General features: G+C 38.1%; 1 gene segment (V, D, J or C); it reads left to right on the top strand.

The window, feature by feature from the left end:
- Nucleotides 1-46,558: 46,558 nt before the first annotated feature.
- LOC131273837 (immunoglobulin kappa variable 3-20-like) lies at nucleotides 46,559-132,394 on the top strand. The segment is given in 2 exon segments: nucleotides 46,559-46,615; nucleotides 132,051-132,394. Coding segments are annotated over 2 exon segments (393 nt in total).
- The last annotated feature ends 11,785 nt before the right edge of the window (nucleotides 132,395-144,179 follow it).

Below are 144,179 nucleotides of genomic sequence, written 5' to 3'. Positions count from 1 at the left end.
TGGCAACAGCAGGGCACAGAAGGCAGGAAGATGAGTCCTAAGGTGAGAGATCCAAGATGGAAATTCCATATTCTTTTGGTTATTGTGTGAATCTCCACCCATTATGACAATGCCCCATGAACATTTTAACACTTTTATATACCTTACATGTATGCCTAGTTGACTTTCCTTTCATGTATCCCTCAGCACTGCCACCTGACATCAGTGATTCTCCCCTGTCACAGTGGTAACCTTTCTGTGGTCCAAAACTTCTTCAAAAATGAAGCCAGGAATATCACCTAATACAATTAATAGGAAAGTGAAATAGTAGTGTTAGGTTTAAACATCAAAAATAAACTACATAATAATTTAGAAAACCGAGAAGTAAATTAAAATAAAAATTGGGATAGTAAAAAAATAGTGAACAATCATAATTTTTTTTGATGTTTTGCATTGCATCATTATAATTTCTGTTGTCATGTCTATGTACAGTGATATTTTCTTCATTTCTTCCCCAGGTGTCTTACTTTTTTTCATTTTGCCTTCAAAGAAGTTTTGGATCAGAATAAAGTCACATAGAGAACATGGGGAACTCCTCTATACCCAACATCCTCCCCTTTTCCTCCTTCCCATATCAATAACCTTTTTATATGTGGATGGTACATTTGTTACAACTGATGTACAAATATTGAAACATAGCCACTAACCATGGTCAATGGTTTACCATATGGTCTACGCTCTAGACCATACACATCCATAAACTTTTGATGAAATTCAACATGGCCTGTACCCATCATTGCAAGAGCATGCAGAATTCTTCCATTGCCACTAAATATCTCCTCTTCCCACTACCCTGTTCTCCCTCCCCATTCCCTCAGGGCCCATGGCGACCATCAGGCTTCACTCCTTGAAGGACAAAATTAAGTTACTTGCTTTGACTGGAGTCTTGATATACTGATCTGACCTCCTCTATTATGAACTGTGCAAGCTCTTGAGAGACACCCACCACTCTGAGAACATAATGGGCCTCCCCAGGATGAGAGTCCAACTAATTCCCACTCATGATCTGAGTCTTCACTCACTGATTCAACATAATATGACAAAGTTATCACTTACATATTCTCTAGAAGACTGCCCCAGTTGCACCCTGTCCTGAATGCACCCCAATCCATTTTCCTAACCAATAGCCCTTCTTTGTCATATTGCCAAAAGATCTTTCCTAACATTGTAGTTTCAACCACATATCCACCAATCCCCAGTGTTCATCTGCTCCCTCTCCCAACCCTATGCCATTTCCATGGACTGTCTAACCCACCCTCCCAATCCTACCCTCCTGTCGAACCTGCATCACCCAACCCAATACTATCCCTACACCCCTGTCATATCCCTTCACTGCACAACTACTCACTTCCACCTTATCATAGATTTTGTCTTATGGGGGATGGGTCACAACCTTCTCCCTTTCTGTTCCCTGTAAGTCTGTTTTCAGACTCTAGTTCTCTAAGTCTGCTTTATTTGCTTAATTCATATCAGTGAGGTTATGTAATATTGGTCCTTCAATATCTGTCTTGCCTCACTTAACATAAGGTCCTCAAGATTCATGCACATTATCCCATGTGTTAGTATTGTATTCCTTTTTATGGCTGAGTAATATTCAATTGTTTATGTATACCACATTTTGTTTATCAGTTCTTATGTTGACAGGCATTTGGGTTGATTCCAATTTTTGGCAATAGTGGATAATGTAGCAATGAACACTGATGTTCCTATATCTGTTCATGTCCTTGCTTTCAATTCTTCTGGGTATATACCCTGCAGTGGAATTGCTGGATCATATGGCAGATCTACAGTTAGTTTTTTGAGGAACCACCAAAGTACCTTCCACAATGGCTGGCTCCATCTGCATCTCACCAGCAGTAAATGAGTGTTCCTATTCCTCCCCATTCTCTCCAAAACTTTAGTCCTCTGTTTTTTAAATAGCTACCAGTAGTTTTGATTTTCATGTCCCTAATAGCTAGTAATGTTTAGTAGCTTTTCAAATGCTTTTTAGTCATTTGTATATTTTCTTTGGAAAAGTACCTGTTCAAATCTCTTGCCCATTTATTAATGGTTTGTTTGTCTTTTTGTTCTGGAGATATAGGATTTCTTTAAATATGCTGGATATTAGGCTGCCATCAGATATATTGTTACCAAATATTTTCTCTACCTGGGTATGTTATCTTTTCACTTTCTTGACAGACTCCTTTGAGGTGCAAATTTTTAAATTTTGATGAGGACCTATTTATCTACTTTTTCTTTCAATGCTTGTGCTTTGGGTGTGAATTTAATGAAACCATTTCCTATTATAAGGCTTTATAGATGCTTTTCTACATTATCTTCCAAGGTCTTTATGTTCTTGGCTCTTATATTTAGATCTTTGATCCATATTGACTTGTTTTTCACTTAAGGTGTGAGATGGTGTTCCCCTGTCATTGTTTTGCATATGCATATTCAGTTCTCCAAGCACCATTTGTTGAAGAGGCCGTTCTCTCCAAGTCGAGTGGGCTTGGTGGCGTTGTTGATTATCACATGATATGTGTGAATATCTATAGTAGAAATCTCAATTCAGTTCCACTGGTCAGTATATCTATCCTTGTGCCAATACCATGACATTTGGACCACTATGACTTTGTAGTGTGTTTTAAAGTCATGTAATGTGATTTCTCCAATTTCATTTTTCTTTTTCAATATATCTTTGGCTATTCGGGGCCTCTTGCTCTTTCAAATAAATTTCATAGTTAGTTGTTCCAATTTGGTAAAAAAAAAATCTCTGTAGATTTTTTATTGGGATTGCATTATATCTGTAGATCAGTTAAGGTAGGATAGACATCGTAATGATGATTAGTCTTCCCGTCCATGAAAATGGAATATTCCTTTATTTATCAGTAACTACTTTAGTTAAATTAATTCCTAGGTATTTGAGTCTTTTTGTTGCTTTTATAAATGGGATGTTTTTCTTTATTTCTGCCTCCATTGGTTCATTATTGGTGTGCAGCCATGTGCCTGGTTTTTGTGCATTGATCTTATAACCTGTATCTTTACTGAACTCATTTATAAGCTCTAGAAACTTTTTTTGTAGATTTCTCAGGGATTTTTATGTATAGGACCATGTACCCTTCAAATAGTGAAATTTTAACTTCTTCCTTTCCAATTTGGATGCCTTTTTTGTGTTTTTCTTTGCTCGGTGCTTGAGCAAGTACTTCTAAAACTGTGTTAAATAGGAGGGGTGATAGTGGGCATCCTTGTCTTGTTCCTGACATTAGAGGGAAAGATTTTAGGAATTCACCATTGTAAAGATGTTAGCTGTGGGTTTTTCATATATACCTTTATCATATTCAGAACGTTACCTTCTATTCCTACTTTGTCAGTGTTTTTATCAGTAAAGTGTGCTGTATTTTGTCAAATGCTTTTTTTTGCATCTATAGATAAGACCATGTGAATTTTTTCTTTTGATCTGTTCATGTGGTATATTATATTGATTGATTTTGATTATATTGATTTATTTTCTTATGTTGAACCATCCTTAATACCAGGAATGAAACCACTTGGTCATGGCCTATAAATATTGGTCATGGTCTATTAAAAAAAAAATTTGATGTGTTGTTGAATATGCTGAGCAAGTATTTTCTTGAGGTTTAACATCTAGGTTCATTAGAGAGATTAATGTGTAATTTTCCTTCTCTTGTGGTGTCTTTGTTTGACTTTGGTATAAAGGTAATTTTGGCTTCATAGAATGAGTTAGGCAATATTCTTTCTATTCAGTTTTTTGGAAGATTTAAAGCAAGGCTGGTGTTAGTTCTATCTGTAATGTTTGGTAGAATTCACCTGTGAAGCTGTCTTTCTCAGGGATCTTCTTATTTGGGAGGTTTTTAATGACTGATTCTACCTCTTGTGATTGGTTTGTTGAGGTCATCAATTTCTTCTTTCATCAATGTAGGCTGCTTATGTGTTTCTAGGAATTTGTGCTTTCCTCTAAATTGTCTTTCTTGTTGGCATATGGTTTTCAAAATGTCCTCTTATGATACTCTTTATTTCTGTGAGGTCAGTGGTGATATTCCTTTTTATGTATATTTGTATCTTCTCTCTTTTTTTCTGTTTGTCTAAGTAAGGGTTTGTCAATTTAATTGATCTACTTAAAGAACTTGCTGGTTTTTTGCATATTTTTTCTAGTTCTCTCTTATTTTCTCTTTCATTTAGTTCTGCTCTGATCTTTTTTTATTTTTCTTTAATCTTCCTTTGTTATTTTGTTGTTTTGGTTTGTTTTTTGTTTTTTTTTTTACTAATTTCTCCAAGTGTGCACGTAGGTCTTCAATTTTAGCTCTTTGCTCTTTTTTGATGTATGTGTTTATTGTTATAAGTTTTAAAGCAAGATTTGTGTTAGTTCTTCCATATAGTACAGCTTTTGCTGCATCTCATAAGTTTTGATATGTTGCATTCTCATTTTCATTGATTTCAAGGTAGTTACTGATTTCTTTTGTGATTTCCTCATTGACTCACTGTTTTTCTGATAGTGTGTTGCTTAATTTCCATATCTTTGTGCCTAATCTGGTTTTCTGGCCCTTGCAAATATCCAGCTTATTCCATTGTGGCCAGAGAAATTATTTGGATAATTTCAGTTTTTCTGAATTCATTGATACTTTCTCTGTGGAGTAGCATGTTGTATGTCTTGCAGAATGATTCATGTGCCCTTGAAAGGAATGTGTATCCTGCTGTATTTTGTGTAATGTTCTGTGTAGGTCTATTAGTTCCAGATCCTCATTTATATTATTCAAAATCTTTGTTTTTTAAATGATTTTCTGTTGAGATGTTCTATCTAATGGTGATAATGTTGTATTAAATTCCCTCACTATAATTGTAGAGACATCTATTCCTTCACTTAGTTTTTCCAGTGTTTGCCTCACACATTTTGAGTTGCTCTGGTTAGGAGCATAAATGTTTATGATTGCTCTCTCTTCTTAAAGATTATCCCTTTTACTAATATGTAGTGTCCATCTTTGTCTCTCTCAATAGTTTTGCATTTAAAGCCTATTTTGTCCGATATTAGTATAACTAGTTCTGCCCTTTTTTGGTTATTGTTTGTTTGTAAGATTGTTTTCCAGCCATTCACTTTCAACTTCCTTGAATCCCTGGGTCTAAGGTGAGTTTCTTGTAGAGAACATATAGATGGGTCATATTTCCTTAACCATTCTGCCAATCTGTGTTTCTTGACAGGTGAGTTTTTTTTTAAAGATTTATTTATTCATTAATTTCTCTCCCCTCCCCCCACACCCTTTGTCTGCTCTCTGTGTCCATTTTCTTTGTTCTTCTGTGACCATTTCTATCCTTATCAGGGGCACCAGGAATCTGCGTTTCTTTTTGTTGTGTCACCTTAATTGTGTCAGCTGTGTGTGGGGTGCCACTCTTGGGCTTGGTGCACTCCCTTTCATGCTGGTCGGCTCTCCGTACAGGGAGCACTCCTTGTGCATGGGGCTGCCCTATGTGGAGGACAGCCCTGCGTGGCAAGACACTCCATGCACACATCACCACTGCACATGGGCTAGCTGTACATGGGAATGACTTACATTAGCCATATTTTCATTGGATTTGTGTATTTCATATATTGTTCTCATTTCTATTTTTGCCTATTTGTTTTTCTTACACTTTCCTCCAATAATGCATCTCCTGCTTTCTTCCTTCCTCCTTTAAAACTCCCTTTACTATTTCTTGAAGGGCAGGTTACATAATGAATACTCTCTTAGTTTCTGTTTATCTGTGAATATTTTGAACTCTCCATCATGTTTGAATACCATCTTTGCTGGTTAGTTTTTTCTTGGCTGGAATTTTTTTCTTTTAGTGCTTTGACTATGTCATACCAATGCCTTCTTGCCTCCATGGTTTCAGATCAAATATCAGGACTTAATCTCATTGATCCTCCCTTATATGTGATGGTTCTTTTTTCCCTTTCTGCCTTAAGTATTTTTCTCTTTGCCTGAGCATTGGATAGTTTGACAATTATATGTCTTGGGGTCTGCCTTTTAGGATTTATACTGTTTGGGGTGCGTTGCACTTCCTGGACATGTACATCCATCTCCCTTATTAGGTAGGGAAGTTTTCAGCCATTAATTCCTCCAACACCCTTTGTGTCTATTTTCCCTTCTCTTCTCCTTCTGGGATGCCTATAATGCATATGTTTGTGCATTTTGTGTTGTCATTCAAATCCCTAAATCCCTGGTGGATTTTTTAAAAAATCTTTTTATCTATCAATTCTACTATCTGTTTGATTTCAGATGTACTGTCTTTCACATTACTAATTCTTTTCTCTGCCTCTTCAAATCTGCTGTTATTTGATGAGAGTTTATTTTTTATTTCCTGGATTGTGCCATTCATGGCCATGATATCTGTGATCATTTTGCATATGTTTACAATTTCTCCTACATGATCTCCAAGTGTTTTCTTAATATTCTTAATCTTTTCCTTCACTTCATTATGCTGGCACATGTTTGTTTGGTGAGGTTTGATTAATTGTTTGATGTTCTGCTCTTCTTCCTGCTTTTTAGTTTGTACATTGGTTGAGCCATGTCTTCCTGATTATGAGTAAGGTTTGTAATTTTTTTGTTGCTGTCTGGTCATCTTTTAATCTTGATGATTTTTTTCAGTTGATTAGCTTCTCAGTCTATTCTCCAGTTTTTGTAGATGCTGTTTGTGTGTGTGTGTGTGTGTGTGTGTGTGTTAAGTTTTCTCTTTGACACTTTGCTCTTCTTCTATTTTCTTGCTCTTGTTTAAGTTCCCTTGAAGGAAAAGGATTAGGTCCAGGGAAAGAAAGAGAGGTAAGAAAGAAAAAAGTATCATAGTAGTATTGACAGTAAATGTTAGCAGAAGAACCGTATAAGACCTAGGAGAATGAATATTAAACTCATGTAACTGTGTCGAGTTATAGGAATAAGAAAGTGGAGAACTTACAATGAAATGGGAAACTGAATATGGGAAGAATATAGTATGAATTAAAAGACCAGTGTGATCAGGATAGAGGGAAAAGAAAAGAAAGGACAATAACATAAAGAGTTAATAAAAGATAGAAAACTGAATAGAAGTGTTAGGAATAAAGAGCCAGAAAAATTGGGGGCTAAACAAAGAGAAGTGGAATATATGAAAAACACCAGAATTTGGAAGATAGAAAGATGTGGAAAGGAAAGGAGATCGCATTGGTAGCCAAAATCGGAACACAGAAAAAGACAAAATTGAGGACAAGGAAGCACCAGAATCAAGAAAGAGGGCCAGTACCACCTAATAGAAAAAAAATAAAATAAAAGGTGAGGGGGGTGTGGTTAAAGCAGAAGGAAAGACAAGAAAACAACAACAACAAAAAAGCAGAGAAGTCCTCAATCAAGGAGTCTTCTTTGCAATTGAATTGATTAGGAATCTGTCCTTTCTCCTTTCTCCCTTTCTCACTTCCCTCTGTCCCTGGACAGCAGGAAGCCCATGTTAGAACTTACCTCTGAGGTTTAAATGGGACCCTGGAGAACGAACTCACTACCAAAAATAGTGATTCTCAATCTTTTAGAGAGAGAGAGCACCTATACTTTGCTGAAAGCCCTAAATGTGTTTTTGGAAGCCCATCAATTACTTCCTCCACTGCCCCTCCCTTAGGTGTGTTCCACAGGACTAGTTAATTGCCTGACTCCACCTTATTCCAGACTAGTTTTCCCTATCCCTGGGCATTTAGGTAAATTGGGATGCCTCAACAACTTTACCTCTTACCTCTCCGAGGTTTCTCCTCAAGCCAGTTGGTATGCTTCTCAAATTTCGAAAACAGGGATCCAGACAATTGAACCCATACTTCTTCGGCCCCTCTTCACTGCTCTGAGAACCCTCCCACTGTTGGAGTTTGCCTGAGACTGAAAGCAGCAGTCTCCAGGAACCCTGAGTTTCAGGGCTTAGGGAGCACTGTGTTCAGGGAATGCAGGTTCAGGGAACTCAGGCTTTGGGGGGCATGGGTTCCAGGATTGTTTGTTCAGGGAACACAGGGTTTGTGGAATGCCACGGCTATCTGCCCTAAGGGAAGGGCTTAGCCATCCCAGAGCTTCAGGAACAAGCTCTGGAAATCCACCGTTTTACCTTGAGCAATCACTCTTTCGGTTGCACTCTCTCCAGATCCTTGTCCAGAAGCCTCCAGCTTTGTGGATGTCCAAAGCAGCTCACTCAGGCAGGATTTTGTCCCCACTCAGCTGTTTTTTAATAGGAATGATGATGTGGGTGCACTTACTAATATCATCTTATCCTACCTCCTCAAGATTAATAATGTCTTAATGTAATATTTAAAAAATCAACCAATTCATGATGAAAAAATATAAAAATTTGATATTAAGAAAGTTATCTACCTTGTGGTGAAAAGAGAGTTGTCATTGGGGACTGTTTTCTATTGTGGCAATAATGCTTGTGAGACAGGATTTGATTCTGTTTGCTTTCTTGAGTTGTATTTCTTAAACTGTGGTGATAAAAATTTCCAAGGTTATGACGTTTGTGATGACATTTTACAGTAAGCAACAAATGGACATTTTTTGGAAAAGAATGCAAAATTCCCATGAAATTTTGAATGAAATCACATCGAAGTCTTTGAAGAAATATTTTTTCCTCAGGTGATTTTGGAACAAGCTGTTAGAAACCTGAAATATGTGCATTCTCTTATCTCTGCCACTCGGCAGGTGTAGTCAGTGGGATGGTTTGAGAAACACTGTCATAAAACTTCTAAGCAAAGAACATCAGAAAACAAGAAAGTGGAATTGTTCAATTGTGCAGAATAGCTTGTGTGCTGTATTTGGCTGTAGATGTGGGAGGTGGGTGGGAATGTGACTTGAAATAATAGGAAAAGCAGTAAGAATTGACTCTGATGTACTACATAAATGAACTTGTAAGGTGTGGGCTTCTCTTTATGACAGTCTGTCCTAAGTATAAACAAAGACCAACAATGGCCACCAGTGTGTCTTTCCTCCTCATGGGGCTGGGGCTGGGGGTGTTTCTTCCAGTGTCTTTCTCACAGAAGCCCCCAACTAGTAAAATAGTGAGGGCTCAGCAGTGGGAATAGATCACCTTGTGCACAGGCAATAAGGAGGTGCACTATGTGCCCATTGGTTTATACTGGCATGTCTGAAATCTTAGCTGGGGCTATTTGATATGATACCCACATGTGACCTCTCCATGGGACTTGGGCTTCCTTAAAAATGGTTGCTATATTTCAAAGCTAAGCATTGGGCTAGATGATGATTGATAGATAGATAGATAGATGATAGATAGATAGATAGATAGATAGATAGATAGATAGATAGATGGATGGATAGATATAGCTTGAGAGAGGGAGAGAGAAGAGGAGGGAGAGGAAGGGAGAGAGAGTGAATGCTCTGGCTGACATCTTGACAGCAACGTCATGATAAACTGTGAGCCAGAACTAACCAGCTAGTTATTTTCAAATTCCTGACTCTCAAAAACAGTGTGAGACAACAGATATTAGTAATTAAATCTTTTTTTTAAACACAGAAGTAGATAGCTGTTGGAGAGATGAAGTAAGAAATGGAGTCAAATATGGGGATAAAGAAAGATGTCTTTCAGCACACTAAAATAAAAAATAATGGCTTAGAAGTTTAAAAATATATGTAGGAGTAAATTGTATGACAATAACAGCATGTAAGTTATGAAGAAAGTCAGTGGAGTCTTGTGCAGTCCTTGCATAGTATGGAAAGAGGAAAAGGGCTAATTTACATGTTTTTGAATTTTTGTGTGTGGGGTAAGATAAAGAGGGTGATTTTCTAAGCCCCCTCTTCATGTAGAGGGAGACTGGACATAACCATCCCAGGGTCCACAGGATGGAGGAATAGAGTATGGATAGTGGGCTTACTGGTTTTCTGCTGGGAAACTATTGTGATTAGTAAGGGAAGAAATTGTAATATTGATGTGGAGAAAGTGGCCACAGTAGCTGCTGATGTTAGGGAGAGGGAAGAAGAGATGATGTGGGGGCATTTACAGGATTTGGAGTTGTTCTGGGTGGTGCTGCAGGGACAAATGCTGGATGTTGTGTGTCCTGCCATGGCCCACTGCGTGGACTGGGGTTGAGTGTAGACTACATTTTAGACCACTGTCCGTGTGGTGCATCAGTGCTCCAAAATGTATTCACCAGATGCAATGAATGTGCCAAGATGATGGAAAAGGTTGTTGATTTGGGAGGAGTGGGGTAGGGGGGTGGGGGGGTATATGGGGACCTCATAGTTTTTGAATGTAACATTTTAATAAAGTAAAGAAGAAAAAATATTAAAAATCACATCAAACTGTTTTCAGGAAAAAAAAAAGCAGATGGAGACCTCCCTACATGAGTTTTTGTGTAAGAGTCTTTAATTCCTGTGGCCATTTGGCACCCAATGTGGGGTAGCTGATTTCCCCCCTATCTGAGGGAGTTTTTGGCACCACCCCTGGGAACAGTTCAGTGAAACTGACAGTCTGGACCTTCGTCTCTGCCTGTGATCACAGCCGCCCTTGAGGTCAGCTGCTCCTTGGGTTCAGTCCTAGGAACAGGTCTGCAGAGTGAGATTGGTCCAGACCATGAATCATGCACAGAGAGGACATCAGCTGCCCTGAGAGAGGGAAGCTGACCACAGACGCTAGTGTAATATGGGAAATACATTATGAAGCAACAAGAGGTCTATCTCCACACTCTACAACAACTATTGTAAACAGCTAATTGTAAAGTGAAAGAAGAACAAATGATTACATTGCTTCAAACAGTACAGACCTTTTGTCCTTACTTCCCTGATGAGGGAACCTTAGATTTTAAGTTATGGAAACTCCAAACCCAGAATCATGAGTCAAGTTGTAAACTTTATATTTCTATTGGTGTGTTACAGTTCCTTTTGGGTTTGTCTGTTTGTTCAATGCCATCATTTATTTTAATACCTCCTCATGGTAATATTAAATTAATAAATAAAAATTCCTAAAAGAGCTCTATTAAAATGGCCAAAAAATAAATAGTGCTTATATTAATACATAAGTATAAATGCTAATAAGATCTCTACCATGATAAAAAATTGTAAGTCTTAATGAAATTACTACAAGTCTATTCATAAAAAATAGCTCTTACCTAAATGAAAATAGTTTCTTTTTCTTCACAGGATAAAATGAAGGATGTAAAACTAAATGAATATTAAAAAAGGTAAAAAGTTTCTGAGAATGCTAACTAAAATTTGATGTTTGTTAGAAAAGTGTGATTTGTCCTAAAATAAAATGGCTATATTTCATAAAATCAAAATGGAAATATGCAAGACGAAACTTAAATGCATATGGCAAGTTGTAAACAGAGAATGTGTTCTTTGAAGGCAAAATTTTTCTTAAGGTAAAGTAATTATAGTCTATGTGGTTAATTGAAGTGTTTAAATAGCTAATTTCAAGAAGTCATTATTAAACAAATACTGAATTGATAATAATAACAAAAAGTAACTTGATAACAGGAAAACTTATTAGCAACCAGCCTCCCCATGCCAACTTGCCACTAAAAAACTGTCTCTAGTATTATATGCTACTAGGTATTTGATATAAAGAAAAATTATATTTGTGTATAACCAAAGTGAATCATTATTTTAACAATTTTGTTTAGTGTTGATGGTAATTGCATGTAGTAAGATGTTTGTTTGGAGACAGTTTCTAAAAATCATTTTGGTAACTTATGTGTGTAAGGTATATAGAATGTGTTTTTATTATTAAGGAAACAGAAAATAATTTTGTCCTATGATAAAATGACTAGTTATTAAGAAAGTAAAATTTGAGACAAAACCTGAATGAATACAGAAAGTGGAGAAGGTGTGTGGAAAGGGAATTTTTGTGGATAAAGTTCATTAAGATTTAATAAGTCTGTTTATTAAGTTTAAAAAGTAATATACTAATACAAAGTTAAATTTTGCCCTCTTTCAAAATCTCTTAAGTCATTGGTCTGTTTTAGTAAAAGTTTATAAAAAGTTTTTCTCATGAATAATCAGAATGCAAAAAAAGTCTCTTTTATCAAAATAGATTCTTGTACTTTAACCATATCATGTCCTTGGCTATTTAAGAAAATGCAAGTCTTAACACTTTTAAAGGAACATAATGTCCAAACATGCTTTCTCAAAGTCATATCCTAAAAAAATATTTTTTATTTTGGGCTTTTGCAAAGGATTTATTCTTTTACTTCAAAAGAAATGAAGTAATAAAATAGTTAAGTTCATGTAATATGTTATAAGTTAAATGAACAATATTTAAAAGTGCTATAAAATAAAGGGATTCTTTAACCTGTTAAAGTTGTATGAGTAACAAGTTCATATAAATACTTAGAGTATATAAAATTCCTGAATATTTAATAATGTTCTGACATAATATTAAATAAAAATATAATGTTGTTAATTATACTTTTAATTGTTAGTAAAAATAATATATATCATAAAACCAGCCTTTCTCCTTAAAAATCAAAAAGCAAATGCTTTAACTCATGCTCATCTAATTTACAGTAAAAGCTGCCACAAAGCAAATGCTTTAACTCATACTAGTCCAATTCACATTGAGAGCTGCCATGGAATGATATATAACAGTACACTATCATAAACTAAATAATACCATTGCTGTGTGCAGCAACCCTAAATATTGTTAGTTTATTATAAAACTTAGTATCAAAAATATGTCACTATCACTTTATTTTAAAATTTGCTAAAGCTTTCTCTAGTAACTCCATAAGCAATTCAAGTCAGCCTGCATTCATATTTGAACAAGCCAAAAGTAAATTTTACAGTGCTTTTCCACTGTGATGGACATAACCCTATCATCTATCCTAGCCTAATAACAAAAATCTATCTGTATAAAAAACCTGTAGTTTTAATGCTATTTCATTATAATAATAATATTAAGTTAACAATTTTTTTTTTACAGAATAATCTCACTCCACCTTAAAACTATGCTTACAAAACAAAACAAGGAGAATAAGGTGTTAGGTTCCATCAGTCCAAAGGACATCATACAAATAGCCTTATATACTTTAAATTATTTAAATTACAATGAGGGTGGTTATATAACAGCAGAATGACATTTTCAGATCCAATTATAAAAATTTATCCTAGAGTGTTATACGAAACCCTGGATGGACAAGAAGCTAATAGTAATTGGCATGGTCCAGTAAATTTATTAACATTGGGAAGAGTTGTCTCCCCAGGAGGACCTCTTTGGCTTCCAGCAAAGTATGTGAAACCATAGCATGGCCTGGTGGAATCTGCAGCACCACCCAGTACCAAGCTGGGAAGCACTCAACCTGCAATTGCCCAGCATCTCCCTGAGGACTACTCAAGGAGCTGGACCAGTTACACAGGGGAGTCTTAAAAAATTGGGCAACCAAGCACACGTTCTTATGGCACAAGTTGGGTGCCCTAAGATGCCTAAAAATACTTATTTAGCTTATTTGGCAGTAGCGACTACTGCTTCTGCTAAGGTGGGAATATGGAAAATGTACATATTACTCATCTTTATGTCTTTTACCCCCTGCACAGCTAGTCACACCAATTGGGCCCATAGAACAGATCCACCCCTATTTGCTCTCACCTCTTGATAGGATCCTGGCCCCCATTATCCTCAAATGATTCAACCTGGACAGGAGGATACTGGTTTCCTCCTGCAGGACCACCAGTAATTGAAATGGACTGGAGGCATTCTTTCATTTGGGTCACTCCTTTAAAATGGAATGACACCCAGCACATTTGGAAACAAATAAAGAAACACCTTCAAAGTGCCTTCTCCCATCATATATTGGATGAAATGGAAGCTCTCCATCTCCAAATAGAGTGGCAATTATGGAACTTAAAAAATAAAACTCAACAAACCACACTAAAAATCTTAGCCAAACAGTTACAATGGCTGAACCCGTCAACATGGTTTTCCATTCTAAATTTTAAATGGTGGGCAAGAAGTGGAGGATTAATTTGCCTCTGTCTTGTTATATTTATAGGATGCCAATGCTTCTTCCAACTATGGGAACATACCACACAATGCTATGAATACCTGGCCACTGTATATACAGCTACTCAAATAAAACCACTTGCTCATAAAAGAAAGGGGGGAGATGTAGGTATTAGTTCCACCACCTCAGCATAGGCATGGTTCAATGATTTATTAAAGCTCATCTGTTCTTGCTTCAAAGCAAAAATAGCTTTGTCCTTGCTTATCTCTGCACAAGATACCTCTTCTCACTTGAAGATTGAAAACAGCTTTCTCTGGTCCTTTCTGCCTCTAGATAGGGTGTGAGTCTAGAGACGAGGTTTCTTGTTCCAAGACAAAATATCCTTGAGAAATTTATCTTTAACCACAACCCTTGGCTGAATCAAAAAATACATGATATATAAGCAAAAATACATAAAGCTGATGGAGCCCTCCCTGCATATGTGTTTTGGTGTGTGAGTCTTTCTTTCCTTTGGCCGTTAATCTACCTAATTGTAGTCTATTTGTATCTAGCTATTTTAAAATATTTTTTTCCATTTGTACCTTTTTTCCCTTTCTTCTTTTTTGCCTACCTTTCTGCTAAGTATATGAATCCTTTTCCTGACATTTGTTGACTTATTATCTCTATTCTTTAATTTATCACAATTTGCCTTCAGGGGATATTTGATTCCCTGCTTTCATTTCTTTTAGGCCTCTACCTAGTAATGAGATTGCCAGGTCATGTAATTCTGTGCCTAACTTTCTGAGGAAACATTAAACTGTCCTCCACAGAGGCTGCACCATTCTATATTGTCACCAACAATGAATGAATGTTCCTGTTACTCGTCATCATCTCCAGCTCTTGTAATTTTCCACTTTTCTTTAAATAGCCAATCTAATGTATATGGAGTGGTTTCTCATTGTGGTTTAGATTTGCCTTTATGTGATGGCTAATGATGTTTAGGATCTTTTCATGGGCTTTCTGGCCATGTGTATATCCTCTTTGGCAAAATGTGGAAGTATTTTTGTCCATTTTTTAATTGGGTTTGTATGCTTTTTTATTGTTGAGACGTGGTATTTCATTATATATTCTGATTATGAGCTCTTTTTTGGATATGGTTACCAAATATTTTCTCCAATTGAGTAGCTTGTCTTTTCCTTTCAAAATAATGTCCTTTGATGCACAATGAGTTTTAACTTTTAAGAGGACACATTTTTATCTATTTTTTCTTTCGTTGCTTGCACTTTGAGTGTAAAGTCTAAACAATCAATGCCTAATGCAAGATCCCAAAGACACTCGACTATTTTTTCTCCTAGGAGATTTAAAAAGAGATTTTTTTTTTACCACCATCACCACCCCAACAGCATTTGCACTTGCTTTTGGCTCTCTATGTTTGTCATTGTGTGCTTTCTCTGGCTGCTCATCTTCTTTCCAGGAGGCACCAAGAACAAAACTTGGGACCTCCCAAGCGAGAGGGAAGCACCCAATGGATTGAGCCATATCCATTCCCTTCTTGTTGGATCTCCACTGTGTTTCTTCATTGTGTCATCTTGTTGCATAATTTTATTGCATCATCTTTTTTAATCAGCTCACTGTGCCAGGCCATCCCGTCATTTTCTTTAGCAGGCACCAGAAACTGAACCTGGGACCTCCTGTTTGGTAGACAGGTGCCCAACTTCTAGTAGATTTTAAGTCAAATTTTTTATATTAGGTCTTTTGTCCATTTTGAGTTACTTTTGAAGATGTTGTGAGATAGTATTCTACTTCATTTTTTTTTTTGCATGTGATTATCCAGTTTTCCCAGCATCATTTGTTGAAGCAACTTTTCTTTCCCAATTGAGTGGACTTGGATAACCATGTTAAAAATAATTTGGCCATGTGGATCCTCAGGAAGCTAAATATAGAACTGCCACATGATCTGGCAATCCCTCTACTCGGAATATATCCAGAAGTACAGAAAACAGTGTTTGAATAGGCACTGCACACCAATGTTTATAGCAGCATTATTCACAATTGCCACAAGATGGAACAAGCCAAGTGTCCATCAACTGATGACTGGGTAAACAAAATTTGGTATATACATATGATGGAATTCTATGCTGCTGTAAGAGGAAATGAAATTGGGACACATATGATTACATGGATGAACCTTGAGGACATTATGCTGAGTGAAATAAGCCGGATACAAAAGGAAAAATATTGTACATTCTCACTAAATACAAAGAATAAATACAGAGAGTTAAAACCTAGAGTATAGCTTACTAGGATATAGGAAGAAGGCTAAGAAGGGATCCTGACGATTAATTCATGTAAAATTTCAACTAGCTTGATGTAAAAATTTGTGGAAATGATTAGAGTTGATGGCAATATATTTTAGTGAATATAATGAAAATGGCTGGCTTATAAATGGGACTGTGGCTGAAAGGAGTGGTCTGGTGATGTAAATGTCAATCAAAAGAAAGCTAGAGACAATAATCTATGGACTGAATAATGTAGTAAACCCAGAGGTGCGTGAGGATCATGTTTAATAATAAAAATATAAGAATATTGTTCAATGAACTATAACGAATGTATGCGACTATTATATGCTGGTAGGAATATGGTGATGCATGGGAAAATACAATTAATCTGACTTATGGATTATAGTTAATAGCAATATTTTAATATTCATGCATCAATGTCAAAGAAGGTATCAATGTTAAGGGAAATAAGAGGAAGATATGGAATTTTTTCTTTTTGGACTAAGGAAAACTTTCAAAAGTTTACTAAGTCAATGGCTGCAAAGCTCTGTGATGTAAAGTAGAGCCGTGAAGTGTACACATTGGAGAGACTGTATAAGGCATAGTGTTGTGTAACACAGTAAACCATGTGGTGGAAGATGGACTGTGGTTAAAAGTACAAATACGAGTGTTCTCTCATGAACTATAACAAATGTACAATACTTATAATAGTATAATAGTTAATAATAGGAGGTGTATGGAAAACATACAAATCCATGCCATGGGCAGTAGTTAGTGGTAATAGTTTGATGGTGTTCTTTCATAACCTGTGAAAAATGTGCCAACTCTGCCCTGAGCCTCACCAGAGGGGCAACACCTACTTTCCAGATCATTTGACCTATCCAGGTCAGATAACAAGGAGGTAAGCATGGTCATTCACCACACCAGGGAACCAAGATGGTCTTAAAACAGCAAGCACGAGAATGCCATCCATCAGCCATGTGGTATCTAAGCACCCTCTCGAATTGGAGGTGGAGTGGACATTGCCATTCCAGGGTCCTCAGGATGGAGAAATAAAATATGGATTAGAGTGGACTTACTGGTGTTCTATGACAGAATTATTGTGGCTCTGTCATTGGAAGAAATTATACCATTGATGTGGAGACAGTGGCCATGAGAATTACTGAAGGCAGGGATAGGGAAAAAGAGGTGTGCTATTGGGGCATTTTTGAGACTTGGAGTTGTCCACAATGATATTGCAGGGACAGATGCAGGACATTATATATCCTGCCATAACTCACTGAATGGACAGGGAGAGAGTGTAAACTAAAACATAACAATAATCCATGCTTTGTAGCAATGCCCCAAAATGTACTCATCAAAAGCAATTAATATACCATATTAATGAAAGTTGTTAATGTGGGAAGAGTAAGGGTTTGGGAAGTGGGTTATATGGGAACTTATTATATTTTCAATGTAACATTTTGTGTGATCTATGTATCTTTTAAAAAAAAGATAATTAAAAATTTTTAAAAAAATGATCCACAACAATATATGGTGTTAGTGGAGGGGTATTAGTGGAGGGGTGCACATTATGCATGCTTTTTTTCTTATCTCAAAACTTCTGTAATATATATATATATTTAAAAAATAAAAAATCCACTTTTCCATATTAAACAAAAAAAAAAAAAAACCCAATAGGACAATGGAAGTGCTGAGGTGGTGATGGTAATGGTGGGGGAGGGAAGACAGGATGGTTTCTCCGAGTATAGATGAATAGGCAAAATTAAAAAACATTAAAATGTGACTGAAAACTTTCCCCCTAAAATCAGGAACAAGACAAGGATGTCCACTGTCATCACTGTTATTCAGTATACTGGAGTACTTATCAGAGGAACTAGACAAGAAAAAGAAATAATAGGCATTATAATTGGAAAGGAATATTTCCCTATTTGCAGATGACATGATCATATATACAGAAAATCCTGAAAAATACACAACAAAACCCACAGGGCTAATATATGAATTTGGCACAGTGGCTGGATACAAGATTAATAACCAATAATCAGTAGTGTTTCTATACACAAGCAGCAACCAATTGGAAGAAGAAATCAAGACAAAAATTCCATGTACAGTAGCAACAAATGAATAAAATATCTAAGATAAATCTGCCAAGGACCTAAAGGACTTTTGCAGTAAAAACTATACAACATTGCTGAAAGAAATCAAAGAAGACCTAAATAAATGGAAGGACATTCTATGTTCTTAGAACTAAGTATTTCCAAATGCCAATGCTATCCAAAGAAATTTGTAGAATCAATGCAATCCCAATAAAAATTCCAACAACCTTCTTTGCAGAAATGGAAAAGCCAGTTATGAAATGGGTATGTCCTTCTGAAAGCACAACTCCCACCCCAAGTAACAGACATCATCTGCAATTGCAAGCAAAATAGTTCCATTCATCTGCTCCATGGTATCTAAGCTTCTTTTCAGTTAAGAACAGTGGGCATCAGTATCATGGAGTCCTCAAGAATGGGTTATGTACAGTGGATTAATATAGGTTTATTATTACTCTACCATAGACTTATTATTATTCTAGAAATGGAAGAACTCTTATCATTGTCCACCAGAGATTCTGAGGGATAGAAGAGGGAAGAATGGGTGTAATGTTGGGGAATTTTCAGGACTTTGGGGTTGTCATGAATGACATTGCAGTAATGTCAGACCTTTGTATAGTTTGTCATAACCTACAAACTTGTGCAGGAAAAGGTTTAAATTATAATGTAAACTATAGTCCATAGATAGTAGCAATGCTTCAATGTGTGTTCATCAATTGTAACAAATGTACTTCACTAATGAGGGATGTTTTTGATGTGAGAAAGTGAGGGAAGGGGAAGTGTGGCATATGTGAATCCCTCATATTTTTAATGTAATATTTATGTAATCTAAATCTTCTTTAAAAATAGAAAAAAATTTTAAAAACTTTATATGGAAGTGTAAGTGGTCCCAAATAACTAAAGCCATGTTTAAAAAGAAGAATAAAGTTGGAGGACTAACACTTCCAATTTTAAGAACTTATGATAAATCCACAGCAATCAAAACAGCAAACTATTGGTCCAAGAACAGACATATAAACAAATGGAATAGAACTTAGAGCTTAGAAATCAATCCTCATGTTTATAGCCAACTAAGATTTTTTTTTAAGGATTTCACAGCTTTATTGAGAGATTCATTAATTAAGCAGCATCCATTTCAAAACGTAGAAGGGAGCTCCCTCAAAAAATTTTTGACTTAGTGGTATATACCACTCAATTTGTAAAGAATAATCTCTTCAAAAAATGGTGCTGGGGAAACTGAATCTCCATTTGAAAAAAAAATGAAGGAGGATTCTACCTGACACCATATGCCACAAAAATCAATTCTAAATTCTTCAAAGACCTTAATATAAGAGATAGAACTACCAAACTCCTAGGCTAAAACATAGGGAAGCATCTTCAGGACCTTGTGTTAGCCAATGGTTTCTTAGACTTTAAACCCAAGGCATAAGAAAGAAAAGAAAAACAGAAAAAGGGGAACTCATCCAAATTAAAAACTGGTGTGCCTCAAAGAACTTTATCATGAAAGTAAAAACTTACATATGGCAGAAAATATTTGAAAACCACATATCCAATAAAGATTTACTATCCAGAATATATAAAGAAGTCCTTAAGTTAACAACAAAAAGACAAAAACTCAGTTTAAAATTGGGCAAAATTTTAAATACACATATCTCCAAAGAAGATTTACAAATGGTCAGAAAGCATATAGAAGATTCTGAATATCATCAGCAATCAGAGAAATAGGATATTTCATAGTCATTAGAATGACTGTTATTGGGGAGAAAAAAACCCCAGAAAATAACAAGTGTTGAAGAAGATTCAGAGAAATAGTTAAACCGATTATTTCTGGTGGGAATGTAAAACAGTGCAGCCACTGTGAAAGACAGTTTGGTAGTTCCTCAGAAAAATAAGTATAGCTACTAGGTAAATACCCGAATTAATTGTTGAAAGCAAGGACTAGAACAGATTGCACATGGATGTTCCCTGGCATTACTCACAATTAACAAAAATTGGAAGCAACCCAAATGTCTATCAACCAATGAATGGATAAAAAAATGTAATATAGACACACCATGGGATATTAACCATAAAAAGGAATGAGGTTCTATACATCCTCAACAAGGATGAACCCTGAAGATATCATGTTGAATGACGTAAGACAGACACAATAGAACAAATATTGTATGATCTCACTGATTTGAAATAATTAGAATAAGGAAACTCATAGAGTCATGAGTAGAATATAGGCTACCAGGGGATGGGGTGGGAGTAGGGAATGAGAAATTGAGGTTTAAAATGTACTGGTCTCCTATTTGGAATGCTGTAAATATTTTGGTATGGGTGGTGGTGATGGTAGCACAATGCTGTAGATGCCATTAACAGAATTGAAATATATATCTGAATTTGATCTAAGGGGGAAATACTAGAGTGTGTCTTTCATAACAGAATAAAAAAAATAAAAATCTATGATCTATATTATGCAGTGAATCCTAAGTTAAATCATGGACTTTTAATTAATTGTATAATTATAACAATGTGCTATCATCAATGTAACAAATGTTCTACAAAAATGGTGGGCAGTGTATGGGAATCCTATATTGATGCATGATTCTTCTATAAACCCACAAATTCTCTAATATAGAAAATAAAGATCATTGAAAAAAGAAATTGGTCATTGATGAAAGGGTTTATTTCTGAACTTTCTATTTTATTCCATTGGTCTATATATCTATTCTTGTGCCAGTACCATGCTATTTTGACCACCATAACTTTGTAATAATTTTAAAATCAAGGTTGTATGTCCTCCAACTTCATTCCTCTTTTTCATGATGGTTTTTGCTTCCAAATAAATTTGATGATTTGCTTATCCATTTCTGTAAAGTAGGCCGTTGGAGTTTTGATTGAGATTGGATTGAAATTTAAAGCATTTTGGATAGAATTGTCATCTTAACAATATTGAGTGTTCCAATCCATGAGCATGGGATGTCCTTCCATTTATTTAGATCTTCTTTGATTTAGATGTGCAAAATTTTGTAGTTTTCCAGGTATAAGTTCTTTACATCCTTAGTTAATTTATTCTTGTATATTTTATTGTTTTAGTTGCTATTGTAAATGGAATTTTTTTCTTGATTTCTCCTCAGATTGTTCATTACTGGTGTGTAGAAACACTGTTGATCTTGTACCCTGCCACTTTGCTGAATTCGTGTACTATCTCTAGTGACATTGTTGAGTTTTGGGACTTTGTAGATATATGATCATGTCATCTGCAAATAGTGAAAGTTTTACACCTTCCTTTTGATGTATTTTATTTAATTTTCTTGCTTAATTTCTTTGGCAAGAACTTCCTTTACAATGTTGAGTAACAGTGGTGACAGGTTATTCTTGTCTTGTGTTAAATCTTAGAGGAAAAGCATTCAGTCTTCATGATTGAGTACATTGCTAACTGTAGGGTTTTCATGTAGTCCTTCTATCATGTTTAGGACATTACCTTTTTGTCTATTTTTCTAAGTTTTTTTTTTTATCAAGAAAGGATCCTGAATTTTGTCAAATGCCTTTTCTGTGTAAAATGAGATGATCGTGGGTTTTTTCTCCTTTGTTGATGTGGTATATTACATTAATTGATTTTCTTGTGTTGAATCATCCTTGCATACATGGGATTAAACCCACTTTATCATGGTGCATAATTCTGTTAATGTGCTGTTTTAATCAATTTGCAAGTTTTTTTGAGAATTTTTATTTATATATTCATAAAAGAAATTAATCTGTAATTTCTTTTTGTAGTATCTTTATCTGACTTTAGTTTTAGAGTGATTGTGTCACAGAATGAGTTAGGTAGCGTTCACCCTCTTCATTTTTTTTGGAAAAGTTTGAGTAGGCTTGGTGTTAATTCTTTTGAAATAATTGTTAGAATTCCCCTGTGAAGTCATCTGGCTCAGGGATTTTCTTTATTGGGAGGCTTTTGGTGAATGATTCAACTCTTGGCTTATAATTTATCTGTTGAGATTTTCCATTTCCTGTAGAGTCAGTGTAGGTTGTGCGTTTCTAAGAATTTTTCCATTTCATCCAAATTGTCTAATTTGTAGGCATTAATTTGCTCATAGTATCCCTTTATCATCCTTTTTATTACTGTGGAATCAGTAGCAATGGATCACCTTTCATTTCCGATTTTATTTATTTTCATCTTCTGTCTTTGTTTCTTCATTAGTCTAGTTAAGTATTTGTCAATTTTGTTGATCTTCCTGAAGAACTAACTTTTGGTTTTGTTAATTCTCTGTATTTTTTTTCTTTCCAATTACATTTATTCCTGCTATAATCTTTGTTATGTCTTTTCTTCTGCTTGCTTTGATGTACTTTTCTATTTTTTTCCTAGTTCCTGTGGGTGTGTAACTAGATCTTTTGATTTTACCACTTCTTATTTACCGCAGGCATTTAGGAGTATAAGTTTCCCTCTCAGCACTTCCTACACTGTATCTCATGAGTTTAGTATGTTGTGTTCTCATTTTCATTCATCTCAAGATACTTACTAATTTCCCTGATGTTTCTTCTTTGACCCAGTGGTTTTTTAGGAATGTTTTATTGAGTTTCTCTATATTTGTGGATTTTCCAGTTCTCTGCCTGTTTTTGATTTCCAGCTTTATTATATTCTGTTCAGAGAAGTTGCTTTGTATAACTCCAGGTGTTTTCAATTTATTGAAACTTCTTCTATCATCAAACATGTGGTGTATCCTTGAGAATGATCCATGATCACTTGAGAAGAATGTAAATCCTGCTGTTTTAGGGTGCAATCTTTTGCATATGTCTGTTTGCTCTAGTACATTTATCATATTATTCAAATTCTCAGTTTCCTTATTGATCCACTCTCTAGATCTATCAATTGATTAGAATGGCATATTGATGTCTCCAACCATTACTGTTGAGGTGTCTATTTTTTTCCCTTCAGTTTTTTGAGCAATTGCCTGGTGTATTTTGTGACACTGTGGGTAGATACATACTTATTTATGACTGGTATTTCTTGGTGGATGGACACTTTTATTATTTTATACTGACATTCTTTGACTATTCTAACATCTTAACTTAATGAATATTTTGTCTGATATTAGTGTAGCCACTATCAGCTCTTTTTGATTATTATTTGTGTAGATGCCTAAGGTTTTATGGTTATTTTGCATTGGGTAAAGACTATTATGATGCATGTTCCAACTTATTATAATTCTTTAGAGTACCCCGTGTTCAACTGTTCAGATTTTGCCAGCTCTTTTGCACTTTGTTATTTCCCTAGATTATGTGGTACAATTTTTAAAATGGTCCTTTAGCCTGCAATTGTTTTACCTCCAGGAGAAAGCTTCCTTTCCTCTTTTCATTCCCTTGGAAACCTACTCTTTTCTGTTTTTGCACAGAATTTTCTCTCAGTTCCCGTGATTTGTTTAAATTCTCTCCCTTACTCAGGGCCCCCTTTTCATTACACTTTTCAGTTCTGTGACCCATCCACTGAGGCCAGATGGAGTCAATCAGGAAGATCTGTATTTTGTCTCTACATGGTGTCATAAACAGATTCAGGCTTGAGTGCGTGCACTTCTTGCCAACGGTCCTGCTGTAGTGTCTTTTTTTCCCTGTGACACTCCTCAGCTGCTTGTGTTCTGTCCTGGGTCCCTTTTGACTTGGAGCCCTTTACTTGGATATAACAGGGTTTTAACTCACTGCTGTGAATGGCTCCATGGTCTTTATTCATGTTAGGAGGGTTCCAGGTCAAGCCACTCTTTGTGACCATTAATCTTTGCAGAACCTAGTGACGGGGAGGGTTCTGGACTGGTGGGTCTGGAATGTAAATCTTTTACCTGATTTGGGTGTTTTATTTTTTCCTTAACTTTGATTCAGTGTTTGTGGGTTTCTTCGCCAGTTTCTATTGTGCTCCAGAGTTCCAAGCAAATGGGATTTGTCCTTTTATTAGTTGATTCTGAGGGGAGATATTTCCAGGGGATGTTGTACATCATTATGTTGATGATACCACTAAATATATGGGTTTTTAAAATTACATCGTCAATTAACATTTCAAGAGATTTAAATAATAAGAAAAAATATGTATATTTACTAATGTAGATATCACTTCTAGGGTTATCGATATTTCCATCTGCTATCATTTTCTTTCTGTTTGTAGGATGTCCTATAATATTTCGAGTAGTGTGGAATTACTGATGATATATACATTCATGTCCTTTACATCTGAAAAGTTTAAGTGCATCTTTGCAGTTAAATCTGATAAACAAAACAATGAGTATTGAATAATGGATAATGGAAGAGGACCAGGAACTGAATTCTGAGGCAGGGACATGAGGCAGGACCAGGAAATAGTCTGTGAATGAGCAGTGTGTTTGGAAGACAAGAAAAAGAGTGTGATTGCATGGAGTGCATAGAGAAAGTTTCTCAAGTAGGTCGATGATATCAATATGTAAAGGATGCTGATGGGTCTATTAAAATGAGGACTGGGATGGATCCAATATGTTGGGGAATGTGATGGCCACTGTGGATCTTGACTATAGCAGTTTCAATGGGATGTTGGGGTAATGCCTGAGTGGAAGAAGCTTATGAATGTATGGGAAGAGAAGGTTTTGAGTTGGTGAGTATAGACAACTCTTTCCATAAGAATAAAGTAAAGTAAAGGAGAATTATGAAATAGGCCATAATTGGAGGGAGATGTGAGGTCAAGAGACTTTTAAAAATAATATTTGTAAACATCAGGCCTCCCTAGGATGGGTAACACCTTCCCACTCATTGTATGGGTCTTTGTCAAGATGAGCACACTCACCTTCCTGGAAGCCTGCCCCTGTGCCAGACAGCCTCTGTCCCTTAAGAAGCTTAACAGTTAATACAGTCTTATTATATTTTCTAAAGTGTTTTCTCAACATTATGGTTTCAAACACATACCTAACAATCTCTTACATACAACTGTCCTCCTCAACTCTTCCCTCTATTTTTTTGGCCCTCTTGAATAAAAGGGGAAGATGGTAAAGACAAATGAGTTTATATGGCTAAGTGTCTTCAAAAAAGAGTTGGGAGGTCATAAGAGGAGTCATGCTTATGCATGCCTCAGCATGATCCCAGAGACAGCCAAGGAAGATACAACCCACTTACTGGTGCTCCTCAGGGCTATGGAGACACACAGGTTTAACAGTCATGGCTGTTGGCTCTGGAGTTCAGAGCCTTATCAGTAGATCCCACTTTGGAATTTGTGTTCCTGAGTGTGGTGGACTTGGCCTCAGATATGACCTCTCTACACATGCCTCTTCTGTCACTTTTCCTGAACCTGTGGTTGGTGCTGGTATTGGTGCATACCCAGGAGACTTGAATCTCTGGGCTGACCATGTGCCAGCTGGGTCTTGATCCTCAGCAGAGTTGTAACTCCTACTCTGTGGTTGTTGGCTTCCCTAGGTCAACTAAAAGGGAGGCAAAATGGTCAACCACCAAACCAGGGGACTAAGAGTGCCTGCAACTGCAAGCAGGAGAATCACATGCATCAAGCATATGGGATCAAAGCTTCTCGATATAGTGGTGGTGTGGACATCACCATCCCATGGTCAACAGGATGGAGAAATAAAATATGGATAGAGTGGGCTTACTAGTATTCTACTATAGAATTATTGTGATTAGTAAAGGAAGCAACTCTAGCATTAATGTGGAGAAAGTGGTCACTGTAGTTGCTGAAGGCAGGGAGAGGAAAGAAGAAATGTGATATGGGGGCACTTTTGGAACTTGGGGTTGTCCTAAATTATAATGCAGGGATGGATGCTTGATATTATATATCATCTCTTAACACACTGAATGGACTGAGGGAGAGTGTAAACTGCAATGTAAACTATAATTCAAGTGGTATAGTAGTGCTCCAAAATGCATTCACCAAATGCAATGAATGTGCCACAATGATGAAAGAGGTTGCTGATGTGGGAGGAGTGTGGGTGTGGGGTGTGGGATATGTGGGAACCTCTTATATTTTTTAATATAACATGTGTTGTGATCTATGTATCTTCCAAAAATACAATAAAAAATAAATGCTCAAAAAAATGGATCATGTATATGGTCAAATAATTGTCTTAAAGAACACTTAAAAATAGAACAAATTAGTATACATTGTTTGTTTTAAAAAGAATAAGTATATGATATTGTGAGAATAATTTATAATTTATATTAAAATGTTTACTTATTTATTATATGATATGGAATAAATACTGTTTAAAATATAACATATAGTAATTTATATGGTAAATGACCTTATTAAATTGACAGCAGTTTTCTATATTTAAAAAATGATATTTGCATGTTGATGGGAATGAAATTAAGAGAGGGGGACATTGATATTTCAGAAAGAGAGGGGTGGACACAATGAGCAATATCCTTGAGCAGATGAGAGGGATGGGGTCTGAGGGTCTGGCCTCACATAGGAGGGCTGTCTGCTCATCTACAATAACTGGAAGGAAGGCAGAGCAGGGGGACATAGGCATCTCTGGATTAGAGGATACATGGGAGGGACTTGTGGACTTGTTTCTCTTTTTTTAACATTTTAAAAAATTATTATTTATTTTCTCTTTAGTTAGGCCAGTAATTTATTCAGGTATGGAAGGAAATGAGAGAAAATAACAGATCATGGGTCCCAGATAGAAAGGACGGGTTGAAAAGTGATAAAGTGGGCTAATTTACAGAGTACAATTTCCCATTATAGATTATAAATGCCCAACTTTGACTTGTGGGTTAATCCATGTGTGGGACACAGTGAGAGCAGGGCACAGAAGGCAGGAACAGGGCAGGACCAGCACTGGACAGGCACTGGGACAGGGTGAAGGCAAGAGACCAAAAGATTTGCCTGCTTTTTAAACCATTAATTATTCCACCCCTTTGCTAATGGCAGGGCAGGAGTTCCATTGTTTGCTACTTTGATTGATTATCCCACCCATCAATCCCCCAGGAAGTCCCAATTATAATGTCCTTGGGGAATATCAGGGTTTCTCCTGGCTTCTGGGGGAATCCTATTCTGAGTGGCAGACTCTTGTGTGTATGTGTGTGGGGGGTCTTCAAGCAGTCATCTCGGGGTTGTTGATGTCCATGTGGAGTCTCTGCCAGGTTCCAGATCCATCTGTTGATTCCCTGTCTTACTAGCCAGCTTCATTCCCTCCTCATTGAGTTTATCCCTTTATTCTGAATGGACTTGGTCTTCTTATTGCTTCTTTTTACACAGGAAACAGGAAATAAGGCAATTGTTTTGTAGTTAGGATAGGGAAGAGAGTGTTGTTGGGGGGGGGAGAGGGGGGGTGAGGGGATGGGGTTGAATGGGACCTCACATATATATTTTTAATGTAATATTATTACAAAGTCAATAAAAAATAAAAAAATTAAAAAAAAATAAATAAATAAATAAAAGAAAGAGTAGAGGATGAAGGGCCCAGGGAAATGAAGTGTGATTGTGAGGCAAGATTCAGTGCCCTTATGAGGTGAATGGTCATGAATTTAAAGTGAGGCAAGTTAGAATGATTCTCCAGCCACAGAGACATGGATACAGACATGTGAAGTGTTGGGTTTTTACTATGGGTAATGTTTTCCTGGATGACTATAATGAAATACAGGAAGGGAACGTGATTTCTTGATGTGGATAAGGGAATTATTATTAAGCATGGCCATGGAATTTAATCTGGGTAAGGAGGGAAATGAGAATATGAGGCACTTAGGAAAACTGAAAATCAATTTGTTAAAATATATTTTTCAAAAAAGGAAAATAATAATTTTCATATGGATATAAAAAATTTGTGTTAAAAATTTTATTTTACTCATATGTGATAACCAGACAGAGATTATAACTTGTTCAAAGAAAATTCAACACAGCACAGATCTATATGGAATACAGGAATGTAAAGATGAATTGCTAATGGAGAAAAAATAGTTTTTTAAAGAAAAATTTGATATTTATTTTTATTTATTTAAATTCATACTGAAGAGGAATGTTCCAACATTGCAAAGGGTTAGAGTCACTCCATTTGATTTTAGCTTATTCCTGAAGAGTTCTTCTTCTTTCAATTTTTAAAAATCAATTTTATTGCTATTCTTTTTTTGTTTTGTTTTTTTAATTTCATTAATATTTTTTCTTTATTTTTTTAATATTACATTAAAAAATATGAGGTCCCCATATACCCCCCACCCCCCTCACCCCACTTCTCCCCCATAACAACAACCTCCTCCATCATCATGAGACATTCATTGCACTTGGTGAATACATCTCTGAGCACTGCTGCACCTCATGGTCAATGGCCCACACCATAGCCCACGCTCTCCCACAGTCCACCCTTTGGGCTATGGGAAGACATACTACTCTTTTTAAAACAAATAAATTTTATTGCTACATATTAATAAAGCATACAATTCATCTAAATTTTACAATCAATGATGTTTGGCTTACTTAACATAGTTGTGCATTCATCACTTCAATCATTATTTGAGCTTTTATAGACTCTAATGTTTTCTAGGTGATTTTGAAGGAAAACTCTTGTTCAGGTAGAGCTTGGTGCACAACAGGGACACTGGAGATGCCATCCTTACTTTGTCTTTTCCTAGAGGTCCCAAGAAGCAGCTGGTGTCAGATAACCCTACTAAACCCTCCCATTAGCTGGGTCCTATCATTCTTCCAAAAAAGTCAGAGGACCTGGAGGGAAAGCAGGAGTCCATCTCCCTAAGCACCACATACTCCAGTGAGGCACTACTGCATCATGGCACTCAGGGATGTCTGTGCCCACCACAGGGGTGCTGTGAGTATGCCCATGCCAGTAGGAGGGAAAGGAGGGAAGGGGGCAGTAGTTGCCACCTTGAGGGACCCACCTTAGCTTCCTGGACCAGAAAGGTAAGTCAGAGAAGAAAATAGTTATGGTATCTGTACTGCACACCTAGCTCACAGTAGAGGAAATCGCAAAGAACCAGGATGAGAGTGGCTGCAGAGGTATTATTTGTTTATTTTTTGTCCCTACCATTAAAATGAAAGCTTTATGAGGTCAGGGCTTCTGTTTTATTTGTTCTTATTTTGATATCCTAAATTTAGAAGTGTTCCTGATGTTGTTGAAAATATTGTTGATTTTGGGTGGGAGTAAATGAACCTGCTCTATGACACCTTAGGAGCTGAAGGCATTTTACCTATCACCAGTAGGTGGAGTTTCCCGTTAGGATACTAATCACTTGTTATTTGACAAACTGACCTAAAGGACAGTGCTAAGGGTGACATCTAAGCATCTGGCTGCTCATTTTCAGAGACAGTATTTGCTGTGAGGACAATGCAGATGTCTGATTCTTGATATAATGAAGAACTGGAGAGGAGTTAGCAGCAATTCTTCTGGGATTCAGGTCTCAATCAGCATATGAACCATCCAAAGACATAAGACTCTGAGAGATATATTTAATAGGTATATTTAAAATTATATGTTCAAATAAAAGAATTAGAAGAATCACAAGTAGTTAGATGAATTATAAATGAGTATAGTTTTGTTATATTGGAGAAGTAGATTATCATATATTACCAAATAAGGCCCACCACAGAGGTGGTGATCATGATGCTGTGTTCCTTGCCTCTAGTTTGAAATCTTGTCTTTTGGGATGATACGATTCATGTGTCACATTGTCCAGACAATGGCACCATTTGTTGTTGAAGCAAGCGCTGGCATAATTATTACTGTGTAGATTTAAATCATCAGTAAATTGTAAGCAGTCTGAAGAGAGAATTTCTCTACTTCAGCCTGCCAGATTCTCCTGGGAAATGCATCAAAAACCTTCCTTGGATTTACATGCTGAGTTTGGCTTTGAGACTGGCCACATTTGAGTAACATGGAGGCTGTCAGGAGGGAACTCTTAGGCACAGTGCTGCTCTAGGCCTGTTCTTATTTCAGTCGTATAGGATCACAAGCACAGTCATTAGTGTCAGGGGCTCACTGTTGGACCCTCGTTCCTTCCTGGTGCTTACCGTTGCACGTGGGGGACTGCCGCTGCTCCCCTAGGGACCATGACAGAGCCCCCCCTGGCCAGGAACCCAGTACCTCCCCAGCTGTTGTTTTTAATTGTTCCCACTATGAGTATATCGAAACATTTCCATGCACACTGGACACATGCCCTGTATAACTCCCTGTCAACCATATATCGCCTGTCAATAACATCCCATACCAGTATTCCTCCGCTGCCATTGTTGAACCACTCTGTGATCCAAAACTTCCTGAAAAGTGAAGCCCAATATAATGTCAGGTTCCCTTACTAGTAAAATGGATTATAGCGATGAGTTTAAAGGTTAGATATAGAATACGGATTGATTTGGAAAAATTCTACATCCTATCTTTTTCTTTTCTTTTTTCCTAATTATTGAGCTTTTCTTCACAAGAGCCTTAGATTACAGTAATTCATATATACAATATACAGTACTCCCACATATCCATTATAAATCCTTTTCCCTTCCACAGTGATAATCTTTTAACTTATTCATATCATATTTACTGAAACTGATGTACAGATATTGAGACAATAGCTTTCAAACAAGGTGACATTGTGTTTACATTGTGGTTTATACTTTAGGCTACACAGTTTTCTAAATTTTTTAGTTATCCTATGTTTTACATTATGGTTTACATTATTAGTCTGTTGTCCCCTATATGTTTTTGGTGTAATATTACATGTTTTATATCCATCCTTGTGTACTCTTGTGAAACACTTCTTTTGCCCTCACATTTACTTTGGTTCCATCTATTCAATATCTATTTCCCCTTTCCCTTGGGGCCCACAGTGACTGTCAATCTTCATTTCTTGAGGAGCCATGTTCAGAGATACTTGCAACAGTGTTGAGGGCTTGACTTGCTCAACTGCCCTAACGCTCTGGGAGCCACCCTTTCTCTTGAGAGATACAGTTCCCTCTATTTGATGGCATTAGTCCTCCCCAGGATGTGGGTCTATCTTCACTCTCATTATATGGGTCTCTACCCAATGGTATAGCCCACTCTGGCAAAATGAGCATTCAGATATTCCCTAGGAGTCTGTCCTGCATCAGATTATCCCCTTTGAGTATCTTAAATAGGTAACTTTCCTAACTATATTTTGAAAAGATTTTCTCAGCATTTTACTTTCAACCAACACCTGACAATCTCCTATGTTCATATGCAATGCCTTCCCCCCAGCAAGGGACATGACACCTCCCTGACACTGAGGGATCACTACCAAGTACCAGCTGATGATGTAACTAGAAAATGACCTTGAATTAAAGGTTCAACGTGGACCAGCAGAATATCCCTGTCTACATATAAAAACAAGAGGTTAAAATGCTGTTTGACTTAAAGTAAGGGGGAAATGGAAAGGACAAATGAGTTTATATGGCTATGAGTCTCTAAAAAAGAGTCTGGAGGTTGTCAGAAGGATTGCCCTTATGCACACCTGAGCAGAGTCTCAGAGACAGATAAAGTAGATACAAGCCCTGGTATATGTCCTTTTGAGGGCTAAAGAGACCCACAGGTTCTATAGTCATGGCAGATGGGGTTCACTGCCATGCCAGTTGGCCCTTCTTTGGAGCTGGTGTTTCTGCGTGATGGAGCTGGACTCAGATGGGATCTCTTTTCACAAGACTTTCATGCTACTTTACTGGAATTGTAGTTAGTGCTGGGGTTTAAGATATATCTAGGGGATTTGAGTCAAGTCCCATGCTGGGGGGAAGGCAATGCATCTACATGCTGAGTTTGGCTTAGAGAGTGGCCACATTTAAGCAACATGGAGGTTCTCAGTTGGTAACTCTTAGGCACCCAACAGCTATAGGTCTAGTTCATATTTCAGGCATACAGCTTCATAATCAGAGCCAACAGTATCAAGGACTCATCATTGGACCACCCATCTTTATTGGTCTTTGCCATTGCACTTGGGGGATTGTTGTTGTTCCATTAGGGAATGTGATAGAGCTCCCCTGGTCAGGAATTCAGCACTCTCTCATCTGTCATTTCCAATTGAAACCACTATGAAAATACCCAAACCTTCTATGTACCTTGTATACATGCCCTGGAGAACTCCCTCCCAACCATGTGCCCCCCACTAGTGACACCCCACACAAGTGCTCCTCCCCCACCATAGATGAACCTCTCTGTAGGCCAAAACTTCTTAAAAAAGGAAGCCCAATATATTGCCAGTTTCCATTAATAGAAAAATGGAATATAGTGATGGGTTTAAAGGTTAGATATAGAATACTTAGAAATTTACAAAAAATAAATAAAGGTATTGGGGTATCAAAGAAATGCAAAATGGAAAAGCTTTGTTTTTGACATTTTGCCTTTTATCACTGCCTCAGGTATTGTCCTGTAAGTACAGTGGCAAGGCAATTTCTTCCATTTCTTCCTCAGTGTCTACCGCCTTTCTTTCTTTTTTTCCCCCTGATTATTAAGTTTCTCTTATTAAGAAGCGTATCATCACAATATAAAACTTTAAAAACACCGAGGATTCTAGTATTATTTATGGACCATCATATAATACTTGAGCTAATGACACTTAGATCTAGGATAGGTTCAGCAAATCTGAGCCAAACACACTGTGCACTCTTACTTGTATAAGAGCTTCTTTCACTAACAATGTAGATATTTTTTAAACAATATTGATAGTACAGAGTTGATATCATTTAAGATAGAATTATTTTATTTGTACTGTGCCTAAGGCACAAAATACCTGCTTTCATTTTAATTGGTAGAAACATAAAATCACAGGTGTTTGTAAACACTATGTCATTTTTTTCATTATTTAAAGGAGGTTAAGGTTACACATATGTTACATTGAAAATATAGGGGATTACCATACACTCTACCCTATTCCCTACCCTCATTTCCCCGTTAACTGCATCTTTCATTAGTGTGGCACATTTGTTACAGTTGATGAACACATATTGAAGCATTGCTACTAAGCACGGCCTAGAGTTTACATTTTGGTTTACACTTCGCAACACATAATTTTATAGGCTTGACAAAATGTATAAAGGCTTGGATCTTTCATTTCAATATCAAACAGAACAACTCCAATATCCCCAAATGCCCCAGTTTACCCCTATTCTTTGCTCTCCATCTACTCAGAATCTCTACAACCATGAAGTTTTAGTTTTTGAAGAAGTTACATATATACATGCATTAATATTGAGGGCTGACATACTGGTTGCTTGCTTTCATTAGGCGCTGCATATATACTTGAAAGACTCTTTCCCCTCTATATGAGAACATAGCAGGACTCCTCAGAATTGGATTTTACTTTTATTTTGTTTATTGTGTATTTCCATCCACTGAGATAACAACTTATGACAAGATGAACACATCCATATTCCAAAGAAGCATGCCCCAGGTACAGCTTTTTCTACATATCCCCCCACCACAACAACTGCACCAGTGCCCCTCCACTGCTATATTTCCTGAAAAAACATTCCCAACATTGTAGTTTCTACCACAGACCCACAAATCTCCAGAGTTCACCTGTTCTTTCCTACAGCTTTCGTCTCAGTTTCATGGAGAGTCAAACCCATGCCCCTACACTGATGACCCTCTCATTCCAGCACCCTTGACCTAACTCACATCCCTGTACCACCATCACCCCACTACACTGCCAAACCACCCCCTTCCACCTTATCATAGGTTTTGCCCATATTGTGCAACAGCTCACCACATTCTACTCCCTTTCTGTCTCCTAATATCCTGTCTTCCAGAATCTAGCTCAGTGAGTCTGCTCAATTTGCTTAAGTCTTATCAGTGAGGTCATGTAATAATTGTCCTTCAGTGCCTGGCTTACATCATTTTATATAAGGTCTTCATGTTTCATCCATGTTATCCCATGAGTTAATAGTGCGTTACTCCTTTTAGCTGAGTAGTTTTCAATTGTATGTATATATCATATATGCTTATCCACTCATCTGTTGAGGGACACTGGGTTGCTTCCATCTTTTGCCAATAGTGACGCCTAATGCCATGGACATTGTGGGGATCTATCTATTCTTGTTCTTGCTTTCAGTTCTTCTCTGTATATACCCAGGAGTGGGACTGCCTGATCATATGACATTTCTAAAGTTAGCTTCCTGAGGAATCGCCAAACCATCCTCCACAATCGCTGCACCTTCCTACATTTCCACCAGCAGTGGATGTGTTACCTTTGCTCCACATCATCTCGAACACTAGCAGTTCTCTGATTTGTTAATGGCCAACTGTCTGTGTGAGTTGAAATCTCATGGTTGTTTTAATTTGCATTTCCCTAAATAGCTAGTTATGTTGAGTATCATTTCATGTGCTTTTCAGCCATTTCTATTTCCTCTTTGTAAAAGTGCCTTTTCAAATCTTTTTCTCATTTTTAAAGGGGCTGTCTTTTTATTTTAAAGAAGTAGGATTGCCTTGTATTTAGTGGATATTGGTCTCTTATTCAGATAAGTGAATTCCAAACATTTTCTCCCACTGAGTAAACTGTTTTTTCTCTTTGTTGACAAACTGCTTTGTTGTGCAAAAGTTTTTAATTTTGAGGAGTTTCCATTAATCACTCTTTTCTTTCACTGCTCATATTTTGGATGGAAAGTTTCTGAAACTACTCCGTACTGCATGATGTCATAGGTGCTTTCCTAAATTATCCTTTATAGGAGCTTTATGGTATTGGCTCTTATTCTTAGGTCTTTGATTCATCTTGAATTAATTTTTGTATAGGGCATGAGGTGGTGATCCTCGCTCAGTCTTTTGGATGTGGATACCCAGTTCTCACAACACCATTTCTTTTTTCTTGTTTTTTTTTTAAAGATTTTTTATTTATTTTTCCCCCACACTTCTCCCCCCCTTCCACTGTCTCCTGTGTCCATTCACTGTGTGTCCTTCTGTGTCTGCTTGTATTCTCATTAGGCAGCTCTTGGAAACAATCATGAGACCTTCCTGAGTGGGAGAGAGGTGATTGCTCTCTTGTGCCCCCTCAGCTCCCTGTTTTGCTACATCTTCTTATTTTCTGTCTCCTGTTGTGTCATCTTGCTGCACCAGTTCTCCACATCAGCCAGCACTCCTGTGCAGGGCTGCTTTCCTGCACAGGGTGGCATTCCCATACAGGGCAGCAATCCATGCATGAGGCATCATTCCTGTATGGGCTGGCACTCCATGTGGGCCAGTTTGCCCTCACTAGGAGGCCCTGAGCATTGAACCCTGGGCCTCCTATATGGAAATATGAGCCCAATTGGTTGAAACACATCCATTTCCAAAAATACCATTTCTTAAAGAGGTCATTCTGTTCCAGCAGAGTGGGATTGGTGCCCTTGTTGAATATCAGTTGACTGTGTTAGCAAGGATATGCATCAGAATTCTCAATTTGGATCCACTGGTCCATATGTCCATCCTTGTGCCAACAGTATGCAGTTTTGACTGCAGTATCTCTGTAGCATGCTTCCTCCAATTTCATTTTTTCTTTCAATAGGTTTTTGGCTATTTGGGGTCTTGGCCTTCCAAATAAATGTTATTTGTAATTGACTTTTCCAATTCAGTAAAAAATAAGCTGCAGTAATTTTTATTAGGATTGTATTAAATCTCTAAATCAAGTTGGGTAGGACAGACATCTTAGTGATGTTTATTCTTCCAATTCATGAGCATGGAACATTCTTCCATTTATTTAGTTCTTCTTTGATTTCCTTTAACAATGTTCTGCAGTTTTTATGTGTACAAGTGTTTTACATCTTCAGTTAAGTTTATTCCTAGATATTTGATTTTTTGTTGCTATTGAAAATGGATTTTCCCCTTGATTTCCTCCTCAGATTACTATTTATTAGTGTCCAGAAATGCTACTGAGTTTGCATGTTAATCTTTTATCCTGTCCATTTATTGAAATCATTAGTCTGCTCTAGAAGGTTTCTTGTAGATCTTTGGGGGATTTTTGTGTATAAGGTCATGTCATTTGTAAATAGTAAAATTTTTACTTCTTCCTTTCCAATTTGGATCCCTTTTATTTCTTCTTCTTGCCTAACTGCTTGAGGAAGTTCTTTTAGCACAATGTTAAATAAGAGCACAGGCAGTGAGCATTCTTGTCTTGTTCCAGATATTAGAGGGAAAGTCTGTAGTATTTCACCATTGAATATGATGTTGGCTGTGAGTTTTTCACAAATACCATTAATCATGCTGAGAAAGTTTTCTTCTACTCCTGTCTTTTGAAGTGTTTTATCGAGAAAATGCTCTACTTTGTCAAATGCTTTTTTTTTGAATCACTAGAAGTCATGATGTAACTTTTTTCCCTTCAACTTGCCAATGTGGTGTATTGCAGTGATAGATTATTTAGTTAATCCTTCCTTGTACACCAGGGATGAAACCCATTTGATCACGGTGTTACATGTGTTTAAATAAATCATGTGATAAACACATTAATTCATTTGAAGTGTTTTTGAATATGATTAGCCCATAGTTTCTTGTGGATTTTAGCATCCAGGTTCTTAGAGAGATTTGTCTGTCATTTTCTTTGCTGGTGACATCTTTATGTAGTTTTGGTAACAGGGTTATATTGCATCATAGAATGAATTAGGTAGTTTCCTTCCACATCTATTTTTTTGGAAGAAGTTAAGTGATTCCCATAGAGGCTGGTGCAGGTCCCCGCTGCTTCTTACCTGCTGGAGGTGGCACTAGGGCCTAGGCTAGAGTGGTGATCTGATCTGGATGGAAAGAAGTTGGTCCCCACCAGCACTGGGATACTCAGTACTCCCCACTTCCCCTCACGCCAGGTGCAATGTTAAGATAGCGGCTCCTGGCCTCTTTCTGACTTTTGACAGGCTCAAACTTTCGCTGTTCTCAGGTTTATCTTTCATCCCACTGAATGTAGTCATCGGTAACTGACCTTGTGCCCAACCGTCTCTTCTTCCCCCATTTTGGGAAGCAGCGCTTTCAATTCCAGCTGCAGATCACTTATCGAAAAGGATTGCACCTTTAGTGGAGGATGGGCACCTGCCGCCGTGGTGTGGAGCATTCTACTCATGAGTTTTCTCTACAGATGGGCAGTCTCATCCTTCCATTCCTTCAATCATGTGGCAGGATGATCTGATGTTTTGTAGCTACCAGACAGGTGCTTTAGATAGCTCTGGGGATTATTAACTGCTGTGTAGCATGAGCTGACTCTAGGAGTTCCTTTCTTTGCCACCGTCTTGTTGGTTCTATGTCTTCTTACTTATATATTTTATATTTTGGAAGAGGTCATCTCTTGTCTTGGATTCTCTAATAACACTAAGTTGGAAAAAATATTTGCATTTAGCAATTTATTTACAGTTTCTAGATTCACAAAATTTGGACACAACATGTAGAATATATTCTAATATGTATCTCTGAGCCTAAAATATTTCAGACTGAATCCTCTGCCAGGATGGCAGCAGTAGATGTCTTCAACCTCCAATGTCTCATGACTGGCATCCAGCATTGATGTTGCCATCAGGAGGGTCCACCATCCATTTGTGGTAGGAGTGGGATCATGTCTTTCTCTTTTTGTGATGTCCCAGACTATGTTAATGTCATCTAACTTCCAACACATTTCCTATGCTGCCCCAACTTGTGATCAGATCTATAAGTCAAACCATATTAATTTTGCACTTTCTTTATTGATTAGCTTAAACCCTCCCCATTTCAGTTGTTTACATCCAAAAGCACTAATCCATAAAGTATTTGTCATATTTGGTAGCATTACTCTGTGTCAAAATTTATTTTTCTAGAATATTTACATCTATGATAACCTATTTTCATTTGGGCTTATTTATCAAATAGCAAAAACAAAAATCTAAAATTACACATTAGTTTTTTGCTTAAAATTCTGTTTTACTTGTCAATAAAGTTGACATAATTGATTTATGTCATTTATTTATTAATCTTTTCATTCCTATACTTATTAAACAAATACTACTTGCAATCTCTTATAGGCCTGGTACTCTTTTGTGTACTAAGGTTATAATAATGGCTGCTAATGTATAACCTGACTTCTGGATGAGCGAGAATGGGAGATAAACCCAACAACACATAGGGCTCTTCCATCTCAGTGTATTCATCCTAAGAGGGCTCACTTAGCTTGTCAACTATGTGACAGTACCTGCAGGGATGGGGCAATGCTTTCCAGGAAGTTTGTAGCTCTAAATAAGCACTCTATAGTGCTATTTCTCTCCTAGCTGGGGTTCACAATCCTGGAATCAAGGGGTGGAAATGTGAGTGGCACCACTCACTATTGCCCCAGTGATCCACCAGGAAAGTTTTTGTTTCCTATCCCTACTACCTTAAGCTCAACTTGTCTTCAGGTCTTATTCCCAAAGGAGGAGTGCTTCCACCAGGAAACACAAACACGATTCCATTGATCTTGATGGTAAAACTGCAGCCTGCCCTCTTTGGTCTTTTCGTGCCTCTGAATCAAAAGAGAAAGAAGGGAATTGCTGTACTGGCTGGGGTGATTGATCCTATCAAAAGAAAAGAACTGCTACTTACACAATGGAGGTAAGGAAGAGTTTTTCTGGAAGGCAGGAAATGACCTAGGTCACCTCCCAGTATTACCATTTTCTGTGAATAAAGTCAATGGAAACCTGCAACAAGTCAATCCAGGCATGACTAACTCTCCATGGCTCAGAATCTTCAGGAATGAAGGCTTGAGTTAACCCATTACACAAAGAACCACAGCCAGCTGAGATGCTTGCTCAGGGTGAAGGAAACACGGAACGGGTTGTAGAAGAAGAGAGTGATGAATATGTACTTTGACCAAGTGGCCAGTTAGGAAATTGAGGATTGTAATAGTCATGAATATTTATTCCTAGCTAGAGCTAATAAACGATTTCAGTAGAGTGTTAAGATATAGCATCTATATGCAAAAATTAGGCTAAATATCATATATACCAAATACTTTTGATTGTACACTTTGGATGGATTCATGCTTTATTGATATGGATCCATAAAATAGATTTTTTATCTAACAGAAAACAATACACAAATGATGGGCAATCATCTCCTTCTTTCATACTCCTACTAAAAACCACTCTATTTGGTAAATACACCTATCAAAAAATGAGTATAGATTTCCCTATAAGCTTGATCCGTATACTATGAAGTTTCTTTGTATACTTCTGACACTTCATAGTCCCAGAAGTTGAATCCACTTTACTACTCTATGGTTCAAAGATATATTTGGGCACTGTCTTCATTTTCAGGTTCGACAGGTGTCTGTTTGTTCTCAGTCTATTATGTCCTGAGTCTTTACCATAATAAAAATACACTCTCACACCTCAGAATCCTCTAATTTCTGATGTAACCTATTTTTTGTCTGCTCTTCTCTTGAGTATACTGCACATTCCTTCTTTGACCAAAATCACAATTAAGTCAGAGATTGATCTTTAATTTCAAAATCACATATACATTTATTCAATCCTTAACCAGGTTGTCATTTCTTTGCTATTAAGATAAATATAATTATTATCATGCTATGCTCTATTTATCTCAACCTTCATAAAGTCTTGCTCAAAACATTTGATTTTGTCCTCGATGTCATTGGGACAGCTTATGTTGCAGCATTAGTTTCTAAATGCCCATTCATGGTCATGTGCAGACAAGCTATAAATTCAGTGACTTTGCTCAGAAGAGATTCCCACACTCCAATTGTGGATATTCTGACTAGTTTGTCCAAATGTGGCTTACAATTAATATTTTCAACCATTTTCACACCTGATTCTAATATTCAGGTAATTTGAAGTGCCAGGATCTTAGTTGATTATGTAATTTGTGAATTTTCAGGAATCGAGTTCTTTTGTGGATTCCTCAATCTTCTTTCCTCAAGAATGCCTGAAAAATTCTATCTTTATATAATTTGCTGTAGTGTACTTTCCAGATTAACATTTCTTCCAAATTTTTTATTACCTAGAAAGTGTCATTAATAGCTACAATTTTAAAAAGGCATTGTGGTTTTATTAAATGCTTATATTTTTGCTTCTAGCTTCTGCTACAGTCTTTTTTTAAAAGATTTAGTTATTTATTTATTTTTCTCCCCTCCTCCCCCCCCCACCCTGGTAGTCTGTTCTCTGTGTCTATTTGCTGCATCTTCTTTGTCCACTTCTGTTGTTTTCAGTGGCACGGGAATCTGTGTTTCTTTTTGCTGCGTCACCTTGTTGTGTCAGCTCTCCCTGTGTGCGGCACCATTCTTGGGCAGGCTGCACTTTCTTTCTCACTGGGCAGCTCTCCTTATGGGGTGCACTCCTTGTGTGTGGGGCTCCCCTACATGGTCAGCATCCCTGTGTTGCATGGCACTCCTTGCGTGCAAAGCACTGCGAATAGGCCAGCTCCACATGGGTCAAGGAGACCCGGGGTTTGAACCGTGGACCTCCATGTGGTAGATGGATGCCCTAACCACTGGGCCAAGTCCGCTGCCCGCTACAGTCTTAGTTAATGATTTCCGAGTGTAGAGAACAGAACTGTCACTCTACCTTGTGGTGAAATCTGAGAGAGGCCTGTATCAACCCTCCTTGTCTTCCTGGCCCTTTTCCTTATCACCTTGGGAAAGCGAACTCCATCTAATCTCAGAAGATGTTAGGTGTAATATTTGATGCATCTGAAACCCCCATTTTCTTGGGTACACTACCTTGGTCTGTGCTGTCCACCTTGATGCACAAAGACGCCAAGTTGGACTTGGTGTCAATAGTGGCAAACATGGGCAGTTATAGGTTAGACAAATGTCAAATATTTGCTGGAGAAGAGACACAGGAGTCCTGCCATGGAATTAATAAATTTTAATGTAAATTCCCTTGCTAAAGTGGCTCTGCCATTTAGTGTATGAGGTCCATTGTGACTATTTTATTGTCTCCTACCAGCACTTAGTTCACAGAACCTTTTTAGGCAGCAATTATAAAAGAAAAATGAATGCAAGAAACGCAAAAATTAATGAAATCTTTAAAATGAGTCTACCTCATTTTTATACTTTAAAATTAAAAAAAAATATTTATATTACACAAATGTTATATAAAAAATATTGCTCTCTACCCCCTTAACATTTTCACACATTAACAGCATCTTTTGTTTTTGTGGTACATTTGTTATCATTGATGAACACATTTTTGAAAATTGCCAGTAGGCATGGATTTTAGTTTACATTGTAGCTTATACTACAATTTTGTAAATTACGATAAGATATATGATGGCCTGTATCTGTCTTTGCAATGTCATTCAGGATGATTTTCATGTCCTGAAAATGCCCACATAGGACACCTGTTTTTCCCTCTCCATTCTCTCAGAAACTGCTGTGCCCACTGCCTCCACATCCATGAGAAAAATTCTTCCATTGCTGGAATCATGTCTTTAGTAGAATAAGTCTATTCTAGTCCATCATTCATTCTCCAATCCTGAGGATTCTTGGATGGCTATGCCCACTCTGCCTCCAATTGTGAGTGGGATTAGATCCTATGGGGCAGATGGATGGGACTATCTTGCTTGCAGTTGCAGACTTTCCTTGTTCCTTGAGATATTCGTTGTCCATCATAATCTCCTTGTTAGTTGTCCTGAGTGAGTCCAATGAACTGGAGGATACATATTTCTAAAAGTTGAGATAAAGAGTTACAACTGGTCCATGGGCCACCCAAAGATTTGTCTCTTGGGTATACACCTATCAGCTCTAGTGTTAACTCTAAGTTCAAATAGAAGGGATAGTAGAGCCATGTGTAGGGAAACCGCAACATTCCTGCTTTTACCAAGATCACAATAAAATGAGAGATTGATCTTTAATTTCAAAATCACATATACATTTTTTCAGGCCTTAACCAGGTTCTTTTTTTTTTAAGGGAATTTTTAAAAAGATTTATTTATTTATTTATTTATTTATTTATTTCTCTCCCCTTCCCCCCCAACCCCGGTTGTCTGTTTTCTGTGACTATTTGTTGCGTCGTATTTGTCCGCTTCTGTTGTTGTCAGTGGCACAGGAATCTGTGTTTCTTTTTGTTGTGTCATCTTGTTGTGTCAGTTCTCTGTGTGTTTGGTACCATTCCTGGGCAGACTGCACTTTCTCTTGCGCTGGGTGGCTCTCCTTAAGGGGTGCACTCCTCGTGTGTGGGGCTCCCTTATGCGGGGAACACGCCTGTGTGGCATGGCACTCCTTGAGCACATCAGCACTGCGAATAGGCCAGCTCCACATGGGACAAGGAGGCCCAGGGTTTGAACCGTGGACCTCCTCTGTGGTAGATGGATGCCCTAACCACAGGGGCAAGTCTGCTGTCCCTTAACCAGGTTTTTATTTCTTTACTATTAAGATAAATATAATGATTATAATGTTATGCTCTATTTACCTCAATCTCAATAAAATCTTGCTAGAAACACTTAATTTTGTCTTTGATGTCATTGGGAGAGCTTATGTTGCAGCATTAATTTCTAAATGCCCATTCATGGACTTGTGCAGATAGGCTATAAATTCAGTGACTTTGCTCAGAACTGATTCCCAAACTCCAATTCTGGATATTCTGACTAGTTTGTGCAAATTTGGCTCAGGATCCATATTGTCAACCATTTTGACACCTGATTCTAATATTCAGCTAATTTGAGGTGCCCAGATCTTAGTTTATTATGTAATTGGTGAACTTTCAGGGATTGAGTGCTTTTGTCGATTCCTCAAACTTCTCTCTTCATGAGTGCCTAAAAAAGTCTATCTTTATATAAATTGTTGTAGTGTACTATCCAGTTTAACATTTGTTCCAGATTTATTACCTTGAAAATGCCATTAATAGCTACAATTTTTTTAAAAAAAATCATTGTGGTTTAGTAATTGTTTTATTTTTGCTTCTGGCTTCTGCTCAGGTCTTAATTAATGAGATGCGAGTGTAGAGAACAGAGCTGTCACTCTACCTTGTGGTTAAATCTGAGAGAGGCCTGTATCAAACCTTCTTATCTTCATGGCCCTTTTCCTTATCATCTTGGGAAAGCTAACCCCAGCTAATCTCAGAAGATGTTGGGTGGAATATTTGATGCATCTCAAAACCCCCATTCTCGTGGGTACACTACCTTGCTCTGTGCAGGCCACCTTGATGCACAAAGATGCCAAGTTGGACTAGGTGTCAATAGTGGCAAACATGGGCAGTTATAGGTTAGACAAATACAAAATATTTGCTGGAGAAGAGACACAGGAATCCTGCTATGGAATTAATAAATTGCAATTTAAATTCTCTTGCTAAAGTGGCTCTGTCATTTAGTGTAGGGGGTCCATTGTGATATTTTATTGTTTCCTACCAGCACTTAGTTCACAAAACCTTTTTAGGCAGCAATAAAAAAAGAAAAATGAATGTGAAAAAAGCAAAAATTAATGAAATTTTAAAAATGAGTCTATCTCTTTTTTTATACTTTAAATTTTTTTAAATATTTATATTACACAAATGTTATATAAAAAATAATGCTCCCTACCCCTTTGACACTTTCACACATTAACAACATCCTTTGTTTTTGTGGTACATTTGTTATCATTGATGAACACATTTTTGAACATTGCCAGTAGGCATGGATTTTAGTTTACACTGTAGCTTACACTACAATTTTGTAAATTATGACAAGGTATACAACGTCCTGTATCTGTCTTTGCAATGTCTTTCAGGATGATTCCCACGTCTTGAAAATGCCCACATAGGACACCTGTTTTTCCCTCTGTCAGAAATTCCTGTGCTCAGAAACTCCCGTGCTCACTGCCTCCACATCAATGAGAAAAATTCTTCCATTGCTGGAATCATGTCTATAGTACAATAACAGTAAGTCTTCTCTAGTCCATCATTCATTCTCCAATCCTGAGGATTCTTGGATGGCTATGCCCACTCTGCCTCCAAGGGAGAGTGGGATTAGATCCTATGGGGCAGATGGACAGGACTATCTTGCTTGCAGTTGCAGACTTGCCTTATTCCTTGAGATAGTCATTGTCCATCATCATCTCCTTGTTAGTTGTTCTGAATGAGTCCAATGAATTGGAGAATAGGTGTTTTTAAAAGTTTAGATAAACAGTTAAAACTAGCCCATGGACAGCCCAAAGATTTGTCTCTTGGGCATACTCCTATCAGGTCTAGTGTTAAATCTAGGTTCAAATAGAAGGGATAGTAGAGCCATGTGTAGGGAAACCACAACAGAGTCCATCTCTGTCACACTGAGAAGTTTAAATTCCAAACTTTTAAAAATCATTATATGACTTCAGTGAAGGAGATGACAGAAAAGCTAGTTTCCCAGGTGCACTGAAATGTTAGTGGCTTCCAATGTGTCACCATCTTCAGATATTATTGGTTGTAAAATGACTCAGAAGTACATGCTAAAATGAAAAATTAATTCTAACTCTTGTTCCATGCATTCTCATGGTACATAACCTAAGCTTCAAACTTTTCATTGAATGAATGTTCCCCTTGGATCATGTCCGTTCTGTTTTCACATTCTGTTTCATTAGTCTTTCTTAAATACCCAGGACTATCTTTTCCCAGGTCCTGTTCATTTTCTGAAGTGCTGTTGCCTGGGCTTTGAAGGACAGCCCTCTCCTCCTTTCATGCATTAGGCCAACTGTCCCCTACTTGAAGACAATATTTCCTCACTCCACATTTTATGTGGACCCCTCTGGGCCAGTTATGCTACATGACACATCCTTTTTTATATCACCCTCTCATCTATGATGACTTTAAATTTTTGAATGTGTGTAAGAATGGGAAGGAAATTATATTGCACGGATGCAGTAAACCTATCAATTAAGTAGTAGAAATTCGAGAAAAATAAGCAAACTTAAGAATGTATATTAAATGCAACTTCATGGAAGAGGAGAAAAAAATACATGAGTTTAAAGAGCAAACCTGAATTAATAATTAACATTTGTAAAAACAGATACTTGGTGTTTTAAGAACAGGGTGGAATGTAGATGAGAAGGAATGCCCTCCCTGATGATGTGGGTGTCTGCAGTATTATTCCTCAATGCTGGGAGGGCACCCTCTCCTAAGGCAAAGTTCTCTTAAGGAGACAAACTACAGAAAATGAACTAAGTAATTAGAATTAGAACAATACATGCCTTAGGACATTCCCCATCAAGGAAAACCTCTTAGGAACTTTTGAAAAAGTCTGCAGGAAAAGTTATACTCATGATAGTGAAAGAATTTTTTACCCATACAATTGTTAAAGTGTCCTAAATTTTCTCTTACCTGTGACTGTTAGTGCAGAGTGTTGATCCTGAAATGGAGCAGGTTCACATGGCCCTACCTTTCCTGAGTCACAGCTTAGCTCAGAGGAGGAAATCTCAAAGAAGCAGGTTAGAAATGGCTGCAGAAATGTTACTTGTTTATTGTATAACCTCCCAGTAAAACGAATCATTCTACTTGTTCATAATTTAATGTCCTATGCCTAGAAGTGTTCATGATATTGTCATTTGCATAATTCTTAAAGTATTAGTTTTGGATAGGAGTAAATGAAGAAATGCTCTATCAGAGACCTTGAGAGCTGAAGACATTTTACTTATGACCACTAGGTGGAGATGTTGCACTTCAGGTCTCCAAATCACTAGAGATTTTAGAAAGTGGTTGACTTAAATGATAGTCCTCTCCCTGGTTGTTGTTATGGGGGGAGGATTCGGGTGAGTGGGAAGAGGGGTATATGGGGACCTCATATTTTTTTAAGTATAACATTAAAAAAATAAAGACAAAAAAATGATAGTCCTAAGGGTGATTTATAAGTATTTGGTGACTCATTTCTGGGAGTAATACTGTATTAAGGGCAATACAGATAGCTTGTTTTGGATATATTAAGTGAGGTTCCTTTCGGATGTTGAAAAGGAGCTTCAAATATCTGTTTAAAATTAAGAATAGACTGAGATAGATACAGAACACCTGCTCTACATCTTAATCTATCCAATGATATGAACATATTCCACCTAGGTTTTGGGACCATATTTATAACATTTAATTAAGTTATGATATTAAACTTTACAGATGCATGTATTTTATGGCAAATTTCTTTTGTTTTCAAGGTGAGTGCAGTTGATTTGAAAGAGTATAATTGTTGATAAAATATTTCATTTTCCTAATTGTGCTAAATATTGTTGAAAATTTTGGTTGTTAAGTTGATTTCTCATCTTTTGCCAGAGTGTAGTTACATTTCATGTGGTCGTGATATTTTTAATCTCCTTCCATTATTTATCTTTACAACTCACTGCACAGGTATGTTTGACTTTATATTCTCTATCGATTTGCATAGACTCCTCTGGGACTTGGTTGTCTGCTCAGTGCTCTATTAATGCAGTTTTCGTAGAGATGAGGTCTGAGTGCATCAGATGAGTGAGCAAGATGATGTCACATTCCCAACTGCTCATCCTGCTGGTGTTCTGGGCCTCAGGTAAGCAGTTTAGATGAGTATTATCTTTATAAAATTTGAGAATGGTTTTAACATGCAGAGTGAGCAAACCATTTAATCTAAAGCAGATCTGAATATATATGATAAATAAGAAAATCAAACTTTAGATACATATTTTATACATTTGTGACTTAATGCATGATCAATGCTCTTTTCTGGTTTCAGGTGCCAGTGGGGACATTGTGATGACCCAGTCTCCAGGCTCTGTGGCTGCATCTGCAGGAGAGACCGTCACCCTCAAGTGCAAGGCCAGCCAGAGTGTTAGCAGCTACTTACATTGGTACCACCAGAAACCAGGACAGGCTCCTAAACTGCTCATCTATGGTGCATCCACCCGGCCATCTGGGGTCCCTGATCGATTCAGTGGCAGTGGGTCTGGGACAGATTTCACTCTCACCATCAGCAGATTCCAGCCTGAAGATCTGGGAGATTATTACTGTCAGCAAAGTAACAGCTATCCTCCCACAGTGCTCCAGCCTCGAACACAAACCTCCTCCCCAGGGCTGTAGGGCAGTGAGTCTTGCAGCACCAGCTGCTTCCTCTTCAAATTGGATGTGTTTGCTTCCTCCATCAGACTGAGAAACCACATTCATTAGGGGACTTTACCATTGAAATTTTTTTTCTCTTAGCCGGTTCAAGTGACAGGGTATATTGACACTCTAGGCTGGTGTCTTTTAAAGTTTATAACCTGATGTATTGATTCTCTCTTCATTGTACCTCCTTAATGTTTAAAAATTTATCATCATATTTCCTTATCCCTTCCATCTTCTTCCTTCTCCGCCATCTTTCTCCAACTCTGGTCCTTACCAAGATTAAATCCTTAATCCTTCATAAGCAAAACTTCCCCTGTGGAAGGTCATTTTCCTCCCTTACTCTTTCTTCCCTGGACACATTGCCATTCAAGCCTTTCATTTCAGTGTCACAAAAGATGACTTGATTTGCTACTGTACCTTCTTTTTTAAATTTAGATAACTATTTTCATTTCCTATTGCCATCAAATAGTAATTGTGAATGCCTTAATATACTATACTCATTGAAGAATGCTTAGGTTATAAGGGATGATGCTCAGCCAATGACATATGTTGATTGCAGTTTGGGTATAAAATTTTCCAGTTAGCTTCATATTCTGTGATTGTCATGCTATTTCTATAGCTCCCTTTAAAAATGGTTGAACCGTAAAACTTGCCAAAAATTGAATGTTTTCCATATTGCTATATGGTCTGTGTTTACTTCATCTTGTTCCAATATATTTGAAATGACACATATATAATTTTAGTCTTTACAACATTGCTTAATGTTGTATGTTCCATCTGTTTAGAAAAGAAAAATAATGCAAATAGAATATATGTGTATATGATGGTGTGAAGCAGGGTGGACCTCAGTAAAGGAGGATTTTAAGGGTAATCTATTCTGTGGTTGTATCCTATTGTAGGTGGAAATCTTTGAGTAGGTTACTTAAGTTCATGCCTGGACCACTGTGGGTCTCAGTCCCTTTACTTGAGTCTTTTATTAGATAATAAGATTCAGACAAAGAAGGAGAAAGTCATGGCAGCAAGAATCTGAAGCAATGAAACTTGGAAGTTACAGAAGTAACAAGCAGATGCCACCATGTGTCTTGCCATGTGGCAGAGGATTCTAGCATCACTGGCAGCTGGTCTTTGGGAAGAAAGCATTGCCTGATGATGCCTTGATTTAGACATTTCTCTCAGCCTCAAAATTGTAAACTTGTAAGTTAATAAATACCTCTTGTGGAAGCCAGCCCATTTCAGCCTGGCTAACTACAATAGTCTATATCCAAATATTTATAGAATAACTGAAAATCTTCCTCCTTTTGTAAAGCCCTTTTTCTTTTCTCCATCTCTTTCAGCTATTCTCATTCTTTCATGGCAACTCTCTAATTCTTCAACTTTAACCTTCTAGAAATGTGTGACAGCTTTCCTCCTGAACTCTTTCACCAATTGTCAACTTTTTCTCTTACCATCCTTTGGCACTGAAGAAATTCATGGTTCTTAAGTCTGCTGTAACCTGAACACTTTGGATAAACTTTTATTTATTCATTTATTTATTAATTTATTTTTAAAATTTATTTCGCTTCTCTCACCCCCCTCCCTTGTCTACTCTCTCCATCCATTTGCTGTATATTCTTCTGTGTCTGCTTGTATTCTTATCAGGGGCAGCAGGAATCTGTCTCTTTTTGTTGCATCATCTTGCTGCATCAGCTCTCTGTGTGTGCATTGCCACTCCTGGGCAGGCTGTGCTGTTTTTGCATGGGTGGCTCTCTTTTCAGGATGCACTCCTTGTGCACTGGGCTCCCCTACATGGTGGACAACCCTGCGTGTCTTGACACTCCTTGTGCCGATCAGCACTGCACATGGTCCAGCTCACCCCATGGGCCTGGAGGCCCTGGGTTTGATTCCTGTACCTCCTAAGTGGTAGGCAGGTACTCTGTCAGTTGAGCCACATCTCCATCACTGGATAAACTGTAATTAACACATTATTCTTGGTGTGCTAGTGGAAATACTCTGGATATTCTAGTATTATTTCTGAAATTTCATCCTAAGTTGGTGGATGAAATTTAGTTTCACCAAATGTCTCATAAAACCAGAGGTGAATACACCAAACTCTCTGACATACATACTGCTCTTACTCTTACTAATAAGAGGTGTTTTATTCATTGAATCCACATCATGCATTCAATCAAGAAACATTTATTAAGTTGTTCCTCTCTTGGTTGGAAAGATCCCTCCTATTATTGTAGTTGATGAGAAAAAAACACATATGAAAAATATACACTATGCCATTTTTTAGTGCTAGGTTAAAAAATAAATCAGATCTGGGGAGGAGACTGTGGCTTAGAATGAATAGCAATTTAAAAAATGAAAATATATCAGTTAGCCAATGTCATGTAAGATAGCATGCCCAAAACCAGTATCATAAAGCATTAGCTGGTGAGTTTTTGGTGAGCTGTGCAGTCTGTTCATAGGGGGCCTGGCTGACTCATCTGGGCCTACTCTTGGTGTATAGTTATCTGGCAGGTCCCCTGAGGTCTCTGTGTTCTAGGCTCAATCGTCTTTGATCTCCTTCACATGTCCCTTAACTGGCCATCAGCCTGACTTTGTGTTGACTGCATCACATGTCTTTTACCACCTGGCAGACTAATTCTAGATTTTTCTGATGCCTATTTCATGCTCCAAAAGATGAAATGAAAGCCCATTTCAGAGTGTTTTATTCCCTGATGGACAACTACCTCTTCCCTGTGCCTCCTTTATTTAAACTTTCCTATTTTGACTCCTTCCCCTTCTCCTTCCCTTCGTCTGGTCCCTGCTATTGTCCTCCAAATATGATATAAAGTTATAATCCTGACAAGCACAGGTTCAGAATCTCCTCTGAAGGTCTTGTCTATACTCTCCCTCCTTACCTACTGGATCCTCTGTCAGGGCAGGTCCTTCTGCTCAGCATCTCCTGATTGTATTTTACAGGCCTAGCTCAATGTCTTTATCCTTTATTCCTTCTCATTTGAAAATAAAGAAAATAAAGAAAATTATCTCTCTCTGTCATTCTTTTCCTATTAATGGACATTCCCCTTTATTCTAATCCTAATTATAAGGACGTGCAAATTTCTCTATGACCCTTTCCCTTCAAGTGTCAATTTAGTTATTTTTTTGTACATCTTTGACAATTTCTGCCCATGTGTGCTCAATTAAATTACTTAACCTCTCAGTGTCAAGGGTGTCTCAGATATAAAGTGTTTATTATATTTGTCCCTGTTTTGTGAGGATATCGTGAGTCAAAATGAGTCAACACACTCAACACACATAACAGGCTATTAGCCAAAACTGATACAAAGAAAATCCTTTTTTCCAATGGTTAATAATCTTTTCATATCTCCTTTAAAAATCTCACAATTATTTATCAATTATTAAAGATTAAATTAGCTTTCTGTGGCCACTTCAACAAATTGAAAAGAAACTTGGTAACTCACAATAATAAAATTCAAATCACTCACAGTTTTGGGAGCCGGTAAATTGAAATCAGTATCTCAAGGCTGGAATTAAAGATTTTAAAGGCCACACTTCTGGAAGCTCTTCAGGAGCATATATTCCATGCCTCTACCAGCACGTGGAGGCTGCCAGAATTTTTTGTTTTGGGACTTCATTACTACAGCTTTCAAATCCAGCATCTTCAAATTACTCTATGGTCTTTTCTCTCTTGCACTTTTATAGTTGTCTGTCAAATTATCCTGCATCCCTTTTGTAGGAATGCATGTGATTACATTTTTGCCTAACCTGAAATCCCAGGATAATCTCTCCATCTCAGATTAAATGAAGTATGAGAAATATTTCATATGAGGTAGCATGCATGGGCACCAGGATTTAAGACAAGGTATTTTCAGGTGGGTATTCAGTGTATAGTGTGTTTCTTTCAACCCCAATGATGCCCATTTATCCCACATGCAAAATACCTTGTCCTCATCCCACATGCCCAAATGTCTAAACAAATTATAGCCTCAACTCACTTCCCAAAACTCATCTAAATATCATCTCCCGAACAGTCACAAGTCACCATCTAAATCATCTAAATTAGGTAAATTAGGTATTTCTTACATTCTCAGTAGGATCCATTCTGGGATAAATTCATTTCTCTCTGTAGACCAGTAACAAGAAAAGAATTTTACTGATTCCAAAATACTCTGGTGGGGCAGTCATAGTATAAATGTTGCAGACATCCTAATTCCAAAAGGGAGAGGATGAAAGGAAGAAAGGAAGCACAGCTTCTAAGCAACTTTGAAATCTTGAATTTCTGTTAGATTCATTGCCTGGAGTCATCTCTGTGGCCTACGTATTGTCTTTGGTGACACGTCTCTGCTCTCTGGACCTTGGGCTTTGGTTTCTGTACCCAGGTCTCTGGCCTCTGAGCCCATGTTTGTTATAACTCTCCCTGCAAAGGCGGCCTCTGGTTTATCTGGTGTAGATAGAATTATATACACATTCTTAATCATCGTCAGTATTCCTGTCTGTGTAGGCACATTGTAGCTAGGACCTTGAATATGTTATTTGTGGTAAGGTGTGGCCCATCTAATAGAAAGGAGCCTTTATTCAGATCATTGGATTCTGTTGTAAGCATGACACATTCATTCAAAGACATAGACGCCACAGGGAGGAGCCAGAATATAGAAGTCAACAGAAACCAGAAGAGAAAGGAGAGGACATTGCTATGAAAGTAAGGCGGGGATAGTAGCCAAGGAACCTCAATTGTCTCTGGTAGCCAGCACTGGAATGTTATAGAGTTTGGGGAGAAAGTATTGCCTTGCTGCTTTCTCAGTAGTGGCTTCTCCTAACCCAAAACTGTGAGCCTATAAATTCGCAGCGTTCAAGCCATCCCATTCTGTACTACCCAAGATAGCCACCTGGCAAAGTAAGGTATCACAATTTGTTTTTCTTCAAAGGGGTTTTGAAAGTTCATAGTTTTATCAGTTTATAGAATTTTGTAATTCCACAGCCTTCTTATCTTGTCCTCTTATTGTCCCACCAGCTCAGTTGGTAGTATTTTTGATAATATAATGTTCTCAAAAATCTTCTGGTTTGTGAAGAAAGATCACTTCTGAGTCCAGCTCCATCACACAGAAACACAAACTCCAAAGTAGGGCCAACTAATATATCACTGAACTCCATCTGCCATGACCATAGGACCTGAAGGTCTCAGGAGCCCTCAGAAGAACCAATACCTGAGGTTTTATCTACTTTATCTGTTTCTGGGACTCTGCAGAGGTGTGCATAAGGGTGACCCCTCTGATAACCTCCCAGCTCTTTTTGGAGACTCATAGCCATATAAACTCACTTGTCCTTTCCATTTCCCCCTTTTCCCCAAAGTAAAAAAGCAGTTTTTAACACTTGATATTACATCTAGGCTGAGATATTCTGCAAGTCTGAGTTGACCCCTTTAATCAAGTTCTTTTTCTAGTTACATCATCAGTTGGTGTTTGGTAGTAATCCCTCAGTGCCAGGGAGGCTCATCCCCAGGAGTCACGTTTCATGCTGGCGGGAAGGCAATGCATCTACATGCTCAGATGCATTGGCTTAGAGAGTGACCATATTTGAGCAAAATGGAGGCTCTCAGGGGTAACTGTTAAGCACCATGCAGCTCTAGGCATAGTTCATATTTCAGTCACACAGGCTCATAATTGGAGTCATCAGTATCAAGGTTCATTGTTGGACCATCCATCTTTGTTGGTCTTGGACATTGTACTTGGGGGATTGTTGCTGTTGCATTGGTGAATGTGACAGAGCTCCCCTGGCCAGGAACTCAGCACTCTCTCAGCTTTCATTTCCAACTGTAACCACTATGAAAATAGCCAAACATTTCTATGTACCCTGTATACATGTCCTGGAGAACTCCCTCCCAACCATGTGTCCCCCACCAACAGCACCCCACACGAGTGCTCTTCCTCCACCATATTTGAAACTCTCTGTGGCCCAAAACTTCATTAGAAAAGCAGCCCAATATATTGCCAGGTTCCATTAACAGTAAAATGGAATATAGTGATGGGCTTAAAGGTTAGATATGGAATTCATAGTAATTTAGAAAAATAAAGAAAAATAAGTTGGGACATCAAAAAATTTAAAAAATTGAAAGCTTTGTTTCTGGCATTTTGCCTTTCATCACTGCTGTAAGTGTTGCCCTGTATGTAGAGTGGCAAGGCAATTTCTTCCATTTCTTCCTCAGGGTCTACAATCTTTCTTTTTTTTTTTCTGAGTATTCAATTTGTCTTCACAAATTTTTACATCACAGTAATTCACATATACAAAATATGGTACTCCCACATATCCAACATCAATCCCTTTCTCCCTTCCCCAACAATGATCTTTTTACATGTTTATATTATATTTGCTGCAGCTGATATTTAAACAATAGATTTCACACATGGTCCCATTTGGGTTTACATTATGGTTTATATTTTAGACTATACAATTTTCTAAATTTTTAGTTATCTTATGTTTTACATTATGGTTTACATTTTAGCCTATAGACTTTTACACATTTTGGTATAATTTAACATGTCCTACATTCATCATTGCATGATCTTGTGGAAAACTTCCATTGGCCCACAGTTATCCTGATTCCATGTATTCAACACCACTTTCCCCTTTCCACAGGGCCCACCATGACAATCAATCCTCATTACTTGAAGGGCAATATTCAGTGATACTTGCAACAATGTTAAGAGCTTGACATACTTGACTGCCCTAACCCATTGGGAGCCTCCAATTCTCTCAAGAGGTACAATTCCCTTTGTTTGAGAGCATTAGTCCTCCCCAGGATGTGGGTGTACCTTCACTTTCATTGTATGGGTCTACACCCAATGATATAACCCTTTTTGACAAAATCAGCACTCACATACTCCTGAGATGCTTGCCGCATGTCACATGCCTCCCCTTAAGCATCTTAAACAGATAATCTTCTGTGATATATTTTCTAAGAGTTTTCTCTACATTGTAATTTCAACCACATATGAAAATTTCCTATGTTCAAATGTTCCCTCCACCACCACCCCCAATTTCTTGGGCCATCTGACCCATTCTCCCATCCCTAGGCCCCCTGAAGCCCACAAAGCCCCACCCATAGTTTTCAATATGCCCCCATTTTATCCTTTCCCTGTACAAATACTTACCTCCAGCTTATTATAGATTTCACCCATGTAGGATTCAGCTTACAATCTTCCCCTAATCCCAATTTATTTTAAGTTTGTTATCCTGTCTCTAGCTCTCTGAGACAGCTTGGTTTAGTTATTTCATATCAGAGAGATCATGTAGTATTTGTCCTTCAGTGTCTGGGTTGCTTCACTCAACATAAGGTTCTTAAGGTTCATACATGTTATCACATATGTTTGTGCTGTATTTTTTCTTATAGCTTAGTAGTATTCCATTGTATGTATATACCGCATTTTATTTATCCATTCATCTGTTGATGGACATTTGGGTTGATTACAACTTTTGACAATAGTGAACAGTGTTGCTATGAACATTGTTGTGCACATAACAGGTTGTGTCCTTGTTTTCAGTTCTACTGGGTATATGCTGATGAGTGGAATTGGTGGGTAATATGGCAAATCTATAGCTATATTTTTGAGAAACTGCCAAACTGTCCTCCAGAATGGCTGGATCCTTCTGCATTCCCACCCGCAGGGGATGAGTGTTCCCATTCCTCCACATTCTCTCCAACAATTGTAGTCATCTGATTTTTTGATAGCTGCCAGTCTTATGGGAGTAAGATGGTATCTTGTTGTTTTCATTTGCAATTGCCTAGGAGCTAGTGATTTTAAGCATTTTTTTATCTGTTTTTTTAGCCATTTGTATATCTTTTTTGGAGAAGTGCCTGTTCATATCTTTTTCCCATTTTTTTTCTATTTTTTTCCAAATTCTAAAATGGGCTGTTTTTCTTTTTCTTTTCAAGATATTGGAGATCTTTATATATGCAAGATATAATTCTCCTATCAGATATATGATTACCGAATAATTTTCTCCCATTGTGTAAGCTCTCTTTTCACTTTTTTGACAAACTCCTTTGAGGTGCAAAGGCTTTAATTTTGAGGAAGTACATTTATCTATTTTTCTTTTGCTGCTTGTGGTTTGGGTGTGAAGTTCATGAAGCTGTTTCCTAATACAAATTTCTGCAGATGCTTCACTACATTGCTTTCCAAGGTCTTTATGGTATTGGCTCTTATATTTAGGCCTTAGATCCATCTTGAGTTGATTTTTGTATAAGGTGTGAGTTGGTAATCCTCTTTCCTTCTTTCATATATAGATATCCAGTTCTCCAGGCACCATTTGTTGAAGAGGTCATTCTCTCCCAGTTGAGAGGGTTTGGTGGCCTTGTAAAATATCATATCTGTATTCTCAATTTGGTTCTGTTGGTCAGTGCCCAAGTCATGCTGTTTTCACTACTGTAGCTTTGTAGTATGTTTTGAAGTCAGGTAGTGTGGTTCCTCCAATTTCTTTTTCAATATGACTTTGTCTATTCAGGGCCTCTTTCCTTTCTAAATAAATTTCGTAGTTAGTTTCTCTAGTTCATTAAAGAATGCTGTGTTGATTTTTATTGGGATTGCATTGAATCTGTAGATCAGTTTTGGTAGGATGGACAGCTTAATAATATTTAGTCTTCCTATCCAGGAATGGGGAATATTCTTCCATTTATTTAGGTCTTCTTTGATATCCTTGAACAATGTTGTATAGTTTTCTGTTTATAAGTCATTTGCCTCTTTAGTTAAATTTATTCATAGGTATTTGATTTTTTTATTTACTATTGTGAATGGTATTTGATTCCTCATTTCCTCCTCAGATTGCTCATTATTGGTGTACAGAAGTGCTACTGATTTTTATGCATTGATAGTGTAACCTTCTACCTTACTCAACTCATTCATAAGTTATAGAGCTTTTTTGCAAGTACTTCTAAGAATATGTTAAATAGGAGTGGTGATAGTGGGCAACCTTGTCTTGTTCCTGATCTTAGAGAGAAAGATTTTAGGATTTCACCTTTGTAAATGATGTTAGCTGTGATTTTTTCAAATACACTCTTTATCATGTTCAGAAAGTTTCCTCCTATTCTGATTTTTTGCAATGCACTTACCAAGAAATTTTGCTATATTTTTGTTAAATGCTTTTTTTGCATCTATAGATATGATCATGTGATTTTTTTCCCTTCAATCAGTTTATGTGGTATATTACATTAATTTATTTTCTATGTTGAACCATCGTTGCATACCAGGAATGAATCTCACTTTGTCATGGTGTATAATTTGTTTAATGTGTTGTTGAATACAATTAGCAAGTTTTTTTTTGAGGATTTTCACTTCTAGGTTCATTAGAGAGATCGGTCTGTAATTTTCCTTTCTTGTGGTATCTTTGTTTGGCTTAGGTACTAGAATAATCTTGGCATCATAGAGTGAGTTAGACAATGTTCCTTCTGTTTTGATTTTTTTGGAAGAGTTTAAGCAAGACTTGTGTTAGTTCTTTCTAGAAAGTTTGGTAGAATTCACCCGTGAAGCCATCTGGCCCAAGGCTCTTCTTAGTTGGGAGGTCTTTAATGACTGATTCTATCTCTTTACTTGGGACTGGTTTGTTGAGATTGTTAATTTCTTCTTTTGTCAATGTAGGCTGCTTATTGTTTCTAAGAATTTGTCCTTCTTGTTGGCATATAAATTTTCCTAGTATCCTCTTATTGTTGTCTTTATTTCTATGGGATCTGTGGTAATATCTCCTTTCTCATTTCTTATTTTGTGTATTTACATCTTCTCTCTCTTTTTCTTTGTTAGTCTAGCTAAGGGTTTGCCAATTTTATTGATCTTCTCAAAGAACCAGCTCTTGGTTTTGTTTTATTTTTTCAAGTGTTTTCTATTCTATTTCATTTAGTTGTGCTCTGATCTTTGTTATTTCTTTCTTTCTTCTTCCTTTGGGGTTAGTTTTTTGTATTTTTACTAATTCCTCCAAGTGTGCAGTTCATTCTTCAATTTTAGTTCTTTCTTCTTTTTTGATGTATGAATTTATGGCTATAAATTTCACTCTCAGTACTACTTTTGCTGTATCTCATAAGTTTGGATATGTTGTGTTATCATTTTCATTAGTTTTGAGACAGTTATTAATTTCTTTTGAGATTTCCTCCTTGCCCCAGTGTTTTTCTAAGAGTGTGTTGTTTAACTTCCAAATCTTGGTGCCAAATCTGGGTCTCTGCTCCTTGTAGGTTTCCAGCTTCATTACATTCTGGTAAGAGAAATTATTTGGTATGATTTCAGTCTTTCTGAATTCATTGAGACTTTTTCTGTGGCCTAACATGTGGTCTTTCTTGGAGAATGATCCATGTGCACTTGAGAAGAATGTATAATCTGCTGTATTTGGGTGTACTGTTCTGTATATGTCTATTAGGTCCAGCTCCTCAAATATATTGTTCAGTCTTTGTTTCTTTATTGATTCTCTTTTGAGATGTTCTATCCAAAGATAATGGTGGTGTATTAAAGTTGCTCACTATAACTGTAGAGGCCTCTGTTCCTTCACTTAGTTTTTCTAGTGTTTTCCTCACCTATTTAGAGCCACCCTTGTTAGTAGCATAAATGTTTATGATTGTTCTTTCTTCTTGAAGGATTATCACTTTCACTAATATTTAGGGTCCATCTTTGTCTTTCCCAATCATTTTGTATTTAAAGTGTATTTTGTCTGATATTAATATAGCTACTCCTGCCCTTTTTTGTTTATTGTTTGCTTGTAAGATTTTTTTCCAGCCATTCACTTTCAATCTCCTTGAATCCCTGGGTCAAAGATATGTTTCTTGTGGACAGCATATAGATGGGTCATATTTCCTTATCCAAACTTCTGGTCTGAGTCTCTTGACAGGTGAGTTTAATCCATTGACATTCAGTGCTATTATTTTCAAGGAATTATTTATATTTGTTGGAAACTGAGGCACAGTGGCCTCACAAGGAGAGAAGTCCTGTCTCCATGGCTATGCTTACAACTTAAGGAATGCTGTAATAAAGAGTTCCCAGCAAAGGGGATGAACCTGTTAAAGGCTGAAAGAAAAGATGAGCACATACCTTTTGTAGAAAATAGAACACTTAGAGTTTATACCTTGATATGAGATTTTTTTAAATTCCTTAGACTATGAGTAATGCTGAGAGTTAACTGCATGTTGTTGCTTGTTGTCACATAGACTGGGGTATATTGAGACCCCTTGTAAACAATAATGTAATCTGATGGGTCTCCATTGGCAGACACCCTGATCCCAGCTCTCTCATTCTTTCTTTCTTTCTTTCTTTCTTTTTCTTTCTTCCCTTCTCTTTCTTTCACTCTCCTTTTCTCTTTCTTTCATTCCTGATACCCTTCTGGCACAAATCTCCAACAATATTAGCCATATTTTCTCTGGATTTGTGTTTTTCTTATTTTATTTTTCTGTTTTTGTCTTTTTAGTTGCTTTTACACTCTCCTCAACTCTGTCTCTCTTGTTTTTTTTTCTTTCTTCCTGCAGAATACCCTTTAGTATTTCTTGAAAGGCAGGATTCTTGTTGGCATACTTTCTTAGTTTCTGTGTATCTGTAAATATTTTGAACTCTCCTTCATTTTTTAATGCTAACTTTGTTGGATAGAGTATTCTTGTATGGAAATTTTTTTTTTTAAGTACCTTGACTATGTCATACCACTGCCTTCTTGCCTCCATGGTTTCAGATGAGAAATGAGCACTTAATCTTATGGAGCCTCCTTTGTATGTGATGGTTCTCTTTTCTCTTGCTGCTTTTAGTATTTTCTCTTTGTCTTGAGCATTGGATAACTTGACAAGTATATGTCTTGGGGTAGGCCTGTTTGGATTTATGCTGTTTGAGGTGCATTGTGCTTCCTAGACATGTACCACCATCTCCCTCAATAGGTTTGGGAAGTTTTCAGCCATTATTTACTCCAACAGCCCTTCTGTCTCCTTTCCCTTCTCTTTTCCCTCTGGGATACCTTTAATGTGTATGTTTGTATTTTTTGCAATGTCATTCAGGGTCCTATGTTCGTGCTGGATTTTTTCTATCTTTTTATCGACCAGTTCTACTATCTGTTTGATATCAGATGTGCTGTCTCCCACATCACTAATTCTTTCCTCTACCTCTTAAAATCTACTGTTATTTGCTGAGAGTGTGGTTTTGATTTTTTGAATTATGCTGTTCATCACCATCATATCAGTTATCTTCTTGTGCATGATTGCAATTTATTCTGTATTCTCAACAAGTGTTTTCTTCGTATTCTTAATCTCCTCCTTCTGTTCAACAAATTGGTCCCTAATATGTGTTTTGAGATCTTTAATTACTTGTTTGATGTTCTGCTCCTCTTCCTGGTTTTTAGTTTGTTTATTGGATTGAGGCATGTTTTCCTGAGTATTGGTTTGGTTTGTAGTTTTTTGTTCCTGTCTGGTCATCATTTTATCTTGATCGGCTTAATCAATGGCTTAGCTTTTTTGTCCAGTTTGGAGTTTAATTACTTGTTTTTGTATGCATGTTAAATCTTCTCTTTGTCACTTTGTTCTTCTTATTCTATTTCCTTGTCATTGGCTAAGTTCACTTGAAAGAAAATATTAGGGCCAGAGAAAGTAAAAAGAGTAAGAAAAGAAATGAATAATAGTAATATTGAGAGTACATATTAACAGAGGAACATTGTGAGATCTAGGAGAATGGATATAAAACTCATGTAAGGTATGTAGAGTTTTAACAGTAAGAAAAGTAGAGTATGTATAATGAGATGGTAAATTGGATATGGGGAGGAATATAGTGTGAATTAAAAGGCCAGTGTGTTCAGGAGAGAAGGAAAGATAAAAGAAAGGGCAATAATATAAAGAGTGACTATAAGACAGAAAACAGAACAAAAGCCTTAGAAAGAAAATGTCAGAAATATAGAGGGGCAAACAAAGAGAGGTGCAATGTAAGGGAAATAATAAATGATGAAGGATAGAAAGATGTATAAAAAAGGGGATAATGTTGGTGTCCAAAATCAATACACACAGAAGAAAGGAAAAGGAGGGTGAGGAAATATACCAAATGTGAAGTGTTCCCTGTAGCACATTGTGTAAAAGAATAAAAAAGAGGATAAAGAAAGAAAGAGAAAAAAGGGAGTGAAGGAAGTGGGGAAGAAAGCAAGGAAAAGAAAAAGGAAAAAGGAAAAAGAAAGAAAAATGGGCCATTTAAGGATAAAGAGGAAGGAAAAACAGGAACAAAAACCAACAAGATAATAGGCAAAGTTTCAAGCAAGGAATCCTCTTTCCAGTTAAATTAAACACTTAGGGATCTGACATTCTCTGCTTTCCCCTTCCTCATTTCCCTCTCTCCCAGGCAGCAGGAAAGCTGCCTGAGAGTTCCAGTAGGAGATTCAAGTGGGTCCTTGTTGAATCAGTCCCACACGGAAAACAATGACTCTTAACTTCCAGAGAGAGAGCACCCCCACCTCACTGGGAACACCAAGTATGCTACTGGAATCTTGGAAAGCACCTCCTACAGTCCCTCTCGTTTAGGTGTGCTATGAGAGGGCTAGTTGATTTTTTGACTCTACCTTCTCCCAGACCAAGTTTCCTATCTCAGGGTAATTAGGTGAATTGGGGTTTCTCAGTAGATTCACCATTCCTTTCTTCCCAGGCTGTCACCAAACCAGGCGGTATGCTCTTCCAAGCACCAAAAAAAAAAAAAAAAAAAAAAAAATTTAAAAATGGGTGTGACCAGAAAATTGAACCTGTAATCATCTGGCCCCACTGTTCCACCTCCCACTGAATCCCACCCACTCATGGAGTCAGTCCAAAACCAGAGGGCTAGGGCAATCCCGGGCCTCTGGGAGTGCTGGACTGGGGAATGGATAGTCCAGGACACTGCAGACTCAGGGTATGTATGTCTGTGGAATGTGGGCTACAGGGGCTTAGGGAACATGGTCCTGGGACCACACATCTAGTGATAACAAGGCCCAGGAATGCCTCCACACCATGGAGAGTTCTCAGTGAACACTGCGGGCAGCCAGCCCTAGGGGGAAGTGTCCCACTTTTCCGCAGCCTCCTACCTCCATACTTGCAACCCACAATTCTACCTTTAGCAAGCACTACCTCTGTCACTGTGTCTCCAAATCCACATCCACACACCTCCTGCCTTGCAAGCTCCCAAAACACCCACTTTGGCAAGACTCCAACCCCACTCTGCCGCCTCCTTGCAAGAGAGATTGTAAGGTGTATTTACTAACATGTTATCTTGCCATAAAACTTTTTTGACACTGTCTTTCATCACTGTAAGATCTGTTGTCTTGCACGCACTGTGACATTTTCTTCTGTATAGTTCCACAGTGTCTCATTTAAATATATATATATTTATATATATATATATATATATTCAAAGAAAGATTTTTACAGAAAAGTCACATAGAAAATACAGGGGTTTCCCATATAGCCAATGCCCCCCTTTCTACTTCCCCCTATTAATAATATTTTACATGCAGATGTTACATTTGTTACGACTGATGCACAAATATTGAAGCATTGATACTAACTCTTGTCAATAGTTCATATTATGGTTTACATTTTGGACCATATATTTCTATAGGTTTTGGTGAAATTTAAAATCGCCTGTATCCATTATTGCAAGATCATGCAGAACAATTCTAATGCCTTAAAAATGTCTTATGTTCCATTTATTCTATTCTTCCCTCCCCCTCCCCGCAGAACCTATGGTCAGCACTAAGTTTTAATTTTTGAAGAATAAGATTCATAGTTAGCTGCAATAATATTGAGGGATTGACATATTGGTCTGCTTTCTTTTATTTTTTTAATATGTTTTTTTAAATTTTTAAAAAAGATACTTAGATTACACAAAATGTTACATAAAATATATACAGGATTCCCATATACCTCAATCCATACACTTCCCATCCTTCCCTACATTAGCAACTTTTTTCATTACTGTTGTATGTTCATTGTAATTGATGAACACATTGGGAGCATTGCTGTTAAGCATGGATTATAGTTTACAATGTAGTTTACACTCTCTCACACTCAATTCTGTAGGTCATGGCAGGATACATAATGGCCTGTATCTGTCACTGAAATATCATTCAGGACAAGTTCAAGTGCCACTTATGGTAGTATCTACTTTGGCAGTCTATGAGATATTGCTGACATGTGCAAAAGTGTTACTCTGAGATAACCTCACAACTCATTTGATGTCTCTTACTTATATAAATTCATTTGTCATTACACTTTCCCCTTTTATGCAAGGTCTTTTTCCAGTTGCATTTCTTTTTGGTGCTTGGTAGTAATCCCTTGATACCAGGGAGGCTCATTCCCGGGAGTCATGTCCCACACTAGGGGGAATGTAATGCATTTATATGATGAGTTTGGCTTAGAGAGAGGTCACATTTGAGCAACATGGAGGCTCTCAGGAGGTAACTCCTAGGCACCCTAAAGCACTAGACTAAGTTTCAAATTCAAGAGTAACGTTTCATAAGCATAATCATCAATATCAAGGGCCCATCAGTGGACTGTCCTTCACTAGTCATCGTCCTGCACTTGGGGGATGGTTGCTTTCCATATTAGAATGTGGAAGAACTCCCCAGGATGGGAATTCTTCTTATTTCAGTCTTATTTTTTTTGAGTTAGTCCAGTACTTTATTAAGGTATGGATGGAAGAGAAATGGGAGAATAACAGATCATGGGTCCCAGGTAGAGAGGAAGGGGCTGAAAAGTAATAAAGCAGATCAATTTACAGATTACATTCCCACATTATAGGTTATAAATGCCCAGGTCTTACTTGCTTGCTGACCATGGCTGGGGAAAAGGGCCACAGCAGGACACAGAAGGCAGGAAGATGAGTTCTAAGGTGAGAGATCCAAGATGGAAATTCCTTATTCTTTTGGTTATTGTGTGAATCTCCACCCACTGTGACAATGCCCCAAAAACTTTTTAACACTTTTATATACCTTATGTGTATGCCTAGGTGACCTTCCTTCCATGTATCCCCAGCACTGCCACTTGACATCAATGATTCTCCCCTGTCACAGTTGTAACCCTTCTGTGGTCCAAAACTTCTTCAAAAATGAAGCCAGGAATATCACCTAATATAATTAATAGGAAAGTGAAATAGTAGTGTTAGGTTTAAACATCAAAAATAAACTACATAATAATTTAGAAAACCTAAAGTAAACTAAAATAAAAATTGGGATAGTAAAAAATAGTGAACAATCTTAATTTTTTTGATGTTTTGCATTTCATCATTATAATTTCTGTTGTCATGTATGTACAGTGACATTTTCTTTCATTTCTTCCCCAGGTGTCTTACTTTTCTTCATTTTCTGTTCAAAGAAGTTTTAGATCAGAGTAACGTCACATAGAGAACACAGGGGACTCCTCTATACCCAACATCCTCCCCCTTTTCCCCTTTCCATATCAATAACCTTTTTATCTGTGGATGGTACATTTGTTACAACTGATGTACAAATATTGAAACATAGCCACTAATCATGGTAAATGGTTTACGTTATGGTCTACACTCTAGAACATACACTTTCATAAGCTTTTTATGAAATTCAACATGGCCTATACCCATCATTGCAAGAGCATGCAGAATTGTTCCATTGCCCCCTAAATATCCCCTCTTCCACCTACCCTGTTCTCCCTCTCCATTCCCTCGGGGCCCATGGTGACCATCAGGCTTCACTCTTTGAAGGACAAAATTCATAGTTACTTGCTTTGTCTGGAGGCTTGATACACTGGTCTGACCTCCCCTATTATGAACTGTGCATGCTCTTGAGAAACACTCACCACTCTAGAACATAATGGGCCTCCCCAGGATGGGAGTCCAACTAATTCCCACTCATGATGTGGATCTCCACCCACTGATTCAACATAATATGACAAAGTTATCACTTACACATTCTCTAGAAGACTGCCCCAGGTGCACCCTTTCCTGAATGCACCCCAATCCATTTCACTGAACCAATAACCCTTCTTTGTCATATTGCCCAAAGATCTTTCCTAACATTGTAGTTTCAACCACATATCCACCAATCCCCAGTGTTCATCTGCTCCCTCTCCCAGCCCTATGCCATTTCCATGGACTGTCTAACCCACCCTCCCAATCCTACCCTCCTGTCGAACTTGCATCACCCAACCCAATACTATCCCTACACCCCTGTCATATCCCTTCACTGCACAACTACTCACTTCCACCTTATCATAGATTTTGTCTTATGGGGGATGGGTCACAACCTTCTCCCTTTCTGTTCCCTGTAAGTCTGTTTTCAGACTCTAGTTCTCTAAGTCTGCTTTATTTGCTTAATTCATATCAGTGAGGTTATGTAATATTGGTCCTTCAATATCTGTCTTGCCTCACTTAACATAAGGTCCTCAAGATTCATGCACATTATCCCATGTGTTAGTATTGTATTCCTTTTTACAGCTGAGTAATATTCAATTGTTTATGTATACCACATTTTGTTTATCAGTTCTTATGTTGATGGGCGTTTGGGTTGATTCCAACTTTTGGCAATAGTGGATAATGTAGCAATGAACACTGATGTTCCTATATCTGTTCATGTCCTTGCTTTCAATTCTTCTGGGTATATACCCTGCAGTGGAATTGCTGGATCATATGGCAGATCTACAGTTTGTTTTTTGAGGAACCACCAAAGTACCTTCCACAATGGCTGGCTCCATCTGCATCTCACCAGCAGTGGATGAGTGTTCCTATTCCTCCCCATCCTCTCCAAAACTTTAGTCCTCTGTTTTTAAAATAGCTACCAGTAGTTTTGATTTTCATGTCCCTAATAGCTAGTGATGTTTAGTAGCTTTTCAAATGCTTTTTAGTCATTTGTATATTTTCTTTGGAAAAGTACCTGTTCAAATCTCTTGCCCATTTATTAATGGTTTGTTTGTCTTTTTGTTCTGGAGATATAGGATTTCTTTAAATATGCTGGATATTAGGCTGCCATCAGATATATTGTTACCAAATATTTTCTCTACCTGGGTATGTTATCTTTTCACTTTCTTGACAGACTCCTTTGAGGTGCAAATTTTTAAATTTTGATGAGGACCTATTTATCTACTTTTTCTTTCAATGCTTGTGCTTTGGGTGTGAATTTAATGAAACCATTTCCTATTATAAGGCTTTATAGATGCTTTTCTACATTATCTTCCAAGGTCTTTATGTTCTTGGCTCTTATATTTAGATCTTTGATCCATATTGACTTGTTTTTCACTTAAGGTGTGAGATGGTGTTCCCCTGTCATTGTTTTGCATATGCATATTCAGTTCTCCAAGCACCATTTGTTGAAGAGGCCGTTCTCTCCCAGTCGAGTGGGCTTGGTGGCGTTGTCGATTATCACATGATATGTGTGAGTATCTATAGTAGAACTCTCAATTCATTTCCACTGGACAGTATATCTATCCTTGTGCCAATACCATGACATTTGGACCACTATGACTTTGTAGTGTGTTTTAAAGTCATGTAATGTGATTTCTCCAATTTCATTTTTCTTTTTCAATATATCTTTGGCTATTCGGGGCCTCTTGCTCTTTCAAATAAATTTCATAGTTAGTTGTTCCAATTTGGTAAAAAAAAATCTCTGTAGATTTTTTATTGGGATTGCATTATATCTGTAGATCAGTTAAGGTAGGATAGACATCGTAATGATGATTAGTCTTCCCGTCCATGAAAATGGAATATTCCTTTATTTATCAGTAACTACTTTAGTTAAATTAATTCCTAGGTATTTGAGTCTTTTTGTTGCTTTTATAAATGGGATGTTTTTCTTTATTTCTGCCTCCATTGGTTCATTATTGGTGTGCAGCCATGTGCCTGGTTTTTGTGCATTGATCTTATAACCTGTATCTTTACTGAACTCATTTATAAGCTCTAGAAACTTTTTTGCAGATTTCTCAGATTTTTATGTATAGGACCATATAGCCTTCAAATAGTGAAATTTTAACTTCTTCCTTTACAATTTGGTTGCCTTTTTTGTGTTTTTCTTTGCTCGGTGCTTGAGCAAGTACTTCTAAAACTGTGTTAAATAGGAGAGGTGATAGTGGGCATCCTGTCTTGTTCCTGACATTACATGGAAAGATTTTAGGATTTCACCATTGTAAATGATGTTAGCTGTTGGTTTTTCATATATACCTTTATCATGTTCAGAACGTTTCCTTCTATTCCTACTTTTTCAGTGTTTTTATCAGTAAAGTGTGCTGTATTTTGTCAAATGCTTTTTTTTTGCGTCTATAGATAAGACCATGTGAATTTTTCCTTCGATCTGTTCATGTGGTGTATTATATTGATTGATTTTGATTATAATGATTTATTTTCTTATGTTGAACCATCCTTAATACCAGCAATGAAACCCACTTGGTCATGGTCTATAAATAATTTGATGTGTTGTTGAATATGCTGAGCAAGTATTTTCTTGAGGTTTAACATCTAGGTTCATTAGAGAGATTAGTCTGTAATTTTCCTTTCTTGTGGTGTCTTTGTTTGACTTTGGTATAAAGGTAATTTTGGCTTCATAGAATGAGTTAGGCAATATTCTTTCCATTTCAGTTTTTCGGAATATTTAAAGCAAGACTGGTGTTAGTTCTCTCTAATGTTTGGTAGAATTCACCTGTCTTTCTCAGGGATCTTCTTATTTGGGAGGTTTTTAATGACTGATTCTACCTCTTGTGATTGGTTTGTTGAGGTCATCAATTTCTTCTTTCATCAATGTAGGCTGCTTATGTGTTTCTAGTAATTTGTCCTTTCCTCTAAATTGTCTTTCTTGTTGGCATATGGTTTTCAAAATGTCCCCTTATGATACTCTTTATTTCTGTGGGGTCAGTGGTTACATTCTTTTTTATGTGTATTTGTATCTTCTCTATTTTTTTCTGTTTGTCTTAATAAGGGTTTGTCAATTTAATTGATCTACTCAAAGAACTTGCTGGGTTTTTTGCATATTTTTTCTAGTTCTCTCTTATTTTCTCTTTCATTTAGTTCTGCTCTGATCTTTTTTTTATTTTTCTTTAATCTTCCTTTGTTATTTTGTTGTTTTGGGTTTTTTTTTTTTTAGTAATTTCTCCAAGTGTGCACATAGGTCTTCAATTTTAGCTCTTTGCTCTTTTTTGATGTATGTATTTATTGTTATGAAGTTTTAAAGCAAGATTTGTGTTAGTTCTTTCCGTATAGTACAGTTTTTGCTGCATCTCGTAAGTTTTGATATGTTGCATTGTCATTTTCATTGATTTCAAGGTAGTTACTGATTTCTTTTGTGATTTCCTCTTTGACTCACTGTTTTTCTGATAGTGTGTTGCTTAATTTCCATATCTTTGTGCCTAATCTGATTTTCTGGCCCTTGTAAATATCCAGCTTATTCCACTGTGGCCAGAGAAATTATTTGGATAATTTCAGTTTTTCTGAATTCATTGATACTTTCTCTGTGGCCTAGCATGTTGTATGTCTTGCAGAATGATTCATGTGTCCTTGAAAAGAAAGTGTATCCTGCTGTATTTTGTGTAATGTTCTGTGTAGGTCTATTAGTTCCAGATCCTCATTTATATTATTCAAAATCTTTGTTTTTTAAATGACTTTCTCTTGAGATGTTCTATTTAATGGTGATAATGTTGTATTAAATTCCCTCACTATAATTGTAGAGGCATCTATTCCTTCACTTAGTTTTTCCAGTGTTTGCCTCACATATTTTGAGTTGCTCTGGTTAGGAGCATAAATGTTTATGATTGCTCTCACTTCTTAAAGATTATCCCTTTTACTAATATGTAGTGTCCATCTTTGTCTCTCTCAATAGTTTTGCATTTAAAGCCTATTTTGTCCGATATTAGTATAGCTAGTTCTGCCCTTTTTTGGTTATTGTTTGTTTGTAAGATTGTTTTCCAGCCATTCACTTTCAACTTCCTTGAATCCCTGGGTCTAAGGTGAGTTTCTTGTAGACAACATATAGATGGGTCATATTTCCTTAACCATTCTGCCAATCTGTATTTCTTGACAGGTGAGTTTTTTTTTAAGATGTATTTATTTATTTCTCTCCCTTCCCTCCTCACCCTTTGTCTGTTCTCTGTGTCCATTGTGTTCTTCTGTGACCACTTCTATCCTTATCGGGGGCACCAGGAATCTGCGTTTCTTTTTGTTGTGTCACCTTAATTGTGTCAGCTCTGTGTGGGGCACAACTCTTGGGCTTGGTGCACTCTCTTTCATGCTGGTCGGCTCTCCCTACAGGGAGCACTCTTTGCGCATGGAGCTCCCCTATGCGGAGGACACCCCTGCGTCACAAGACACTCCATGCATGCATTAGCACTGCGCATGGGCTAGCTGCACATGGGAATTACTTACATTAGCCATATTTTCATTGGATTTGTGTATTTCATATATTGTTTTCATTTCTATTTTTGTCTATTTGTTTTTCTTACACTTTCCTCAAATAATGCCTCTCCTGCTTTCTTCTTTCCTCCTTTAGAAATCCCTTTACTATTTCTTGAAGCACAGGTTTCCTAATGCATACTCTCTTAGTTTTTGTTTATCTGTGAATATTTTGAACTCTCCATCATGTTTTAATACCATCTTTGCTGGTTAGTTTTTTCTTGGCTGGAATTTTTTTCTTTTTGTACTTTGACTATATCACACCACTGCCTTCTTGCCTCCATGGTTTCAGATCAAATATCAGGACTTAATCTCATTGATCTTCCCTTATATGTCATGGCTCTTTTTTCCCTTTCTGCCTTCAGTATTTTTCTCTTTGTCTTGAGCATTGGATAGTTTAACAATTATATGTCTTGGGGTCTGCCTTTTAGGATTTATACTGTTTGGGGTGCATTGCACTTCCTGGACATGTACATCCATCTCCCTTATTAGGTAGGGAAGTTTTCAGCCATTAATTCCTCCAACACCCTTTGTGTCTATTTTCCTTTCTCTTCTCCTTCTGGGATGCCTATAATGCATATGTTTGTGCATTTTGTGTTGTCATTCAAATCCCGAAATCCCTGGTTGATTTTTAAAAAATCTTTTTATCAATTCTACTATCTGTTTGATTTCAAATGTACTGTCTTTCACATCACTAATTATTTTCTCTGCCTCTTCAAATCTGCTGTTATTTGATGAGAGTTTATTTTTTATTTCCTGGATTGTGCCATTCATGGCCATGATATCTGTGATCATTTTGCAAATATTTACAATTTCTCCTACATGATCTCCAAGTGTTTTCTTAATATTCTTAATCTCTTCCTTCACTTCATTATGCTGGCACATGTTTGTTTGGTGAGGTTTGATTAATTGTTTGATGTTCTTCTCTTCTTCCTGTTTTTTAGTTTGCACATTGGTTGGGCCATGTCTTCCTGATTATGGGTATGGTGTGTAATTTTTTTGTTACGGTGTGGTCATCTTTTAATCTTGATGATTTTTTTTTTAGTTGATTAGCTTCTCAGTCTATTCTCCAGTTTTTGTAGATGCTGTTTTTTGTGTGTGTTAAGTTTTCTCTTTGACACTTTGCTCTTCTTCTTCTATTTTCTTGTTGTTGTTTAAGTTCTCTTGAAGGAAAAGGATTTGGTCCAGGGAAAGAAAGAGAGGTAAGAAAGGAAAAAGTATCATAGTAGTATTAATAGTAAATGTTAGCAGAAGAACCATATAAGACCTAGGAGAATGAATATTAAACTCATGTAAGCTTTGTTGAGTTATAGGAATAAGAAAGAGGAGTACTTACAATGAAAGGGGAAATTGAATATGGGAAGAATATAGTATCAATTAAAAGATGAGTGTGATCAGAAGAGAGGGAAAAGAAAAGAAAGAACAATAACGTAAAGAGTTAATAAAAGATAGAAAACTGAATAGAAGTGTTAGGAATAAAGAGCCAGAAAAATTGGGGGCTAAAAAAAGAGAAGTGGAATATATGAAAAACACCAGAATTTGGAGGATAGAAAGATGTGGGAAGGAAAGGAGATTGCATTGGTAGACAAAATCAGAACACACAAAAAGACAAAATTGAGGATAAGGAAGCACCAGAATCAAGAAAGAGGGCCAGCACCACCTAATAGAAAAAAAGAAAAAAAAAGGGGGGGTGATGCGGTTAAAGTAGAAGGAAAGACAAGAAAACAACAATAAAAAAAAGCAGAGAAGCCCTCAATCAAGGAGTCTTCTTTGCAACTGAATTGATTAGGAATCTGTCCTTTGCCCTTTCTCCCTTCCTCACTTCCCTCTGACCCTGGACAGCAGGAAGCCCATGTTAGAACTTACCCCTGAGGTTTAAATGGGATCCTGGAGAACCAACTCTCTACCGAAAATAGTGATTCTCAATCTTTTTGAGAGAGAGAGCACCTATACTTTGCTGGAAACCCTAAATGTGTTTTTGGAAGCCCATCAATTACTTCCTCCTCTGCCCCTCCCTTAGGTGTGTTGCACAGGACTAGTTAATTGCCTGACTCCACCTTATTCCAGACCAGTTTTCCCTATCCCTGGGCATTTAGGTAAATTGGGATGCCTCAACAACTTTACCTCTTACCTCTCCGAGGTTTCTCCTCAAGCCAGTTGGTATGCTTCTCAAATTTCAAAAACAGGGGTCCAGACAATTGAACCTATACTTCTTCAGCCCCTCTTCACTGCTCTGAGAACCCTCCCACTCTTGGAGTTTGTCTGAGACTGAGACCAGCAGTCTCCAGGAACCCTGGGGTTCAGGGCTTAGGGAGCACTGTGTTCAGGGAATGCAGGTTCAGGGAACTCAGGCTTTGGGGGGCATGGGTTCCAGGATTGTGTGTTCAGGGAACACAGGGTTTGTGGAACACCATGGCTATCTGCCCTGAGGGAAGGGCTTAGCCATCCCAGCTTCAGGAACAAACTCTGGAAATCCACCATTTTACCTTGAGCAATCACTCTTTCTGCTGCACTCTCTCCAGATCCTAGTCCAGAAGCCTCCAGCTTTGTGGATGTCCAAAACAGCTCACTCAGGCAGGATTTTGTCCCCACTCAGCTGTTTTTTAGTAGGAAAAATGATGTGGGTGCACTTACTAATATCATCTTATCCTACCTCCTCAAGATTAATAATGTCTTAATGCAATATTTAAAAAATCAACTAATTCATGATGGAAAAATATAAAAATTTGATATTAAGAAAGTTATCTACCTTGTGGTGAAAAGAGAGTTGTCACTGGGGACTGTTTTCTATTTTGGCAATAGTGCTTGTGAGACAGGATTTGATTCTATGTGCTTTCTTGAGTTGTATTTCTTAAACTGTGGTGATAAAAATTTCCAAGGGTATGATGTTTGTGATGACAACATTTTACAGTAAGCAACAAATGGACATTTTTTGGAAAAGAATGCAAAATTCCCATGAAATTTTGAATGAAATCACATCGAAGACTTTGAAGAAATATTTTTTTCTTAGGTGGCTTTAGAACAAGCTGTTAGAATCCTGAAATATGTGCACTCTCTTATCTCTGCCACTCGGCAGGTGTAGTTAGTGGGATGGTCTGAGAAACACTGTCATAAAGCTTCTAAGCAAAGAACATCAGAAAACAAGAAAGTGGAATTGTTCAATTGTGCAGAATAGCTTGTGTGCTGTATTTGGCTGTAGATGTGGGAGGTGGGTGGGAGTGTGACTCGAAATAATAGGAAAAGCAGTAAGAACTGAGTCTGATGTACTACATAAATGAATGTGTAAGGTGTAGGCTTCACTTTAAGACAGCTTGTCCTTAGTGTAAACAAAGACCAACAATGGCCACCAGTGTGTCTTTCCTCCTTACGGGGCTGGGGGTGTTTTCTCCAGTGTCTTTCTCACAGAAGCTCCCAACTACTAAAATAGTGAGGGTTCAGCAGTGGGAACAGGTCACCTTGTGCACAGGCAATAAGGAGGTGTATTATGTGCCCACTGGTTTATACTGGCATGTCTGAAATCTTAGCTGGGGCTATTAGATATGATACCCACATGTGACCTCTTCATGGGACTTGGGCTTCCTTAAAAATGGTTGCTATATTTCAAAGCTAAGCATTGGGCTAGATGATAGATGATAGATAGATAGAAAGAGAGAGAGATAGAGAGATGGATGGATGGATGGATAGATACAGCTTGAGAGAGGGAGAGAGAAGATGAGGGAGAGGAAGAGAGAGATAGTGAATGCTCTGGTTGACATCTTGACAGCAATGCCATGATAAACTGTGAGCCAGAACTAACTAGCTAGTTATTTTCAAATTCCTGACCCTCAAAAACAGTGTGAGACAACAGATATTAGTAATTAAATATTTTTTTAAACACAGAAATAGATACCTGTTGCAGAGATGAAGTAAGAAATGGAGTCAAATATGGGGATAAAGAAAGATGCCTTTCAAAAGACTAAAAGAAAAAATAATGGCTTACAAGGTTTAAAATATATATAGGAGTAAAATGTGTGCCAATAATAGCATATAAGTTATGAAGAAAGTCAATGGAGTCTTGTGCAGTCCTTGAATAATAGAAAGAGGAAAAGGGCTAATTTACATGTTTTTGAATTTTTGTGTGTGGGGTAAGATAAAGAGGGTGATTTTCTAAGCTCCCTCTTCATGTAGAGGGAGAGTGAACAAAACCATCCCAGGGTCCACAGGATGGAGGAATAGAGTATGGATTAGAGTGGGCTTACTGGTTTTCTGCTGGGAAACTATTGTGATTAGTAAGGAAAGAAATTGTAATATTGATGTGGAGAGAGTGGCCACAGTTAGCTGCTGATGTTAGGGAGAGGGAAGAGGAGATATGATGTGGGGGCATTTACAGGATTTGGGGTTGTCCTAGGTGGTGCTGCCGGGACAGATGCTGGATGTTGTGTGTCCTGCCATGGCCCACTGGGTGGAATTGGGGAGAGGGTAGACTACATTTTAGACCATTGTCCGTGTGGTGCAGCAGTGCTCCAAAATGTATTCACCAGTTGCAGTGAATGTGCCACGATGATGGAAGAGGTTGTTGATGTGGGAGGAGTGGGGTACGGGGGTGGGGGGTATATGGGGACCTCATTTTTTTTAATGTAACATGTTAATAAAGTAAAGAAGGAAAAAAAGTTTAAAAAATCACAACAAACTGTTTTCAGAAAAAATTTTAAAAAGCAGACGGAGCCCTCCCTACATGAGTTTTTGTTTCTAGTCTTTAATTCCTGTGGCAATTGGTGCCCAATGTGGGGCAGCTGATTTTCCCCCTATCTGAGGGGAATTTTTGGCATGGCCCCTGGGAACAGCCCAGTGTAAAGATGGTCCAGACCTTGGTCGCTGCCAGTGATCAGAGCCGCCCTTGAGGTCAGCTGCTCCCTGGGTTCAGTCCTAGGAACATGTCTGCAGAGTGAGATTGGTTCAGACTAAGCATCCTGCATAGACAGGACATCAGCTGCACTGAGAGAGGGAAGCTGACTGCAGACGCTAGTGTAATATGGGAAATACATTATCAAAGCAACAGGAGATCTATCTCCACACTTTACAACAACTATTGTAAACAGCCAATTGTAAAGTGAAAGAAGAACAAATGATTGCATTGCTTCAAACAGTACAGACTTTTGTCCATACTCCCCTGATGAGGGAACCTTAGATTTTAAGTTATGGGAACTTTAAACAGAATCATGAATCAAATTGTAAACTTTATATTTCTGTTGGTGTGTTACAATTATTTTTGAGTTTGTCTGTTCAATGTCAATGTATATTTTAATACCTCCTCATGGTAAAATTAAATTAATAAATAAAAATTCCTAAAAGAGCTCTATTAAAATGGCCAAAAAATAAATAGTGCTCATATTAATACATAAGTATAAATGCTAATAAGATCTCTACCATGATAACAAAATTGTAAGTCTTAATGAAATTATTACAAGTCTCTTCATAAAAAAAGTTCTTGTCTAAATGAAAATGGTTTATTTTTCTTAACAGGATAAAATGAAGGATATAAAATTTAAATGAATATTTTAAGACATAAAAAGTTTCTGAGAATGCTATCTAAAATTTGATGTTTGTTAAAAAAGTGTATTTTGTCCTAGAATAAAATGGCTGTATTTCATAAAATCAAAATGGATACATGCAAGACAAAACTTAAATGAATACAGCAAGTTGTAAAACAGTGAGAGAATGTGCTCTGTGAAGGTAAAATTTTTAAGATAAATTAATTATAGTCTATGTGATTAATTGAAGTGTTTAAAGAGCTAATTTCAAGAAGTCATTATTAAACAAAAACTGAATTGATAATAATAACAAAAAGTAACTTCAGAACAGGAAAACTTATTAACAACCAGCCTCCCCATGCCAACTTGCCACTAAAAATCTGATTCTAGTATTATATGCTTCTAGGTATTTGATATAAAGAAAAATTATATTTATGTATAACCAAAGTGAATCATTATTTTAACAATTTTGTTTAGGGTTGATGGTAATTGCATGTTGTAAGATGCTTGTTTGGAGACAGTTTCCAAAATCATTTTGGTAACTTATGTGTGTAGGGTGTATAAAATGTGTTTTTATTATTAAGGAAACAGAAAATAATTTTATCCTAAGATAAAATGACTAGTCATTAAGGAAGTAAAATTTGGGACAAAATCTGAAGGAATACAGAAAATGCAGAATGTGTGTGGAAAGGGAATTTTTGTGGATAAAGTTAAATAAGATTTGATAAGTCTGTTTATTATGATTTAAAAGCTTTAGAATCAAATAATATACTGATGCAAAGTTAAATTTCATCCTCTTTCAAAGTCTGTTGTCATTGGTCTGTTTTAGTAAAAGTTTGTAATAAGTTTTTCTCATGAATAATCAGAATGCAAAAAAGTCTCTTTTATCAAAACAGCTTCTTGTATTTTAACCATATCATGTCCTTGTCTGTTTAAGAAAAAGCTAGTCTTGCCACATTTAAAGGAACATAATGTCCAAACATGCTTTCTCAAAGTCATATCCTAAAAAATATCTTTTATTTCAGGCTTTTGCAAAGGATTTACTCTTTTACTTTGAAAGAAATGAAGTAATAAAATACTTAAGTTCATTTAATATGTTATTAGTTAAATGAACAATATTTAAAAGCACTATAAAATTAAAAGGGATTCTTTAACCTTCTGTTAAAGTTGTATGAGCAAAAGTTCATATAAATATTTAAAGAGTATATAAAATTCCTGAACATTTAATAATGTTCCAACATAATATTAAATAAAAATATAATGTTGTTAATCATGATTTTAATTGTTAGCAAAAATAATATATATCCTAAAACCAAACTTTCTCCTTAAAAATAAAAAGCAAATGCTTTAACTCATACTCATCTAATTTACACTAAAAGCTGCCACAAGGCAAATGCTTTAACTCATACTAGTCCAATTCACATTGAGAGCTGCCATGGAATGATATATAACAGTAAGTTATCAAAAACTAAAGTAACACCACTGATGCTGTGTGCAGCAACACTAAATATTGTTAGTTTATTACAAATCTTAATATCCAATTATGTCACTATCACTTTATCTTAAAACTTGCTAAAGCTTTCTCTAGTATCTCCTTAAGCAATTCAAACCAGCCTGCATTCATATTTGAACAAGCCAAAAGTAAATTTTACAGTGCTTTCCCAAGGTGATGGACATAACCCTATCATCTATCCTAGCCTAGTAACAAAAATCTATCTGTATAAAAACCTGTAGTTTTGGGAAAACGGACTTTGGCCCAGTGGTTAGGGCGTCCGTCTACCACATGGGAGATCCGCGGTTCAAACCCCGGGCCTCCTTGACCCGTGTGGAGCTGGCCCATGTGCAGTGCTGATGCGCGCAAGGAGTGCCGTGCCACACAGGGGTGTCCCCCGCGTAGGGGAGCCCCACGCGCAAGGAGTGCACCCATAAGGAGAGCCGCCCAGCGCGAAGGAGGGAGCAGCCTGCCGAGGAATGGCGCCGCCCACACTTCCCAAGCCGCTGACGACAACAGAAGCGGACAAAGAAACAAGACACAGCAAAAAGACACAGAAAACAGACAACCGGGGGAGGGGAGGGGAATTAAATAAATAAATAATCTTTAAAAAAAAAAAACCTGTAGTTTTAACCCTATTTTATTATTATAATAATATTAGGTTAACAATTTTTTTTTTTTTTACAGAATAATCTCGCTCCACCTTAAAACAATGCTTACAAAATAAAACAGGGAGAATAGGGTGCTAGGTTCCATCAGTCAAAGGACATCATATAAATAGCCTTATATACTTTGAATTATTTAAATTGCAATGAGATGGTTATATAACAGCAGAATGACATTTTCAGTCACCAATTATAAAAACTTATCCTAAAGTGTTATACAAACCCCTGGATGGACAAGAAGCTAATAGTAATTGCCATGGTCCAGGATATTTATTAACATTGGAAAGAGTTCTCTCCCCAGGAGGACCTCTTTAGCTTCCAGCAAAGCATGTGAAACCATAGCATGGCCTGGTGGAATCTGCAGCATCACCCAATATCAAGCCCGGAAGCACTCAACCTGCAATTGGCCAACATCTCCCTGAGGACTACTCAAGGAGCTGAGCCAGTTATACAGGGGAGTCTTAAAAAATTGGGCAACCAAGCACAAGTTCTTATGGCACAAGTTAGGTGCCCCAAGATGCCTAAAAATACTTTTTTAGCTTATTTGGCAGTAGCGACTACTGCTTCTGCTGAGGTGGGAACATGGAAAATGTACATATTGCTCATCCTTATGTCTTTTAACCCCTGCACAGCTAGTCACACCTATTGGGCCCATATAACAGTTCCACCCCTATTTGCTCTCACCTCTTGATAGGATCCTGACCCCCATTATCCTCAAATGATTCAACATGGACAGGAGGATACTGGGTTCCTCCTGCAGGGCCACTAATAATTGAAATGGACTGGAGGCATTCTAGCATTTGGGTCACTCCTTTAAAATGGAATGACACCTAACACATTTGAAACCAATTAAAGAAACACCTTCCAAGTGCCTTCTCCCATCATATATTGGATGAAGTGGAAGCTCTCCATTTCCAATGAGAGTGGCAATTATTATGGAACTCAAAAAATCAAACTCAACAAACAACACTAAAAATCTTAGCCAAACAGTTACAATGGCTGAACCCGTCAACATGGTTTTCCAATCTAAATTTTAAATGGTGGGCAACGAGATGGATTAATTTGCCTCTGTCTTGTTATATTTATAGGATGCCAATGCTTCTTCCAACTATGGGAACATACCACACAATGCTATGAATACCTGGCCACCGTATATACAGCTACTCAAATAGAACTACTTGCTCATAAAAGAAAGGGGGGAGATGTGGGGATTAGTTCCACCACCTCAGCAAGGGCATGGTTCAATGATTTATTAAAGCTCACCTGTTCTTGCTTCAGAGCAAAAATAGCTTTGTCCTTGCTTATCTCTGCACCAGATATCTCTTCTCACTTGACATTTGAAAACTGCTTTTCTGGCACTTTCTGCCACTAGATAGGGTGTGAGTCTAGAGATGAGGTTTCTTGTTCCAAGACAAAATATACTTGAGAAATTTATCTTTAACCACAACCCTTGACTGAATCCAAAAATACATGATATATAAGCAAAAATACATAAAGCAGATGGAGCCCTCCCTGCATATGTGTTTTGGTGTGTGAGTCTTTTATTCCCGTGGCAGTTAATCTACCTAATTGTAGTCTATTTGTATCTAGCTATTTTAAAATATTTTTTCCATTTGTACCTTTTCTCCCTTTCCTCTTTTTTGCCTACCTTTCTGCAAAGTATATGAATCCTTTACCTGACATTTGTTGACTTATTAGCTCTATTCTTTAATTTATCACAGTTTTCCTTCAAGTGATATTTGATTACCTGATTTCATTTCTTTTGGGCATCTACCTAGTAATGGGATTGCCAGGTCATATAATTCTGTCCTTACCTTTCTGAGGAACCATCAAACTGTCCTCCACAGAGGCTGCACCATTCTATTTGGTCACCAACAATGAATGAATGTTCTATTACTCCTTGTCATCTGCAGCTCTTGTAATTTTCCACTTTTCTTTAAATAGTCAATATAATGTATATGAAGTGGTTTCTCATTGTGGTTTAGATTTGCCTTTATGTGATGGTTAATGATGTTTAGGATCTTTTCATGGGTTTTGTGGCCATGTGTTTATCCTCTTTGGCAAAATGTGGAAGTCTTTTTTTCCATTTTTTAATTGGGTTTGTGTGCCTTTTTATTGTTGAGATGTAGTATTTCATTATATATTCTGGATATAAGATCTTTATTGGATGTGGTTACCAAATATTTTCTCCAACTGAGTAGGTTGTCTTTTCCTTTCAAAACAATGTCCTTTGATGCACAATGAGTTTTAACTTTTAGGAGGACACATTTATCTATTTTCTCTTTTGTTGTGCGCACTTTGAGTGTAAAGTATAAAAAAGTCAATGCTTAATGCAAGTTCCTGAAAACACTCATCTATTTTTTCCTCTAGGAGTTTAAAAAGAGATTAATTAATTAACTAATTAATTATTTTTACCCCCCCACTAGTGTTTGCACTTGCTTTTGGCTCTCTATGTCTGTCATTGTGTACTTTCTCTGTCTTCTCATCTTTTCAGGAGGCACCAAGAACAAAACCTGGGACCTCCAAAGTGGGAGGGAGGCACCCAATGGATTGAGCCACCTCCACTCCCTTCTTGTTGGGTCGCCACTGTGTTTCCTCATTGTGTCATCTTGTTGCATACTTTTATTACATCATCTTGTTGAATCAGCTCACTGTGCCAGGCCATCCCATCATCTTCTTTAGCAGGCACCAGGACCTGAACCCGGGACCTCCTGTTTGGTGGCAGGTGCACAACCTTCAGTAGATTTTAAGTCCGATTTTTTATATTTACGTGTTTTATCCATTTTGAGTTATTTTTGAAGATGGTGTGAGATAGGGATCCTTCATTTTTTTTTGCATGTGACTATCCAATTTTCTCAGCATCATCTGTTGAAGCAAATTTTCTTTCCCAATTGAGTGGACTTGGATAACCATGTTAAAAGTAATTTGGCCATTTGGATCCTCAGGAAGCTAAATATAGAACTGCCACATGATCTGACAATCCCTCTACTCAGAATATATCCAGAAGTACAGAAAACAGTGTTTGAACAGGCACTGCACACCAGTGTTTATAGCAGCATTATTCACAATTGCCACAAGATGGAAACAACCCAAGTGTCCATTAACTGATGACTGGATAAACAAAATATGGTCTATACAGATGATGGAATACTATGCTGCTGTAAAAAGAAATGAAATTGGGACACATATGATTACATGGATGAACCTTGAAGACATTATGCTGAGACAAATAAGCCAGATACAAAAGGACAAATATTATACAGTCTCACTAAATACAAAGAATAAATGCAGAGAGTTGAAACCTAGAGTATAGGTTACTAGGAGATAGGAAGAAGGCTGAGAAGGCATACTGTTGCTTAATTCATGTAGAGTTTCAACTAGCTTGATGTAAAAATTTGTGGAAATGGATAGAGTTGATGGCAACATATTATAGTGAGTATAAAGAAAATGGCTGGCTTATAAATGGGGCTGTGGCTGAAAGGGGTGGTCTAGTGATGTAAATGTCAATCAAAAGAAAGCTAGAGAATAATCTAAGGACTGAATAACATAGCAAACCCAGAGGTGCATGAGGATTGTGCTTAATAATACAAATACAAGAATATTGTTCAATGAACTATAACAAATGTATGAGATTATTATATGCTGGTATGAATATGGTGTTGCATGGGAAAATACAATTAATGTTACTTATGGATTATAGTTAATAGTAATATTGTAATATTCATGCATCAATGTCAAAGAAGGTATAAATGTTAAGGGCAATAAAAGGAAGATATGGAACTTTTTCTTTTGGACTAAGGAAAACTTTCAAAAATTTACTATGGCAATGACTGGAAAACTCTGTGATGTAAAGTAGAGCCATGGAATGTACACATTAGAGAGACTGTAAAGGGCATGGGATTGTGTAACACAGTGGTAGAAAATGGACTGTGGTTAAATGTACAAATATGAGTGTTCTCTCATGAACTATAATAAATGTACAGTACTTAAACATAATGTTAATAATAGGAGGTGTGTGGAAAACACGCAAATGTATGCCAAGGACAGTAGTTAGTGGTAATAGTCTGATGGTGCTCTTTCATAACTTGTAAAAAATGAGCCAGCTCTGCCCTCTGCCTCACCAGAGGGGCATCCCTTACTTTCCAGATCACTGGACTTATCCAGGTCAGATAAGAAGGAGGTGAGCACGGTCATCCACCACATGAGAGAACCAAGATGGTCTACAACAGCAAGCAGGAGAATGCCATCCATCAGCCATGTGGTATCTAAGCACCCTCTCGATTTAGAGGTGGAGTGGACATTGCCATCCCAGGGTCCTCAGGATGGAGCAATAAAATATGGATTAGAGTGGACTTACAGGTGTTCTATGACAGAATTATTGTGACTCTAGCATTGGAAGAAATTATACCATTGATGTGGAGACAGTGGCCAAGAGAATTGCTGAAGGCAGGGAGAGGGAAAAAGAGGGCATTTTTGAGACTAGGAGGTGTCATCAATGATATTGCGGGTACAGATGCAGGACATTATATGTTCTGCCATAACTGACTGAATGGACAGGGAGAGAGTGTAAACTGCAACATAACTATAATCCATGCTTTGTAGCAATGCCCCGAAATGTACTCATCAAATGCAATGAATGTGCCATATAAATGAAAGATGTTGATGTGGGAGGAGTGAGGGGTGTGGGATGTGGGGTATATGGGAACTTATTATATTTTTTAATGTAACGTTTCGTGTGACAGATGTATCTTTTTAAAGAAAAATGATTAAATAAAGAAAAAAAAATGATCCAGAACAATATATGGTGTTAGTGGAGGGGTGTTACATGGGAATTCTGCACATTATGCATGATTTTTTCTCATCTCAAACTTCTGTAAATATATACATTTAAAAAATAAAAAATCCACTTTTCCATATTAAACAAAAACAAACCTAAAACCCAATAGGACAATGGAGGTGGTGAGGTGGTGATGGTGATGATGGGGGAGAGGAGACAGGATGGTTTCTCCCTGTATAGATGAACAATAGGTAAAATTAAAAAAACATTAAACTGTGACTGAAAACTTTCCCCTAAAATCAGGAACAAGACAAGGATGGCCACGGTCATCACTGCTATTCAATATACTGGAAGTACTTGTTAGAGGAACTCGACAAGAAAAGAAATAGTAGGCATTCTAATTGAAAAGGAATATTTCCCTATTTGCAGATGACATGATCATATATACAGAAAATCCTGAAAAGTACACAACAAAACCCATAGGGTTAATATATGAATTTGGCACAGTGGCTGGATATGATATCAGTCACCAATAATCAGTAGTGTTTCTATACACAAGCAGTGACCAATTGGAAGAAGAATTCAAGACAAAAATTCCATTTACAATAGCAACAAATGAATAAAATATCTAAGAATAAATCTGTCAATGATTTCAAGGACTTTTACAGTAAAAACTATACAACATTACCAAAAGAAATCAAAGAAGACCTAAATAAATGGAAGGACATTCTGTGTTCTTGGAACTAAGTATTTCCAAATGCCAATGCTATCCAAAGCAATTTGTAGATTCAATGCAATCCAGTCAAAATTCCAACAACCTTCGTTGCAGAAATGGAAAAGCCAGTTATGAAATGTATATGTCCTTCTTAAAGCACAACTCCCACCCCAAGTAACAGCATCTGCAACTGCAATCAAAATAGTTCCATTCATCTGCTCCATGGGATCTAAGCTTCTTCTCAGTTAGAAGCAGTGGGCATCAGTATCGTGGAGTCCTCAAGAATGGGGTATGTACAATGGATTAAAGTAGATTTATTATTATTCTACCATAGACTTATTATTATTCTAGAAATGGAAGAACTCTTATCATTGTCCACCAGAGATTCTGAGGGATGGGAGAGGGAAGAATGGGTGTAATATTGGGGAATTTTCAGGACTTTGGGATTGTCCTGAATGACATTGCAGTAATGGATACAGACCTTTGTATAGTTTGTCATAACCTACAAACTTGTGCAGAAAAAGGTGTAAATTATAATGTAACTGTAGTCCATAGATAGTAGCAATGCTTCAATGTGTGTTCATCAATTGTAACAAATGTTCTGCACTAATGAGGGATGTTTTTTATGTAAGAAAGTGAGGGAGAGGGAAGTGGGGCATATGCAATCCCTCATATTTTAATGTAGTATTTATGTAATCTAAATCTTTCTTAAAAATAGAAAAAAAATTTAAAAATAACTTTATATAAAAGTGTAAGGTGCCCTAATAATTAAAGCAATGTTTAAAAAGAAGAATAAAGTTGGAGAACTCACACTTAAGATTTTAAGATCTTATGACAAAGCCACAGCAATCAAAACAGCAAATTATTGGCCCAAGGACAGACATACAGACCAATGGAATAGAACTGAGAGCTCAGAATTCAACCCTCACGTTTGTAGCCAACTAATTTTTTTTTTAGGATTTCACAATTTTATTGAGAGATGCATTAATTAAGCAGCATCCATTTATAAAAGTAGAAGGGAGCTCCCTCAAATAATTTTTGACAAGGTGGTAAATACCACTCAACTGGTAAAGAATAATCTCTTCAGAAAATGGTGCTAGGGAACCTGAATCTCCATTTGAAAAAAAAAAAAAGGAAGGAGGATTCTACGTGACACCATATGCTACAAAAATCAACTCAAAATGCTTCAAAGACCTTAATATAAGAGAGAGAACTACCGAACTCCTAGGTTAAAATATAGGGAAGTGGGAAACGGACTTGGCCCAGCGGTTAGGGCATCCGCCTACCACATGGGAGGTCCGCGGTTCAAACCCTGGGCCTCCTTGACCCGTGTGGAGCTGGCCCATGTGCAGTGCTGATGCACACAATGAGCGCCATGCCACACAGGGGTGTCCCCTGCGTAGGGAAGCCCCACGCACAAGGAGTGTGCCCCGTAAGGAGAGCCGCCCAGTGTGAAAGAAAGTGTAGCCTGCCCAGGAATGGTGCCACCCACACTTCCTGCTGATGACAAAAGAAGCAGACAAAGAAACAAGATGCAGCAAATAGACACAAAGAACAGACAGCAGGGGGAGGTTGGGGGAATTAAATAAATAAATAAAATCTTTAAAATATATATATATATATAGGGAAGCATCTTCAGGACCTTGTGTTAGCCAATGGTTTCTTAGACTTTAAACCCAAAGCATAAGAAAGAAAAGAAAAACAGAAAACTGGGACCTCATCAAAATTAAAAACTTGTGTGCCTCAAAGAACTTTATCATGAAAGTAAAATGACAACTTCCATATGGCAGAAAATATTTGGAAACCACATATCCAATAAAGATTTACTATCCAAAATATATAAAGAAATCCTTAAGTTAACAAGAAAAAGACAAAAACTCAGTTTAAAAATGGGCAAAAATTTAAATATACATCTCTCCAAAGAAGATTTACAAATGGGTCAGAAAGCATATAGCTAGGTAAATACCCAAATTTATTGTTGAAAGCAAGGACTAAAACAGATTGCACACTGATGTTCAAAGTGGCATTACTCACAAGTACCAAAATATGGGAGCAACCCAAATGTCTATCAACCAATGAATGGATAAACAAAATGTGATATATACACACCATGGAATATTAACCATAAAAAGGAATGAAGTTTTATACATCCTCAACCAGGATGAACCTTCAAGATATCATGTTGAATGAAGTAAGACTGTCAAAATAGAATAAATATTGTATGATCTCACTGATTTGAAATAATTGAATAAGGAAATTCATAGACTCATGAGTAGAATATAGGCTACCATGGGATGGGGTGGGGACAGGGAATGAGAAATTGAGGTTTATTTTCTTTATTTTTATTTTTTTTAAAGATTTATTTATTTTTATTTATTTAATTCCCCTCCCCTCCCCCGGATGTCTGTTTTCTGTGTCTTTTTGCTGCGTCTTGTTTCTTTGTCCGCTTCTATTGTCGTCAGCGGCATGGGAAGTGTGGGCGCGGGCGCCATTCCTCAGCAGGCTGCTCCCTCCTTCGCGCTGGGTGGCTCTCCTTATGGGTGCACTCCTTGCGCGTGGGCTCCCCTACGCAGGGGACACCCCTGTGTAGCAGGGCACTCCTTGCGTGCATCAGCACTGCGCATGCGCCAACTCCACACAGGTCAAGGAGGCCTGGGGCTTGAACCGCGGACCTCCCATGTGGTAGACGGATGCCCTAACCACTGGGCCAAAGTCCGTTTCCTGGAAATTGAGGTTTAAAAGGTACCGAGCTCCTATTTTGGAATGATGTGAACGTTTTGGTATGGATGGTGGTGATGGTAGCACAATGCTGTGAATGCCATTAACAGCATTGAAATATCTATCTGAATTTGATCTAAGGGAGAAATATTAGATTGTATCTTCTGTAAGAGAATAAATAAAATTAAAAATCTATGATCTATACTACACAGTGAATCCTAAGTTAAACCATGGACTTTTAATTAATGGTATAATTATAAGAATGTGCTATCATCAATGTAACAAATGTTCTACAACAATGCAAAGTGTTTGTGGTGGGCAGTTTATGGGAATCCTATATTGATGCATGATTTTTCTATAAACCCACAAATTCTCTAATATAGAAAAAGAAGATCATTCCAAAAAATTTAATTGGGCATTGATGCAAAGGTTCTGAAATTTCTATTTTATTCCATTGGTCTATATATCTATCCTTGTGCCAATACCATGCTGTTTTGACCACCATACCTTTGTAATAATTTTAATATCAGGAAGTGTATGTCCTCCAACTTCATTCCTCTTTTTCATGATGGTTTTGTCTTCCAAATAAATTTGATGATTTGCTTTTCCATTTCTGTAAAGTAGGCCGTTGGAGTTTTGATTGGGATTGGATTCAAAGTTTAAAACATATTGGATAGAATTGACATCTTAACAATATTGAGTGTTCCAATCCATGAGCATGGGATGTCCTTCAATTTATTTAGATCTTCTTTGATGTATATGAGCAAATTTTTGTAATTTTCCAGGTATAAGTCCTTCACATCCTTAATTAAATTTATTCTTGTATATTTTATTGTTTTAGTTGCTATTGTAAATGGAATTTTTTTCTTGCTTTTTCCTCAGATTGTTCATTACTGGTGTGTAGAAACACTGCTGAACTTGTACCCTGCCACTTTGCTGAATTTGTGTATTATCTCTAGTGACTTTGTTGAGTATTGGGACTTTGTATATCTATGATCATGCCAACTGCAAATAGTGAACGTTTTACATCTTCCTTTTGATGTATTTTATTTAATTTTCTTGCTTAATTTCTTTTGCAAGAACTTCCTTTACAATATTGAATAACAGTGGTGACAGAGGTTATCCTTGCCTTATGCTATCTTAGAGGGAAAGCATTCAGTCTTCATGACTGAGTACGTTGCTAGCTGTAGGGTTTTCATATAGGCCTTCTATCATGTTGAGGACATTACCTTTTTGCCTATTTTTCTAAATTTTTTTAATCAAGAAAGGATGCTGATTTTTATCAAATGCCTTTTCTGTGTCAAATGAGATGATCATGGGTTTTTTCTCCTTTCTTGAAGTGGTGTATTACATTAATTGATTTTCCTGTATTAAAACACCCTTGCATACATGGGATAAAACCCACTTTATCATGGTGCATAATTCTGTTAATGTGCTGTTTTAATCAATTTGCAAGTTTTTTTGAGAATTTTTACTTATATATTTATAAAATAAGTTAATCTGTAATTTCTTTCTGTAGTATCTTTATCGGACTTTAGTTTTAAAGTGATGGTGTCACAGAATGAGTTAGGTAGTGTTCCCTCCTCTTCAAGTTTTTTGGAAAAGTTTGAGTAAGCTTGGTATTAATTCTTTTGAAATAATTGTTAGAATTCCCCTGTGAAGTCATCTGGCCCAGGGATTTTCTTTTTTGGGAGGCTTTTGGTGACTGATTCAACTCTTGGCTTATAATTTATCTGTTGAGATTTTTCATTTCCTGTAGAGTCAGTGTAGGTCATTTGTATGTTTCTAAGAATTTTTCCATTTCATCCAAGTTGTCTAATTTGTAGGCATTAAACTTGTTCATAGGATCCTCTGAACATCCTTTTTACATCTGTGGAATCAGTAGCAATGAATCACCTTTCATTTCTGATTTTATTTATTTTCATCTTCTCTCTTTGTTTCTTCATTATTCTAGTTAAGTATTTGTCAATTTTTTTGATCTTTCTGAAGAACTAACTTTTGGTTTTGTCCGTCTCTTCATTTTTTTCCCTAATTACATTCATTCCCGCTCTAATCTTTGTTATGTCTTTTCTTCTGCTTGCTTTGATGTAGTTTTCTATCTTTTTCCTAGTTCCTGTGGGTGTGTAATTAGGTCTTTGAGTTCAGCTCTTCTTATTTACTGTAGGTATTTAGGAGTATAAATTTCCGTCTCAGCACTGTCTACACTGAATTGCATGCATTTGGTATGTTGTGATCTCATTTTTATTCATCTCAAGAAACTTACTAATTTCCCTGAATTTTCTTCTTTGACCCAGTGATTTTTTAGGAATATTTTATTTAGTTTCTCTATATTTGTGGATTTTCCAGTTCTCTGCCTGTTTTTGATTTCCAGGCTTACTACATTCTGTTCAGAGAAGTTGCCTTGTATAACTTCAGGTGTTTTCAATTTACTGAAACTTCTTCTGTCATCAAACATCTGGTGTATCCTGGAGAATGATCCACAGTCACTTGAGAAGAATATAAATCCTGTTGTTTTAGGGTGCAATCTTTTGTATATGTCTGTTTGGTCTAGTTCATTTAACATATTATTCAATTTCTCAGTTTCCTTATTGCTCCACTATCTAGATCTCTCAATTGATTAGAATGGCATATTGAAGTCTCCAACCATTATTGTCGAGGTGTCTATTTTTTTCCCTTCAGTTTTGTGAGGCATTTGCCTGGTGTATTTTGTGGCACTGTGGCTAGGTGCATACATATTTACTCTGGTATTTCTTGGTGTATAGACACTTTTATTATTTTATAGTGACATTCTTTGACTCTTCAAACAGATTTTAACTTAATGCATATTTTGTCTGATATTAGTGTAGCCAATATCAGCTCTTTTTGATTACTATTTGCATGGATACCTAAGGTTTTATGGTTATTGTGCATTGGGTAAAGGCTATTTTGATGCTTGGTCCAACTTATTCTAATCCTTTAGAGAACCCTGTGTTCAACTGTTCAGATTTTGCTAGCTCTTTTGCACTTTGTTATTTCCTTAGATTATATGGTATAATTTTTAAGATGGCCCTTTAGTGTGCAATTGTTTCACTTTCAGGAGAAAGCTTCCTTGCCTCTGTTCATTCCCTTGAAAGCTTACTCTTTTCTGTATTTACACAGATTTTCTCTCAGTTCCCATGATTTGTTTAAATTCTCTCCCTTACTCACTGTCCCCTTTTCATTACACTTTTCAGTTCTGCGACCCATCCACTGGGGCCAGATGGGGTCAATCAGGAAAGTCTGTTTTGTCTCTACATGGTGTCATAAACAGATTCTGGCTTGAGTGCATGCACTTCTTACCAACAGTTTTGCAGTCTCTTTTTTTTCCCTGGGACTCTCCTCAGATGCTTGTGTTCTGTCCTGGGTCCCTTTAGACAGGGGCCCTTTACTTGGATGTATGTAGGGTTTTAACTCACTGCTGTGAGTGGCTCTGTGGTCTTTATTCCTGTTAGGAGGGTCCCAGGCCATGCCACTCTTTGTGACTGGTAATCTTTGCAGAACCTAGTGACGGGGAGGGGTTCTGGACTGGTGAGTCTGGAATGTAATTCTTTTACCTGATTTGGGTGTTCTATTTTTTTCTTTAACTTTGATTCAGTGTTTGTGGGTTTCTTCGCCAGTTTCTATTGTCCTCCAGAGTTCCAAGCAAGTGGGATTTGTCCTTTTATGAGTTGATTCTGGGGGCAGGATATTTCCAGGGGATGTTGTACATCACCATGTTGATGACACCACTAAATATACTTTTTAAAAATGACATAATCAATTAACATTTAAAGAGATTTAAATAAGAAAAAATATGTATATTTAGTAATATAATTACCACTTCTAGGGCTATTCATATTTCCATCTGCTATCATTTTCTTTCTGTTTGTAGAATATCCTATAACATTTCGAGAAGTGTGGAAATACTGATGATATATACATTCATGTCCTTTACATCTGAACACTTTTTAGTGCATCTTTGCAGTTAAATCTGATAAACAAAACAGTGAGTGTTGAATAATGGAGAATGGAAGAGGACCAGGAACTGAACTCTGAGGCAGGGAGATGAAGAGGGACCAGGAAAATGTCTGTGAATGAGCAGTGTGTTTGGAAGACAAGAAAAAGAGTGTTACTGCATGGAGCTCATAGAGAAAGTTTCTCAAGTAGGGTGGTGATATCAATATGTAAAGGGTGCTGATGGGTCTATTAAAATGAGGTCTGGCCACTATCAACTACCAACTGATGATGCAACTGGAAAATGACCTTATACGGAAGGTTCAATGTGGATCAGCAGAATATCCCTGTCTACATAAAATAACATGACTTTAAAATGCTGTTTGACCTAAAGTAAGGGGGAAATGGAAAAGAGAAATGAGTTTATATGGCTACAAGTTTCTAAAAAAGAGTCTGGAGGCTGGCAGAAGGATTGCCCTCATGCACAACTGAGCAGAGTCTGAGAGACAGATAAAGCAGATACAACCCCCAGATATCGGTTCCTTCGAGGGCTAAAGAGACCCATGGGAGTTATGGTCATGGCCGATGGGGTTAACTACCAGGTCAGATGGCCCCTTTTTGGAACTGGTGTTTATGTGTGATGAATCTGGACTCAGATGGGATCTTCCTTCATAAGACTTTCATGCTAATGTGCTGGAGGTGCAGTTAATGTTGGGGTTTAAGATATATTTAGGGGATTTGAATCTCTGGACTGACAATGTGATAGCCAGGTCCTGAGCCTCAACAGACTCCAGCACCTACAATATGATTTATTGGACTTACCACACTCAGCTAAGATGGAGTTGAAGAAGGACAACCACCACACCATGGAGCCTAGAGTGATTACAACTGAAAGTGGGAGGATTGCATCCAACATCCATGTGGAATCTGAGCCTCCTCTTGACATAGAGGTGCAATGGACACAACCAATCCAATGTCCACATAGAAGAGGTGGCATTGGATTGGGAAAAGTGGACATGGTGGCTGATGGGTATGGGGAAAGGCAGGAAGAGATGAGAGGTGGAGGCATCTTTGGGACATGGAGCTGCCCTGGATGGTGCTTCAGAGGCAATCACCAGACATTGTAAATCCTCACAGGGCCCACTGGATGGAATGGAGGAGAGTATGGGCCATGATGTGGACCATTGACTATGAGGTGCAGAGGTGCCCAAAGATGTACTTACCAAATCCAATGGATGTGTCATGATGATGGGAACGAGTGTTGCTGGGGGAGGGGGAGAGGCGGGGTGGGGGGGTGGGGTTGAATGGGACCTCACATATATATTTTTAATGTAATATTATTACAAAATCAATAAAAAAAAAATGAGGTCTGGGATGGACCCAATAGGTTGGGGAATGTGGAGGCCTCTGTGGATCTTGACTCTAGCAGTTTCAATGGGATGTTGGGGTAATGCCTGAGTGGAAGAAGCTTAAGAGTGTATGGGAAGAGAAGGTTTGAGTTGGTAGTACAGACAACTTTTTCCATGAGAATAAAGTAAAGTAAAGGAGAATTATGAAATAGGCCATAATTGGATGGAGATGTGAGGTCAAGAGACTTTTAAAAATAATATTTGTGAACATCAGTCCTCCCCAGGATGGGTAACACCTTCCCACTCTTTGAACGGGTCTCCACACTTTGATATAACCACTATGAGCACACACACTTTCCTGGAAGCCTGCCCCTGTGCCAGATTACCCCCCCTCCTTTAAGAAGCTATAACAGTTAATACTTTCTTCTTATATTTTCTAAAGAGTTTTTTCAACATTATAGTTTCAGCCACATACCCAACTATCTCCTATGTTCAACTGTTCTCCCCAGCTCTTACTCAATTTCCTTGGCTATCTTGAATAAAAGGGGTAAATGGTAAAGACAAATGAGTTTATATGGCTAAGTCTTCAAAAAAGAGTTGGGAGGTCATAAGAGGAGTCGTGCTTATGCATGCTTCAGCAGGATCCCAGAGACAGTCAAGGAAGAGACAACCCACTTACTGGTGCTCCTCAGGACTACGGAGACACACAGGTTTAACAGTCATGGCAGTTGGCTCTGGAGTTCAGAGCCTTGTCATTTGCTCTCACTTTGGAATTTGTGTTCCTGAGTGTGTGGGCTTGGCCTCAGATATGACCTCTCTATACATGCCTCTTCTGTCACTTTTACTGAACATGTGGTTGGTGCTGGTGTTGGTGTATACCCAGGAGACTTGAATCTCTGGACTGCCCATGTGCCAGCTGGGCCCTGATCCTCAGCAGAGTTGCAACTCCTACCCTCTGGTTGTTGGCCTCCCTAGGTCAGCTTAAAGGGAGGTGAAGATGGTCAACCACCAAACCAGGGAACTGAGAGTGCCTACAACTGCAAGCAGGAGAATTGCATGCATCAGAGATGTGGGATCAAAGCTCCTTCTCAATATAGTGGTGGAGTGGACATCACCATCCCACGGTCCACAGGATGGAGAAATAAAATATGGATTAGAGTGGGCTTACTAGTATTCTACTATAGAATTATTGTGATTAATAAAGGAAGCAACTATAGCATTAATGTGGAGAAAGTGGCCAGGGTAGTTGCTGAGGGCAGGGAGAGGGAAGGAGAGTTGTGATGTGGGGGCATTTTTGGGACTTGGAATTGTCCTAAATGATAATTCAGGGAAAGATGCTGGACATTATATATCCTGCCATAACCCACTGAATGGACTGGGAGAGAGTGTAAACTGCAATGTAAAGTAAAATCTATGTGGTGTAGCAGTGCTCCAAGATGCATTCACCAAATGCAATGAATGTGCCACAGTGAAGAAAGAGGTTGCTGATGTGCGAGAAGTGTAGGTGTGGTGTGTGGGGTATATAGGAAACTCTTATATTTTTTAATGTAACATTTGTTGTGCTCTATTTATCTTTCAAAAATACAATAAAAAATAAATGCTCAAAAAATGGATCATGGCGCTAATGACTATGCTTGTGAGCTAATAAGCCTAAAATAAGAACAAGGCCTAGAGCAGCATTGTGCCTGGGAATTTCCTCCTGTCAGCCTTCATGTTACTCAAATGTGGCCAGTCTTGAAGCCAAACTCAGCATGTAAATGCAATGCCTTCTCCCCAGCGTGGGACATGACACCCGGGGATGAGCCTCCCTGGCACCGAGGGAACACTATCAACTACCAACTGATGATGCAACTGGAAAATGACCTTATATGGAAGGTTCAACGCGGATCAGCGGAATATCCCTGTCTACATAAAATAACATGACTTTAAAATGCTGTTTGACCTAATGTAAGGGGGAAATGGAAAGGAGAAATGAGTTTATATGGCTACGAGTCTCTAAAAAAGAGTCTGGAGGCTGTCAGAAGGATTGCCCTTATGCACAACTGAGCAGAGTCTGAGAGACAGATAAAGCAGATACAACCCCCAGATATCGGTTCCTTCGAGGGCTAAAGAGACCCATGGGAGTTATGGTCATGGCCGATGGGGTTAACTACCAGGTCAGATGGCCCCTCTTTGGAACTGGTGTTTATGTGTGATGAATCTGGACTCAGATGGGATCTCTCTTCATAAGACTTTCATGCTAATGTTCTGGAGGTGCAGTTAGTGTCGGGGTTTAAGATATATTTAGGGGATTTGAATCTCTGGACTGACAATGTGATAGCCAGGCCCTGAGCCTCAACAGACACCAGCACCTACAATCTGACTTATTGCGCTCACCACACTCAGCTAAGATGGAGTTGAAGAAGGACAACCACCACACCATGGAGCCTAGAGTGATTACAACTGAAAGTGGGAGGATTGCATCCAGCATCCATGTGGAATCTGAGCCTCCTCTTGACATAGAGGTGCAATGGACACAACCAATCCAATGTCCACATAGAAAAGGTGGCATTGGATTGAGAAAAGTGGACATGATGGCTGATGGGTATGGGGAAAGGCAGGAAGAGATGAGAGGTGGAGGCGTCTTTGGGACATGGAGCTGCCCTGGATGGTGCTTCAGGGGCAATCACCGGACATTGTAAATCCTCACAGGGCCCACTGGATGGAATGGGGGAGAGTATGGGCCATGATGTGGACCATTGACCATGAGGTGCAGAGGTGCCCAAAGATGTACTTGCCAAATGCAATGGATGTGTCATGATGATGGGAAGGAGTGTTGCTGGGGGGGGGGGGAGAGAAGTGGGGTGGGGGTGATAGGGTTCAATGGGACCTCATATATATATATTTTTAATGTAATATTATTACAAAGTCAATAAAAATAAATAAATAGCAAAAAAAAAAAATGGATCATGGGACTTGGAGTTGCCCTGGATGGTGCTTCAGGGACAATCACCGGACATTGTTAATCCTCCCAGGGCTCAGTGGATGGAATGGGGGAGAGTGTGGGCCATGATGTGGACCAATGACCATGAGGTGCAGAGATACCCAGAGATGTACTTACCAAATGCAATGGATGTGCCATGATGATGGGAGTGAGTGTTGCTGGGGGGGGGGGAGGGGTGCGGTGGGGGTGGTGGGGTCGAATGGGACCTCATTTTTTTTAATGTAATATTTTTACAAAATCAATAAAAAAAATGGATCATGTATATGGTCAAATAATTTTCTTAAAGAACACTTAAAAATAGAACAATTTAGTACACAATATTGTTAAAGAAATTTATATTTTACATTAACATGTTTACATATTTATTATATTATATGGAATAAATATTGTTTAAAATATAACATATAGTAATTTATGTGGTAAATGACCTTATTAAATTAACAGTAGTTTTCTATATTAAAAATGATATTTGCATGTTGATGGGAATGATGTTAAGAGAGGGGAACAGGGCAGTGGACTTGGCCCAGTGGTTAGGGTGTCCATCTACCACATGGGAGGTCCACGGTTCAAACCCCGGGCCTCCTTGACCCGTGTGGATCCAGCCCATGTGCAGTGCTGATGTGCACAAGGAGTGCCGTGCCATGCAGGGGTGTCCCCCATGTAGGGATCCCCACACGCAAGGAGTGCGCCCCATAAGGAGAGGCGCCCAGCTCAAAAGGAAGTGCAGACTGCCCAGGAATGGCGCCACCCACACGGAGAGCTGACACAACAAGATGACGCAACAAGAAAAGAGACACAGATTCCTGTGCCACTGACAACAACAGAAGCAGAAAAAGAAACAAGACACAGCAAATAGACACAGAGAACAGACAACCGGGGTGGGGTGAGGGGAAGGGAGAGAAATAAATAAATCTTAAAAAAAAAAGAGAGAGAAGGGAATATTGATATTTCAGAAAGAGAGGGATGGACACAGTGAGCAATATCCTTGAGCAGATGAGAGGGATGGGATCTGAGGGTCTGGCCTCACACAGGAGGGCTGCCTGCTCATCCACAATAACTGGAAGGAAGGCAGGGCAGGGGGATGTAGGCATCCATGGATCAGAGGTTATATGGGAGTGACTTATGGACTTGTTTCTCTTTTTTTAACATTTAAATAAAATTTATTTATCTTCTCTTTAGTAAGGCTAGTAATTTGTTCAGGTACGGAAGGAAGACAAATGAGAGAAAATAACAGATCATGGGTCCCAGATAGAAAGGAAGGGGCTGAAAAGTGATAAAGTGGGCTAATTTACAGACTGTAATTTCCCATTATGGATTATAAATGCCCACGTTTGTCTTGCGAGTTAATCCATGTGGGGGACACAGGGAGAGCAGAGCACAGAAGGCAGGAACAGGGCAGGAATGGCACTGGACTGGGTGAAGGCAAGAGAGCAAGAAATCTGCCTGCTTTTTAAACCATTAATTATTCCACCCCTTTGCTAATGGCAGGGCAGCTGTTTGCTGTTTTGATTGATTACCCCACCCATCAATCCCCCAGGAAGTCCCAATTATAGAGTCCTTGGGGAATATTGGTGCTTCTCCTGGCTTCTGGAGGAAATATTGTTCTGAGTGGCAGAATCTTGTGTGTGGGGGGGGGGGGGTCTTCCAGCAGCCCCCTTGGGGTTGTTGATGTCCATGGGAGTCTCTGCCAGGTTCCAGATCCATCTATCAATTCCCTGTCTTACTAGCCAGCTTCATTCCTCCCTCAGTGAGTTTACTCCTTCATTCTTAATGGACTTCTTCCTCTTAGTGCTTCTTTTTACACAGGAAACAGGAAATAAGGCAATTGCCTTGTAGTTAGGACAGGAAAGAGATGTTAGAAGTTGAGAGGTAATAAAAAGAAAGAGTATAGGATGAAGGGTCCAGGGAAATGAAGAATGATTGTGAGGTAAGATTCAGTGCCCTTATGAGGTGAGTGGTCATGAATTTAAAATGAAGCCAGTTAGAATGATTCTCCAGTCACAGAGACATGGATACAGGCATGTGAAGTGTTGGGTTTTTACTAAAGGTAGTATTTTCCTGGAGGAAGATAATGAAATACAGTAAGGGCAAGTGATTTCTTGATGTGCATAAGGGAATCATTATTAAGCAGGATCATAGAATTTAATCTGGGTAAGGAGGAAAATGAGAATATGAGGCATTTAGGGAAACTGAAAATCAATTTGTTAAAATATATTTTTCAGAAAAAGTAAAATAATTTTCTTATGAATATAAAAATTTTTTGATAAAATTTTATTTTCCTCATATGATATGAGGGAACCAGACAGAGATTATAACTTGCTCAAAGGAAAAGTCAACACAGCACACAGGAATGTAAAGATGAATTACAAATGGAGAAAAAATAGTTTTTTAAAGAAAGAATTAGATATTTATTTTTATTTAAATTGATACTGAAGAGGAATGTTCCAACATTGCAAAGGGTTAGAGTGATTCAATTTGATTTTATCTTATTCGTGAAGAGTTCTTCCCCTTCCAATTTTTAAAAATCAATTTTATTGCTACTCTTTCTTAAATAAATCAATTTTATTTCTACATATTAATAACACATAAAATTCATCCAAATTGTGCAATCAATGATATTTTGCGTACTTAACATAGTTATGCATTCATCACTTCAACTATCATTAGAGCAATTATAGACTCTAAAGTTTGCTAGGTGAGTCTGAAGGTAACCTTTCATTCAGGTAGAGCTTGGCACACAACAGGGACTCTGGAGATGCCATGGCTTACTTTGTCCTTTCCTAGAGATCCCAAGAAGCAGATGGTGGCAGATAACCCTGCTAAACCCTCCCATTAGCTGGGTCCTATCACTCTTCCTACAAAAGTTAGAGGGCCTGAAGGGAGAGTGGGAGCCTATCTCCCTAAGCACTGGGTCCTCCAGTGAGGACTACTGCATCATGTCACCCAGGGACATCTGTGCCCACCACAGGGGTGCTGTGAGCATGCCCATCTCATAGGAGGGAAAAGGGGAGAAGGGAAGGTGTGTGCCACCTTGAGGGAGCTGCGTCAGCTTCCAGAACCAGAAAGGCAAGTGTGAGGAGAAAACAGCTCTGGTACCTGCACTGCGCACCTAGCACACAGGAGAGTAAATCTCAGAGAAGCAGGGCAAGAGAGGATACAGAGATATTATGTGTCTATTGTTTGTCCCTTCCAGTAAAACGAAAGCTTTATGGGATCAGGGCACCTGTTTTATTTGTTCCTAAGTTGGCGTCCTAAGTTTAGACGTGATCCTGATGTTGTTTGCATAAGTCTAAAAACTATTATTGATTTGGGGTGGGAGTAAATGAAGAACCTGCTCTATGACAACTTTGGAGCTGAAGCCATTTTACCTATCACCAGTAGGTGGAGGGGTTGCAATTAGGGTACTAATCACTTTGTTATTTGACAAACTGACCTAAGGAACAGTGCTAAGTGTGACATCTAAGCATCTTGTTGCTCATTTTCAGAGACAGCATTTGCTGTGAGGGCAATGCAGAGGTCTCATTCTATACATAGTGAAGAACTGGAGAGGAGTTAGCAGCAATTCTTCTGGGATTCAGGTCTCAACCAGCATATGAACACCTCAAAGACATAAGACTCTGAGAGATATATTTAATAGGTATATTTAAAATTATAAGTTCAAATAAAATAATTAAAAGAATCATGAGTAGGTAGTTGAATTATAAGTGAGTATAGTTTTGTTATATTGGAGAAGTAGATTATCATATATTACCAAATAAGGCCCACCAAAGAGGTGGTGATCATTACACTGTGTTCCTTGCCTCTAGTTTGAAATCTTGTCTTTTGGAATAATTAGATTCATTTGTCAACTTGTCCAGGCAATGGCACCCATTTGTTTTTTGAAGCAAGCGCTGGCATAATTATTACTGTGTAGATTTAAATCACCAGTAAGTTGTAAGCAGTCAGAAGAGAGAATGTCTCTACTTCAGCCTGCCAGATTCTCCTGGGAAATACATCAAAAACCTTCTTGGATTTCCCAGCTTGCAGCGCTTTACAGAATTTGGATGTGTGCATCCCAACAGTCATGTAAAAACAATTATATAAAATATTGTAATATTTTTAGGTTGATGCAAAATGAATTGTGGTTTTGGACCATGAATTTTAGATCTAAATAGGCTCAAGCACATCTTTCTTATTCAAAATAGGAATCATTACAATCAACACATTTTTACTTATTCCTGTAGCATAAAAATCTGTGCTTTGAAATTCGACAAACTCTTGGAAAGTATGTTCTGCACCCTGCTGGTTGTGGAAGCATTTCCCCTGTCAAAAGTTGTTGAGGTGCTTGAAGAACTGGCAGTCAATTGGCAAGAAGTCAGGTGAATAAGGCAGATGAGGCAAACATCATAACCCAATTCATTCACCTTTTGAAGCTTTGGCTGTGTGACGTGCAGTCAGGCACTGTCATGGAGAAGAATCAGGCCCTTTCTATTGAGCAATGTTGGCTACAGACATTGCAGTTTTCACTGCATCGCATAGATTTGCTGAGCATGGTTCTCAGGTGTAATGGTTTTACCAGGATTCATAATGCTGTAGTGGATCAGATTGGCAGCAGACGACCAAACAGTGACCATGACATTTTTTTGGTGCAAGTTTGTCTTTGGGAAGTGCTTGGAGCTTCCTGTTGGTCCAGCAAATGAGCTGGTTGTCACTGGTTGTTGCATAAAATCCACTTTTTGTCCCATGCCACAATCTGGTCAAGAAATGATTTGTTTTTGCATAGTGTAAGAGAAGACAACCCTTCAAAAAGATGATTTTTAAAATTTTCAGTCACCTCGTGAGGGATCCAGCTATCAAGCTTTTTCACCTTTCCAATTTACTTCAAATGCCAAAGAATGGTCCATGTTGAGTTCTTCAGCAACTTCTGGTGTAGTTGTCAGAGGATCAGCTTTGATGATTTCTCTCAATTGGTCGTTGTCAACTTCCAGCAGCCAGTCACCATGTTCCTCATCTTCCAGGCTCTTATCTCCTTTGCAAAACTTCTTGACCCACCACTGCGCTGTACATTAGTTCACAGCTCCTGACCTAATGCGTTCTTGATGATGTGAGTTGTCTCTGCTTCTTTTTTGACCCATTTTGAACTCAAATAAGAAAATCACTCAAATTTGCTTTTTGTCTAAGATCATCTCCATAGTCTAAAATAAATAGAAAATAAACAGCAATTAATAAGCCGATTGCAAAAAAACATAAAGCAAGAAATACACATTAAAATAGTGTATACGACAACTATATTTATTTAACAATGCATGGCAATATCAAATGGCAATTTCAACAATGCAAAACCACAATTACTTTTGCACCCAGCTAATATTTAGATAGCTCTTTTCAGTTATGTTTCTCTTTACACTGCTAGTATACCTTTCATTATCCATTTAGTAACAAAACTAGAGCCTTCCCATTGGATTTTCTCTGTTGCAGAATGATAGATTTCACTTTTACTTTGGTTCACATTTACTTTGGGATTTGTGCCCCTCTTGCCCATAGTATACTCTGTAAGGTCCTTCAGGATAATGTACCCCACATGGGTAAATTCTTGACTGTCTTTTTTCATTCAGACTCTTGTATAGCTCTGGAACCAGAGGTCAACTATTTGTAATGTCCTTGAATACCTTCAGGATAAAAATGGCTTTGAGTTAACACTTTTTTGGTCCTTGACTTCTATAAAATTTGGACCCAAAGGTATACATTTTCTTCTCTTCCTATTTCTTTTCTCTTCTTTTATCCAATCTTCTATGGTCTTCTTTCTTTCTTTTTTTTTCCCCCAGGGTATATTATTATTATTTTCACCTAGGATAAACTCACAAGTGATAATGCATATTGCTGCTAAGTGGCAATTTTAGAGGGAAAACCTTGGTGTGAAAGTGAGGTAACAAGCATGCTACCATCGTTGGGCAGGCCCAGCACGTTGAGATGAGGCCTCGTCTCCTGCTGGGTGAGTGCTTGGCGCAGGTAGATTGTCGTCCCCCTGCTACTCTTGCCCGTAACAGCTGCCTCCTCTATCTCCACCCAGCATCCGGTCTCCATAGGGGCCACCCTAGGGTAATCAGCCTGCCTCTCCCACGCCTCACCAGAACCCAACCCACAACTTCCCCTTATCTTCTGCCCCAGCCCCCATATACCCCCCGCCAGAATGATAACCTCACCTCTGCCCCTTTACCTAGCAACAGCCTGCAACAACCAATCGGAGGTCGCCTTCAGCTTAAGCCAATCCGCACCCCACACGTCGCCCCTTACCCTCGTACCTCACCCCCAACCGTCCCCCAGCCAATTAGCAGCCTCCCCTCACATACATTGCCTTAATTGCCTTAATTGGCTTAGCCTTGCTACCGCCAGCGCCCTAGCCTATATAAACGCTTGTCTTCCTCAATAAAGCAGACGCGTTGCCACCACTCTCCGTCTCCGCAGCATTCTTCGCGCCGCTGTGCGTCCGCCCTTGACACCGCCCGCTGTCCGCCGTGCGCTCTCATGAAAGGGATTTTAAGATGCCCCAAAACACAATCTAGGAATTCACTTTTCCTGCTGAACATGAGTATTCCCAAGCACTGGTATAAGAGCAAGAGGCCTAGACTAAAGACTTTGGCAAGATGAAAAATCCAGAAGATGAAGCTGAAGGACATCAGTTCTGTTAAGTAGTGGTGAGTTGCTCTTGTAGGGTACAAGATCACAGAGCTGTGCAGTTTATCTGTCCAAATCCTTCTGTCTTTGGATATATTAACACGGTCTCTGCCAAGTCAATGCTGTAGCTGCCAGGAGCAATGGAAATTATATGGTATTTAAAATGCAACATAATAATATCAGAAGCCAAGTTTTTCTCTTTTAATTAAAATTAAAAAGAAAGTTATTCCTATGTTCTTGTCAAATGATGAATTGAAGACCATTCAGAGGGTGCAATGACTGATTTCCTGGTGTGCTGAGTCTCTCCTCCTCAGAGAGGTAAAAGGGATTCCAATACAGAAAGGACAGATTAGAAAATGTAATGATGGTCATTGGATTCAGGTGAATCAAGGGCATTGCCCCCTCATCTAGATGGATGTGAATTTCTTCAGAACATATCTAAAACATACAAGATTGCTCTATTGAACCTTAGCAGTCTGTTTACAATCAACTTAATTGTCAGGGCATGAGATCAGAAGGAGGTCTGATAAACATGGTGACATCCGAACACAAAGAGAACCACAGAAGTCATTGTGCATTTCGGCTCCATGTGCAAGTCCCATGCAGTTTGTCACTCTCACCATCATTAAGTTGCAGGTAGGAGATGGAGGTCATTATCACTGTCAGCAGTGAGACAGCCTTCCTCCCACAGAGCTTCAACCTCCAGCACAAACCCCCTCCCCTGGCTGCCTGTAGGTGTTTCCTTGCTGCACCAGCTGTTTCCTCCCCCCACAGCTCTGAGCATGCACACTTCCTCTATCTGCCCAAGACACTGTGTCTCCTGAATCATTCCTTAGAGTGTTTGCAGACTCAGGGCAAGTTAAGAACTTGGTCTTTTGTGGAACTCTTTGGATGAGATTGTATTTATTTGCATCTTGTCTCTCTTTTTCTTTGTTAGTCTATCTAGGGGTTTGTCCATTTTATTTATTGTCCAAACAAACCAGCCTTTGTTGATTTTCCCTATTGTTTTTTCTTTTCAGTTTCATTTATTTCTCCTCTAATCTTTCTTATTTCTTTCCTTCTGCTTGCTCGGGATTGGTTTGCTGTTATTTTTCTAGTTTCTTAGTGGTTTAGTTAAATCTTTGAGTTTAACTCTTTCTTCCTTTTTTAATATAGGCATTTAGGGCTATATATTTCTCTCTCAAGGTTGCCTTCAATGAATCCCATAATTTCTGATAAATTGTGTTCTCATTTTAATTTTTCTCAATATATTTACTGGTTTCATTTGCAATTTCTTCCTGGACCCATTGATGATTTAGGAGTGTGTTGTTTAGCCTCTACACATTTGCAAATTTACTTTTTTGCTATTATTTCCAGTTCCATTCCATTATGATAGGAGAAGGAACTTTATACAATTTCAATCTTTTTATATTTATTAAGAGCTCCACTGTGCCCCAACATGTGGTCTATCCTGGAGAAAGATCCATGGGCACTTGAGAAGAATGTATAACCCACTGAGTTTGGATGCAGTGGTCTGTATATGTCTATTATGTCTAACCTTTTATCACATTGTTCAAGTTCTCTCTTTTCTTGTTGATCTTCTGTCCAGTTGTTCTGTCTAAAGATGTGCGTGGTGTTTGAAGTCTCCAATGATTATTGTAGAGATGTCTTTTTCTCCCTTCAGGTTTCCTGGAGTTTGTCTCATGTATTTTGTGGCATAGTTATTTATGGCTATTATATCTTCCTGAAATATTGTCCTTTTTCTTAATATATAATGACCTTCTGTTTCTCATAACTTTTTGATGTTTAAAGTCTTTTGTTGTTTGATATTAGTATAGCTACCCCTGCTCTATCTGGTTACTGTTTGTGTGGAGTCTCTTTTTCCAACCTTGCACTTCCAGCTGGTTTGTATCCCTGGGTCTAAGGTGAGCAGCGTATGAGCATATGGATGGCTCATGCTTTTTTATCCATTCTGTCAGTCTGTATCATTTGATTGGGGAGTTTAATCCATTCACATTCAATGACATTACTGTAGATGCATTATTTACTTCATTTAATTCTTTGGTTTTCAAATGTCATATCTTATTTTGTCTGTCTTTTTACACTTTTGGTTATCCTTTCTGCTATTCTTTCTTCTATACTCTCCTCAAAGCCTGTCTTTCCTGTCTTTTTTTTTTTTTTAATCAGGTTCTAAGGCTTCCTTTATTATTTCCTGCAAAGGTGGATTCTTTTTTGCAAACTCTCTTAGTTTCTGTTTGTTTGTCAATATTTTATACTCACCTTCATATTTGAAGGACAATTTTATTGGACAAAGAATTCTCAGCTGGCATTTTTTCTCTTTCAGTGTCCTAATTGTATTATACTGCTCTCTTCTTGCCTCCATTGTTTCTAGAGAAATCAGCACTTAATCTTATTGGATATCCCTTATATGTTATGCATTGCTTTTCTCTTGCTGTTCTCAGAATTCTCTCTTTTTCTTTGGCATTTCACATTCTGATGAGTATGTGTCACAGAGTTGGTCTATTCGGATTTTTTTGAATGGGAGTACAACTGTGAAAGACATCTGATCCTCAGCTTTTCCTGGTTGGGAGGTTTTTGACGACTAATTCATTCCTTGTCATTGGTCTGTTGAGATCATCGTTTTCTTATTTCATCAATATAGGTCTTGTGTGTTTCTAGAAATGTGTCCATTTCATCTAAGTTAGTCATCTTGTTGACATACAATTTTTGAGGGTATCCTCTTGTGACACTCTTATTTCTGTGGGATCTGCGGTGATATTTCCTCTCTCATTTTTTATTTTAATTGCATCTTCTCTTTCTTCTTTTTTAGTCTATAAAGGGTTTGACAACTTTTTAAAAAGCTGCTTTTAAAAAAATTTACTTCATTTATCTTTAATTATTTCCCCTCTCCCCCAGATGGTTCTTATGTCTGTCTACTCATTGTTTGCTCACCTTCTCCAGGAGGCAAGAGGAACCAAACCCAGGACCTCTCACATGACAGGTGAGAGCCCAATGGACAGAGCCTCATCCAATCGCTGTGGACTGTGGGATCTGCTGGCTTGTGGCCTCTGCTTGTTGTGGTGGCTGCAGAGTGTAGCTCTTTGTGGTGGTGTCCTACTCTTTTGCAATAGCATGTAGCTCTCTTGTGGCTGGAGAAGACATCTGTTTATATTCTTTTTTAGGACGCACTGGTTCCTGAACCTGGGACATCCCATGTGGTAGATGGGTGGCCAAGTGGTTGAACCATGTCTGATTCCAAGAGTGTATGTGTTTATTAATTCTCTCAAAGAGCCATTTTTTGGATTTGTTAAAATTTCCCTGTGCTTTTTTTTATTCTCTTGTCATTTAGTTATGCTATAAACTTTGTTTTTTTCTTATTTTCTGCTTGTTTGGGATTAGTTTTTTCTTCTATTTCTTATTCCTCCATGTGTTCAATAAGGTCTTTGATCTTAGCTCTTTCTTTTTTTAATATAAGCATTTATGGCTGTAAATTTCCCTTTCATCACTGCTTTTGCTGCACCTCATATTTTTTGATATGTTGTGTCCTCATTTTCATTTGTTACAAGGTAGTTTCTGATTTCTTAGGCCATTTCCTCCTTGACCCACTGAGTGTTTAAGAATGCGTTGTTTAACTTTCATATCTCTGTGCCTGTTCTGGTTCTCTACCCCTTATTGATTTCCAGCTTCATTCTGTTTTGGTCAGGAAAATTACTCTGTAAATATCAATCTTTCCAAATTTGTTGAGTCTGGCTCTTTTATCAGCAATGTATTCTACACTGGAGAATGATCCATGTGTGCTAGAGAAGAATCTTCATCAGGAGTAGAATCTATTTCAAGACATTTATTTTGCTCATTTATAAGGAGCAAATTCTCATCTATTAAAGTTTATCATGAGATGCAGAAGTTCAGTCCAATCTTCGGGCTCCACTTCTTACTCAATTTCTCTTTTTATATCCACACTATCTGCCGTTACTTTCCATCAACATCTCCCATATGAGTTGGAATCAACTTCTTTCAAAGTCCTGTTAATTCTGAGTTTGAACTCCTCCCATGAATCACAGATGTACTTAATGTCATCTAAAATGGTGAATCATATTCACAATTTTTTCCATTTACCTTGCTGAAATCCAAAAGAAGACGCACTGCCTACGGCAGCTGTAGCTTATAAAATGTATTTTTAAATAATAAGGCCTGAAATTCAAAATAACTTCTCAATCCATGGCCTGCAGAATGGATGTTGGGTTATCAGATATGAAAATGATATGAATTTCATTACAACTCCATCAGAGCTCTTGGGTGCCCTAGTGCATTGTCAATGTGCAGTAATATTTTGAAAGGAATCTTTTGTTCTGAGCAGTAGGTCTCTTTAGTGGGCTTAAATTATTCAACTAACCATGTTGGAAACAGAGGACTGTCATTCAGGATTTCTTGTTCAATTTCAAGGGCACAGGTGGAGCAGATTTTGCATATCTTTTTATTGGTCTTTGGATTTTCTGAACAATAAATGAGCATAGGCTTCAACTTAAAATCACCGGGCACATTAGCCCCCAACAAGAGAGTCACTCTGTTCTATCAAGTGAGGACAACAGAGAAAGAAGGAAGGCACCATCAAAGAGAAAGTGGCTTTTAATTTTACTTTTCCTCTTCCAATTTTCTCAATCTTACCTTCACGTCTTTGACAAGATGTTCTCCTTTCCTTTAAAATGATGTACATTACATGTACTGCAGGATTTTATTTGCTTGAGATGAGACCTAAAACCCAAGAAATACATTAATTTATCCAAATCAAAGGAAACTTTTTGAGGCAAAATCAACACTGTTTTCTCATAAGCCCTTTCCCAATATAATAGAGATATAGAACTCCTTTAGGAGAAAAAGCTAGCTGAGAAAATTCTGGCTTCCAAATTAGTTAACCACATGTTTTTCATGGGATTATAGAGTTCATAATTCTCAGACTTTTGCACTAGTGTGTTTTATCTGCCTAGAACTCCAAAAAAAGAAAATATAGTAGGGACACTGAATAATTCAATGTATTTTACCTGACTTCTACATGTCCACAATTCCTGTAAATTTTCTGTTTAATTCAGAAAGTTTCCAGTTAATTCAGTCCATGTCATTACACTTGGGGAAAATATAATTGAAAACAAAACATCCTGCCAATCATGAAGCTGCTCCAAAAAGGTAGAAGAGAAAGGTAACATTTTGATTAATGAATTAAAATAGGAAAGTGATGCACTTCCAGACAATTCTCTAAAGGTTTTACAAAGACAGAACAAAATATCACCTTTTTAGACTGTCAGGAGGATAACAACTAATTGTAGTAAATGTTAACCTGTCCTCTGGTAAGAAGACTTGACAGCTCCATTCATCTCAAATAGTTCATCTGAAACTCATCTGGCAATTGAGGTGAGCCTTGGCTTAGTTAATTGACGATTTCCAAGGAAACATAAAAAGAAACATAAAATTCTCATATGTTTATGGCATGAGGTAGATTTTCAATCTGGAGCCAGGTGTGCATTTAAGTTTTGCATGTCATCTCCCAGAGGAAATGGGAGGGAAGGGTATTGTCTTCCTGATGGTTCCATTCCAAGAGATGGTTCCCAGGTGTTTGGGAAAGGTATTCCTCCTATTTTTATAGCAGTTTTAGATTACATAAATGTTACATAAAAATTATGAGAGATTCCTATATACCCTTCACTCATACGTCCCCCCACTAACAAATTTTTATTTGTGTGATGTATTTGCTGCAAATTATGAACAAATATTGCAACATTGCTACTTACCATGGTCTATCGCTTACATTATGGCTTACATTTGGACCACACAATTTGAACCACACAATAATTGTACAGTTATCCTTCCCTGCCATAGTTGTAACTTTAATGCAATCCAAAACTTCCCCCAAAATCAAAACCAAATTTTTGTATTGCATCTTTCATCACTGTATGATCTCTCTTTTATGAATATTGATAATTTCTTCTGTTTGTTCCCTCAATGTCTTATTTGTGTTTATCATTTTATTTTCAAAGAAGCTTTAAGTCACAGAAAAGTCACATAGAAAGTATATGGGCTTCCTATACACCCCAAGCCCCCTCCTCTCACATTTTAACCTATTAATAATATCTGACATGAGTATGGTCCATTGTTAAAATTGATGAATAAATATTGAATAATTGCTATTATCCATGGACAATGGTCTCCATTATGGTTTACATTTCTGCACTACACTATTTTATGGGTTTTGGCATAATATATCATAATGCATCCATCATTGAAAAGTAATGCAGAACAATTCCAGTGATCTCAATATATTCTATGTACCTATTCTTCCCTCTCTGTCCCCTTGGAAACTTTGATAACCACTAAGTTTCAGCCTTCCAAGAATGTTTCATAGTTTCACATTAACATTAAGGTCTTGATTGTGTTCATCTTGTCCTAGGGTGTCATTTTATTGGGTGGACACCCACATGAAAAAAAAAAGGAAATATTAAATTCCCATCCTGGTGTGTCCTGCTACATTCTCTAATAGAGTTCGAGAATCTCAAGAGTACATATGTAATGGCTAATATAAGAAAACAGATGAGTATGTTAAGCAACTATTTATCTTTTAAAAATATATACCTTTGAAGAGTTGGGTGGGGTGGGGTGTGGGGTATCTGGGAACCTCATATTTTTAATGTAACATTTTTGTGACCTATTTATCTTTTTCTAAATGCCAATTAAAAATAAATAAAAAAATAAAAACAAACAAAAAATATCCATACCTCTGAAGAGAACAGAGAACTCATTTAAAATCTGAATTTTTCTAAAATAGGTGAGCTAAGGAAAGGAGGAGAGTAAAGGCATCTACTTTCTTGTATGAGGGAAAATCACATTTTCTTTCTTTTTTACATTTGATTTTACCTTTAAGAGGACTGCATCATTTATTTCATATCTTATTTTAACATGATGGACTTTATATCTGAACAGGAGGAGGACCTTGGAAGGAAAATGCCTTGCTCAAGTTTGCACATCTTCTCTCATCTGAAACACAGAGTATCAGGAGCCTGAGCTTCTGGGATGGTCTCGTCATCTTGTAGGCTTTCTTTCTTTCTTGAAAATGTAGAATCAGAGCAATTTTTCTATGGTTGCTTTGTTTTTATTAATGGAATTCCCAAAACAAGCTCACATTTAAGAGGAAAGCAAATGCTCTGTACTTCTTTGTAGGAAAAGTTGTAAAGGCACCTGGTCATAAGCATGGAACATTGAGGAGTTAAAAAATAAGGGACATGGAATGTCATGGAAGTCTCTACTGAGAAGGAAAGATTTGATCAAAGTCTTAATGTTGTGAGGAAATGACAGGGGAGTGATCCAGAAATGTTGAGCAACTCATGACAGGAAAAATAATCAAGGAAAAATACAGTCTCTAACTGTGCTAAGTAGAGAAGCTTGTGTTACTGGTAGCATTTGTGTCATACCCCATTTTATTTCTTGGATCTACCTGAACAGGAGGATCATGCACTAGGAAGATTTCTGGTTTGTAAAAAGTCTGTAATAAGATCACTGTAGAACAGAAGCATGCGTATTTTTCAGCTTATCCCTAGTTGTTGTTTCTGTGGCCATATACCTCAGATAAAAGGCTTCATTTGTGAGGCTCAGACCAACAATGCTGCTACAAAATGTTTCTTGGCTGAGGGATGTTCCTTCAATGAACCCGTGAAGATGAAGGTGAAATTCTCAGAGCACAGTGTTAGGGATTAAAACCTTGTAAGCTGGCTTCTCCATATATATGTATATGTATATTCATACACATGTATATGTATATACATACTTTTATAAATTCATATATGTTTAAAGTTATACAAGTATATCAGTCATAAATACATATCATAAACAATAAGTGTATACTATCTGTTGTGGGCTTACAAGTCAAATATACATAACGTCATCGAGGTCTCTCATATCTCAACCTATCAACAATAACTGGAATTGTTTTGAAACATTTTTAACTAATGAGTAAAGAGCAACTTCAAAATATTCCTGCTAACCAAATCAAAGTATTTTTCCCCAAACCACCCTATTATTTTTATATGATTTATAAATGAGCATGCATAAATAATAAAAGTATAGTACAAGTTGGAAACTTACAAGCAAATATGCATAACATCATACAGGAATCCCATATGTCAACCATCACCAATACCTTGCATTGTTTTGAGACATTTGGTACAAATTATGAAAAAATATTTCTAAATTATTTCTAAGTATAGTCGTTATCTTACATAAGGTGTTATTTTCCCTCAACCTACTATTTTTTAAATATATTTTTATGACAGAAGTTTAAGCTTACAAAACAATCATACACGTGCAGAATTCACAAACACCCCTCTATCAACACAACACACTATGGAGGAACATTTTTTAGAGATTGTGAGTAAGTATCATCGGATTATTACAAGGTCCTTAGCATATATTTGGCACACCTTTTCTATACTCCCCCATTATCAACACAGTACATCTTTGGCATTGATGCATGAATATTACATTATTACTATTAACCACAGTCCATTAGTCACTCCAGTTGTATTTTTCCCATGTTTCTCCACATTCCCACCACCCTGTAATAATGATGCACACTTGCTCTAGCTCAACAAGGTCACTCTCGTCTCTGTACGATAAACCACAATTCTCATCCACTTCTGGGTCTACTGTGCTATTCATTTCCTAGATAATTCTCTAGCTTTCTTTAATTTGGTATTTACATCCCTAGACTACCATTTTCAGCCACATTCCAATTTTTAAACAAGCTGTTACTCACTAAATGTGTTACCATCCACTCTATACATTTCCACACTTTTACAGTAAAGTTAAATAAAACGTCTGGATACACTAAACATCCGTAGCACATCTCAGACATCCTCTTATCTCCTTTAAGAAAACACCACCTACAACAATGTCTTGAAGAAATTTTCTACATTTTCTTCTAGAGGCAATATGGTTCTTGCATTTATATTTAGGCTATTGATCCATTTTGTGTTAAATTTTGCATAAGGTGTGGCATAGGGTTTCTCTTTCCTTCTTTTGGGTATGGATATCCAGTTCTTTCAGCACCATTTTTTGAATGGACTTTCTGCCAGAGCTAAGTGTGTTTGACACGCTAGTCAAAAATCACTTGACCATAGATGTGTCTGTTTCTGAACCATCAATTTGGTTCCATTGGTCTATGTATTTGTCTTTATGATAGTAGCATGCTGCTTTTACCAAAGTACCTAGGTAATACACTTTAAATTCTGGACATGAGAGTTCACCAACTTTGTTTTTCCTCTTTAAGATGTTTCTGCCTAATCAGGACAGTTCACCTTTGCCCATAAAATTGTAATCATGTTTTCCATTTATTTAGAAATTCTGGTAGAATTTTTACGTGGATTGTATTGAATCTGTATATCAATTTGAGTAGAATTGACATCTTAATGATATTTGGTTTTCTAAACTTTGAGCATGGAATGTTCTTTCAATTATTTAAGTCTTTCTGATTTCTTTTACCAATTAGTTGCATTCTTCTGGATAGAAGTGTTTACATCATGGTTAAGTTTATTCCTGAATATTTGTTTTATTCTGTCATATTATTTTCACCACTATTCTGATACTTTTAGTTACTTTTATTGATAAAATCTTCATTTATTTATGCTCTTCCAGGCTTCTCTCTCCAGTCTTCTGTTTTCAGGCTGTAGCACACCCTTTAGTATGTCCTGCAAAACTGGTCTCTTGGTTTATTTTTATGGGACTATATTGTGCTTCTTGATATGGAAATCTCTGTCCTTCAATAGGGTTGGGATATGTTCTACCATTTTATCTTCAAATATTCCTTCTGACCCTTTTCTCTTCTCTTTTCTTTCTGGGACACCCATGACACATGTAATTTTTTTAGCCACCTCAATGAATTTATTAAGGAGAGTTGTTTGAACATCTGTGATTAGTTGTTTCAACTCCTTTATGTCATCTGGAGGCCTATCTTGCTCCTTTAACTGGGTCATATCTTCCTGTTTCTTGGTGTGAATAGAAATTTCTTGTTGGTACCTTGATTTTCTGGCATCCTAGAGTATTCATTCAGGGTGGAGTTTTTCTCTTTAGTTTAGGGTTTTCTTGCCCTTTCTCCCTTGCTGATTGTGTAGTAGGAGCCAAGAATGCAGTTGGTGTTATGAGTTGTGGAGGCTCAAGTTGCCCACAGTGCCCCAGGGACTGATGAAATTTCTTCCACATTTCTTCTTGCCAGGTTTTCAGACCAAGCTACTTCTGTCTATAATAATCCAAGTTGTGGAGTTCTAGACTGTGGTTGCCCAGAGAGACTCATGAAGCTTCAGGTGCCTTTCTCTGCTTCCTGGGGCTGGGATGGAACTACAGATTTGGGTAGCGATCTATGTAGTACAGGTCCAAGATGATCGCAGTTGTCCATACATATCATGCTCTTCTGTTAGTGTTAGCAAAATGCACCATCATTTACCTGGAAAGGCTGTTGCAGGGCTTGACAGTTTCCTCCCTGCTAGAGGTGGGACTGAATCCTAGGCTTGAGCTGCAGGTCAACCTGGGTGAAAGATACCTGTCCCTACAATCACAGTGATTTTCAGTGAACCTGCTTGTCCTCATGCTGTGGGCATAGTCAATATGGCGGCTATCAGTCATTTTCTGACTTGGACATTTTAAAACTTCAGCTATTTTTAGAGTTATCCTCTAGCCATCGAAATTTAGTAATCAGTAGCTGAAATCAATGGTCAACCATTTCTTCCTCCTTGTTTTTGGGAATTGGAGATTCATATTCCGTCACAGGATAGCTCCTGAGACAGCCTGCATGGCCAAGTAGGATGATCATCAGCCTCCTTGGTGTGGCCTATATTTTCCTGGATAGGCTGGTGCATGCCTTTCCAGCTATGTCTCTGCCAGAGGTGGGGCTGGGGTTTATGCTAGAAGTGCCATTTGGTCAGGATGGAAAGAAGCTGGTCCCTACCAGCACTGTGATTTTCAGTACATGCTTCTTCCCTTGTGCCAGAGGAGGAGTTAAAATGGTGTTACTGCACTCTTTTTGACCTGGACAGGTACAAACTTTAGCTCTTCTTTGGATTATAATATAACCCTCTGTATTTACTAACCAGTATCTTAAATTGGTGCCCAATCGTCTCTTCCTTCTCCATTTTCGGGAAGTGGAGCTTCCAATACCAGCCATGGAATCGCTCCTTAGGCAGCATGTGTAGCCAGTGGAAGATGGGCACTAATCTCTGGGATGTGGAGTGCGCTACTCACAAATCTTCACTGCAGATGGGGAGTATTCTCCTTCCAATCTTTCAATGACGTTGCAGGATGACCTTCTTGTCTCCTGGAGCCAACAGACAGGTGCTTTAGATAGCTCTGGGTGATTACTAACTGCCCTGTAGCACGAGCTGACTCTAGGAGCTCCTTACTCTGCCACTGTCTTCCTGGTTCTATTTCTCCTTCCTTATATATTTATATGTGGGAAGAGGTCATATCTTGTCTTGAATTCTCTATTAACACTAAGTTGGAAAGAAGTAATTGCATTTAGCAATTTATTTACAGTTGTTAGATTCACACAGTTTTGGCATAACATGTAGAAATTTTTCTAATATGCATCTCTGAGTCTAAAATATTTCAGACTGAATCCTCTGCCATGATGGTGGCAGTAGATGTCTTCAAACTCCAATGTCTCATGACTGGCATCCAGCATTGATGTTACCATCAGGAGTGTCCACCATCCATCTGTGGTAGGACTGGGATCATGTCTTTCTCCTTTTGTGATGTCCCAGACTGTGTTAATGCCATCAGACTTCCAAAACATTTTCTATGTTACCCCAACTTGTGATCCGATCTGTAAGCCACATGATATTCATATTATACTTTCATTTTTGCTTAGCAAAACCCACTCCATTTCTGTTGTTTGCATCCATGAAAACTAATCCCCAAAATATTTTTCATGTTTGGTAACATTACTCTTTATCAAAATTTATTTACCCTTGAATATTTATGGCTATGCTAACCTATTTTCATTTCTGCTAATTTATGAATAGCAAAAAAAATCTAATATTACTGATTAGTTTATTACTTCAAATTCTTTTACTTGTAAATAAAGTTCACATAATTTATGTAATTTATTTATCTTTTCATTCATATACTTATTACACGAATACTAGTTGCAATCTCATACAGTCCTCATACTCTATTTTTGTAGTAGGATTATAATAATGGCTTTTAATGAATAGCCAGGCTTTTGGATCAGAGAGGATGGGAGATCAACCCAACAAAATACAGGGTTCTTCCATCTCAGTATATTGATCCAAATAGGGCTCACTTACGTTGTCAAGTAGATGACAGTACCTGCAGGGATGGGGCAATGCTTTCCACGAAGCTTTGTATGCTCTAAATCAGCATTCACTCTATGGTGCTATTTCTTTCCTAGCTGGGATTCACAATCCTGGAATCAAGGGGTGGAAATGCAAGTGGCACCACTCACTATTATCCCTTTGATCCACGAGGAAAGTTTCTGTTTCCTGTCCCTGAAACCTTAAGTTCAACTAGTCTTCAGGTCTTTGTCCCAAAAGGAGGAGTGTTTTCACCAGAAAACACAAGCACAATTTCATTGATCTTGAAGGTAAGACTGCAGCCAGCTCACTTTGGTCTTTTCATACCTCCGAATCAAAGGCGAAAGAGGGAATTACTGTACTGGCTGGGGTGATTGATCCTATCAAGAGGAAAAGGACTGCTACTACACAATGGTGGTCAGGAAGAGTTTGTCTGTGATGCAGATGACCTAGGAAACCTCCTAGTATTACAATGCTCTGTGACTAAAGTCAATCGAACACTGCAACAAGGCAACCCAGGCATGATTATCAATGGCCAAGAATCTTCAGGAATGAAGCTTGAGTCATCCCATCAGGCAAAGAAAAATGACCAACTAAGGTGCTGGGTGAGGGTGAAGGGAACATGGAATATGTAGTGGAAGAATGCAGTGATGAATATGTACTTTGCTATGTGACCAGTTACAGAAATGAAGTCTACAATGGTCATGAATATTTATTACTAACTAGCTTTAATAAACAATTTCAATAGAGTTTTAGGATACAGGATCAATAGGGAAAAATCAGGCTTAATATAATTTATACCAGATAAGTTTGATTTTACCATTTGGACGGATTCATGCTTTATTGATATCTACCCATTAAATTGATTTATTTTAATAAAAGAAAGCAATACACAGAAGATGGCAATCATCTCTTTCTTTCATACACCTACTAAGACCCACTCCATTTTGGAAGTATACCTATCAATAAATGAGTACAGTTTTCTCTATGACCTTGTTCTCCAAAGTATGAAGTTTACATTTATAGTCCAGGCACTTCCTAGTCCCAGAAATTGAAGTTACTTTACTACTGTGTGGTACAAGTATATAAAAACTGTTTCATGTTTTTTAGGATTGTTGTGAGGCTCAATGAGTCTATACATGTAAAATATTTGAGAAGTGCCTGACACTAAGACCACATTTGAGCACTGTCTTCATTTTCAGAATCCACAGGTGGCTGTTTCTTAGTGTATTGTGTCCTGAGTCTTTATCATAATAAAGATATATCCTCACATCTCAGAATCCTCTAGTTTCTGATGTAACCTATTTTTTTAGCCTGTTCTTCTCTTGAACACTTAGCATATTCCTGCTTTTGCCAAGACCACAATAAAGTCAGAGATTGATCTTTAATTTCAAAATCACATCTTCATTTTTCAGTCCTCAACCAGGTTTTCATTTCTTTACTTTTAAGATAAATGTAATGATTATCATGTTATGCTTTATTTATCTCAATCTTCATAAAATCATACTAAAAACATTGAATTCTGTCCTGGATGTCATTCGGACAGCTTATATGTTGCAGCATTAGTTTCTAAATGCCGGTTCATGAACTTGTGCAGACAGGCTACAAATTCAGTGACTTTGCTCAGGACAGATTCCCAAATTCCAATTCTGGAAACTCTGACTAGTTTGTCCAAATGTGGTTCACAATTCATATTTCCAAACATTTTGACACCTGATTCTGATATTCATCTAATTTGAGATGCCGAATGATCTTATTTAATTATGTAATTGGTGAACTTTCAGAGACTGAGTTCTTTTGTCAATTTCTCAACCTTCCCTTTTCAATAATCCCTGAAAAAGTCTATCTTTATATCAATTGTTGTAGGTATTTTGCTGTTTAACATTTGTTCCAAAATTTTTATTACCTAGAAAATGTCATTAATAGCTACAATTTTAAAAATCATTGTGGTTTTAGTAATTGTTTGTTTATGTTTTTGCTTCTAGCTTCTGCTCTGGTTTTAGTTAATGAGATCCCAGTGTAGAGAACAGAGGTGTCTTTACATTGTGGTTAAGTCTGAAAGACACCTGTATGAACAATTCTTGTGTTCCTCACCATTTCCTTATCATCTTGGGAGAGATAACTCCATCTAGTCTTAGAAGATAATGGATGAAATATTTGATGCATCTCAAAACCCCATTCTCTTGGGTATACTCCCTGGGCCTCTGCTGTCCACCCTGATGGACTAAGATGCCAAGTTGGAATTGGTGTAAATAGTGGCAAACATGGGAACTTATAGGTTAATCAAATGTAAAATATTTGCTAGAGAAGAGACACAGGAGTCCTGCCATGGAAATAATAAAGGGCAATATAAATTCTCTTGCTAAAGTGGCTCTGTCTTTTAGTGTATGGGGTCCATTGTGACCATTTTATTGTTTCTCTCCAACATTTTGTTCTCGAAAAACTTTTTCGGCAGCAATAAAAAAAGAAAAAGAAATGCTCAAAAGCAAAAATTAATGAATATTTTTCTTTTTTAAAATGGGTATTCTTTATACTTTAAAAAAGTTTTCAAAATATTTATATTACATAAATATTGCACCCAACCCCTTCCACATTTTGCCACATTAACAACATCCTTATTTTTTGTGGTACATTTGTTATCATCGATGAACACATTTTGGAATACTGTTGCTTGGCATTAATTTTAGCTTACATTGTAATTTACACTATGTCCTGACCAATTTTGTAAATTATGACAAGACATACAATGGCCTATATCTGTCTTTACAGTGTCATTCAGGATGATTCCTACATCCTGAAAATGCCCACATAGGACACCTGTTTTCCCCTCTCCCTCCTCTCAGAAACCCCTGTGCCCAGTTCCTCCATACCAATGAGAAAATTTCTTCCTTTGCTAGAATCACATCTGTAATAGAATAACAGTAAGTCTACTCTAGTCCATCATTCATTCTCCAGTCCTTAGGATTCTTGGATGGTGATGCCCACTCTGCCTCCAATTGAGAGTGGGATTAGGTCCCATGTGGCAGATGGATGGGACTACATTGCTTGAAGGTATAGTCCCTCTTTTTTATTGAAATGTTCATTTTCCATCATCATCTCCTTGTTAGTTTTCCAGGGTGAGTCCAAAAACCTCGAAAATAGGTGTTGGTAAGTTGAGATAAACAGTTACTACTGTCACATGGACAGCCCAAAGATTTGTGTCTTGGGCATACACTTATCAGCTCTAGTACTAACTCTAGGTTCAAATAGAAGGGGTAGAAGGGCCATATTTAGGGAAACTGAGTTCATCTCTGTCACACTGGGGAGGATAATTTCCAAAGTAGGGCCCAGTGACAGGGCACCAAACAGCTGAGCTATTTGCCCTGCCTTTAGTGTCTGGATGTCCCATGGCTCTAGGGTGCCCTGCTATTTAAGGCAATATTTACTTGGGCTGTCAATGAGATCCTGCGGAAATGTGCATAAGCAGGACCTCTGGAATGACCTCCCAACTCACTGTGAAGTCTCTTAAACATATAAACTCATTTTAGCCTTTCCCCCTCTTTGTCAAGGTCTTTCTCCAGTTGCATTGCTGCTTGGTGCTTGGTAGTAATCCCTCACTGCCAGGCAGTGCCTCTGAGTTGTGTCCTACATTGGATGTAGGTAATGAATTTATATGCTGAGTGTGGCTTAGAGAAAGGCCACATTTGAGCCACGGGGAAGATCTCAATGATTTCCTTTTTACAAATAGTAGAAGATAACAAAATTATAACTTGCACTAAAGGTTTATTGAAACTTACAGTATGATATGAGGGCTAACCTCATTGAAACCAGAACACACATGAGTGACAGAACACTAGCATCTGTATCTCAGAGAAATTTTTATTTTAATAGCACTATTCCTAACACCAATTTACCACATGTATCTGCTGAGGTTGTATTTAAGTATCTCTGACATGTGAGATTTCACTTAGATCAAATGGGAGTTCTTCTAAATTAATTTTGCTTATCTTTAATTCCATGGTTTTGGGGGGGCAAGTATGAAATATAAAGTGACTTTCTTTTTCTCCAATAGAAAAAGAATGGTTTTGCAAACAGTTCAATGCTGTCTCTTATCCATCAACAACCTAAGATGCTTCCATTAGAAAATAGTTTAATTCCAATACTGAGCTCATTTTTCATCATATTTTTAGTAACTTTCTAGATGAACCTGCTCAAGGTCCTGTCCTAGAGTTTGGCCATGGCATTTGGTTGAGCCACATCCTGGCCCTGCAGTCCACCATGCAGCCAAACCACCAGGGCCTGGAGGGCACCCCCTGATCTCCAGCCTCCCCAGGAGGATGAAGTGTGCACCTGGCAGCTGCAAGGTGAGGGGTTGTCCATGTCCTCCACTGTGCCACCAGATAAGCCTCCCCTCCTTTAGGACCCCAGAGAAGAGATCCAGCATCCCGCCTTTTGGATGTGCTCCTGAGGTGTGACGCTGACTCTGTCAGAGTGGCCTCGACCTGGGGGAGCCTTTTTCACAGTCAGGAACTTCTTTTTTTTTTTTTTAATTTTTTTATTTTTTATTGACTTTGTAATAATATTACATTAAAAATATATATGTGAGGTCCCATTCAACCCCACCCCCCCACCCCCCTCTCCCCCCCCCCCCAACAACACTCGTTCCCATCATCATGACACATCCATTGGATTTGGTAAGTACATCTTTGGGCACCTCTGCACCTCATATACATTGGTTCACATCATGGCCCATACTCTCCTCTATTCCATCATGTAGGCCCTGTGAGGATTTACAATGTCCGGTGATTACCTCTGAAGCACCATCCAGGGCAGCTCCATGTCCCGAAGACGCCTCCACCTCTCATCTCTTCCTGCCTTTCCCCATACCCTTTGTCCATTATGTCCACTTTTCCCAATCCAATGCCACCTCTTCTATGTGGACACTGGATTGGTTGTGTCCATTGCACCTTTATGTCAAGAGGAGGCTCAGATTCCACCTGGATGCTGGATGCAATCCTCCCATTTTCAGTTGTAATCACTCTAGGCTCCATGGTGTGGTGGTTGTCCTTCTTCACCTCCATCTTAGCTGAGTGTGGTAAGTCCAATAAATCAGATTGTAGGTGCTGGAGTCTGTTGAGGCTCAGGATCTGGCTATCACATTGTCAGTCCAGAGATTCAAATCCCCTAAATATATCTTAAACCCCAACATTAACTGCACCTCCAGCACATTAGCATGAAAGTCTTATGAAGGGAGATCCCATCTGAGTCCAGATTCATCACACATAAACACCATTTCCAAAGAGGGGCCATCTGCCCTGGTAGTTAACCCCATCGGCCATGACCATAACTCCCATGGGTCTCTTTAGCCCTCAAAGGAACCAATATCTGGGGGTTGTATCTGCTTTATCTGTCTCTCTGACTCTGCTCAGTTGTGCATGAGGGCAAACCTTCTGCCAGCCTCCAGACTCTTTTTTAGAAACTCGTAGCCATATAAACTCATTTCTCCTTTCCATTTCCCCCTTACTTTAGGTCAAACAGCATTTTAAAGTCATGGTATTTTATGTAGACATGGATATTCTGCTGATCCGCATTGAACCTTCCGTATAAGGTCATTTTCCAGTTGCATCATCAGTTGGTAGTTGATAGTGGTCCCTCATTGCCAGGGAGGCTCATCCCCGGGTGTCATGTCCCACGCTGGGGGGAAGGCATTGCATTTACATGCTGAGTTTGGCTTCGAGACTGGCCACATTTGAGTAACATGAAGGCTGACAGAAGGAAATTCCCAGGCACAAAGTTGCTCTAGGCCTTGTTATTATTTTGGGTTTATCAGCTCACAAGCATAGTCATTAGTATCAGGGGCTCACTGTTGAACCCTCACTCCCTCCCGGTCCCCACCACTGTACCTGGGAGACTGTCGCTGCTCCCCTAGGGACCACGACAGAGCACCACTGGCCGGGAACCCAGTACCCCCCCTACTGTGGTTTTTAATTGTTGCCACTATGAGTATATCCAAACATTACCATGCACCCTGGACATATGTTCTGTACAGCTCCCTGTCAGTCATATATCATCTGTCATTGGTATCCCATACCATTATCCCTCCATTGCCATTGTTGAAACACTCTGTGATCCAGAACTCCCCGAAATTTGAAGCCCAATATAATGTCATGGTCCCTTACTAGGGAATGGCATATAGCGATGAGTTTAAAGGATAGATAAAGAACTTGGATAAAGTTAGATAAAGAACTTAGATAAAGAATGTTGACTTGAAAAAATTCCACATCCTATTTTTTTCTTTTTTTCCCCCCCCCCCCCCTAATTATTCAGCTTTTCTTCACAGGAGTCCTAGACCACAGCAATGTATATATATAATATACAGCACTCCCACACATCCACCAGAAAACCTTTTCCCTTCCACAGTGATACTCTTACGCCCTATTCATATCATATTTACTTAAAGTGATGTACAGAGTCTGAGACATTAGCTTTCTAACAAGGTGACATCTGTATTTACATTATGGTGCATACTTTAGGATACACAGTTCTTTACATTTTTAGTTATCCTATGTTTTACATTATGGTTTACATTATCAGTCTGTCATCTCCTATATGTTATGGTGTAATATTACATGTTTTATATCCATCCTTGTGTACTCTCAAGAAACTCCTCTCTTACCCCCCATTTACTTTGGTTCCACACATTTAACGTCCATTTTCCCTTCCACCTTGGTGCCCTCAGTGATAGCCAACCTCCGTTTCCTGAGGAGCCACTTCCAGAGATAGATGGAATAGTGTTCAGGGCCTAACTTGCTCAACTGCCCCAATGCCCTGGGAGCCACCCTTTCTCTCGAGGGATACAGTTCCCTCTATTGGATGGCATTAGTCCTCCCCAGGATGTGGGTCCACCCCCACTCTCACTACTTGGGTTTCTACCCCATGGTGTCACCCACTCTGGCAGAATGAGCATTTAGACATTCCCCAGGAGCCCGTCCTGCATCAGACCCTCCCCTCCGAGCATTCTAAACAGGTAACCCTCTTTATTATATTTTGATATGATTTTCTCGGCATTTTACTCTCCACCAACACCTGACCCTCTCCTGGTTCGTATGCTACCCCTCCCTCCCCCCACTTTTGGGCAACGTTACCCACCCGTCCCTCCCCAGCCACCCTCAAACCCGCAAAGCCCCAAGCAAAGGCAACCCCTTGCCCCCCTTTTATCTCTTCTTTGTGTTCATACTTACCACCATCTCGTCTTAAATTCCACCCCTGCAGACATCGGCTCATATCCTTCCTCCACCCTCCGATTTCCTGCAAGCCTATCGTTCAGTCTCTTGCTATCTAGGGCAGCTTGTTTATTTCATATCATTGAGGTCATGTAGTATTTGTCCTTCAATGTCTGGGTTGCTTCACTCAACATAAGGTTCTCAAGATTCATCCATGTTATCACATGTGTTTGTAGTGTGTTTGTTCTTACAGCCGAGTAGTATTCCATTGTGTGTATATACCACATTTTATTGATCCACTCGTCTGTTGATGGGCATTTGGGTTGATTCCAACTTTTGGCAATAGTGAACAATGCTGCTATGAACATTGGTGTACATATATTGGTTTGTGTTCTTGTTTTCAGTTCTGCTGGGTATATTCCCAGCAGTGGTCTTGCTGGGTCATATGGCAAATCTATGGCTAGTTTTTTGAGAAACCGCCATACTGTTCTCCAGAATGGTTGGATCCTTCTGCATTCCCACCAGCAGTGGATGAGTGTTCCCATTCCTTCACATCCTCTCCAGCACTTGTATTCTTCTGTTTTTTTCATAGCTGCCAATCTTATGGGTGTAAGATGGTATCTCATTGTGGTTTTGATTTGCATTTCCCTGATAGCTAGAGATTTGGAACATTTTTTCATGTGCTTTCTTGCCATTTGTATTTCTTCTTCGGAGAAGTGTCTGTTTAAGTCTTTTTCCCATTTTTTAAATGGATTGTTTATCTTTTTATTTTCAAGATGTAGGAGTTCTTTATATATGCAAGTTATAAGTTTCTTATCAGATATCTGATTGCCAAATATTTTCTCCCACTGTGTGGGCTCCCTTTTTACTTTCTTGACAAACTCCTTTGAGGTGCAGAAGGCTTTAATTTTGAGGAAGTCCCATTTATCTATTAGTTCTTTTGCTGCTCGTGCTTTTGGTGAGATATTCATAAATCCATTACCTATTACAAGGTCCTGTAGATGTTTCCCTACACTGCTTTCTAAGGTTTTTATGGTCTTGGCTTTTATATTTAGGTCTTTGATCCATCTTGAGTTGATCTTTGTATAAGGTGTGAGATGGTAATCCTCTTTCATTCTTCTACATATGGCTATCCAGTTCTCCAGACACCATTTGTTGAATAGGCCACTCTCTCCCAGTTGAGAGGGTTTGGTGGCTTTATCGAATATTATGTGGTTGTATATGTGAGGTTCTATATCAGAGCTTTCAATTCGATTCCATTGGTCTATATGTCTCTCCTTATGCCAATACCATGCTGTTTTCACCACCGTAGCTTTATAGTATGTTTTGAAGTCAGGTAGTGTGATTCCTCCAATTTCGTTTTTCTTTTTCAGTATGTCTTTGGCTATTCGGGGTCTCTTTCCTTTCCAAATAAATTTCATAGTTAGTTTTTCTAGTTCCTTAAAGAAGGCTGCATTGATTTTTATTGGGATTGCATTGAATGTGTAGATCAATTTTGGTAGGATAGACATCTTAATAATGTTCAGTCTTCCTATCCATGAACAAGGAATAGTCTTCCATTTATTTAGGTCTTCTTTGATTTCCTTGAACAATCTTGTATAGTTCTCAGTGTATAAGTTCTTTACCTCTTTAGTTAAATTTATTCCTAAGTATTTGATTTTTTTATTTACTATTGTGAATGGTATTTGTTTCTTGATTTCCTCCTGATCTTGCTCATTATTGGTGTACAGAAATGCTACTGATTTTTGCGCATTGATCTTATAACCTGCGACTTTACTAAACTCATTTATGAGTTCTAGAATCTTCGTTGTAGATCTCTCAGGGTTTTCTATGTATAGGATCATGTCATCTGCAAATAATGAAATTTTGACTTCTTCCTTTCCGATTTGAATGCCTTTTATTTCTGGTTCTTGCCTCAGTGCTCGAGCAAGTATTTCTAAGACAATGTTAAATAGGAGCGGCGACAGTGGGCATCCTTGTCTTGTTCCTGAGTTTAGAGGGAAGGAGTCTAGGATTTCTCCATTGTAAACAATATTGGCTTTAGGTTTTTCATATATACTCTTTATCATGTTCAAAAAATTTCCTTGTATTCCAATCATTTGGAGTGTTTTTATCAGGAAAGGGTGCTGTATTTTGTCAAATGCTTTTTCTGCATCAATAGATATAATCATGTGATTTTTTTCCTTCAATCTGTTTATATGGTGTATTACGTTGATTGATTTTCTTATGTTGAACCATCCTTGCATACCTGGGATGAATCCCACTTGGTCGTGGTGTATAATTCGTTTAATGTGTTGTTGAATACGATTAGCAAGTATTTTGTTAAGTATTTTTGCGTCTAGGTTCATTAGAGAAATTGGTCTGTAATTTTCCTTTCTTGTGATGTCTTTGTTTGGCTTTGGTACTAGGGTAATGTTGGCATCATAGAAGGAGTTGGGTAATGTTCTTTCTGTTTCGATGGTTTGGAATAGTTTCAGCAGGATTGGTGTCAGTTCTTTCCGGAATGTTTTATAGAATTCACCTGTGAAGCCATCTGGCCCTGGGCTCTTCTTAGTTGGGAGATTTTTAATAACTGATTCTATCTCTCTGCTTGTGATTGGTTTGTTAAGATCATCAATTTCTTCTTTTGTCAATATGGGCTGTTTATGTGTTTCTAGGAATTTGTCCATTTCCTCTAGATTGTCATTTTTGTTGGAATATAGTTTTTCAAAATATCCTCTTATGATAGTCTTTATTTCTGTGGGGTCAGTGGTGATATCGCCTTTCTCATTTCTTATTTTGTGTATTTGCATCTTCTCTCTTTTTTTCTTTGTTAGTGTTGCTAAAGGTTTGTCAATTTTGTTAATCTTCTCAAAAAACCAGCTCTTGGTCTTGTTTATCTGTTCAAGTGCTTTCTTATTTTCTATTTCATTTAGTTCTGCTCTTATCTTTGTTATTTCCTTCCTTCTTCTTCCTGTTGGGTTACTTTGTTGTTGTTTTTCTAATTCCTTCAAATGTGCAGTTAGTTCTTCAATTTTTGCTCTTTCTTCTTTTTTGATATATGAATTTATGGCTATAAACTTCCCTCTCAGTACTGCTTTTGCTGCATCCCATAAATTTTGGTATGTTGTGTTATCATTATCATTTGTTTCAAGGTAGTCATTGATTTCTTTTGAGATTTCCTCTTTGACCCACTGTTTTTCTAAGAGTGTGTTGTTTAATTTCCAAATTGTGGTGTGAAATCTGGGCTTCTTTCCCTTGCAAATCTCCAGCTTGACTCCACTGTGGTCAGAGATAATGTTTTGTATGATTTCAATCTTTCTGAATTCGTTCAGCCTTTCTTTGTGGCCTAGCATATGATCTATCTTGGAGAATGATCCATGTGCGCTTGAGAAAAATGTATATCCTGCTGTGTTTGGGTGTAGCGATCTATATATGTCTATTAGATCGAGCTCCTCTAATATACTATTCAGATGTTTTGTGTCTTTGGTGATTCTCTTTTGAGATGCTCTGTCCAGAATTGATAGTGGTGTATTAAAATCCCCCACTATAATTGTAGATGTATCTATTCTTTCACTTAGTTTTTCCAGCATTTGCCTGACGTATTTAGAGGCACCCTTGTTAGGGGCATAGATATTTATGATTGTTCGATCTTCTTGACAGATTTTCCCTTTGACTAAAATGTAGTATCCTTCTTTGTCTCTCACAATTGTTTCACATTTAAAGTCTATTTTGTCTGATATTAATATAGCTACTCCTGCCTTTTTTTGGTTATTGTTAGCTTGTATGATTGTTTTCCAGCCTTTCACTTTCAATCTCCATGCGTCTCTGGGTCTAAGATGTGTCTCTTGTAGACAGCATATGGATGGGTCATATTTCCTTATCCAGTGTCCCAGTCTGAATCTTTTGATAGGTGAGTTTAATCCATTGACATTCAGTGTTATTACTATCAAGGAATTATTTGTGTTAGCCATATTTTGATTGGATTTGTGTTTGTCATATTTTGTTTGTATATTTTTTTTGTCTTTTTTGTTGTTGTTGTTGGTCTTATACTCTCCTCCAACTTTGCCTTTCCTGTTTTTTCCTTTCTTCCTGCAGAACTCCCTTTAGAATTTCTTGAAGGGGAGGTTTCTTGTTGGTATACTCTTTCAGTTTCTGTTTGTCTGCGAATATTTTGAACTCTCCATCATGTTTGAATGCTAGTTTAGCTGGATAGAGTATTCTTGGTTGGAAATTTTTTTCCTTTAGTACCTTGACTATATCATACCACTGTCTTCTTGCCTCCATGGTTTCAGAAGAGAAATCAGCACTTAATCTAATTGAGCTTCCCTTGTATGTGATGGTTTTCTTTTCTCTTGCTGCTTTTAGGATCTTCTCTTTGTCTTGAGCATTGGATAATTTGACAAGTATATGTCTTGGGGTGGGCCTGTTGGGGTTTATGACTTGTGGAGTGCGCTGTGCTTCTTGGATATGTACATCTGTCTCTTTCAGTAGATTTGGGAAGTTTTCAGTCATTATTTCCTGCAACACTCTTTCTGACCCCTTTCCCTTCTCTTCACCTTCTGGAATGCCTATAATACGTATGTTTGAGCGTTTTGCATTGTCATTCAGGTCCCTAAATCCTAATTGGATTTTTTCTATCTTCTTATTGACCCCTTCTACTATCTGTTTGATTTCTGATGTACTGTCTTCCACATCACTAATTCTCTGCTCTGTCTCTTCTAGTCTGCTGATATTTGCTGCAAGTGTATTTTTGATTTCTTGAACTGTGGTGTTCATTCCCATCATATCTGTTATGTTTTTGCATATGTCTGCAATTTCCCCTCCAAGTGATGTCTTCATGTTGTTAACCTCTTTCATTACTGCATCAAATTTGTCGGTGATAAATGTTCTGAGATCTTTCATTGCTTGTGCCAAGTTTTGCTCCCCTTCATGATTATTGGTTTGTTGATTGGATTCAGCCATGTTTTCCTGATTATTGGTTTGGTTCGTAGATTTTTGTTGCTTTCTGGTCATCTCTTTATTTTGACGAATTTAATCAGTTCCTTAGCTTCTTTGTCTGCTCTTGGAGGTTAATTAGTTGTTATTTTTGCACAGGTGTTATATCTTCTCTTTGTCACTTTTTTCTTCTTATTCTAGTTACTTGTTGTTGGTTAAGTTCACTTTAGAGGAAAGTATTAGTGTTGGGGAAAGGCAATTGTGTAAGCAAGGGAAAAGTGTAAAGTTGTATTGGTGATGTATGTTAATAAAGCAGGAATATGAGATCTGGAAGGATGGAGGTTAGATTCATGTAGATTGTATAGAGTTATAGCTGTAGGTAGAGTACCTTTTATGAAGTTGATGACTGAATTTGGGAGGAATATGGTATGAACTACACAGCTATTGTTTTCATGAGAGAGGGAAAAAGAAAAGAAAGGTAATAGTTTCAAGAGTGGATAATAGACAGAAAACAGAACAAAGGTATTAGAAATTAAGAGTTAGACACTTTGTGGATCAAAGAAAGGGAGGTGGGGGGTGGAATATAGGAGAGACAGTAGATGATAGTGGATATCAAGATGCAGGGGAAGGGGGATAGTGTAGGTAGCCTAAATCAGTTCACACAGAAATGAGGCAGTGGAGGATGGGAAAACCCAGCAAATGTGAGGTGTTCCCTGTAGCACCTATTGTATACTTGAATTAAAGTAAAAATAAGTGGAAGATGAGGGACAAGAGGGAAAGAGAAAACCGAAAAAACAACAACAACAACAACAAAAAAAAACAAACTAATTATAATAGAGAAAAAAGAAAGGCAAGAAGAAAGGAAGAAAGAAAAAGAGGATGGGCAAACGGTGGGGAACGGATAGGGAGAAGAGAGATACAGGTACACACGTGTCACAATTGCAACACTATCTAAAACAACAACTTCCCCCCGCTTTGCCCTAAAACCCCCCCGTCTGTCTGCCCAAATGGGTCTGCAAGCACCTCCCTTCCCACAAACCCCCAATAGGCCGCCCAGGGCCCACGAACTCCCCAGTACTGCAGATGCTCAAAAAAAAAAAAAAAATGTAAGTAAAATTAAAAAAAAAAAAAACAAAAAACAAACAAACAAACAAAAAAAAACAAAAAAAAACAGAAACCCCTCCGCAGGCCCGGCTCCGCCCGCCGCGGAGGCTTGGACCGGCTCTGCCCGGCTCCTCACGCCGCCTTGGCCTGGCCTGGCTCCGCCCAGCTCCGCTCGCTACAGCGGCCCAGCCGGCTCCGGCATCCACCTCCCGCCACCGCGGCCTGGACCGGCCCTGCCCGGCTCCGTACCCGCCGCGGCCTGACCCGGGCCCGCCCGGCTCCAAACGCTACCGCGGCCCGCAGCCGTGGCCTGCACCGGCCCCGCCCGGCTCCAAGCGCTACCGCGGCCCGCAGCCGGGGCCTGCACCGGCCCCGCCCGGCTCCAAGCGCTACCGCGGCCCGCAGCCGGGGCCTGCACCGGCCCCGCCCGGCTCCAAGCGCTACCGCGGCCCGCAGCCGGGGCCTGCACCGGCCCCGCCCGGCTCCAAGCGCTACCGCGGCCCGCAGCCGGGGCCTGCACCGGCCCCGCCCGGCTCCAAGCGCTACCGCGGCCCGCAGCCGGGGCCTGCACCGGCCCCGCCCGGCTCCAAGCGCTACCGCGGCCCGCAGCCGGGGCCTGCACCGGCCCCGCCCGGCTCCAAGCGCTACCGCGGCCCGCAGCCGGGGCCTGCACCGGCCCCGCCCGGCTCCAAGCGCTACCGCGGCCCGCAGCCGGGGCCTGCACCGGCCCCGCCCGGCTCCAAGCGCTACCGCGGCCCGCAGCCGGGGCCTACACCGGCCCCGCCCGGCTCCAAGCGCTACCGCGGCCGGCAGCCGGGGCCTGCACCGGCCCCGCCCGGCTCCAAGCGCTACCGCGGCCCGCAGCCGGGGCCTGCACCGGCCCCGCCCGGCTCCAAACGCTACCGCGGCCCGGCCCGGCCTGGCTCAGCCCCACCGAGCGGGGCTAGATGCCTCGTCTCCGCCTACCCAAGAAGGGAATCCTCTGCAGGTAGCTGGGATCTCCGTGTATATTTCACAGACGAATCCTCTCTGTTACCTTCCCTCCAAATCGATGTCCAGACACCTCCGGACCAGCAAAAATCCCGAAACAATCCGGTCCCAAAGAGTCTCCAACGCCGCCCAGCCGATTCCCTGCAGAAGACTCTAACAGGGATGAGGAACTTCTGGGACTGACCCTGGCTGGCACCTGGGGTCGCTGTGGTCAGTGCATGTTCACCACCTCTGGTGGGCCTGGGCTGTACCTGGACAGTGTGGACACCTACATAAGCATACCAGCAAAGCCAAGGGCATCTTCTTCAAAATTCTGGAAACTGGTGTCCAAAATACAGGTATCAGCAGGGCCAGCACCTTTGAGGCTGCGAGGAGAGCCCCTCCACACTCGGGAGCTCCCAGTGCTTGGTGGTGCCTGACGTGGGGACACCTGCCTCTCTTCCCGTCTTCACACCACCCTCCTCCGTGGATCCGAGTCTCAATGTCCCCTCCTTAGAAATACACCAGCCCCTGGATTTGGTCCCCTATTCCGGGACAGCCTCATCTTAATTTAACTAACTCCAACTGTAGTGACCCGATTTCACATTCTGAGGTTCTTTGGGGGCATCAGTTCTGGGTGGAAGGGGAGAGAAAAAGCTTCTGAAGATTCGTTCTGCTGGAGCCCCAATGTCTCCTATTGTTAATAAATATTGAAAATTCAGTGAAAACTTCTATATTGAAAACAAATGTTCGATGTCTGTGGTAACGGTAGGAAAGTTTTCTGCAAAGCAAAATGTGATGGTAAGAATAATTTTCTTTCCAATTTAAGAATGCAAAGATGGTGAGATTTTCTTTTATTTGATTTTGGTAGAAAGTTCTTCATTCTTTGATCCAAGAAACCTGTGTTATTCTATTCATTCAAAGAGAAGTTATGCTGATCAAAATTTACAAATGTTTATATACATAAATATTATAATACATATACATTAAAATATATGTCTAAGCACACGTATCTGTACACACATGCTCACACATGCACATACAGCGTAACTGAATAGGGACTTAGACAATTTGATAATGAATAAAAACAAAATAATCCATTCTACACATTCTCTCTTTGCTAAGTATAGGTTAATTTCCAACAATTTTTGAGTCTTTATTCAAACACATAAAGTAACCAAGGTGCTTTCTATGTTGATGAACATTTTGTAAAGAAATCATGTAAATGTTTCTGAAATTATACTCAATATTAGTTGGAAATCTTTAATCCCTTTATTCAAACAAGTGGGAAATTCCAGCTTGTACTGTTTAGCTAGATCCAATTAGTAACTGGGAAGTTTACTATCAGTTTGTTATTAAAATATAGAAAACAAGAATAAACAAGGTGGACTCAGTCTATGAATTTTGAATTCCCTGATGCAATTAGGAATATTTGGATTGACAACTCAAGTAAATTTTCCTTCAGTTTGTTGGGTGTGAAATATTTGGCACCACAGGAGAGTTGCCAATTTCTAGAGTCATTCACTTTCTGTATGCTGACCCACATGGATTTCTGAAAAATCCCTGCATTTCTTACTGTATATTTCTTTGGAGTGCTCACTCCAAAGATAATAAGATAATTGAGTGAGTGCTCACTTATCTTATTAAAGCAGTAAATGGTGATTGTGCACATGAAGTGGGAAAGGAGAGTCAGCAGCACAACTTGACTGTTCTTTGAAAAATTCAATTTAAGAAAGAACCTGAGCAGAATACATAGATCTAGAAATGTATTCCAATAAGCCTATTCTCAGCCATGGAAAAATCTTTTTGCCTACCAGTGGGACACATGCCCTGGTTGAAGAGTTTGCTCTAAAGTAGGTTTGTTTGGACAAAAGGGTCCAATTAAGTAGGAAAATCAGGAGTCAAAAATCACTATTTCAAGTTGTGCAGCTCTCACTTGCCAAGTGAGATGCTGAATGTCTGGAGTAAGTGTTTTAATGTCACTGCAGATGGGGTCTGGCTTTAGAGTAGGATTTTCTTACATGACCTCATCATTTCAGACCTCACTTGGTTAAATACAATGTTCACTCAACTATACAGATATCTCTCTCCACGTGCTTTGTTAAATAAGTTTTTATTTTTAAATAATTTTAGATTCCTATTAAGTTGTAGAAGTTGTCCCGAGAGTCCCTGCACACCATTGCCTACTTTTCCCTAATATTTACATCTTACATAATCATGGTACATTTGTCAAACTAAGAGATTTACATTGGTACAAATTTCGTACTTATTTTCCAGACTTCATTCAGATGTATCTAGTTTTTTACTCCAGTACTGTACCCCTTCCAGATTCCAATTCAGGACACCACATGCATTTGGTTTCCATGAATCTATTACAGGATTATCATGTGACATTTACTGAAAATGTCTTGGTCACTGCTAATGCATTGCTCACATTTTAAGGGAACAGCATAATGTTTTATTCTGTACATCAATATTCTATGCATTTAACAACACATCTCATCATTTCCAGTTTAAAGATTAATTTTGCCTTCATATTAAGAATTTGCTAACACATTGCTTTCATCCATTCATTCCCAAATGAATAGGGCACATTCACTGGGGCCCTGTATCTATACTGGGGAACAAGAATTCCTTAGATAATGTAGAATTGTTTGAGAACCTGAAGCATATTAGGTCTGGCTGCATATGAATGATGCCTCATATATTGATCAGCCTGATTTCATGTCTGTAACAGCAGCACTTGGCTTGACTGCCCCCTGGTAAGTTCATGGGGAAGGGTGAGCTATGCCCAGGAAATGTACTTGCTAAGTTGATTTTATGTATAATTAATTGAGATTTTTTTGGTCACTTGAACAACATAAGTATACAAAATTAAATAAAACATGTAGAATTGTAAATTCAAAATAAGTTAAAGCATAATACAGTTTATCTCTTAGATCAAGACAACATGCAACATTCTCATTTTGTCCCAGGTAAAAGGAATGAGTCATCTCGTCTTAAGCAAATGTGAAGACAGCAGCTTGGTTCAGGTCTACCTGGGATGTCCCCAGTGCACTGGCCTCTTACCAACAGCCCTGTGTAGAATTTCTTCAGTTGTCAGAGAACATGGCCATGGAAACAGAGGGGACAGACCCTGACCACCTTCAAAGCTAGTTCTGCTCTTACCTGTATTTTCATAGCACAGTATTCAGCCCTGACCCTATGGATGTGGTAAACATCAGGAAATCACCTGTGGGTAAAAGGGGCATAAAGCACATCACATTTCATGAGAAGAGACATGTGTCAGCATCATTCAACCATGAGCTAAATGTGATGAGATCTCTTGTATCTGGATTTATGACTTCCCTTTTCACATGTGGTTATTTTAATATACATAACTTTACTCTTATTTTGTAACTAATTAGCAATTTATTAGTTCAGAGTTTTATAGATCAGTAGTCTGGGTCCAGTGTTGATGGTTCTCTTCTCAGGTTCCTACATGGTTAAAGAGGGCTGCCTTCTGTCCAGAGCACAGATTCTCTTCCAAGCTCATGGGGTTTGGCAGAAGCAGTTCCTCAGGTGGCAGTGCTGAGATCCCATGTCCTTGCTGGCTGTCAGCTCTCTCCTCCTAGAGCCTGCCTGCATTCCTTTCCACATGGTCCCCTGGAACTCCACAACCAACTTCAGATGTATTCTTGCATTTCAAATACTAATTATTTATGAATTTCTCTGGGCTCTTTCTCTCTGACCAGAAGAGCAAGATTTAATGGACCCCCCTTCTTAAAGTCAATAGCTTTAATGATATCTGCAAAATGACATCACAGCTGCACCTAAACTGTGTTTCAACAACTGAGAGAAGGTATGAATATACTAGGGACAGGAGTCCCCAGGCTTTTTTAGAAATCCTCTTAACACAATGTGTTCTTTTTAAATCATTTATCAAAGATTGATTGGGCCTAAATTGGATCTTTGGGATTGGGGGAGCATTTGGAAAATTTCACTTTTAAAAATCATTATATGACAGAAAGCTTGTTTTCCTGCTGCACTGAAACGTTAGTGGCTTCCACTGTGTCTGCATCTTTGGAGTGTTATAGCTTGTAAAATGATACACAAGTACCTGCTAAAATGAACAATTTAATTCAAACTATTGTTCCATGGATTCTCATAGTACATAAACTAATCCACAAACTTTCATCGAATTAATATTCCCTTTGGAACATGCCTGTTCTGCTTTCACACTCTGTTTCATTAGTCATTCTTAAATATCCAGGACCATCTTTTCCCAAGTCCTGTTCATTTTCTGAAGTGCTCTTCACTGGGCTTTGAATTCCAGCCCCCTCCTCTATTCACACATTAGGTCACCTGTCCCCTACTTGAAGACAACATTTCCTTACTTCACATTTTACGTGGACCACTCTGGCACAGTTACCCTTCATGACACATCCTCATTTGTTATCCTGTCATCCATGATGGCTTTAAATTTTTGAATGTGTGTAAGAATGGGAAGGAAATTATATTGAACTGATGCAGGAAACCTATCAATTAAGTAGTAGAAATTCTAACAAAATAAGCAAATTTAAGAATGTATATTACATGCAACTTCATGGAAGAGGAGGAAAAAATACAAGAGTGGAAAGAGCAAACCTGAATTAATTATTAACATCTCCTAAATATAAATACATGGTGAATTAAGAACAAGGTGGATTGTTGATAAGGAATGCCTTCCCTGATGATGTGGGCGTCTGCAGCACCATTCCTGAATGCTGAGAGGGGACCCCTCCTAAGGTAAAGTGCTCATAAGGAGACAAAGTACAGGAAATGAACTTATTAATTAGAATTAGAACAATACATGCCTTAGGTCATTCCCCATCAAGGAAAACCTCTTAGGAACTTTGGAAAAAGTCTGCCGGAAAAGATATACTCATAGTTGTGGAAGAGTTTTTTACCCATATAGTTGTGAAAGTGTCCTAAATTTTCTCTTACTTCTGACTGTTCATGCAGAGGGTTGTTCCTGAAATGGAGCAGGTTCACATGGCCCTACCTTTCCTGAGTAACAGCTTAGCTCAGAGGAGGAAATCTCAAAGAAGCAGGTTAATAATGGCTGCAGAAAAGTTACTTGTTTATTGTGTAACCTCCTAGTAAAATGAATCGTTCTTCTTGTTCCTAATTTAATATCCATTGCCTAGAAGTGTTCGTGATATTGTTATTTGCATAATTCTAAAAGTATCATTGGTTTTGGGTAGGAATAAATGAACTGCTCTATCAGACCTTTCCAACTGAAGCCATTTTACCTGTGACCACTAGGTGGAGGTGTTACACTTCATGTCTCCTAATCACTACATTAGTGATTTTAGAAAGTGGTTGACTAAAATGATAGTCCTAAGGGTGACTTGTAAGTATTTGGTGACTCATTTCTGAGAGTAATACTGTACTGGGCAATACAGAGGACTAGTTTGGGATATATTAAGTAAGGTTCCTTGGGATGTTGAAGAGGAGCTTCAAATATCTGTTTAAAATTTAGAATAGACTGAGATAGATACACCATACGTGCACTGCATCTTAATCTATCCAATGATAAGAGTCTTTTCCACCTAGGTTTTGGCACCATATTTATAACATTTATTTAAGTTATGATATTACACTTACAGAGGTATGTATTTTCTTACAAATTCCTTTTGTTTTCAAGATGGGCACAGTTGATTTGAAAGAGTACAATTGCTGATAAAATATTTCATTTTCTGAATTGTGCTGAATATTGTTGAAAATTGTGGTGTTAAATTGATTTCTTGCCTTTTGCAGGTGAGTAGTTACATTTCCTGTGGTCTTGATATTTTTATCTCCTTCCACTATTTATCTTTACAACTCACTGCACAGGCACATTTGACTTTATACTCTCTATTGATTTGCATATGCTCCTTGGGGACTTGGTAGTCTGTTCAGAGTTCTATTAATGCAGGTTCCCTGGAAATGGGGCCTGAGTACATCAGTCGGGTGATCAAGATGATGTCACATTCCCAACTGCTCATCCTGCTGGTGTTCTGGGCCTCAGGTGAAAGGTTTAGAAGGGTATTATCTTTATAAATTTGGAGAATGGTTTTAACATGCAGAGTGAGCAAACCATTTCATCTAAAGCAGATCTGAATATATATTCTGAATAAGAAAACCTACATTTAGATACATATTTTATACATGTGTGATTGAAAGTATGATCAATGCTCTTTTCTGGTTGCAGGTACCAGTGGGGACATCGTGATGACCCAGTCTCCAAGCTCTGTGGCCGCATCTGCAGGAGAGACCATCACCCTCAAGTGCAAGGCCAGTCAGAGTGTTTACAGCAGCTTACACTGGTACCACCAGAAACCAGGACAGGCTCCTAAACTGCTCATCTATGGTGCTTCCACCCGGCCATCTGGGGTCCCTGATCGATTCAGTGGCAGTGGGTCTGGGACAGATTACACTCTCACCATCAGCAGATTCCAGCCTGAGGATCTGGGAGATTATTACTGTCAGCAGGGTAGCAGCTATCCTCCCACAGTGCTTCAACCTCGAACACAAACCTCCTCCCCAAGGCTGTAGGGCAGTGAATCTTGCAGCACCAGCTACTTCCTCTTCAAATAGACTTGAATGGGTTTGCTTCCTCCATCTGTCTGAGAAACCATGTCATTTAGGGGACTATATCATAGAAATCTTTCTTTCACTTGGTGAGATCAAATGACAGGGTGAATTGACCCTCTAGGCTAGGGTTTTTTTACATCTTACGCCCTGAGGCATTGATTCTCTATTCATTGTACCTCTTTAATATTTAAAACTTTATTATCTTCTTTCCTTATCCCTTGCATCTTCTTCCTTCTCCCCCATTATCCTCCAACTCTGGTCCTTCCCAAAATTGAATTCTTGATCCTTCATATTCAAAACTTCCTCTGTGGAAGGTCATTTACCTCCCTTACTCATTTTCTTCACTAGACCCTTTGCCATCCATGCCTTTCTTTTCATTGTCACAAAAGATGATTTGATTTCCTACTCTACCTTCTTTTTTATTTAGATATTTATTTTCATTTCTTATTGCCATCAAATAGTAATTGTGGGTGCCTTAATATACTATACTCATTGAAGAATGCTTAGGTTATAAGGGATGATGCTCAGCCAATGAAATATGTTGATTTTAGTTTGTCCACTCTTCCGTGGCTGGAATTGAAAGCTTCACTCCCAAAATATGGGGGAGGAAGAGACAGTTGGGCACCAACTTCAGCTACTCATGAATAAATTCAGTGGACAAAAATATAATCCTAAGAACAGCTAAAGATCAAAATTGTTCAAGTGAGAAAGAGGCCGGTAGCTGGCATCTTAACTCTGCCTGGCAGAGAGAAAGCAGGGAGGGCTGAAAATCACAGTGCTGGTGGGGACTCGCTTCGGTCCATCCAGGCCATATTGCAGGTCTAGCCTAGGCCCCAGCCCCACCTCTACAGGGAGGAAGCTGGGGGACCTGCGGCAGCCTCTCTAGGAAATACTGGCCAGGTCTCAGATGCATTTGATCACCCGATGTTGGCATTGCAATTCGCCCAGTGCAATTCTGTGGCTGGAATTGGAAGCTCCATTCCCAAAAAGAGGAGAGGAGATGTATGGCCACTGCTTTCAGCTACTGATTAGGAAATTTGGCTGGCTAAAGTATAATCCTAAGATTATCTTAAGTTTGAAACTGTCGAAGTCTGGAAGAGGCTGTTATGCTCCACTTTGACCCTGCCCCCAGCGTGAGGGGTAACAGGGCTGAACAAAAATCACATTGACTGTAGGAACCAGGTTATTTCACCCAGATCACCCTGCAGCCTTAGACCAGGCTTCAGCCTCACCTCTTGCAGGGAGGATGCTGGCAGGCCCTGCACAAGTCTATCCAGGAAACCTCAGGTACATTTGGCTGGCAAACACTGAATAATCAGAATTCTACCAGGGTAACTGTGGTCATCTTTGGATCCAAACTGCATAGATTGTTGCCCACACCTGCAACTCCACCCCTACCCAAGGCAAGAGAGAAAGAGGTATGAAGCTTCCTCAGTCTCTCTGGGCAGCTACAGTCTAGGCCAGCACAACTTGTGTTTTTCCACAAAGCTGTGACTTTGTCACTACCCCTAGCAAAGAAGAAAGTCAGAGAAGCTTCCTTGGTGCCTTGTAAAATGAGGGCATCTTCAGCCTCCATATCTTGTATCACCAACTACATCATTGTCTCCTACTACACAACCAGCAAGGGAGAAAGGGCAGGAAGCCCTAAACTAAAGTCAAAAACTACACCCAGAATAAATACTGTATTTATTTATTTATAAGCCAGATGCCAAGACACCAACAAAAAATTATAATCCCCACCAAGAAACAGGAAACTATGGCCCAGTTAGAGGAACAAGATAAGCCTCCAGGCTACCTAAAGGAGTTGAGACAACTAATCATATATATGTTCAAACAAATCTTCTTAATAAATTCAATGAGATGGCTAAAGAGATTAAGGATTAAGTAGAGATTGGATGAGACAAAATAAAATTTGAAGGCATACATAGAAAAAAAAAACAGATCTTATGGGAATGAATGGTGCAATAAGTCAAATTAAAAAATATTGCAATCATAAATTGCAGATTTTAGGAGGCAGAAAATAGGATTGGTGTACTTAAAAAATGGCCTCTGAGTGAACGTACAAAAGAGCAGATGAAGAAAAGAATGGAAAAATTTTAACAAGGCCTCAGGGAACTAATGATGTGAAAAGTCATGCAAACATACATCTCATGGGTATCCCACAATGAGAAGAGAAGGGGAAAGGGGCAGAAGGATATTTGAAGAACTAATGGTAGAAAATTTCCCAACCCTATTGAAGGACATAGATATCCCTGTCTAAGAAGCCCAGTGTATTCCCATTAAAAATACTCCAAATAGAACAAATTCAGACATATTCTGATCAAAATTTCAAATGCCAAAGACAAAGTGAGAATTCTGAGAACAAGATAAAAGCAATGCAAAAACATATTAGGATACCCAATAAGACAGAGGGCTGATTTCTCATAAGAAACCATGGAGACAAGAAGACAGTGGTATGGTATATTTATGAGGCTACAAAAGAAAAATGTCCATTCAAGAATCTTATATTTGGCAAGATTATATTTCAAAAATGAGTGTGAGTTTAGAATATCAGAGATAAACAGAATTTGGAAGAATTTTTAAAGAGACCAGATTTTCAGGAAACACTAAAGGGTGTGCTAGAGCCTGAGAAGAAAAGACAGGAGAGAGAGGCTTGGAAGAGAGTCAATAAATGAAGATTGTATCAATAAAAGTACCAAATGTTAAAAGAGTGGTGAAAATAAAATATCGCAGATAACACTCAAATAGGCAGGAATAAACTTAACCAATTATACAAACTACTAGTATTCAGAAAACTGCAACTCAATGTTAAAAGAAATAAAAATGGCCTAAATAACTGGAGAAACATTCCATTCTCATGCTTTGGAAGATGAAAGATCATTAAGATGTCAACTCTACTCTAATTTATGTATAGATTCAATGCAATCCTGATAAAAATTCTACCAGCATTTTTTAAATTGAAAATGCAATTATCAAAATTTTTTGGAAGGGTAAGGGGGCCTGAATAGTCAGAAACATTTAAAAAGGAAAAGCAAACTCTCATCTCCAGATTTTAAAGCATGTTATCTAGCTATAGTGGTAAAACAGCATGGTATTGGCATAAAGAAAGACACATAGACAAATGGAATCCAACTGATGATTCAGAAACAGACCATCACATGTATGGTCAAGTGATTTTTTTTACTAGCTTATCAAATCTACACATCTTGTGCAGAATAGTCCATTCAACAAGTGGTGCTGAAAGAACTGGATATCTATAGCCAAAAGAAGAACAGAGGACCCCTTTCTCACTCCTTATCCAAAAATTAATTCAAAGTGAATCAAAAATCTAAAAGTAAAAGCAAGAACCATAAAGCTAGAAGAAAATATAGGAAAATATCTTCAAGACCTGGTGGTAGGTGGAAGATTCTCAAAGGAAATAAGTGGAGGCCAGGTGCAGACTACTGATATTTAGTGTTGTAGAAGTTTTAATTAGCTTTACTGTATCAGTGTGGAAATGTATAGAGTGGATTATAATACATAGTGATTAACAGTTAGTTTATAACAGGGGATGTGGCTAAAAATGGCTGTCTAGGGATGTAAAAGCCAGTCAACAGAATACTAGAGAATATTCCAGGAACTGAAAAGCATGGCAAGCCAAGAGGTGGATGGGAACTGTGTTGGGTGGTACAAATGCAAGAATGTCCTTTGTTAGCTGGGGCAAATGTACATCATTACTGCAGGGTGGTGGGAATGTGGGGAAGCATGGGAAAAATACAGCTGGAGTGAACTCTGGATTGTGGTTAGCGGCAATTATATAATATTCTTGCATCTATGCCAGAGATGTTCTTTGTTGATAATGGGGCAGTATGCAAAATGTGTGCCAAAGGTATACTATGGAGGTGGTGATAATCAGATGACATTATCTTACCTGTAACAAATATTCCGCCACAGTATGATGTGTTGCTAGAGGAGTGTTGCTTGGACATTCCACACATGTACATGATTGTTTTATGGAATTACAAATTTTATCATAAAAATATATTAAAAAATAGTAACAGGGTGTTTTGGGGGAAATACACCAAATGTAAGATATTGATTATAATTAGTAGTAAGATTTTGACAATATGCTTTCTTCATGTGCAACAAACATCTCACAGCAATGCAAGGTGTTGGTGGAAGTTTGATGTATGGGATTCCTGTATGATGTTATGCATGTTTGCTTTGTAAATTCACAACTTTTATTATACAATTATTGTTTTTGTGTCTTCATATATAAATGATACAAATATAATAATAATAGGTTGGGGGAATAATAATAATAATGGGTTGGGGGAAAATTCTTAGGTTATTAGTAATATATTGACAATGCTCCTTAATAACTAGTTAAGGTTGTGCCGGGGTGTCCCCAAGCCCTGAGCGGGCTGTTTCAGGGGCTTGCAGGGCGGGAGGTGTCTGGATGTCGATTTGGTGAGACAGTGACTGAGGAGATTCTTGTGAGAGGTGGAATTTTGTGTTTCTGACATGGAGGTCAGAAGTTGTGGGTGGGACCCCTCCCCCTAGGGCTGGTGTCCCAGCTGCAGCTATCCCTGAAGTCTTTATTGTGCTGTGGTATTCCCAGGCCCCATTTTAACAGATGTGTGATTCCCAGGTCTGTGTCCCCTAAACCCTGGTGGCCCACGCTCCAGAGACTCACACACTTTGAGTCTGCAATATCACAGACTTCCCATACCTGAATTCACTGCGCCCTGAGGTCCGTCTGAGTCTTTGATTACCCTAGCCCTCTGTGTTTTGTGTTGTATTTTTCTCTCTCTCTCCTTGAACTTGGAAGGGTGTACCAGCTGACTTGGAGAGAGTCTTGGAAGAAAGGAGAGGTGAATCTGTTGAGAAAGCCCAATTTACCTAAATGTCCTGGGATTAGGAAACTTGGTCTGGGAGAAGGTGGAGTCAGAAAATCAATTAGACCTCCCTAGCATGCCTAAGGGGTAGGGAATGTAGGACGTGTGATCCAAGCTTCCAGTAGCATATTTGGAGTTTCTGGTGAGGTGTAGGTGCTCTCACGGTGGAAATAAAGAGCCATAGTCTTCTGTGTTGAGTTGGTTCAACAAGGACCTACTTGAATCTCCTACTGGAATTCTCAGGCAGCTTTCCTGCTGCCCTGGGAGAGAGAGAAGTGAGGAAGGGAGAAGGGGGAAGGTCAGATCCCTAAGCGTATTGTTTAAATGCAGAGAGGATTCCTAGCTTGAAACGTTGGTTCTTTTTTGTTTGTTTGTTTTTTGTTTTTGTCGTGGTTGCTAATATTGCATTGTCTCTTGGTCTTTTCTCCTGTTTTATCCTCCAAGGTTCTTTCTTACTTATTTAGTTTTTTTTCTTTTTCTTTTTCTTGCTTGTTTCCCTGCTTTTCTTTGCCCCTTTTTTCTCTTCTCTCTTTTTTTCACTTCTCTCTTTTTCTTCTTTTTTATTTTATTTTCTTTATACAATAGGTGCCCCAAGAACTGCTTTATATTTGCTGTGTTTTCTCATCCTCCATTTCCTCTTTTCTCTGTGTATTGATTTTGGCCACCTAAACTATCCACATTCTGTTACATCTTTCTATCCTCTATCATCTACTGTTTCTCTTATATTCCACCTCCCTTTCTTTGGCCCCCAAATTGTCTGACTTTTAAGTTCTAAAACCTTTGTTCTGTTTTCTCTCTTTTATCTACTCTTCATATTATTGTCTTTCTTTTCTCTTTCCCTCTCTCATGGAAACACTGGCTTTTTAATTCATACGATATTCCTCCTCATATTCAGTTGACTGTCTCATTATAAGTACTCTACTTATTGCTATAACTCTACACAAATTATATGGTCTAATATCCATTCTCCTAGATCTCACATTGTTGCTCTGTTAACATTTATTACCAATACTACTTTATGTATTTTCTTTTCTTACTTGTTTTGTTCTCCCTGCCCCTAATGTTTTCCTTCAAAGTGAACTTAGCCAACGACAAGAAAATAGAATAAGAAGAACAAAGTGACTAAGAGAGACATAACATTTATGCACAAACAACAACTAATCAATCCCCAAGACTAAACAAAGAAGCTAAGGAACTGATTAAACCCACCAAGATAAAATGATGACCAGACAGCAACAAAAAACTACAAACCAAACCAATAATCAGGAAAACATGGTCGAATCCAATGAACAAACTAAAAACCAGGAAGAGGAACAGAACATCAGACAAGTAATTAAAGATCTCAAAACATATATTGGAGACCAACTTAATGAAATAAAGGAAGAGACTAACAATATGAAGAATTCACTTGGAGAGAAAATTGCAGAAATACACAAAAAGGTAACAGCTATTATGGGGATGAACACCATGGTTCAAAAAATCTAAAATACACTCACAGCAAATAACAGCAGATTAGAAGAGGCAGAGGAGAGAATTACTGATGTGAAAGACAGTACATCTGAAATCAAACAGATAGTATAACTGATAGATAAAAAGTTTAAAAAAAAATCCAGCTGGGACTTAGGGACTTGAATGACAATGCAAAATGCACAAACATATGTATTATAGAAATCCCAGAAGGAGAAGAGAAGGGAAAGGGGACAGAAGGGGTGTTGGAGGAAATAATGGCTGAAAACTTCCCAAATCTGCTGAAGGAGATGGATGTAAATGTCCAAAGAAGCACAACACACCTCAAACACCATAAATCCCTAAAGGCCTACCCCAAAACATATACTTGTCAAATTATCCAATTCTTAAGACAAAGAGAACATTCTAAAAGCAACAAGAGAAAGGAGAAAAATCACATAGAAGGGAGGCTCCATAAGATTAAGTGCTGATTTCTCATCTGAAACCATGGAGGCAAGAAGGCAGTGGTATGATATAGTCAGGGTACTGAAAGAAAAAAATTTCCAACCAAGAATACTCTACCCAGCTAAGCTAGCATTCAAAAATGATGAATGATGAAGAGTTCAAAATATTCACAGGTAAACAGAAATTAAAATAGTATGTCAACAAGAACCTTGCCCTTCAAGAAATATTAAAGGGAGTGCTGCAGGAAGAATGAAACAGGAGAGGCAGAGATGGAGGAGAGTGTAAAGCAACCAAAAAGACGAAGAGAGAAGGGAAAAAACAAACAAAATATGACAAACACAAGTCCAAATGAAATATGGCTAACATAAATAATTCCTTGGAAGTAATAACACTGAATATCAATGGATTAAACTCACCTGTCAAAAGATTCAGACTGGAATATTGGATAAGGAAATATGACCCATCTATTTTCTGTCTACAAGAAACACATCTTAGACCCAGGGATTCAAGGAGGTTGAAAGTGAATGGCTGGAAAACAATCTTACAAAGCAAACAATAACCAAAAAAGGCAGGAGTATGTATATTAATATCAGACAAAGTAGACTTTAAATGCGAAATGATTTTGAGAGACAAAAATGGATACTACATATTAGTGAAAGGGATAATCTTTCAACAAGAATGAACAATCATAAATATTTATGCTCCTAACAAGGGCGCATCCAAATATGTGAGGCAAACACTGGAAAAACAAAGTGAAAGAATAGATGCCTCTACAATTATTGTGGGAGAATTTAATACACCACTATCAACTTTGGACTGAACATCTCAAAAGAGAATCAATAAAGAAAAAAAACTTTGAACAGTATATTAGAGGAGCTGGATCTAATAGACATATACAGATCATTACACCCAAACACAGCAGGATATACATTTTTCTCAAGCGCACATGGATCATTTTCCAAGATAGACAATATGCTAGGCCACAAAGAAAGGCTCAATGAATTCAGAAAGCTCGAAATCATACAAAATAATATCTCTGACCACAATGGAGTGATGCTGGAAATCTGCAAGGGCCAGAGGCCCAGATTTCACAACAAGATATGGAAATTAAACAGCAAACTTTTAGAAAAGCAGTGGATCAAACAGGGAATCTCAAAGAAATTAATAACTACCTTGAAACTAATGAAAATGATAACACAACATACCAAAACTTATGGGATGCAGCAAAAGCAGTACTGAGAGGGAAATTTGTAGCCATAAATTTATACATCAAAAAAGAAGAAAGCTAAAATTGAGACTAACTGCACGTTTGGAGGAATTAGGAAAAGAAAAAAACAACAAAGTAACCCCACAGGAAGAGGAAAGAAAGAACAGCAAAGATAAGAGCAGAACTAAAAGAAATAGAAAATAAGAAAGCACTTGAAAAGATAAACAAAACCAAGACCTGGTTCTTTGAGAAGATCAATAACATTGACAAACCTTTAGCTAGACTAACAAAGAAAAAAAGAGAGAAGATGCAAATACACAAAATAAGAAATGAGAAAGGAGATATCACCACTGACCCCACAAAAATAAAGACTATTATAAGAGCATTCTTTGAAAAACTATATTCCAACAAAAATGACAATTCAGAGGAAATGGACAGATTCCTAGAAACACATAAGCAGCCTATACTGACAAAAGACGAAATTGATAGTCTCAGCAAACCAATCACAAGTAAAGAGATAGAATCAGTCATTAAAAACCTCCTAAGAAGAACCGAAGGCCAAACGGCTTCACACGTGGATTCTACAAAACCTTCCAGAAAGAACTAACTCCAATCTTGCAGAAACTCTTCCAAAAAATCAAAACAGAAGGAACATTACTTAACTCATTCTATGATGCCAATATTACCCTAGTACCAAAGCCAAACAAAGACACCAAAAGAAAGGAAAATACAGACCAATTTCTCTAATGAACCGAGACACAATAATCCTCAACAAAATACTTGCTAACTGTATTCAACAACACATTAAATGAATGATACACCAAGACCAAGTGGGATTCATTCCAGGTATGCAAGGATGGTTCAACATAAGAAAATCAATCAATGGAATACACCATATAAACAGATTGAAGGAAAAAAACACAAGATTTTATCTATAGATGCAGAAAAAACATTTGCCAAAATACAGCACCCTTTCTTGATAAAAACACTGCAAAAGATTGGAATAGAAGGAAAGTTTCTGAACCTGATAAAGAGTATATATGAAAAACCCACAGCCAACATTGTTTACAATGGTGAAATCCTAAAATCTTTCCCTCTAAGGTCAGGAACAAGACAAGGATGCCCACTCTCACCTCTTCTATTTAACATTGTCTTAAAAGTACTCGCTCGAGCACTGAGGCAAGAACCAGATATAAAAGGCATTCAAATTGGAAAGGAAGAATTCAAAATTTCATTATTGGCAGATGACATGATCCTATACATAGAAAACCCTGATTGGTCAACAACAAAGTTTCTAGAACTCATAAATAAGTTTAGTAAGGTTGCAGGTTATAAGATCATGTGCAAAAATCCATAGCATTTCTCTACACAAATAAGGAGTAATCTCAGGGGAAATCAAGAAACAAATACCATTTACAATAGTAAATTAAAAAATCAAATACCTGGGAATAAATTTAACTAAAGAGGTAAAAGACTTATACACAGAGAACTACACAACACTATTCAAGGAAATCAAAGAAGACCAAAACAAATGGAAGAATATTCCCTGTTCATGGATAGGGAGAGTAAATATTATTAAGATGTCTATCCTACAAATACTGATATACACATTCAATATAATCCCAATAAAAATCAACACAGCATTCTTTAGTGAACTAGAAAAGCTAGATATGAAATTTATTTGGAAAGGAAAGAGGCCCCAAATAGCCAAAGACATATTGAAAAAGAAAAATGAAGTTGGAGGACTCACACTACCTGACTTCAAAACATACTAGAAAGCTACATATTACAAAGAATTACTTTATTGAACATTCAGGGTCAATTTCTCTTCTTGCCCTTGCCCGTGAGCTTGGCTGGTGTAAGGACTGGAGCTGTTACCTGGTACAGAGTGGAGGAGATCTTGTTGATGTAGCACAGACCAATCATGGAGAAGATGAAGCAGGTGGTGACACAGACTAGGTGGATGAGGCCAGATGCAGAGAGAGCCAACAATAGGCAGAGGTATTGGCACAAGGAGAGACACACAGACCAATGGAACTGAATGGAGATTTTTGATATAGATCTTCATATATGTAGTCATATAATATTCAATGAAGCCACCAAACCTTCTCAACTGGGAGAGAATGGCCTATTCAACAAATGGTGCCTGGAGAACTGGATATCCATATGTAAAGGAATGAAAGAGGATTACCAACTCACACCTTATACAAAAATCAACTCTATTTGGATTAAAGATCTAAATATAAGAGCCAAACCACAAAGACTTTGGAAAGCAGTGTAGGGAAGCATCTACTGGATGGTGTAATAGGAAATGGCTTCATAAACTTCACACACAAAGCAGGAGTAGCAAAAGAACAAGTAGATAAATGCAACTTCCTCAAAATTAAAGCCTTCCTCACCTCAAAGGAGTTTGTCAAGAAAGTGAAAAGAGAGTCTACACAATGGGAGAAAATATTTGGTAACCATATATCTGATAGGAGACTTATAACCTGCATATATAAAGAACCCCTATATCTTGAAAATAAAAAAGCAAACAACCCATTTAAAAATGGGGAAAAGATTTAAACAGACACTTCTCCAAAGAAGAAATACAAATGGCTAAAAAGCACATGAAAAAATGCTCCAAATCTCTAACTATTAGGGAAATGCAAATCAAAACTACAATGAGACACCATCTTAATCCCATTAGATTGGTAGCTATAAAAAAAAAAACAGAAGATGACAATTGCTGGAGAGGATGTGGAGGAATGGGAACACTCATCCACTGCTGCTGGGAATGCAGAAGGATCCAACCATTCTGGAGGAGTTTGACGGTTTCTCAAAAAACCAGCTATATATTTGTCATATGACCCAGCAATTCCACTGCTGAGTATATACCCAGTAGAACTGAAAACAAGGACACAACCCGATATATGCACATCAATGTTCATAGCAGCATTGTTCACTATTGCCAAAAGTTGGAATCAACCCAAATGCCCATCAACAGATGAATGGATAAATAAAACATGGTATATACATTCAATGGATACTACTCAGCTTTAAGAACGAATACACATCAAACACACGTGATAAAATCTTGAGAACCTTATGTTGAGTGAAGCAACCCAGGAAATCAAGGACAAATACTATATGATCTCAATGATATGAAATAAGTAAACCAAGCTGCCTCAGAGAGCTAGAGACTGGATGATAGGCTTAAAAGAAATTGGGGGGTAGAGGAAGGATGTAAGCTGACACCTACATGGGTGAAATCTATGATAAGCTGGAAATAAGTATTTGTAAAGGAAGGGATAAAATGGGGGAATAGGGTGACCTTTGGGTGGGGCTTTGCAGGCTTGAGGGGGGCTAGGGATGGGAGGATGGGTAATATTGCCCAAGAAAGGGGGGGGAGAACATACAAACATAGGAGATTTTCAGGTATATGGTTGAGCATATAATACTGAGAAAACTTTTTCAAAAATATAATAAAAGAGGTTACATGTTTAAGATGCTTAAAGTGGATAATCTGATGCAGGACAGGCTCCTAGGGACTGTGTGAGTGCTCATTTTGCCATAGTGGGTTATATCATTGGATAGAGACCCATATAATGAGAGTGAACGTATACCCACATCCTGGGGAGGACTGATGTTCTCAAATAGAGGGAATTGTATCTCTCGAGAGAAATGGTGGCTCCCAATATATTAGGGCAGTCACGCATGTCAAGCCCTCAACACTGTTGCATATATCTCTGAACATGGCCCTTCAAGCAAT

This window comes from Dasypus novemcinctus, chromosome 17 (assembly GCF_030445035.2).
Source record: "Dasypus novemcinctus isolate mDasNov1 chromosome 17, mDasNov1.1.hap2, whole genome shotgun sequence".
In the NCBI taxonomy this organism is placed as follows: Eukaryota; Metazoa; Chordata; class Mammalia; order Cingulata; family Dasypodidae; genus Dasypus; species Dasypus novemcinctus.
Note: the sequence above shows the minus strand (reverse complement) of the source record. Positions and strands in the feature narration are given on the sequence as shown.